This window comes from Lathyrus oleraceus, chromosome 5 (genome assembly GCF_024323335.1).
Source record: "Lathyrus oleraceus cultivar Zhongwan6 chromosome 5, CAAS_Psat_ZW6_1.0, whole genome shotgun sequence".
Classification (NCBI taxonomy): domain Eukaryota; kingdom Viridiplantae; phylum Streptophyta; class Magnoliopsida; order Fabales; family Fabaceae; genus Lathyrus; species Lathyrus oleraceus.
Genome location: NC_066583.1, coordinates 628,567,803 through 628,711,981, shown reverse-complemented (window position 1 = coordinate 628,711,981; position 144,179 = coordinate 628,567,803). Strand labels below are relative to the sequence as shown.

The 144,179-nt window shown below is 35.1% G+C and overlaps 8 protein-coding genes and 2 pseudogenes across 11 annotated transcripts in view; 4 read left to right on the top strand and 6 right to left on the bottom strand.

Annotated features, from left to right (window-relative positions):
* Nucleotides 1–29,177: 29,177 nt before the first annotated feature.
* Nucleotides 29,178–31,482, bottom strand: LOC127087317 (uncharacterized). Of its 2 annotated transcripts, XM_051028201.1 has the most exons (3): nucleotides 31,335–31,482; nucleotides 30,634–30,701; nucleotides 29,178–30,532 (listed from the first exon to the last, which is right to left on the bottom strand). In XM_051028201.1, exons 2-3 carry the CDS (start codon nucleotides 30,652–30,654, stop codon nucleotides 29,441–29,443), a joined length of 1,113 nt encoding a protein of 370 aa, XP_050884158.1. In that variant the 5' UTR covers nucleotides 30,655–30,701; nucleotides 31,335–31,482; the 3' UTR covers nucleotides 29,178–29,440. The 2 variants fall into 2 exon arrangements, with proteins under 2 accessions (XP_050884158.1, XP_050884157.1); XM_051028200.1 differs by lacking the exon at nucleotides 31,335–31,482 and having other exon boundaries at nucleotides 30,634–30,757.
* Nucleotides 31,483–37,915: 6,433 nt separating this feature from the next.
* Nucleotides 37,916–42,909, bottom strand: LOC127087316 (telomere repeat-binding factor 4). Its single transcript, XM_051028199.1, has 6 exons — nucleotides 42,595–42,909; nucleotides 42,279–42,493; nucleotides 40,161–40,245; nucleotides 38,991–39,080; nucleotides 38,253–38,541; nucleotides 37,916–38,155 (listed from the first exon to the last, which is right to left on the bottom strand). The coding sequence occupies exons 1-6, from the start codon at nucleotides 42,742–42,744 to the stop codon at nucleotides 38,124–38,126; spliced, it is 861 nt and encodes a 286-aa protein (XP_050884156.1). The 5' UTR covers nucleotides 42,745–42,909; the 3' UTR covers nucleotides 37,916–38,123.
* A 12,285-nt stretch (nucleotides 42,910–55,194) lies between these two features.
* Nucleotides 55,195–58,797, top strand: LOC127087315 (seed linoleate 9S-lipoxygenase-3). Its single transcript, NM_001426925.1, has 9 exons — nucleotides 55,195–55,471; nucleotides 55,552–55,838; nucleotides 55,918–56,158; nucleotides 56,248–56,571; nucleotides 56,699–56,784; nucleotides 56,913–57,020; nucleotides 57,116–57,420; nucleotides 57,510–57,773; nucleotides 57,852–58,797. The coding sequence occupies exons 1-9, from the start codon at nucleotides 55,255–55,257 to the stop codon at nucleotides 58,603–58,605; spliced, it is 2,586 nt and encodes an 861-aa protein (NP_001413854.1). The 5' UTR covers nucleotides 55,195–55,254; the 3' UTR covers nucleotides 58,606–58,797.
* A 1,291-nt stretch (nucleotides 58,798–60,088) lies between these two features.
* LOC127082542 (seed linoleate 9S-lipoxygenase-2-like) lies at nucleotides 60,089–67,355 on the bottom strand (annotated as a pseudogene).
* Nucleotides 61,704–66,846, top strand: LOC127087313 (formin-like protein 5). The gene is made up of 6 exons (XM_051028196.1): nucleotides 61,704–61,844; nucleotides 62,805–63,402; nucleotides 63,760–64,519; nucleotides 64,741–64,946; nucleotides 65,152–65,387; nucleotides 65,665–66,846. The coding sequence occupies exons 1-6, from the start codon at nucleotides 61,704–61,706 to the stop codon at nucleotides 66,538–66,540; spliced, it is 2,817 nt and encodes a 938-aa protein (XP_050884153.1). The 3' UTR covers nucleotides 66,541–66,846.
* Nucleotides 67,356–67,728: 373 nt separating the features above from the next.
* Nucleotides 67,729–68,718, top strand: LOC127082541 (seed linoleate 9S-lipoxygenase-3). Its single transcript, XM_051022780.1, has 2 exons — nucleotides 67,729–67,886; nucleotides 67,965–68,718. Exons 1-2 carry the CDS (start codon nucleotides 67,729–67,731, stop codon nucleotides 68,716–68,718), a joined length of 912 nt encoding a protein of 303 aa, XP_050878737.1.
* A 1,393-nt stretch (nucleotides 68,719–70,111) lies between these two features.
* LOC127087314 (seed linoleate 9S-lipoxygenase-2) lies at nucleotides 70,112–73,979 on the bottom strand. Its single transcript, NM_001426924.1, has 9 exons — nucleotides 73,607–73,979; nucleotides 73,006–73,292; nucleotides 72,679–72,919; nucleotides 72,280–72,600; nucleotides 72,110–72,195; nucleotides 71,931–72,032; nucleotides 71,537–71,841; nucleotides 71,157–71,420; nucleotides 70,112–71,052 (listed from the first exon to the last, which is right to left on the bottom strand). Exons 1-9 carry the CDS (start codon nucleotides 73,836–73,838, stop codon nucleotides 70,299–70,301), a joined length of 2,592 nt encoding a protein of 863 aa, NP_001413853.1. The 5' UTR covers nucleotides 73,839–73,979; the 3' UTR covers nucleotides 70,112–70,298.
* Nucleotides 73,980–96,518: 22,539 nt separating this feature from the next.
* Nucleotides 96,519–99,118, bottom strand: LOC127087311 (mitochondrial import inner membrane translocase subunit TIM23-2). Of its 3 annotated transcripts, none has more exons than XM_051028193.1 (2): nucleotides 98,303–99,118; nucleotides 96,519–96,793 (listed from the first exon to the last, which is right to left on the bottom strand). In XM_051028193.1, the coding sequence occupies exon 1, from the start codon at nucleotides 98,882–98,884 to the stop codon at nucleotides 98,318–98,320; it is 567 nt and encodes a 188-aa protein (XP_050884150.1). In that variant the 5' UTR covers nucleotides 98,885–99,118; the 3' UTR covers nucleotides 96,519–96,793; nucleotides 98,303–98,317. The 3 variants fall into 3 exon arrangements, with proteins under 3 accessions (XP_050884150.1, XP_050884152.1, XP_050884151.1); XM_051028195.1 differs by having other exon boundaries at nucleotides 96,519–96,781; XM_051028194.1 differs by lacking the exon at nucleotides 96,519–96,793 and adding an exon at nucleotides 96,823–96,963.
* Nucleotides 99,119–116,723: 17,605 nt separating this feature from the next.
* Nucleotides 116,724–119,291, bottom strand: LOC127087310 (U-box domain-containing protein 52-like; annotated as a pseudogene).
* Nucleotides 119,292–144,156: 24,865 nt separating this feature from the next.
* Nucleotides 144,157–144,179, top strand: part of LOC127087309 (uncharacterized) — a 1,736-nt gene continuing 1,713 nt past the window's right edge. The window contains exon 1 of the mRNA XM_051028192.1: nucleotides 144,157–144,179. This exon is cut by the window's right edge and continues 1,713 nt beyond it. The gene's annotated coding sequence lies outside the window, so the exon portion shown is untranslated.

Below are 144,179 nucleotides of genomic sequence, written 5' to 3'. Positions count from 1 at the left end.
AGGTGGATTCGATTGGAGGTAACAAATACTTTGTTACATTCATAAACAATTTCAGTCAAAAACTGTGGTCTTACCTGATCCAGAAGAAAAGTGAAGTGATCGAGGTGTTTTCCAAGTTTAAATCTATGGTCGAAAGACAGAGCGGTCGAAAGGTCAAGATTTAGAGAACTGATGGTGGTGGAGAATATGTGTCGAAAGACTTCGATGCATTATGTATGAAAGAAGGGAGTGTGCATGAGGTGGTACCACCCTACACTTCACATCATAATGGAGTCACAGAGAGGAAGAATAGAACCATTATCAATATGGTTAGAAGTATGTTGAAAGGCAAGCATCTACCCAAAGAATTATGGGGAGGAGCTGTGTCGACTGCGACATATATCCTGAACAGATGTCCGACGAAGAATCTAGAAGGAATCACGCCAGAAGAATGTTGGTCTGGTGTTAAGCCTAGCTTGAGTCATCTGAGGGTGTTTGGATCTATAACACATAGACATGTGCCATATCAATTGAGAAGAAAACTTGATGACAAGTCGAGTCAGATGATCCTGATAGGATATCATTCGACTGGAGGATACAAGTTGTTCGACCTAGTGAATAAGTAAGTGGTGATCAACAGAGACATGATCATAGATGAGCTTAAGGAGTAGGATTGGACTGATAATGTCAAGAAAGATTTAGTAAGAATATTTTATGATGAACCAGCTAGTGAAGTCGAAAGAGAAGTTCAACAGGAAGAAGTCAGAGGTGAAGCGGGCCCAAGCAGACCTCAGAGAACAAGACACATGCCTACAAGATTGCAAGAATGTGTTATTACATCAGATGATGTCGTCATTGAAGAAGGTGAGCTGGTACATTATGCTTTCTACGCAGATGTTAAACCTATCAATGTAGCCGAGGCATTGAAAGATTCGAAGTGGATGAAAGAAATGGACGAAGAGCTGAAGTCAATCGAAGTCAACAACACTTGGTCACTTGTCAAATTGCCCTAAAACAAGAAGGCAATCGATGTGAAGTGGGTATACAAGGTGAAGTTGAATTCCGTAGGAGAAGTAACTCGACACAAGGTGAGGCTTGTGGCGAAAGGATTTCTTCAGAAAGAAGGAATCAAATTCGATGAAGTTTTTGCACCTGTTGCTAGGATCAAAACAATCAGGTTGGTTGTTGGTCTAGCAAACATGAACAACTGGAAAATGTGTCAGATGAATGTGAAATATGCATTCCTTAATGGCCCCTTAGAAGAAGAAGTTTATGTTGCACAACCAACTGGGTTCGTGAAACATGGCGAAGAAAGAAAGGTATACAGGCTGCATAAAGCCCTGTACGGACTTACACAAGCTCCAAGAGCTTGGAACAAGAAGATAGATGGATTTCTAAGGGATAAGGAATTTGTGAAGTACACAAGTGAACATGGAGTATATGCAAGAAGAAGCAAGAGTGAATTGCTTATACTATGTCTCTATGTCGATGACCTGTTGATAACAGGTAGCTGCAAGAAGGAGACCGAAGACTTCAAAGGTGATCTCAACAAGGAATTCGAAATGGCAGATCTAGGTGACATTTCATATTTCCTTGGCATCGAATTCTACAAGAGTGGTAGAGGTTTGATGATGCATCAAACAAGACATGCAGGCGAAATACTCAAGAGATTTGAGAAGCAAGACTGCAACTGTCATACCCCAAAATTTGCCCGTTGATATTACGAGGCACTTTTCAAGACACTCCGACTTATTCTGCAAGGCACTGATCTTAAAGGAACAAAAGCCCAGCTCACAACAGGCCCACTCCAGAAAAAGGCCCAAACTAGCTTGCTCGCTAGGCCAGCAATTCCTTCGCCTAGCGAACCCTTCGTTATGCAACTCGCCCAACGAAGTACCCGATCCAGAAAAAAGGCCCAAGCTAGCTTGCTCGCTAGGCGAGCAACTCCTTCGCCTAGCGAAGCTTGCGAATATCAGAATTTCTGGGCTTCATTCTGAGCCCGTTAGGTCACCACAATCACTATAAATAGCCAAGCTTCAGTCACGAAAAGGGAGAAGAAAAACGGAGAGAGGAGAGCCCTAGCAAGCAAACCCTAACACTCACGGGAGACAAACCCTGAAGGAGCTCGGCGGCACCAAGGTCCACCTCTGCCCAATTCAGTCCGATTTGCCGATTCGAAGTCGCAATTCAGCTGCCAACAGGTTTACGTTGCTATTACTGCCTTATGTTCTTAATTTGCATATGGCTTTATGATTAGATTTATGAAAATAGTTTAAGTTGGCATGTGAACTTTAGTATGTACCTGAATACCTTAAATGATTAACCATATAATTGCGGTAATGAAAGCCATAAGGCATAAAATTGATTGGAAATGTACTAATATCAAAACCAGAATCCGCAGCCGCTCGCTAGCACATCGCTAAGCGAGCATGCAGCGAGTATTCGCTAAGCCTTCGCTAGGCGAGGCAGGAGCGAACGTGACAGTAGCTGACTTTTCTGTTCTGATTTTTCGCCCATGTTTTATCATGCATCATTTATCCGACCTTATTTACTGTTGTGATCTTTTTTCCTTGTGGTGTAATCCTCGATTGCACCCTGATTTGGTGTTCTGACATGTTTTGTTGAGTTTTGTAAAGGTTCGCATACCCCAGGAAAGGATTGCTTGTTAGGTATCCCACTTTATTTGTGGGGTACTCTTATGGAGATCCACCCTGAATTACTCAATTGATTTTAATGTATTGATTTTATGGCGAAGGTCCACCCTAACGGGTTAATTGGTCTTAATGTATTAATTTTAATGTGGACCTAATTACCTACTTGATTACGGCTACCTAATTAATTGTAAAACTTTGCCTTTAAATAAGTGATCTCGGACCTCCCTTTGTTATCCTACGAGTATGGTATTACGGTCATGTCCCACGAATGTGGGGATGCACTTAGCAAAGACCCTTCGGTTAAATCATCATAGTCCCTCGAATGTTGCCTTTGTCCCTCGATGACCCTTCGGTATAGCCTACGGTTAAATGATGATCGTCCCTTCGAATGCTAAGGTATCCTTACAAATGCTGCCTTCAATGACCAATCGATGACCCTACGATGACCCTTCTACATCCAAAGGATGAAACTACTTACTTCTCAATAGTAAGGACAGTTTTACCCTCATAAGGATAGGAAATGCCCGCAAAGACCTCGGATAGGTATAACTCTTAATTGCTTATTCATAACCTAAAATATTTTTCGCACGCACCTCCCACATTTCAAAACATCCTTTTTAGAAAATCACCACTTGGCATACATCCGTACTAGGATCATTGCCGAGTTATATTTTTCTAAACGACTTTCAAAATTAAATGAGATAACCACTTTGTATACATTCATGCAAGAATCATTACAAAGTTAAATTCTCCTTTTTCAAAACATTTCCTACACATTTCTCAACCACTTTTTCAAACTAGAAAAACATAAATGATTGAGCAATTAAGAGCCCATGGATAACCATGGATACAAAGGGTGCTAACACCTTCCCTTTGTATAATGTACCTCCCGAACCTAAGAATCTAAATTAAGGTCTTTCCTGTTCTTTTCCACCTTTCCTTATGGGATAAAAGAAAAGTCGGTGGCGACTCTTGCTAACCGCGACATTGCGATTAAAAACACATTAAAGTCAGTTCACCGTATGACAGCAACCCAACTTCGACTCTAGCTAAGCCCAGATTACAACCGTCGAAAGATTCAGATGAAGATGATGTCGACCCAACCCAATATATAAGACTTACTGGGTCACTTCGATACCTTTGTCACACAAGGCCTGACTTAGCATATAGTGTAGGTATGATGAGTAGGTTCATGCAGAAGCCAAAGGTATCACATCTAGCAGTGGCGAAGAGGATACTAAGGTATCTAAAAGGAACTCTCGACTATTGTATTTTGTTTCCTGTAGCTGATGAAGGAAAAGAATGCAAATTAGTGAGATACACCGACTCAAGTTGGTGTAGTGATGCTGAGGATTGAAAATCCACAACTGGCTATGCGTTTATGCTAGGTGGTGTCCCAATTGCTTGGAGTTCGAGAAAGGAGACAGTAGTGGCATTATCGTTGTGCAAAGCATAATACATAGTTTCTTCTCTTTGTGCATGCCAAGCAACATGGATGGTGAATCTGGTCGAAGAGATAACAGCGAAGAGTCATGGATCAATTACCATGAAGATCGACAGCATGTCAGCAAAGAATCCGATAGCACATGGTCGAAGTAAGCACATCGAGATGAGGTTCCATTATCTTTGAGAGTAGGTAGCAGATGTGAAAATGAATGTGGAACATTGCATAACTGAGAATCAGATTGCAGACATCATGACAAAGGGAGTGCAGGTCGAAGTGTTTAGAAGACTAAGAGCTATGATGAATGTAGATAGCTTAGACACAATGAATTAGATGGTGTGTTGAATTGTAATTCCTTGTGTTGAAGCAGGTTACTCGACAGAGTAAGGAAGTGTCGAACCACCTAGTGTGTTGAGTTGTGTTAGTGTGTCGAAGTGTCGAAGCATGTTGCTTCACACAGGATTTCGACTTATGCCTATTTTAGTAGTGCTAGCTATTTTGGGCTTTTATAGTTTTGGGCTTTGACATAAGGTCCAAGTTAACCTAAATCTATAAATAGAGGGAGTAACCTTTATTTTTGTACTGAAGTGAATAGAGCATTCATAACATTGTATTTATGGTATTTTGCAGTTGCAAAGTGAATAAGAAATTTTCCACAGTTTGTGGACAGAGAGAAACTCTACAGAATTATATTAGTCTTCTCCTTCATCGTTCTTTACTTTCTTTATTTCTATATTGTTCTTCTTTTCATTGTCATTATGTGGGTGATAATAATCTTGTCCATCAAGATTGCTTGAAATTCTCCATAGGTTTTGGGAATTTCCAACAATAACCACTTTTCAAAAAAAATAATCAATGTGACATTTGTTATGACGTATACATTGATCAATTTGTACTCATGTGCCACTACAATTGGCGCATGCATGTAAAATGTAAAAGCATGCATCAATGCAATTGACACATGCATGTAAAATGTAGGAGAGTGCCCCACTGCAATTGACGCATGCATGTGGCTACTCTTTATTTTTTTACATGCATGCGCCAATTGTAGTGGCATATGCTCCTACATTTTACATGCATGTGTCAATTGCAGTGACACATGCTCCTACATTTTACATGCTTTTACATGCATGCGCCAATTGCAGTGGTGTATGCTCCTATATTTTACATGCATGCGCCAATTACAGTGGAACATTCTCTTATATTTTACATGCATGCGTCAATTGCAGTGGCGCATGCTCCGACAAACATGGTTAATTTGGTAAATAAATTAAAAATATGGTTATTTTGATATATTATTTTAAAAATTTGGTTATTTAAAAAAAAAATCCTAAACCTTTCAATAATTTTTCAGTTGGGTTGTTTAAAAATCAAAATATACATAGTCACTTTATATCTCTACCGCTTTTGTGTGTTCCACGTTTTTTACAAACATAAATCAAATTAACTATATTTAACAAAAAAATTACCATCATTACTCCGATTTTCTATGATAATTATGGGCCACAAAATTAAATTATGTTAAAAAAAATTATTTAATTAATTTCTTTCCAAGAAAATAAATGTCAAATGTCCATCTCAAAATGACACTTGTCATAAAATATTTTATAGGGAAATTGATTTTTCCCCCTCTTGGTGGCTATTTATATGCTTCTTCAACTTCTCTATCTCTCTTCAACCATTTTCTTCTCAAAAACCCTATAAATTCCTCTGAGATTTTTGCAACTTCCATTCTCGCCTCTCAACTCTTTTTCCATAAGTTCTAAAGAATCAACGTTGGCTTCTCATCGTATCATCAAGTGTACCCTAAGTATTTCTTTTGATGCTGACATCTCAGGTCCTATCCACATAGACAATCGCACCTTCTTCCTAGAGCCTCATATGGAAGAGGAGAAGAGAAAAATCGGGTATTCTCAGGTATTGAACCACTATTCCATTGTAGGTAGTATTTGCGCTTTCATGGGTCCTTTACCTAGGCACATTAGGAAACTCCAATTTTTGGAACACTTCTTCCCAAGTTTCCCCTCATGTGAACCCTTAGTATTTATGAATAAGTCATTTGATCTCAGATTCATGTAGAATCGTGTATTTCGATCATCTCCCTCGACTAATAACCCTTCATACATCAAGTGGCTGGATAGGGTCCAGCAAAAGAAAGGACATGAAGTTAAAACAAGAATTGTTTATGCCCTTAAAAGGTTTTGATGATAATAAAGTATTTAAAGAACAATATGATCTTCTAATATTTTGTTTAAATGCGCAATATCACAAGCATTGGACTAATCCTGATTGTTAGCACATGTGAAGAAGTAATTTAAAGTATGATTCTGATTGGTCAGAATCTAAACTAGCACATCGTCTCTGAAGGAAACAGACTTTGGCGTAAAGACTTTGGTGTAATTCAAAGCAGACTTTGACAACTCAAACTCTGAAGGTGTAAAGAGCAGTTGATCCGTACCCTGAACCAAAGTGGTCTTGTCTTATCAAAGCTCCATATTTCTGGATAAAGTCAACCAGGATTTTTGTTTTGCAAGGCTTAAGAAAAAGGGATGTGACATCTTCAAATTGTTCTACCTTTTGGTAGATACCTAGTACGATGAAAGATATTGAGAGCAACATTACTATTCGTTAGATAAAGCTTCTGACCAGATGCAAGTCTCCAACTGAAGGAGAATAGCGATCCAAAATGCAGTGGAAATTAAATTTTTCTCCTTTAGTGATCCTTACGAATGATCATGATCAGTGATAGAATCGTAGAAACTCTAGATCGTAGAAACAACACATAAGAAAAAATAGGGTTGTGAACCAAGAAAAAAATAGGGTTTTTAACCAAGAAAAAATAGGATTTTGAATCAAGCTCTAGATACCATCTTGAATATGAATTTCTTATATATATATATATATATATATATATATATATATATATATATATATATATATATATATATATATATATATATATATATATATGTATATATATATATATATATAACCCTACTAATTAAGGAAAGATTTAATATAATAATATCCTAAATAAAATATCCTAATTGATACTACTAATAAAAACAATACATACATAATAATAATAAAATAATATCTCAATAGAGATAGATGTTTAATAGTTGTAAAAAATATCAAAATAGGTCTCGAAAACTTCCTCTGATGCAGCTTTGCCATCATCTGGAGTAATTTGGGCAAGCCTTAGGCCTTCAACACTCCTATCTAAATTGGGAGAAATGTTGGATTTGAGAGAAGGTTCAAAGGTGACACGAACACAACTGTAGGAGCCAAATAAGGTTAGATACCAAGAGGCTTTCAGGATTTTCCCGTTCCTTGAGGTCATGAGAAGCAAACCCCAAAGATTCATAAAGGACACACAAGATAAATTTGATGACACAAACGTCTCTCCTTTCATGGAGCTGAGTAGCTAGAGGTATAAGTGTTTTTTCCACTGGAAGGGAGTTGGAGCAAAAAACATAGCGAGAAAGGCAATATGTGAGGAAAATTATGTGTTCATGGGCACTTACACTCTTAGTCGAATCATAATGTTCTTCAAGGTACATGTTATAACTAGGGTGATCAAAGGTGAATTTAGGTTTGGTTTTGGTGATCCTAGACGGTTCAAGGAGTTCTCCAGTTGGTTAAAGACCAACAATTGTTGTTATGCCGAAAAGCGTTGGGGTTATCATTCAACATGGTAAGTAAAATGTATTGGTCTTAGATTCCCAAAAGCATATAGCAACAACAAGCATGTGAGATTTATACTTAGGGACAACTCTTGAGAGTTGTATCAGGTCAAAAATATCCTAATCTTTCCATACCTCATGTGAAGGTGAGAAAAATACACAAGAATGGTGGTGGTGGTGGTGAATTGTGTATTCCAAAAAATCGTTCGACTTCTGAACTCATAACTTCAGATACTGAACTACATTCAGAGTCTGTTAACAAAAAGTGTAATATTAACGAAAAATAAAGTTCAGAAGTAAATGCAAGTAACACACAAATATTATTCTAGTTCTTCTCATCAATTTTGATTAGTCCAGTCCCCTTGCCTCAACAAGAGCTTTTCACTATAACCAAACTGATTATAAATGCTTAAGCCACTACTCAAGACTTCCTGCTTAAACCCTATAGTTCAAGACTTCCTTGCTTAAGCCACTGCTCAAGACCCTGCTTAAACCCCCTGATTCAAGACTTCTTTGCTTAAGCCACTTCTCAATACTTCCTGCTTAAACCCCCTGATTGGAGACTTCCTTGCTCAAGCCACTGCTCAAGACTTACTATTTAAACCATATGGTTCAAGACTTCCTTGCTCAAGCATGCAAGCAAAAGACTTCTTCTACTTTAAACAAACTATTTAGTAGACAAGATAACTACTATACTTTGATACACAATCAAAAGTATACCAGTTGTGTAACAATCACAAAGGTTTTCAACCTTTCTAAGATTTCTAAGATAAATCTAAGATAAGAAATCTTAAGATCTTATGCTATAACAGTTACAATAACATCTTAGAGTTATGCTAAGATCTTTCTATATATTGTATTATTGTAACCTTCCTTTGAGTCTCCAACTTTCTTTTATAGAGATAGAAAAAGAGTCGTTGGAAGTTTGAACAACAACAAACGTAGTGAAGAAATATGCCAAGAGAGAAGTTTGAAGGAGAATAGAGATCCAAAACGCAACAGAAATTAAAATTTTCTCCTTTAGTGATCCTTACAAATGGGCATGATCAGTGATAGAATTGTTACCTCTTGTGGCGATTGAAACCTTTGATGCAGATCTAAGGAGTGATCACATACGTTGAATGGTGACAATGCCTCTACTCAGTCCACACGAACGGAATCCTTCAATCTCAGTGCTAGCTTCTACGAATGAAGGTTTTGAGTGAGTGAGAGAGAGAGAGAGAGAGAGAGAGAGAGAGAGAAATTAAATTTCAACTGAACAAATGCATATGCACAAGGGTTCTATTTATAGAACCACTTGTGTGGGCTACAAGCTAAAAAGCCTACTTAAGTGTATGTGGCCCATATCTTATGATATGCCAAAATCACTTAAGCGCGTGGTACCTTACCATATTTTGTATTCTACTTAAGTACATCGTACCTTACGATGTTCTACAATTCACTTAAGTGCATCATACCTTACGGTGTTCCTTATTTACTCTATCTCTCATCAATCCGTCCTTTTGTGTGTAACCTTGTAGGTTTTCGCGACATTAACAATTATATTAAATCACATATTTAACATAATAAATAGTGAGCGGTATCTAGCAACATATCACTACTACCCAAGACATGAAAATTTCATGTGATCTGACAAATCCTTTTATGATAATACTTATGTGTATAAATATCATTTTGCCCTTAAGTTTATATTAAACACAAGGCATAGACTGTGTCATCCTTGTCCAGTTCAATATTGGGCCCTTAGACATTTATTATGTTACGCAGGATGGGCAAATTCCATCTAGGTCACTCATGTCCCTCAACATGCTTCGTGGAGTACCCATCAACTATCTTTATGGTCATCCAGTTATGGACAATGTTTGATCAGCAATAAGGTACTCTACTCTACATCTAGGATCCATAGTGGTTTCAGGTCGAAGGATGGTATACACCACTATCACCATGAGAATAACTTATGACACTTTGCATAACATTCTATATAGTATTCTCATAGCGGGTCAATCCAGTATAAATATTACTCTTAATATTCATACCTATGTTTAAGACTTGATAACTCCTTATCCATGATCCATGAGATGTCATCATCAGTCTATTACATAATAGTCTTAATGCTTTAATGTTATCCCACTTTACAACAAAGCTCGACTACAGATACTTTAAGAATAATGTCCTTATGTTTAATGGGATCTCATGATTAAGTCACACTTGATACATTAAACAGACTAGATATTCTAGGGACTTTAATAAACAAACATAATAAAGAAAAAGCCTTTTATTATTAATAAATAATTCGATACAAGTACCAAAAGTATTGGCCTCTAGGGGGAGCATAAATTCTGTTAATTAAATTTCGGCGATTGATCACATTACGCAGAGTTAGTCGGGGGTTCCGCTTCACCTAGGTCCTTCATAGAAAAGCATTTCCCCAACCAAGACTTTACTTGTTGCAGGGTAGGGATATCGTTTCCAATGAGTAATATGTCATCTACATATAATACCAGGAAGATGATCATGCTCCCACTAACCTTCTTGTAGACACAAGGCTTTTTCTTTATTATGTTTGTTTAATAAAGCCCAATACTTTTGGTACTTGTATCGAATTATTTATTAATAATAAAAGGCTTTTTATTTATTATGTTTGTTTAATAAAGTCCCTAGAATAGCTAGTCCGTTTAATGTATCAAGTGTGACTTAATCATGAGATCCCATTAAACATAAGGACATTATTCTTAAAGTATCAGTAGTCAAGCTTTGTTGTAAAGTGGGATAACATTAAAGCATTAAGACTATTATGTATATAGACTGATGATCACATCTCATGGATCATGGATAAGGAGTCATCAAGTCTTAAACATAGGTATGAATATTAAGAGTAATATTTATACTGGATTGATCCGCTATGAGAATACTATATAGAATGTTATGCAAAGTGTCATAAGTTATTCTCATGGTGATAGTGGTGTATACCACCCTTCGACCTGAAACCACTATGGACCCTAGATGTAGAGTCGAGTGCCTTATTGCTAATCAAACATTGTCCGTAACTAGATGACCATAAAGACAGTTGATGGGTACTCCACAAAGCATGTTGCGGGACATGAGTGACTTAGATGGAATTTGCCCATCCTGTGTAACAAGATAAATGTCTAAGGGCCCAATATTGAATTGGACAAGGATGACATGGTTTATGCCTTGTGTTCAATATAGACATAAGAGAAGAATGGTAATTATACACATAAGTATTATCATAAAAGGATTTGTCATATCACATGACATTTTCATGTATTGGGTAGCAGTGATGTGTTGCTAGATACCGCTCACTGTTTATTATGTTAAATATGTGATTTAATATAATTGCTAATGCCGCGAAAACCTACAGGATCACACACAAAAGGACAGATTGATGAGAGATAGAGTAAATAAGGAACACCGTAAGGTACGTTGCACTTAAGTGAATTATAGAACATCGTAAGGTACAGTGTACTTAAGTAGAATAAAAAATATGGTAAGGTACCACGCGCTTAAGTGATTTTGGTATATCATAAGATATGGGCCACATACACTTAAGTGGGCTTTTTAGCTTGCATCCCACACAAGTGGTTCTATAAATAGAACCCTTGTGCAGAAGTATTTGTTCAGTTGAAATTTCGTTCTCTCTCTCTCTCTCTCTCTCTCTCTCTCTCTCTCTCTCTTACTCACTCACTCACTCACTCAAAGCCCTCATTCGTAGCAGCTAGCACTGAGATTGAAGGAATCCATTTGTGTGGACTAAGTAGAGGCGTTGTCACCATTCAACGTTTGTGGTCACTCCTTAGATCTGCATCAAAGGTTTTAATCGCCACAAGAGGTAACGATTCTATCACTGATCATGCCCATTCGTAAGGATCACTAAAGGATAAAATTTTAATTTCCGCTGCATTTTGGATCTCTATTCTCCTTCAAACGTCTCTCTTGGCATACTTCTTCACTACGTTTGTTGTTGTTCAAACTTCCAACGACTCTTTTTCTATCTCTATAAAAGGAAGTTGGAGACTCAAATGAAGGTTACAATATTACAATATATAGAAAGATCTTAGCATAACTCTGAGATGTTATTATAATTGTTATAGCATAAGATCTTAAGATTTATTATCTTAGATTTATCTTAGAAATCTTAGAAAGGTTGAAAACCTTTGTGATTGTTACACAACTGGTATACTTTTGATTGTGTATCAAAGTATAGTAGTTATCGTGTCTACTAAATAGTTTGTTTAAAGTAGAAGAAGTCTTTTGCTTGCATGCTTGAGCAAGGAAGTCTTGAACCATATGGTTTAAATAAGAAGTCTTGAGCAGTGGCTTGAGCAAGGAAGTCTTCAATCAAGGGGTTTAAGCAGGAAGTATTGAGAAGTGGCTTAAGCGAGGAAGTCTTGAATCAAGGGGTTTAAGTAGGAAGTCTTAAGCAGTAGCTTAAGCAAGGAAGTCTTGAACTATAGGGTTTAAGCAGGAAGTCTTGAGCAGTGGCTTAAGAATTTATAATCAGTTTGGTTATAGTGAAAAGCTCTTGTTGAGGCAAGGGGACTGGACTACTCTCAATTGAGGAGAAGAACCAGAATAATATTTGTGTGTTACTTGCGTTTACTTCTGAACTTTATTTTTCGTTAATATTACACTTTTTGTTAACAGACTCTGAATGTAGTTCAATCTCTGAAGTTCTGAGTTCAGAAGCCGAACGAATTTTTGGAATACACAATTCACCACCACCACCATCCTTCTTGTGTATTTTTCTCACCTTCACATGAGGTATGGAAAGGTTAGGATATTTTTGACCTGATACAACTCTCAAGAGTTGTCCCTAAGTATAAATCTCACATGCTTGTTGTTGCTATATGCTTTTGGGAATCTAAGACAAATACATTTCACTTACCATGTGGAATGATAACCCCATCGCTTTTTGGCATAACAACAATTGTTGGTCTTTAACCAACTGGAGAACTCCTTGAACCGTCTAGGATCACCAAAACCAAACCTAAATTCACCTTTGATCACCCTAGTTATAGCATGTACCTTGAAGAACATTATGCTTCGACTAAGAGTGTAAGTGCCCATGAACACATAATTTTCCTCACATATTTCCTTTCTCGCTATGTTTTTTGCTCCAACTCCCTTCAAGTGGAAAAAACACTTGTACCTCTAGCTACTCAGCTCCATGAAAGGAGGGACGTTTGTCTCATCAAATTTATCTTGTGTGGCCTTTATGAATCTTTGGGGTTTGCTTCTCATGACCTCAAGGAACAGGAAAATCCTGAAAGCCTCTTGGTATCTAACCTCATTTGGCTCCTGCAGTTATGTTCGTGTCACCTTTGAACCTTCTCTTAAATCTAACATTTCTCCTAATTTATATAGGAGTGTTGAAGGCCTGAGGCTTGCCAAAATTACTCCAGATGATGGCAAAGTTGCATCAAAGGAGGTTTTCGAGACCTATTTTGATATTTTTTTACAACTATTAAACATCTATCTCTGTTGAGATATTGTTTTATTATTATTATGTATCTATTATTTTTATTAATAGTATCAATTAGGATATTTTATTTAGAATATTATTATATTAAATTATATATATATATATATATATATATATATGTGTGTGTGTGTGTGTGTGTGTGTGTGTGTGTGTGTGTGTGTGTGTGTGTGTGTGTGTGTGTGTGTGTGTGTGTGTGTGTGTGTGTGTGTGTTTTCTCCATATAATAATATAAGAAATTCATATTCAAGATGGTATCTAGAGCTTGATTCAAAATCCTATTTTTTCTTGGTTAAAAACCCTATTTTTTTCTTGGTTCACAACCCTATTTTTTCTTATGTGTTGTTTCTACGATCTAGAGTTCTTTAGTTGGTGGTGTTGAAATCATGACTGAAATTCCAAGCCTAAAAAATGGTGTTGTTGAGAAGAATCCTTCCAAAAAGAGTCTTATTTTGTTTGTATTTTAAGGAACCCCCGTTATTACCATGGCTAAATTAAATGGTAATAAAAACTATTTGAATTAGTATGATTTGGTTGAGTTATGATTTTTAAGAGAACACCTGTCAGACCATGTTACTAAAAAGGTTCCTGAAATTGATAGAGATAAAAGACAATTTGGAAGCTGCTGATTATCAACTTGTATCATTGTTTTGGAATTCTATTGAACCAAATATGATGGCACACTTTCGTATGTATAGATTAGGTTATGAGGTTTGACAGAAGTCTAAAAACCTTTACGCTAACCATATTCAAAGAATGTATGCATCGGTCCGCAATTTGGCTACTCTTCAGATGAATGATCAAGACTTACTAGAATATCTCACTCGTGCTCAATCTACTATTGATGACCTCAAACTTATGCTGGTTAGTGATGATATTATGAAGATATTGGGAAAGCTTGACAATATATTCATGGTGTTTGTCCTTCATGGCCTCTCTAAAGAATATAGTTCGATTAAATACAAAGTGTTAATAAATACTACCATCTCTATGGTATAAGAACTAATTGATCATCTCGTTCGGGTATCTCTACCAAGTGATGCCTCTCATACTACTCCTGAGTCCTCTTCTTTTGTTTCTAACTTTTGGTAATGGAGGATGTGGTGGACATGGTCGTGGTCGAGGACATGGTAGAAGGGGTAGAAGTAAATTCTGTTGCACTCATTGTAGGAAAGATGAACACACTCAAGATCGGTGCTTTGACTTGCATGGCTACCCCGAACAAAATTGCTAATGTTGCTAAAACCACTGCAAACTGTGAATCTTAGGATGAAACTAAAACTACTTTCTCTGCCGATGAGTATCAGGAGGGTTTGTGATTTAAGGCAGCACAACAAGCCACCTCCTCGAATATGATTGCTCGTACTGGTAATTCTATGGTATGTCTTTCTCATTCTACTCATATTGGATGGGTTATGGATTCTGGTGCTTCAGACCATATGACCGGTAATGCCTCACTTTTCTCTGAATTATCACCACCTAAATATCCATATTATATTACTATTGCGGATATATCTAAAGTTGAGGAAACTGGTGTTTGACGAGTATCACCTATTCCCCCACTCTCTTTGAGTTCTGCTTTATTGGTTCCTTATTTCTCTTTCAATTTGATTTCTATAAGGAAATTAACCAGTTCTTTAAACTGTGTCATAACATTTACTTCTGATTCCTTTTTGATGTGGGACCGGAGTACGGAACAAACGATTGGAGTCGGAATTTAATCTAGTGGTTTTATTACCTTCAGCCGCCCACTTTTGTTATTTGTGTTACTACTGAATCTCTTGATCTTATGCATCGTTGCTTAGGTCATTCGAGTTTATCAAAATTGAAGAAAATGGTGTTAGGTCTTCCTCATTTAGAGTCCTTACACTATGAGTTGTGTCAGATAGGAAAACATGTTAGAGTTTCTTTTTCCCATCGCATTAAATTACAGAGCTTTGTCTCTTTTAACGTCGTTCATTCCGATGTGTGGGGTCCTAGTCAGATTCCTTCTATCCTAGGGTGTAGGTATTATGTTACTTTTATTGATGATTTCTCAAGATGTACTTTGATATTTTTAATGAAAGATTGTTCCGAGTAGTTTAATATTTTTAAAATTTTATGTTCTGAAATCTCGACACAGTTTGGCAAAACAATTCACATTTTACGCAGTGACAATGCAAAAGAATATTTTTCTGATTGTTTCAACTCTTTCATGCACTCCAAAGGCATTGTACATCAATCGAGTTGTCCCCATACACCTCAACAAAGTGGTGTTGCTGAAAGAAAACATAGACATATTGTTGACACTGCTCGTACCCTTTTGCTAAATGCCAATTTATCTCTAAAGTTTTGGGTGATGTTGTTCTTGTTGTCGAGTATTTAATTAACCGGATGCCATCCTCTGTGGTGAATGATCAGGATCCTTATTCCCTGGTGCATCCTACAGATCCTTTATATGTTGTTTCCCCTCGTGTCTTTAGACGTACTTGTTTTTGTTCATGATTTGTCTCCAAGTCATGATAAAATGTCTACTCATGCCACCAAATGTGTTTTTCTGGGCTACTCCCGCGTCCAAAAGGGATATCGGTGTTACTCTCCCTCTACATATCGTTTCTACACGTCTGAAGATGTTACATTCTTTGAGGACATACCATACTTTCCCAACTCAGGTGTCCCTGAAACTAATTTAGATCAAGTTTTCCTATTCCTTATTTAGAGTCAGTTGAGTCTAGTCCTCTATCGTCTAGTCCACCCGTTTTGATAGGTGAGTTTCCACCTATGTTAAACAGGTATGGTATTACCTATGAGAGAAGGTTGAAACCAGATGATTCAGCTCCTATTCCAAGCGCCTCCACCTCTCCTCTGGCCCCGTCTCCTGACTTGCGCATTACCATCCGTAAAGGTAATCGTTCAACCCATAACCCTTATACTATTTATAATTGTGTGTTGATCGGGAAAATAGCAAGTGTACTATTTTTCCTTTTATAGTAATAATGGGGAAATTCCCCGAATGTCGATCTCAAAGACTGCACGTTAGTATTGAGTTTAAATTATTATTCAATTAAACAAAAAGTATTAATTTGGGTTTTTGAGTGTAGAAAGAAAATAATAAAGAAATATGAAACTAAGGGTTTATAGAGAAAAAGAAACAATGCCAGGGAAGGTGTATGATTTATCCCTGTAACAACTCTGAGTTACTATTGCATCAACAAATATCAATTACTACCAGTTTTTAAGGGTATTTTCTCCCAAGTCCTTGGTGAGAAAACCTTTAATCAATCTACCCTGATTTCTATGTCCATAGCCAATTAGGGTGAAGTTAAGTTGTATAATATCAAGAATGCTCTGGTTCATACAGGGTATCCCTAGTCCTAGGTGATATCTCCTGCAGAGTAACCTGATGAAAACCTTATCACTGGCGGTCCAGCCTAAGTGATAACCATATATCAATCTCAATTGGTCCGAAAGAGAAAGCAATAAACACCTCAAAAGGTTACCGTAAACAAAATATTATAAATGCAAATGTAAACTCAAATTCATTACAATTCTAAATCAGGGACACCCCCAGCATTGAGGGGTTTAGCTACTCATATCGTTTAAAACAAATTCAAGATGAAAATTACACATTACAAGTAATTGGATGACTTTGATCTTCAATCGCTCCCGCTCATGAATCTCTTCAGCTCTCCAAATGCCTTGATCTCTGTAATACTTGATTGCTTCACAATACTGTGGTTTGCTGTATTCCAAGATGATTTTTCCTTTGGCAGAAGACCTCTTTTTATAGTGAAAGTTCCCAGCAGCAGTTGGACAGGTCCAAAGATGTCTCCACAAAGCCCGAAGAATGAAAAGCCCGGAAAAATTGGAAATATTAGGCTTGGGCTGACACGGCCCGTGTCAGCTGACACGGGTGGCCGTATCAGCCTACTGGTTCTCCTGACACGCCCATGGCATGCCCAACACGGGGGAGTTTTTGCCTGACACGGGTGGTCGTGTCAGGCTACTGTTTTCTTCTTCTGTTTCCCTTTCCCTGACACGGCCCGTGTCAGGTGACACGGGTGGCCGTGTCAGGCCTCCTGTACCGGGATTTTCTGATCTTTTGCGTGTCGGTCTCTCGCATTGTCGTGTTCTGAGTTCTCCGGTTCTTCTACCTGGATCTGTTGGACAAAAACACAGTTATCCCACGCATAAAATCAAGATAAACAAAGTAAAACATAATACATATTAAAAATACGTAAATAACATAATGGAAGTAAAACTAATCGAATTATACCTTAAATGCTTGCACAGTGTATCAAATGTCTCTGTTTTGCGTCGGATCAGTAATGAAAACTTACTATAAATGGTGACTGATCACAACCCCAAACTTAGCTCATTGCTTGTCCCAAGTAATGTTTCGGTATCACTCCCCTGAATTCTTTATGCTTTCCACCATTGTTGAGATCATTCGCAAACGTCTTCCCTTTTCCTTCCATAAGTCCTACCCATCCTCGTAAGTCATCATTCACACTTCCACTTTAAAGCACAGTTTCACCTGTCAGCTTATTTCACATTCTTACCACTTCTCTCGGGGTTAACTATTTACACTCATAATTCAAAGTATGCAATATCACTCACAAGTTTGAATAGTCTTTCTTTTCTCATCACCTACACATAACACACACACTTTTGAGGTCTTTAGGGTTGTAGCTTGGCTTGGGTTAGGGTATGGATTCACAGAAAAAGGGAAACAAGGGGCTTTTGGTTCAGAGTTGATGTTACAACCTGTGTTCGGTTCTTTCATTTCCTCGGTTTTCTTTTCTTATTTTTTTGAATTTCTACCGACTGCCCTTTTCCGTGCTTCTTTCTTTTGAATCATCGAGTATTTGATTTTTTTATTTTTCTTTCTTTTTCTCGATTCATCAATTTTTCTTTTTCTTTTGTTTTTGCACTTTCTAGGGCTTTGAGAGCTTTTGGGGTTTTTACCCCAAACTTAGCTTTTCAACACAGTTGGAATATATTTCATGACTCTGAACAGGGTGAGGGAGTGTTTTGGCCAATGATTACATTCATGGTGTTTTAAACAAAAAAAATGGATATAGGCTCAAAGGGGGTTAACGAGGGATATAATAATTCGGGATGGCTAGAAAGGCTCGGGGTTAATTACAAACAACGTGCCTCAGTGTGTGTATCATGCAGTGACAGTCCCAGAGAGTCTACGCAAATTTAGAGTGATAAAGACAAACCTGAATGACGCTCATGATGATTAATGTGTTTGGCCTTTTCTGACTCACTTGGTTTGGTTCAGCTTTGACAAGATCCACAATGCTTCTTAATTTTGTGCAAGTGCTTTCTTACTTCGGAGTGTGCAGGATACTTGTGTCGGTTAAGCTGTATACGTTGCGTCTGATCTTTACTTTCAGCAGTGTCACTTTCTGGGGAGATCCTTCACAACAAGCCATGGTGAGTGGTGTGATCTTTCATCCACTCTCACTTGTGATCATTACTTTTCCAACCTATCCACACAGACTTGACACACACACTTGCAACATAATGTACATTCAACAAACAAATTCAATAAAAAAGTAAAAAGTAAAAATAACACAAACAAATTGCAAATAAAAGACATAAAATCTCCTCAAAATCATTTTTCTTACAATGCTCCTGACACGGCCCGTGTCAGGCCACTGTTTTTTTTAAACATCCTTTCCAAATTTTCCTCTTCTGACACGGCCCGTGTCATCTAACACGGGTGGCCGTGTCAGGCTGTCCTTTTGGCCGGTTTTTGGTTTTCTTGTCAGGTCAACCGCTGGTTCCTCTGGCTCCTCCCTATGGGACTCTTGTATACCTACAGACACAACAAAAAATGCTTAGAAATAAAAAGCGTGGGTTGCCTCCCACGAAGCGCTTCGTTTAATGTCGCATGGCTCGACGGTTCTTCGTCTGCTTAGGTGAGACGAACTTTCTCTATAGGACCATTCTCCTGGTCTTGTATGTAAGGTTTCACTCTCTGCCCATTTACCTTGAACGTGTCTTCGTTCGCTGGATTTCTTAGTTCAACGGCTCCATGGGAAAATACCTTTTGTATCTCAAAGGGTCCCGACCATCAGGACCTCAGTTTCCATGGGAAGAGTTTCAACCTTGAGTTGAATAATAACACCAGTTGTCCTTCCTGAAGGTCTTTCTTCTGAATGCGCTTGTCATGCCAGGTTTTGGTTTGTTCTTTGTAGATCTTGGCATTCTCATACGCTTAATTCCTGAACTCTTCTAGCTCTTGTAATTGGAGGATCCTAGACTTTCCCGCTTTGGCCAGATCATAGTTGAGGAATTTGGTGGCCCAGAATGCCCTATGCTCAAGTTCAAGTGGCAGGTGACAAGCTTTACCATAGACTAACTGATAAGGAGACATACCTATTGGTGTTTTGAACGATGTTCGGTATGCCCAAAGTGCGTCATCGAGTTTGATTGACCAATCCTTTCTAGAGGCACTGACAGTTTTTTCTAGGATTTGCTTGATCTTCCGATTGGATACCTCAACCTGTCCACTGGTCTGAGGGTGGTATGGAGTGGCGATTCTATGCTTTACATTGTATTTCTGCAGTAGGTTTTCCATCAATTTGTTTAGGAAGTGGGTACCTTCGTCACTAATAAGTGCTCTTGGTACCCCAAACCGTGCGAATATACAATTCTTGAGGAAGTTGATCACCACCTTTGCATCATTCGTGGGCAGTGCAATTGCTTCCACCCATTTTGACACATAGTCAACAGCAACTAGAATATACTGCTTTCCGAAGGACGGTGGGAAGGATCCCATGAAATCTATCCCCCATACATCGAACAATTCGACTTCTAACATGGCATTCTGAGGCATCTGATTTCTTTTAGATATGTTTCCTGTTCTTTGACATCGGTCGCACTCTTTTACCACTACTTGGGCATCTTTGAACAGTGTGGGCCAGTACAATCCAGATTGGAGGACTTTGGCTGCGGTTCTGTCTCCGTTGAAATGTCCTCGATATTCGGAGTTATGACATGCTTTTAAAATGTCCCTCTGCTCTTCCTCTGGAACACATCTCCTGACTAGACCATCTAATCCCTTTTTGTAAAGGAATGGATCGTCCCATACATAGAACCTGCAATCATGCAAAAACTTTTTTCGTCTGTTAGAGTCAAAGTCATCAGGCATCAGTCCACCTACCACAAAGTTCGTGTAATCGGCGAACCATGGGATATGCGTAACGGCTAGAATGCGTTCGTCCATGAACTCATCTTTGATGGGGTGTGTTTCCTCAGTTTCTTGAATCAGAGTCATCCGAGACAAGTGTTCAGCAATAGTGTTTTCACTACCCTTTTATCTCTGATTTCCAGATCAAATTCCTATAGTAGGAGGATCCATCGCAGCAGCCTTGGCTTGGACTCCTGTTTTTCAAAAAGATATTTCAAAGCAGCATGGTCAGTATATACAATTACCTTTGATCCTAGCAGATAGGATCTGAATTTGTCAAAAGCGTATACCACCGCCAGAAGTTCTTTTTCTGTGGTAGCATAGTTCATTTGAGCAGGGTTGAGTACATGGCTTGCATAGTAGATCACATGTAAGAGCTTCTCCTCGCGTTGCCCTAGTACCGCCCCCACTGCGTTATCACTTGCATCACACATTATCTCAAAAGGAAGAGACCAATCTGGGGCAATAATTATGGATGCTGACACCAGCTCCTTCTTCAAGGTCCCGAAGGCTTTCCTGCATTCTTTGTCAAATAAGAACAGGGTATCTTTTACCAGCAGACTAGTCAATGGTTTGGCAATCTTGGAGAAATCTTTTATGAACCTGCGGTAGAAACCCGCATGTCCTAAGAAGCTTTGGATGCCTTTTTCATTTACTGGTGGTGGTAAGTTTGCTATTACCTCCACTTTTGCGATATCCACTTCGATACCCTTGTTGGAGATCTTGTGTCCCAACACTATTCCTTCCCGAACCATGAAGTGGCATTTTTCCCAATTCAGGATCAAATTTGTTTGCTGGAATCTTTCTAAAACAAGTGACAGGTTAGTCAAACAGTTATCAAATGAAGAACCGAAGACCGAGAAGTCATCCATAAATACTTCCATATGCTTTTCGAGCATGTCAGCAAAAATAGAAGTCATACACCTTTGAAATGTGGCCGGTGCGTTACACAAGCCAAATGGCATTCTTCTATAAGCGAAAATACCATAGAGGCATGTGAATGTCGTCTTCTCTTGGTCTTCAGGGGCAACCGCAATCTGGTTGTACCCTGAATAAACGTCTAGGAAACAATAGTAATCGTGCCCGGCTAACCTTTCCAGCATTTGATCAATGAATGGTAACGGGAAGTGATCCTTCCTTGTTGCCACGTTTAGCCTTCTGTAACTGATGCACACTCTCCAACCTGTAACAGTGCGGGTTGGAATCAACTCATTCTTTTCATTCTTTATTACCGTTGTGACCCCTTTCTTTGGTACCACGTGGACTGGACTTACCCAAGAACTATCGGAGATAGGGTAGATTAGGCCCGCATCCAAGAGTTTTACAACCTCTTTGCGCGCCACTTCTTTCATGGCTGAGTTAAGTCTTCGTTGTGGTTGCACTACCGGTTTGTGGTCATCCTCCATTAAGATCTTGTGCATGCAAACAGTAGGGCTTATACCTTTTAAGTGTTCAATTGCCCATCCGATTGCACCCTTGTATTTTTTCAGCACTTGGAAGAGTTCTGCTTCTTGGACACTCTGTAGACTAGCATTGATGATGGTTGGACATTTTTCTTCGGTGTCTAGAAATACATACTTCAGATTGGTTGGCAACTGCTTCAGATTCACCCCTTTTTTGGGTTCTTCAATGACATCGGATGGTGGTGGTCTTAGATCTTCCCACCGCGTGGTCTAGATCTAATCCATTCAGGTTGTTTTTCCATCAGAGCAAGCACCTCAAATTCTTCTTCATCTTTATTACTTTCAAAAATGGACAAGCTTAAGACTCGGTTTAGAGGTGACAGGGGTCTATGCTGGTCATTTTCTTGAGCAATTACTTGGTCGATTATCTCTATAGTGTTGCTTGTGTCGACATCATCTCTGTATTGCATGGTATTCCTCACATCTATCTTTAACTCTTCATCATAGACCTTGAGGGTCATAGTTCCTTCCTCAATATCTATCATACACCGTCCTGTTTCCAAAAAGGGTCTTCCCAATATGAGAGGGATCTCCTCATCCTCTGGCATTTCCAAAATGACGAAGTCGACTGGAAAGACAAACTTGTCAATTTTTACAAGAACATCTTCCACAATACCATAGGGTCGCCGAACAGAGCGATCCATAAACTGAAGGGTCATTTGAGTGTCTTGAACAGAACCGATGCCTAATTTCTTATAGATGGACAGTGGCATTAAACTTACACTCGCTCCTAAGTCAATCAGAGCCTTCTTGAATTTTCGATCACCAATAGTGCAAGGAATAGTAACCGATCCCTTGTCTTTCTTTTTCACTGGGATTTTCATGCCTTGGAGAACGGCACTGCATGTTTCAGTCAGGATGATCGGTTCAGTATCAGTGGAACGCTTCTTGGAAATTATGTCTTTCATGAACTTGGCTTATATTGGCATTTGTTCCAATGCTTCAGAAAAAGGGATATTGATTTTGAGTTTCTTGAACATCTCCAGAAACTTCTCGAAATTCTTCTCATGTTGATTCTTCTTCTTCTGTCGTGGAGGGTAAGGAAGTTTGATTATGGGTTTAGGGACCTTTTCCTTATCCTGGACAGGAGGTGGTATTGCTTCTTCATCTTGGACTTTTGTTTCCCTGATTTCTAAATCCATCTCTATTAATCCATCTTTTTCTATATCATTTACCTCGGTTGACTTTCCACTTCGGGTTGTGACAGCGTTAACAGTGTTATGTTCCCGCAGATTTGTCACCGTACCACTAGGTAGGGTTCCAGGGGCTTGAGAGTTTGATGCTAATTGTTGTGCTATCTGTCCCATCTGAACTTCAAGATTTTTGATGGAGGTTGTGGTGTTTTTCTGATTAGTCCTTGTTTCTTCTTGAAACTGTATACTGTGGGAGGCTAACTTTTCAATGGCAATCTCCCATTCAGCCTTTTTAGGTACATGTTGTTGTTGTTGCTGATACTGAGTCTGATATTGCCATGTACCCTGTTGCGGAGCATTCCCTCTCTGATCTTTCCAGGAGAAGTTTGGATGATTCTTCCAACCTGGGTTGTAAGTATTAGAGTAGGGATTATTCTGCAACAAGAATTTTATTTCTTCAATTTGTTGGGGAGTCGCAAAGCAATAGACTGTGTGATGAGGTCCATTACAGATCTCACAAGTACTCGCCTGAGCTGGCTGAACATGTGTTATCTGTTGAGTACCTATATTCATAGCTTTCAACTTTTGTCTACTTCAGCAGCAACAGTGTCCTCCAGAAGGATTTTATTTGTCTCTAATTTAAGATCAATTACCTCGTCTGGCTGACTGGTACACCTGTCGTATAGCTCTAGATGCTCATTAGCAGCGATTGCTTCAATAATCCTCTTGATACCAGTGGCTGTTGAGAAATTTGTTGAGCCACCAGCTGTTGTATCAATCAACTGTTTTGTCTTTATTTTCATCCCATTAACGAACATCTGCATTTGTTCTGTCTGATCCATATTATGAGTGGGACACGCGACTAAGATCCTTTTGAATCTTTTGTAAGTGTCTCCCAATGATTCACCATCCTTCTGTTTGAAATTCAGAATTTCATACCTTTTTCTCAGGAATACTGATGCTGGAAAATACTTATTTAAGAATGTAGTTTCCATCTCCTCCCAGGAAGTGATACTACCGGCAGGGAGAGAATATAACCATTCTTCCGCGTCTTCAGCTAAAGTGAGCGGGAACATTCTTAATTTTTTTGCTTCATCAGTGTGACCATCAATTTTCAAGGTGGTGCTCATGGTCAGAAATCTCTGTAGGTGTTTGTTGGCATCTTCATTAACCTTTTCGGTGAAAGGTTTTCTTTCCAATTGATTGATCGTGCTAGGATGCAGTTGAAAATTTGTCACATTCACCGGTTGGTTAACTATGGTCAGTCGACCACCCGGTGCGTTTGCACCTCCATAATCATCTAGGAGTCTTTCCGGAGGTGGAGGAGGTGGAATTGGAGGAACTTCAGCCATTGGTTCCTTGACTTCTGGTTGATCCGAGGTACTTTCTTCTGTAGAATCCACTCTTTGTTCTCTGCGTCTTCTGTGAAGGGTTCTCTCGATCTCTGCGTCAAAAAGAATTTCAGCTGAGGGTTTTCCTCGCATACACTGGTTAGTAAAATATAAATGACAGAAAAATAATTTTATTGCAGAGCAACAAAATTTTAATTGAAATAAAATTAAACTCTATATTTTTGGCAGTCCCAAGCAACGACGCCAAAAACTTGATCGGGAAAATAGCAAGTGTACTATTTTGCCTTTTATAGTAATAATGGGGAAATTCCCCGAATGTCAATCTCAAGGACTGCACGTTAGTATTGAGTTTAAATTATTATTCAATTAAACAAAAAGTATTAATTTGGGTTTTTGAGTCTAGAAAGAAAATAATAAAGAAATATGAAAATAAGGGTTTATAGAGAAAAAGGAACAATGTCAGGGAAGGTGTATGATTTATCCCTGTAACAACTCTGAGTTACTATTGCATCAACAAATATCAATTACTACAAGTTCTTAAGGGTATTTTCTCCCAAGTCCTTGGTGAGAAAACATTTAATCAATCTACCCTAATTCCTATGTCCATAGCCAATTAGGGTGAAGTTAAGCTGTATAATATCAAGAATGTTCTGGTTCATACAGGGTATCCCTAGTCCTAGGTGATATCTACTGCAGAGTAACCTGATGAAAACCTTATCACTGGAGGTCCAGCCTAAGTGATAACCATAGATCAATCTCAATTGGTCCGAAAGAGAAAGCAATAAACACCTCAAAAGGTTACCGTAAACAAAATATTATAACTGCAAATGTAAACTCAAATTCATTACAATTTTAAATCAGGGACACCCCCCTAGCATTTGGGGGTTTAGCTACTCATATCGTTTAAAACAAATTCAAGATAAAAATTACACATTACAAGTAATTGGATGACTTTGATCTTCAATCGCTCCCGCTCATGAATCTCTTCAGCTCTCCAAATGCCTTGATCTCTGTAATACTTGATTGCTTCACAATACTGTGGTTTGCTATATTCCAAGATGATTTTTCCTTTGGCAGAAGACCTCTTTTTATAGTGAAAGTTCCCAGCAGCAGTTGGACAGGTCCAAAGATGTCTCCACAAAGCCCGAAGAATGAAAAGCCCGGAAAAATTGGAAATATTGGGCTTGGGCTGACACGGCCTGTGTCAGCTGACACGGGTGGCCGTATCAGCCTACTGGTTCTCCTGACACGCCCATGGCATGCCCAACACGGGGGAGTTTTTGCCTGACACGGGTGGTCGTGTCAGGCTACTGTTTTCTTCTTCTGTTTCCCTTTCCCTGACACGGGTGGCCGTGTCAGGCCTCCTGTACCGGGATTTTCTGATCTTTTGCGTGCCGGTCTCTCGCATTGTCGTGTTCTGAGTTCTCCGGTTCTTCTACCTGGATCTGTTGGACAAAAACACAGTTATCCCACGCATAAAATCAAGATAAACAAAGTAAAACATAATAAAGATTAAAAATGCGTAAATAACATAACGGAAGTAAAACTAATCAAATTGTACCTTAAATGCTTGCACAGTGTATCAAATGTCTCTGTTTTGCGTCGGATCAGTAATGAAAACTTACTATAAATGGTGACTGGTCATGTGTCTTATCACCAGTTATCTCCTACCTATTATGTGTTTGTTACTGCATTTACATATGTTTATATTCCTAAAACTATTCAAGAATCTTTATCCCATCCAGGGTGGAGACAAGCAATATTTGATGAAATGTCAGCTTTATAAACTAATCATACTTAGGAGCTTGTTCCTCTCCCACCTGGAAAATCTGTTGTTGGTTATAGGTGGATATTTAAAGTTAAGGTTGGTCCTGATGGACAAGTAGATAGATTGAAAGCTCGCTTAGTGGCAAAAGGATACACTGAAGTCCCCGATCAAGATTATAGTGATACTTTCTTTCCTGTTGTGAAGATGGCATCTGTTCACCTCTTTCTAGCCATGGCTGCCATGAAACAATGGCATCAATTTCAATTGGATATCAAGAATGAATTATTGCATGGTAAATTGGAAGAGGAGATTTACATGGAACAACCTCATTGGTTTGTTGCTCAGGGGGAGTGTAATCGGGGATGTAAATTACACAACTCTTTGTATGGATTGAAACAATTACCTCGGACATAGTTTGGAAGATTTAGTAAAGTGTTGCAATAATTTGGGATGAACCGGTGTGAATCAGATCACTCTATTTTCACCAAATGCTCCTCCAATAAATATATTTATCTAGTGGTTTATGTTGAAGACATTGTTATTACAGGTGATGATTTTGAGGGTATCAAGGCTTTAAAAGAACACTTATTTCAGAATTTTCAGACTAAGGATTTGGGTCATCTTCGCTACTTTCTAGGAATTGAGGTAGCTCAATCAAATTTAGGTATTATCATCTCTCAAAGTAAGTATGCTCTTGATATTTTGGAAGAAACAAGTCTTACAAACTGCAAACCAGTTGACACTCCTATGGATCCTAATGTAAAGCTTCTCCCTAATCAGGGGGAGCCATATACTGATCCGGGAAGATATCGAAGACTTGTAGGAAAGTTGAATTATCTTACCTTGACTAGACCTGATATATCTTTTTCGGTTAGTGTAGTAAGCCAATTCTTAAATTCTCCCTGTGACAACCATTGGGAAGCAGTTATTCGAATCCTTAAGTATATCAAAGGATCACTTGGAAAAAGACTTGTTTTTTTGTGATAGAGGTAACACTGATATCATTGGATATTCAGATGTTGATTGAGTAGAAGATGCAAGTGATAGGCGGTCTACATCGAGTTATCGTGTTTTTATTTGGGGGAATTTGATGTCATGGAAAAGCAAAAAGCAAACGGTCGTTGCTTGACCAAGTATAGAAACTGAGTATCGAGCCATGGCCCACGCCACATGTGAGCTCTTGTGGTTAAATCATTTACTACAAGAACTTCACTTTTGTGAATTCGACCTTATGGAACTTGTATGTGACAACCAATCAACATTGCACCTCTCCTCCAATCTAGTTTTTCATGAAAGGACAAAGCATATAGAAGTCGACTATCACTTTCTTAGAGAAAAGATTGTCACTGGGACCATCAAAATCGCATTTGTTGATTCCAATTATCAACTTGCTGACCTATTTACAAAATCTCTTCGAAGACCTCAGATTACATACATATGTAACAAGATGGATGTTTATGATGTATACGCATCACCTTGAGGAAAAGTGTTGAGATATTGTTTTAATATTATTATGTATCTATTCTTTTTATTAGTAGTATCAATTAGTATATTATTGTATTAAATATTTCCTTAATTAGTAGGGTTGATTAGGAGGATATTATAAGTTTTCTCTAGATAATAATACAAGAAATTCATATTCAAAAATCTCGACCATGGCACCTTTCGCTAGTTGGAGTCATGGACCAGACTGGTTCACAAAGTCATTCCTAGCCTCTTCGCCTGAAGAGCAAAGAGAGATTAATGACATTTTACTATAATTTTTTCAACCTTCCCCTTTGGACTAAACTCTATTCTTCTCGATTAGGCATAACGGCGGATGCCTACCAGCTAAACTTAGTAGTTAGGCAGTTTGATTTTCGTCAATTCTTGCTAAAGTCTCTCATTCCAAAACTAGAAATTGTCTTCATCGTCAGTGATAGGCCAAATGAAAAGTGGCTCGAGAAATGAGTGAACTTCTTCAAGAGAAAGCTTGTATTCCTCAACCCTCTTGAATTCTCACTTTCTTTTCATGAGAATTTGAAGACTGGTGATCCACCTACTATAAAGACATACAAGATCCTTTACTCATGGTTCAACGCCTAAGTGACGCATTTTCATTTATGTAGAACCCAAAGAAGAAAAGCAAAAGTACTCGTATCATAGAAATTCAAACTTTTCAAAGATATTTTAAAATTATATATAATCCATGTAGCTTTATTCGAACCCCTTTATGATATAGTTGTCTCTTTAAAACAAAAGATTATAAAAAAAATTCAAGTTTAAAAATTCCTCCCTATGTCAAAGATAGGTAGAATTTTACTTTAAAATTTTATTATTCTAAACTTCCACCCTTGCCAACCTTGAATTGTTGGAGCCGTTTTCGCAATAAGGAACTGATTTTTAAAACCTTATTTGTATCCATCCACATGCACATGTTAGACTACAATACTTCAACTTCAATTTTGAAGTCAACAACATAAGTACACACTTGCAATGCGTTGTCAGTTAGTTTAGTTTATTCATCTCATCATCTAATAAAGTAAAGCTAGGTTTCCACCAAAGTCTAACTCCTTAACATCCTAGAGCCTCATAGCAGGTAGTTATGCCTTTATGCCTTTTCAATATTTGGGTCTAACTCCTCAGCAATTCAAAGAGCCTCCAAATAAACCACTTATCCTCATCTATGTTACTACATGCATGCACTTCACCACTTTTTTTTAGGTCTATGGAAAAAAAACCTTTGGTTAAAAGAGAAATAGTGAATCCCATACCTAAAACAGTGTGAAAGAATATTAAGATAGCATATACTTTGTTAAAATATCCTAGTTCAACACAGCTTGACAAACAACACTAAATACATAATAAAACTATACTAAACATGCCTTCATGACTTACAACACACACCACAAATCTCAATCAACAATACAAACAAAATAATAAAAACAACAAATCAGAAATCCACCATACTGCACATAACAGAAACTAACAAAATCAATAAATTAACAAAGTGAAAATAGGAGAAGAGCTCACCTGTTTATTTATTAATACCATGTTTTCCAAACAAAAATCCTACCATTTGCATATGGTCTAAGTATAGGGGCATATGAAACACCCTCAAGTTTAGTTGAATGAAAGTATATACAACCAAATCAATGAGATATCATTGTTTTTGATAACAATCAAATGAAAGACAGATTCAGTTCATAATATCGACACCTTCTTGTTCAAGCCTTTCTTGTTGTCTTTTTCTCGCTCGTTTTCTAGCTTCTTTTTCAGAAGCTGCACGACCTACTCTAGCTTCTTTTTCGAAAGCGCTTCATCCTTGCCTCTTCTCTTGCCAAATGACATGCGACCAATGTTTTATCAAAACTCTTTTTTGTCTCAGCAGCATTAGCAGGATCCTCATTCGGTTTCTGTTTCATAGGCAGGTCACTATGAGTCTCACCAGGTGATTTTGGCACAGCAGAAGGTGAATTTGGTTCAGCAGATGGTGGTTTTGGATCCTCCTCCGGTGATGAGTTTTTATTAACAGAAGGTGATTCCGGATCATCATCAGTGGAGTACAGCTTAGCATAAGATGACTTTGGATCTTCCTCGGGTGATTTTGGATCATCCATAGGGGAGTTTGGCTCAACAGAAGGTGATTTTGGATCATTATCAGACGAGTTCTGCTCAACAGAAGGTGATTTTGGATCTTCCTCAAGGGAGTCCAAAGAAGGTGATTTTGGATCATTATTGGACGAGTCTGGCTCAACAGATGGTGATTTTGGATCTTCCTCAGGGGAGCTCGACTCAGTAGAAGGTGATTTGGGATCTTCCTCAGGTGAGTTTGGCTCAACAGAAGGTGATTTTGGATCTTCTTCAAGGGAGTCCGACTCAGTAGAAGGTGAATTTGGATCGTTACCGGACGAGTTCTGCTCAACAGAAGGTGATTTTGGATCGTCCTCGGGCGAGTTTGGCTCAACAGAAGGTGATTTTGGATCTTCCTCAAGAAAGTTTGACTCATTAGAAGGTGATTTTGGATCATTATCGGACGTGTTTGGCTCAACAGAAGGTGATTTTGGATCTTCCTCGGACGAGTTCGGCTCAACAGAAGGTGATTTTGGATCTTCCTCGGGTGAGTTTGGCTCAACAGAAGGTGATTTTGGATCTTCCTCGGACAAGTTCAGCTCAACAGAAGGTGATTTTGGATCTTCTTCGGGTGAGTTTGGCTCAACAGAAGGTGACTTTGGATCTTCCTCGGGTGAGTTTGGCTCAACAGAAGGTGATTTTGGATCTTCTTCAAGGGAGTCCGACTCAGTAGAAGGTGAATTTGGATCATCATCTGATGACGAGTTCGGCTCAACAGAAGGTGATTTTGGATCTACCTTAATCCCTTTCTCCATCTTGTTAATTGTATGGCCAATTCAAACAGAAAATGAATGAGAGATTAATACAAAATCAATTTCAAAGCTGGTATAAAAAATGAATGCATTATATGGATTACCTCTTCCAGAGTTCTTTTCATTTTGGAGAATGGTGTCAGGTATGGGACTGTAACAGTTAAATTTGTGCCTGCATATGTTAAATAGTTGAATATTAGCATTCACATTTTGAGTTACTTATAAACACAATGCTACTACATATTCAATGATAAAAGAAAAGCATTAACAGTAACCAAATTAAGAAAAGCATTAATACAGCATGAAGAAAGCAATGCAATTAAGCAAATCAAAGGAAAGCACATGATAATTATTCACACAATACACCTTAATTTCTTGCATGTAAATGAAAATTACATAGAAACAAATGCAGGAAAAGATTCAAAACAGAACCAGATAGAAACAGTTGAAGGCTGAAATAACTCGTATGATGGAAGAACAATTCAACAGTCTTGAATAGAAATTATGTGATAATTTGATCGATAACAAGAAAGTGCATGAAATTCACAGTGACCTAAAATGTGTAGTGTGTGATGTGAAAGAAGAAAACCTAGAAATGAAAGACAAGTTGCTGCTATGGTGTAATTCACTCAAGAAATCAAAATTGAAATGATAAAGATGAATTCAGAACAAGAAAATCATTCAAGAAATCAATGTTGAAATAACAAAGAACGATTCAGAATTAGATACAAGAAATGAAAGTTGAAATGATAAAGAACGATTCAGAATCAGAAAAAGAAAGAAAAACTTGAGAAAGTGAGAGAACCTTGTTTTGCGGAGAGAGAGAGAGCAATGCAACTGAACTAACTGACTTTTGGAACTCGATGACTCGATTTATATAGAACTCAGTTTTTTTAATTTCCTTCTTTTTAAATCAGCCGCAAAAGTTAACTGTTTTTCTATAACAAGTCGTAATATATTTATAAAAAAAACACCTTCTCTTATAATTAAGAAAATGAATGAAGTAAAGAATTTTTATATTATCCGTGAATTATAATTATTAAATTATAAAATAGGTTTGATTGTATTATATATCATTTAGAATTATATTTACGAATAGTTCTAATATCTTAATAATATAAGACTTTAATTCACACTGTTATTTAATAAAAAATTATTATTCAATTATATCATACATCAAAATGTAATAATTCTTAATATTAATAGATCGTATAAATCTTCAAGGTGTAAAATTTATAGACACAAATCCTCTCCTGTTGCTCTCTCATGTTTTTCATACTGCTCCGATGTTAACTATTTATGCAGTAATTAATATTAATTATTTTTTATATTTAATCAAAATGAGTGGTTGAGATGGAGCAGGACCATTCCGTCACTCTACAAATGATTCATATCCGAAATTTATGGATAATGATACTATGCTGTCACAAAAATATATTGCAGTCTCTACTTTGTGAATCTTAGGATTAAAATTAAATGGGTTAGATTTGAAGTTTAATAAGCAATTAAAAGATTATCCTAATGTAAATATCACTAAATCTTTATATCAATTCTATTATCAATGTCACTTTGACATTACTTTGACCTAGGAATACAAGGAATACAAAACATTCATATATTTGAAACTAATAAAATTAAGCAAAGTATTATTACTATTATTATAAAATGGCATGATAATTAAACTTACCAATTGAATTTGTTACAAAGAAAAGCAATATCCATTATTATAGTTTATTAAAATATGTTTAAATTCGCTAACACGTCAACATTTCATATAATATGTAGTTATATTTGTTTCTTCATTTATTTTTCTTGATCATTCTCATAATTACTCATCTTTCACACATTTTTCTTTGGTATAACACACATTACAATTATGATTATTTTTTATCATAAAAAATGCATTAAGAATGAGGATAAGGGATACTCAACCCTTAATACAAACAGAACAAAAAAAAATAGCAACAAGTGAGTACAAATAGAGGTAACTTCATTGACATAGCCAATACCCATTGATATTTTCATTGATATTTAGAATACAATAGAAGTAAAGAATAATTGTATTCTCATTTATATTTTATAAAGCTACATGACATGGTCTTTATATGCTAAAGTTAAAGAGAAGACAAATAAACACGTATAAATATAATTAAATAAGGTACTAACCAACAAACTATATACCAAAACTATATACCAAATGATTGAAAGTTGGCAATATAAGTGGTTTTGTCAACAAATATGTTATTTAAGTTGAAGGTGGCACGACAAGAGACGAATGAGACCATTTTTAATTTTTTCGTGTATAAAATAGCAAGCAATCTCGATGTGATTTGTTTGCTCATGAAATTTAGAATTTTGAGTAATATATATGGCCGACTTATTGCCTATGTATACCAAAACTGATCGATGAAAATTGATACGAAGATCTTTGAACAAATAAGAAAGTTATTGTGATTCACAAGTGTGACTTATCTAGGATCTATACTCAGATCTAGAGTTCGATCGAGAAATAATTGTTTGTTTCTTACACGTCCATGAGATTAGGGAAGAGCCAAGAAATAAACAAAAATCCAAGAAAGGTCTTTGAGTAGTGGCACAAATAGTCCAATCTAAATCAACAAAACTTGAAATCTTAATGGAAGATGGACAAGAATAGAATAACCATTTGGCATGGGAGTTCTTGAGATAATTAAAAAAATTGTTGCATTTTGAAAATGGACGTTACATGAATTTGAAACGAATTGACGAAGTTGTTGGACATCAAAGACAATGTCCGGTCAAGTAAGTGTTAAATATAGAAGTTTGTCTATCAAATTTCAAAATGAGAATTCATCATGATATGAGAGACAATCATATTTACGCAAATTTAAATGGTGACATTTAGCATTGATCACTCAATGAAATGGCAACCATAAGGAGGTCAAGTTTTAGCCCTTAAATTTTATTATTTCAATTGCGGTTATGATTGAGATTGGTTGCCTTGAGTTAACATTTTGTTTATATTCACTTCTAAAAAATTTATGAAAAAGTTCTATTAATACTTAAAAGTGTTTTGTTTGGTACTTATGAGATTATTTAATGTTATTGTATTGAACTTATTATTATTTGGCATAATTGTTTTTGCCTTTATTCTTTGGAGGATAAATAATCTTTGATTTATAAACTGTTTTCTCTTCATCGAAATTCTTCATCTTAAATAAAATAAGAATCATGGAACTAACCTAAATAGAACAGGATGTTTGCTCTGATGCCAAATAAAATTTTGTTCCTGAGGGGTTAGATGTTGGACACGATGTTGAGACAACTGGTCCAACTTATTAGACCAGTATGACAATAATAAAACAACAACGACACAATACAACAATCAATAAACAACACAAGAGATTGATAATCCAGTTCGGTGAAACCACACCTACGTTTGGATGACACTCTACCCAAGAAAGGAAATTCACTACTTTGAATTAGTACAATTAGTCTTATAGGAACACCAACTCCATGATGTTCAATGTCTCTTCCTAATTCCAGTGACTTTCTAATTAGGATTCCTTTTAAATATGAGAACCTCTCTCACTTTATCTCAATTACTAATCCCAAGTGATCAACTTCAATAACAACGACATTGAATGTTGAATTTATAACTCAACTAAGGCAAATCAACAACTATGTCAAGTTACTGAAGCAATAGTGTGGTGTACACAAACAAGATTCAACACCAATCCTTATGATATGAATGATAGCATTAGCATGGAATACAAATACTTTGTTCTCAAGCTTATAAAATTAGTATCTAAGAACAAGGTCTTACAACTCAACTATAAACCAAGCTTTGTGCTTTAAGATATGAATTGAGGCGCTAGAGTGATGCACAAAAGTAACACAAACAAAGACTCAAAAGATAAACTCTAACACAAGGTATCTTCAAAACATGCACACCTCAAACGTGAGGTTTGAGGCTTCTTAAATAGAAATTCAATTATGGGTTTTTCTAATGGGCATTAGAGCTTCTGATCTCATCTAGAAATATAAGAGATTTGCTTGTGATTTGTTCTTCTACAAAAATCTCCAAAAGATATGATTTATTATGATTCAATTTCAAATTTAAATCTCCATTTAAATTGAATTGATCTCAACCAATCTTTAGCAAACAAATCCACATAAATGCATTGCTAAAAAATAGCAACAAATCTGATTGATAACAATCAGATTTTTCGCACCTAACAACATCCATCAAGGTCTGCTGACAAGGGCCAGATGTTGCATTACACACATGCTGGAACATCGTGTTACATTGTTTCTCCAGAACATTCAAATTAACTTTCTTCATGAATATATAGATCTTCTTTGTAGAGTGAATCTTGAATTAAATAAATCTGAACAAAAACTGCAATAACATATGTTTGTTTCTAGAGACCAGATGTTACATCACACATGTTAGAACGTCATGTTCCACACATGTCCCTTCTACACCAGAAACAACTTGAACATACTCCATATTATTTTGCATAATGCAGTCAATCCAAAAGGAACAAGAAAATTGAATTGTGAAGCTTCAGACCAAAAGGTAAAACCATGTAGTCTTCTTCATTGAGGTCACAATGAGAAATGCATTGCTGACATCAAGATTTTAAAGAAACCTCACTTTGATGGATGTAAAGGAAAACAATGTTCTAATTGTACTCCTTTTTGTAACTGATGAAAAGGTATCAAAGTAATCAATTTCTTCCATTTAAGTACAACTCTTTACAACTAAACTGACATTATGACATTCAATAAACCCATAAGAGTGGTGTTTGGTTTCGTAAACTCACTTGCATCCAATTGGAACTTTTCTTGGTGTTAAATCAACAAGTGACCAAGTTTTTGTGGCTATAATAGCTTGTAACTCAGATTTCATAACTTCTTTCTATCAATCAAATTGGTGAGCTTGTTTATAGGTATTTGGTTCAGGACAAGAAGAAAAAATAGCACAAAAGATTTTATATGAAGGAGTGCAATAATCATATGGCCAAACAGAAGAAACAAGAAATGCATATTTACTTGATTCGAAATGTAATTTTGATTCATAAGAAGTAAGGAGACTTTTGTGATCCTCTTCAAGATATTTTGGTAAGGAGTTCACTCATATTCCTAGCCTTCCCAACCTTAACTTTTTCTAAAAAACATACAGTCCTCCCTAATTCCTTTCTCGAATACCCAACATTTTTTTGTCGTTTGTTTCGCCTACTTCGACGACTATCTTGGTGAATTGGTCAATGTATTTCCATAGGGTTTCCTTTTTCTTCTATTGGATTATGTTGAGGATATTTATATTCTTGAAGTTTTGTTTTTGGGTGGTGAACTAGGCGGTTAAGAAGTCGAAAAGTTCCTTGTAAGAGTTTATATAACCATCAGGTAAGGTTTTGAACTATTTCATGACGACCTCTTTGAGGGTCAAGACGAATAGTTTGCATCTCACTACAATTTGGACATGGTGATAATCAAGCATATTATCCACATGTTCGATGTGTTCGTCTGGATCTCTAGTCTCGTTGTGGCTATCTAGCTTCATAGGTTTTTCAAGGGACTTTGAGATCCAAATGTCAAAGATGCGTCTAGAGAGCGGATTTTTTCTTCAATCAGGAACTTGTCTTCGACGACGTGTATGTCCATTCTCCGAGGATGGCGCAATTTGGGATCCAAATGTCAAAGATGCGTCTAGAGAAAGGATTTTTTTCTTCAATCAGGAACTTGTCTTCGACGACGTGTATGTCCACTCTCCGGGGATGGCGCAACAGATATCTTGAGGACCACGTCCTTCAGGGGAGTGTGTTTGCCGCCTATGCCACCAGAGTCATGTACAGTAGAGTGGCATTCTAAATACAGGGGATAATTTAGAGATATGGGATCTGCTCGACATAGAGATGGGGTATCGATGAGGATCAGTTGTGGCGTTGTTCTACGATTACTATGTGATGTCGCTTCACGTGGGGAGAAATCTCTAAGTGGAGCGTATTGTAGGTTCTCTTATATTCTTAGGAGTTTTTTTGGCCAAAAGATGTGCATTATGTTGTTGCACTAAGTTGTAAATGATGGTGAGAAGAAGTTCATTAGTTCCTTGCAGGCCAGAATTTGTATGTTTTGTTGTATTTTATGAACTATTATGTATGATTTAGATTTATCAATATTTTATTCGACAATTCAATTTTAGTAATGAATGACTAATGTGTATGGTCTATACCTAAAATGGTTTTAAAATGACTTATAACATATGTTCTATTAATAATAAAAGATTTATTCAAAGTCATTGTCAAGGGGTGCAAGTATTGTCTTGGAGTTTGTCTTAATTCTAATATTTGAATTCACGGCATTTTTAATCATCTTTTGATGGAACACATACTCAAGCAACGCATTGAATCATCTTTTGATGGAACACATACTCAAGCAACGCATTGAATCATCTTTTGATGGAACACAGACTCAAGCAACGCATTAAATTTATCCAAATATTTTCTAACAGGATATATCTAAAGATTGAACTCCAGACTTTCTTTTAGAAAAATAAAATGTCTCTCCAATAAAATAATTTTATTGTAAAATGAGTACATTCGAATCTCAACCTTCAGATGCCACAAAGGGCATTTTCAAATTTTTAAAATCTTTTATGCCATTTTCCTAAGAGAGAAAAATGGCAAATACTCGAGTACCCATTGAATTTGGTTAGGTACCTATCTATCATCCATTTATGGGATATCATATCATTTTCTAATTAATTTATTTTAAAATAAAAAATAATTACTCCATCCATTTTTTTAAAATAATTTATTGTTACTTTTTCAACAACAATTCTACTTTTATGTATAATACCTTTAATTATTTATTACATTCATTTTATTTTTTCTCTTTCTATAATAATTATTTAAGAATAATTTTGATAAAATACAAGTAATACTACCGGTGCCCCCACTAAAAATCATGTGTACATAAGAACTTATTAAAAAAATTCAGAATTTAATTAATATTCTACGTTAAGTGAAAGAAAATGAACATGTGTTTTTAAAGAACAGTACTTATCTTCCTTTAGCGCAAATGGAAAGCTACTATATTTCGAAAGAAAATGTCACTTCAAGAAGCAATATCGATTGAATTAGTAAAAACATTTCAAAAATTCAATGACAAAAATTCTCCATTGGTTTCTCCTTTGCAATGACAATAAAGATCAGAGAATACCATATTTTTCATTAACATGCCCTCGTTGTACTCTCTTCGATTTTAAATTTATTAAATAATTAATATATCTATTTGATTATAAAAAATAAATTATCTTTTATAAATAAATAGGATCAAAAGAATATGTTGCAATTTCACAACTATTAACAAGTCCTTACTAGTTAAGACCCTTAAAGAAAGTTTCATAAAACTAAATAAACCAATTTTATTCCCAAAAAAGTACTAAAATATAAATTTTTTGGTCTCAAAGGAACTTGACAAAAAAAATTATACTAACCGGGGTTTAAATTTTCTATTGGGGTGAGGGGGAGCTTCATAAAAGCACTTTCCAATGGATGACCAATTTACATGTAAAAACAAAAACACTATAAGCCTAGCATTTACCAATTTATGCGAAGCGAAAACTTCCACCAAGCTTGCCTGTCATTATCAAAACAAAAGAACAATGGTCATTTACTTGCATAACTATGTTTGGAAAATTTATTTATGAGTAGATAGGGTTGCTTATCTGCAGTACATTTTTCTAAAAGCTCTTCGGCAAACTTTAACATTGCATCATTTTCCTCAACAAACTTTGCATATCTTTCTGTCTCCTTGACTGCCTCAGCAGCCAAAAATGACTTATTCTCCGCATCAGCAATTCTGTATGCTACAATTTCGGAAGCTTCCCTCATTGCATTATCAAATGCCGAAGTACTAGATGCCTCTGGCGCCGGCGAATTCATTTCTTTTGGTGCAGGTGGTTTTGAGTCAACAGCCGGCTTTGTCTCCACTGGGGTGTCCTTAATTTTGTAACAATTTTGTACCTGCGGGTGTAAGATGACGGAATAGTTTTAATCTGTTGAGTGGCTGTAACAGTTTATACAGTTAGTTTTTTCATTAGTTCAATTTTTCTAGCATGGTATCGGCAGGCTATTTTACCCTTCTCTATCACCCTCTCCTTCCCTCAAACAATATAGAATCAAGAAAACAAGCTTAAACATGCGAAATTTTGCCTTATGTGCCAAAAAAGGTGGGCCTATGTATATCCTGTTATAATTCTTTACCAAACAACTTGAAGTATATATATGAGTAAAAACAAAAAGGAGGAGAAACATCTACTCCAAACAAAACAAAGTATTATTGTTGATACAAAATAGCTTTCCAACATACGCATGTCTAGCAAAAACCCTAGAGAACTAATTTAAAGCAAAATACAGATAATATAATACTCTAACACATACATTTCTTTAAAGCATCGCAGAGGACTAATTACCTTTTCAAGCTTCCCTTGAGTAACAAGCCTTCTTAGCCTTGAACCTAATGCCCTTCTGAAATTTTGGTTTTGAGGAATGTTGTGCTTTTGCTGCAGTATTATGAGTCATTATTCCTTAGAAAGTATAAAATAAAAACAGACTATCCCATATTTAAAAGATAATATGCACATAAGATGCTGCAAAGTATACTATATTTCTGCCCCAAGTCCCCCAACTAGCCCCATAAGAAAAGGCATTGCCTAAGCACAAAAGCGAGGAAATTGCAACACAATCTCAATTTTAATTGACAAACTATGCAAGCCAAAATGCCCATAACTAACAAATATTGTTTGTCTACATGGCAAATATTTTTTCCTTTTCACAACTGGAAATAAGCTGTAACTATTACAAAAATAAGCATGCAACTTTGAAAGATCATACTAGAGTGAATGAATCTATTTACACGTGACAAAAATTCTAGAAGGCCCTCAAGTTGATGAAGGGATTTTGAATTCTCCAGTGTAAAACAAATGGCAAGTCCACACTGATATTGAACAGAAATTGGATAGTTTCTATGAAATCATAGGCGCAAATCTCATTACTACAATTATACCCAATTAAAACTAGGTTTAAATTAACATTTTTAACCCTCTAAAATAACCATTAATTATTTTAGTCCTATACAAGATTAGTTGAAGCCTAGAAGGAATTAAAGTTGGTTAGTGAGTAAGTCGAGGACAGAGATGGTAGGGAGAAATAAGGCATGTTGGCTAATAAGAAGAAATGAGAGAGTTTGGTGCCACAGTCAAATGCATACTATACCCAAATGATTGACATTACACATTACACAAATGTCAATGAATACTTCAAAATACCTTTCCACCAGAAGGAAAATACTTTGATGTTTTGAATGTAATGTATAGACGGCATAAGGATATTTAAATTCACAAATAAGCCTTATGTTATAAGGATTATGTATCGTCATAAATAAACTAGTTCAATAGTATTATGCAAGTCAAGTATTCAGGGGTCATAGAACCCAATTAGACAGCAGCAATTCAATCCAAAAGATCTTTGAGCACAATTCAATTCATAAAATCTATGTTACATGATCTAGAAACAAGTCATTCAACCAATCCACAAAAAATAGTGATCACAAGAAAGGCATCACTCCAAGAAAATTGACTCACCTCAATGAAGCTAACAATAGCACTCAAGTCGGACCCATTGGCATCTCTGATTGTTGATAAAGCTTCAAAAATCATTGAATTGTACCTGATAAAAATGACGAGTACAAAGAAGCAGTCATAATATGTCCTTAATTGATAGGACAAATAATGAAAAATAAGACATTGTGTTTAGAAGTCTATATAATTTTAAAAAATATAATACTTTATGAAGGTCAGCTAGAAGTAAGCGATGTAAACATGTTGACAATGAAAAGTTCTTAAATATGTCTTACTGCAACACAAAATTGTGTTAAAAACAGAACACTCGGTCACAAATTTAACAGTAGTAATTGGTAATTTATCCTATTAATATTTGGTGTCGAGTTATCAAGCACTCAACTCTCTTTGGTATGCAATATGGGTACAGGTATGCAGTATGTTTCCTACTAAGTATTGGTACATGGGTATGCATAGTCAGTACGCTTGAGTGTAATATGCTCTAATATACTACTAGTATAACTAATACTAATTAGGGTGATTGGACATCATTTAAGTTTTTTCATAATTTGCTATTTCATCCTTCTCTAATTATTAGATCCTTTTGGAACTTTTGTCTGTCCCTAAATAGATCCTTTGCAAATTTCTTGATACATTTCTTACTCTTTTTCCAAATGCTATCATTTATTTATGCTACCAAATTTTATTTTGGAATATGAAAAGTTAGCATTGAATGCATCTATACACAGTAGTTTAGTAATAGTCATACACAAATTAGACACAAATCACACTACAAACTTTTTTTAATATGCCTAAAAAGTGCCAAAGGATCTTATAAATAGGGATAGATGGAGAATAAAATAAATAAATAAATAACCATGAAGAGAAATTGTAGCATACTATGTATTTAATTCAATTAATTCCATGTTTTACTAATAAGGAGCAAGGAGAGTGTTTCAAGGTTCAACAAGTGGGTATCAAAGGGGTTGGTGGCCCTATGACAAGGGCTAAGGTGGAGATAATAAGGGATCATCTTGAAGAACAAATCACCTTATGTTAAGACACTGATTCTTATCAAGAATATCTTATTTCGTGTGGCAGATTTGCAATTCGATATTATCATTTATCCTGAATGTGGCTATTGTGTTCCTTCCCATTTCCCATCTCCTTCCGCCTTGTAAGTTTCCTTTCTATTTCTAATTTATTCAATTTTCTTAGTTTTTCCTTCGTTTTCTCTCCTTATTCAAGAAATTTTCACTAAGTTCAAGATTCGTCTTGTATATGAATCCTCCAGGATCCAGATCATTTACTTTACCCTACACAAAAGGACAATTTTTTTATGTACCAAAGCAACTTGCAAGCAGTTATTTCCAACAGCAAGTAAGACCATATATTCCTAATTTTCCCTTTTTCCTAAACCCTTCATCTTTAATAAAAACGTAGAATCTTCGATCCTCACCTACCTATTTTCCAATTCTATGGATTAAATGGAGAATTGACAAGAACCAATTCACAAACGTACCACAAAAATGCAAGTACCGACTCAGGGTTCAAGTGGGGTAGAAAATTGTTTCATTGTGAATATCGTGATTCAAGATTGTCGTTCCACTCCAATTTCCTGGAGTTTCATGGTTTTATAGAGGGTTTCCGATTTGGACTCCATGTACTCACACAATCATGCATTCACCAATTCGAACCATCTAATTAAGATCATAAGGCTCACATTCCAACTAGGCATTTTAGACTCAATTACCAAAGTTACATGGTGGGCCTCTCAATCTTGATCCAACTATCAAAATTGTACGACGGCATCAAATGCATGATTTTTTTATATCATGGACTCCAAAGTCCAAATCACACATTGGTGTTTGTGCACTAAATATACAATCCTAGAAAATGGAACTGGTACCATCCGTGTAAACTAGTTTTACACCGACGCCTAACAAGAATTCACTACTTTGCAGTTATTTTAACATACAACAATTTCAAAAGGGTTCATGTGGCAATGTGATTTATTCCTGTTGGACTACAATACAATACAACCCGACCAATCAACGTTCTTTTATTTCATCCATTACCAAATCAAATGAGCACACTCAATTCACGAAACTGCATAAAAAAATGTATAAAAAAATATCTTACTGTGGAGGAGCATCCTCAATTTGAGAAGGCTGGTGTGTAGGAGTCTGAATTTGAGACGCAGGAGCAACATTTTGCAGAGTAGCATTAACTGGAGTAGCAGGGGCAGAAGCCGGAGTAGCAGGAGCAGAAGCAATAACTAACGATTTCGCCTTGGGAGTCCTAGACTTATCTTTAGAGTTTTGACCAGGAAAAACGCTTAAATTCCGCCATTTATCCTGAACAATGAATCAACGATAACAAATTAATATAAAAATTTAAAGAAACAAAAACCCTAACCCTAACCCTAATAATTAGAGAATAAAATAAAATAAAAAACCTTGAGATCAATGTTGGAACGGCTACAGAGTTTTTCGGCGAACTCTTTGTCTCTGAGAATGTTCTTCCACTTTCCGGTACCGTGTTTTTGAACGCCTTGATGCAAAGCTTCTTCTTCTTCAGGCGTCCACTTCTGCTTCTGATTTCCCATATTGCAGCGCCAAAGAGGTTCAGTTTCGATGGATTTAACAGGTGAATACGAAGTACTAGTAGAGTCGAGTACTGCTATTGACGCTTTCTCGTCACGTTTTTTATTTATACTATTCCATGTTATGGAGTTTTTTTTTCTCTCTCTCTAGTGTGATTGCGTTCAGTCGAATTTTGAAGCAGTCACTTAAATAGCTGATCGTGGCCGTTAGATATGGTTTGTTTTAAAATATTAAAACGGGCCTCAGCTTGTTTAGCTCTAGGGTTATTTTTGGTAATATGGCCCAAAATGGATTAGCCCATTATGGTTTTTGGATTACTCATTATATCCTAGGCCCATCTCACGTATTCTGCCGAATTTTCAAAATTATTGTAAGAATTTGAATTTCAATATTCGGATGCGTCTATGAAGGCTCCATCTAACAATTATTTATTGTTATCGGATCTTTCTTTTTTTTTTCAATCTCCATCTAACAATTATTTATTGTTATTGGATCTTTCTTTTTTTTTTCAATTTTGTTTTTTCAAAAATAAAGTGTGGGGATAAATGATAAAAAGATATTGAATGACACATTTTATATTGGCAAAGCATAAAAGTATTTATATTACAAATCTTATTAAACCTGTTCGTTTTTTATCGGAAGCTTGTGATTTGGCTTTTGATACAGCAATCAAAGGAAAATAATTTTTAATTATTGGTATCAAAAAAAGCAGTTGATTCAGTAACATGGGTTACAATAAGAACTCAATGTCATTATGTTAATAAGAAATGACTCAGAGGTATGTTAACTAATTGATATACTACACAAACGAAACGAGACTTCGTAAGTTCAGGGACTTGAGAACATGATATACTACATAAACGAAACAAGACTTCGTAAGTTCAGGGACTTGAGAACAGAGCAAAAGGCGGTGAAATTAGACTCTCTTTCAAAAAGAGAATACACAACAAACATCATAAAATCAAGTCAAAAACCATCTCAGAACCAAATGAAAACAAAGTTTTAAAATAAATGAATTTTAAAAGTTGGATTAAACTTACGGATAATGAAATCTTGATGTCTTCATTTAAGTATTGGTGTCTTGTCTTTCTTCATTTCATGAAATACGGACTAGTTTAAATAGAGCTCACTTCAAAAAAAAAATCTTTGAATCTCTCAAAATCCATATTATGGCAACATAGCTATTAAAAACAAATCATTCAAATAGTCACTCATTGCTCCAAGAAAATGTTCAAGATTTGGATTGATCTTTCCGGCCTTCTATCTCTCTGCTTTCCTTGAGCTTTATTTTCGCTTTGTTCTTATTCATTGTCCTTCCATAATCCAATGTGATCCCTTGAGTATGTGTTATTGTGTAATCTCGTACCAATCCTAGTTTTTTTTCCCTTTCTTCCTACGTTTTGTGTCCACCTTTGTCACCTTTGCATCCTCGTCCTCTCTCTCATCCCAGCAACCTTGCCCTATTTTTTCTTTCCGACTATTTCTTTACTCCATGTGGATGCTCTATTTCATACTCAAATCTTGCCCCTTCATTGTCATGGAACATATAGGATCAAGCTCTAAAATCACATGAATAAAACTGAGACATTAATTGTATTCGAAAGAGTCGAACATAGTATGTATTAATTGTATTCGACAGAAAGTCAAATACAACTTGTCGAAGTATGTTGTTGTTGTTGTTGTCATCAAAGGAGTTAACCTCGACAGAGTTAAAACTTAACATTTATTAGTTAGTTAGTTAGAGATTATTTGGTGTGCAAGTAATCTCATATATAAATAGGAATGTACCATATTATTGTAAGTGTATTAAAATGAGAAGTTCAGTTAGAATAAACGCGTAGAGAAACTCTACAGAATTTGATTCATCTTCTTCCCCTTTCTCCCAAAACCCTAATTTCTCTTTTCTTCCTCGATGCACTTTCACGAACTTCTTCCTTCTCAAATTATTGTGTGGCGGAATCATCTTGCAACCAATGTGTGGTTGAATCACTCAAATGACGAGTGACGAACGAGAAGAACGAATCAATCAGAAATATTAATTCAATCAAGATTGATTCAGATTATCTCCAAAATTAGGGTTAATTCCAACAAAAATGTAATAAATAGTATACAAAAGACTAATTAGAAAATTTAAGGATGGCAAAAAGGAAAAACAATTTTACAATAATAACAATTTAAAAAATATAATTCAAATGCAACTACTAAGACTAACCCTTGAGTTGGGGTCTTCCTAAAAAATTAACACTACTACATATTTAAAGATTGAGTTGAATTTCAGAACCTCTTTTAAGTTATGATTGATGAAATGTCACCGATTTTAAATTTTGGTAAGGACTAAGTATGATGTCCTATTCAAAATGCACACATGTGTTTAATATAAAATACAAATTTTGAATTACAGGGTTTACAGGGTTACGTTTTATGGTTCCTCTTAATTTACATTTTAAATTCCAATAGTTATAGGTTATTCCAATATTAAATTAATAAGCCTAAGGAGCTCAAAGAATCTAATTTGAAAATAGAGAAATCTAGAATTGAAAGATGAATGTGTTCCTGCAGATGCGGTGATTATGGCATTTTGCGCTGATTGTCTTTCTTGCATGGAGTCCATTAGACACCTCACACTTCGACCTGGACTTTTCTACATGTGGCTGCCTCTAGATTCACACCCAACTTTAAATAAAAAGACAATTGACACAGTCGCAGCAAGGTTTTGGTAATGAGCATAAATCATTTTTATAATGAGAAAATAGTGACTATGAAAATAAAATAAAAAATAGAACTTTGGTGTGTGTGGACATTCAATGTGGTTGACACCTGTCTATTCATCTCACCAAGTGCCTATAAACTTAATAATACAACGTGTTCATTTCGCAATCAAATAAAATATGAGAAAAGAGGTGATTCACTCTAAATTAATTTTATACTATTAATAAATAATAATTATTTATTCTATTAAATTAAATTAAAATTTTTAAATTTTATTTATATGATATAGTAGAATAATATATTTTCATTAAATGATCGTATAAAATATTTTTATTAAATCTATAAAATAAATTAAAATGTTTCACTATCTAATATAATGAGTCTTTTAGAAGATTCAAATATAAATGACCACTAATTTATTTATAACACTCTTTCTCCTCAAGGAGATGAATGTATATCTATCATTGATGACTTAAAAATAATTCTTTAAATTATCAGTAAGGTTTTCGTGGGAGTACATATATGAAGTGCAAATAAGATAACTATTTAATTTTTTTTTAATGAAATTTCAGGTAATTTCAATATATTTAGTTTTGTCATGTTGTACCGAGTTATGATCCATGTCAATAGGAGATTTATTATCATAATATAGTCTCGTTGGTTCATAATATTTTATCTTTAAATCTTATAAGATCAATTTCAACCATAATAATTAACATATCTCTTGTGTTATTGTCCTGAACTCTACTTCAACACTAGATCTTATGCTACACTTTATTTTTAACTCTACCAAGTTATAATATTTCTATAACTAGAAAAATGCAATAACGTGTAGTTTATCTCCTATCCATAATTGACTATGTATAGTTGGTGTCAGTATAGACTTCAAGACCCACACTCTCATTTCTTTCAAACAAAATTCCTCTACCAGGTGTTTCTTTCAAGTATTGTACAATTCATAGCGCAACTTATAAATGAATTTCTGTTGATTGGTGTTTAAAAAAACAATCACGAGTTTGGGTCACTTGAGCAATTAAACTCGAAAAAATCTCAAAGACAGTGTTGTGCAGAAAAGTGCAAAGAAAAGTGTTTGTGACTGACACTTAAATGCTTGTAAGTTAACAAACTGAATGTAAAATTGAACTGAAATAATGCATAATTACTTGAAGAAATAAAATAGACAAAAAGCATAATAAATGTCATAAAATAAAAGTTTTGATTGAAAAGACTTAGAGAAATTTAAAAGGAAGACGCAAACTCACACATTTCTCGGAAACTGTTTCCCTCTATGACTTAGATACTTTAGTCCTACATAGAATGAGTGAAATTTGCAACCTAGATCCCATACCATGAAATCGACTTATATACTAATAAAATAGTAATCCTCGACAACGGGGAGATCCCCAGGATCTGAAACGTATCTCACTAAGTGGGTTCCAACGCTCTAACTTGCTTCCATGCTTCTTCAACAATAAAACTACTCAAAAATATTTTTATACTGTGAGAGTATCTTTATTAAATCCATAAAATAAAAAAATATTTCAATCATAAACACTTAAGATAGAGTATTCTAATATAACGAGTCTTTTAGAAGATTCATACATAAAATACCCCTAATAATATTTAAAAAAATAGTAAAATAAATTATTTGTAACACTTTTTCTCCTAAAGTAGATAAATGTATATTTATCATTCATAATTTAAAAATAATTTTTTAAGTTATCGGCAAGGTTATCGTAGGAGGACACATATGAAATGCAAATAAAACTACTATTAATTTTTCTTTAATAAAGTGTCAATCAACTTCAATATATTTGGTTTTGTCATATTACGCCGAGTTATGATATATACCAATAGGAGACTTATTATCACAATATAGTCTCGTTGGTTCATAACACTTTATCCTCAAATCTTATAAGGTCAATTTCAACCATAATAATTAACATATCCCTTGTGTTATTGTCCTGAACTATGTTTCAACACTAGATCTTGATACTACACTTTATTTTTAACTCTATCACGTCATAATATTTCCACCTAGGAAAGTGAAATAACCTGTAGTTTATCTCCTATCCATAATTGACTCTGTATAGTCGGTGTCAGTATAGGCTTCAAGACCCACACTCTCATTTCTCTCAAACAAAATTCCTCTACCAGGTGTTCCTTTTAAATTTTGTACAATTTATAGCGCAACTTATAAATGAATTTCTGTTGGTTGGTGTTTATTGACATTTTTAATAAACAATCACAAGTTTGGTTCACTTAAGCGATTAAACTCAAAAAAATCTCAAAGACAATTTGTACAGAAAAGTGCAAAGAAAAGTGCTTGTGACTAAAACTTAAATGTTTGAAAGTTAACAAACTGAATGTAAAACTGAACTAAAACAATGTGTAATTGCTTTAAAGAAATAAAATAGACAAAATGCATAATAAATTTCATAAAATAAAAGTTTTGATTGAAAAGATTTAAAGAAATTTAAAAGAAAGACGCAGACTCATACATTTATCACAAACTGTTTATCTCTATGACTTGACTACTTTAGTTCTACAGAGATTGGGTGAAATTTGCGACATATATCATATACAATGAGATTAACTTATATACTAATACAATAGTAATCGTCGACAACATGTAGATCTTCGGGATCTGAAACGTATCCACGTGTCTTCAATGATAAAACTGCTGAAAATCAACCATCATGCTGATAACTACACTAATAACCGATTTGAACCTCTTAACTGCCTCTGTCGATAATCTTTGGTTGACTCTTATAGTGTTATTGATACACATTCACATCACTTAATCTTTTTACTTAAGAATATCTTAAGTCCCAATATCTGGTGGAAGTGTCGAACTCGACACTTGTTAAATATCTAATTTGTATAACCCTTTCTTAGATTCTGGACATGTTTTGAAGAGTGAGTGATCATAATCTTGTGGATCTATCCTAAGACTCCTCCAAACCAGTCTTCATGGACATTAGAATACTCTATTTCTCGACTCATCTGATAGGTCAGCCGAACCATCATAGTCGACATAGTTAGTATGTCGAAGCCTTTCATTAAGTCTTTTATACTTAGCATTTTCCAAAATGGTTATTAGAATTATTTCTTGACTTTTTCAGCTAAAATTGACAGACTAAGAGTTGGTGCATGAATTGGTTGACTAAGCTAAGAACAAAAACAACATCAGTCAAGTATATTTGAGGTCTATAAGTTTTTTGACTAATCTCTGATACATTTCTTTGTCAACTTTACACTTGGATCTATTGGTGTATTTGCAGGCTTGCATGTTGTCTTGTTAATCTTTTGCAAAAGATCAATAATGTATTTCTATTGAGATATGAAAATTCATTTTTTAGAGTGGACAACTTCAATTGTAAGAAAGTATTTCAAATTTCCCAAAGTCTTAATCTCAAGTTCCTTGACTAAGTGTTTATCAAACAATTATTGTCCTTCCTCATCATTAATTATGACTATAATATCATTCACATACACAAATAACACAGATACCTACCCTATTTCAAAATGTTTAATAAATAGGGTATGGTCTCCTTGACTTTGTTTGAAGCTCAAAACTACCATAACTTTAGTGAATCTTCCAAACCAAACTCGTGTCAATTGCTTTAGTCCATATAAATACTTTCTTAACTTGTACACAATATTCACGGCAGTATGTTCAAGGAATCCAGGAGGTACGCCATGTAGAGTTTTTCTTCAAGTTCACCATGAAGGAATGAATTTTTTACATAAAATTGAGATCCAATTGTAATTAGCTACTAAAGATAATATCATCATGATAATGTTCATTTTTTCAAATGGAGTAAATGTCTATGAATAATCTACTCCATAAGTTTGAGTGAATCCTTTGGCTACCAATCTTACCTTGTACCTCTCAATAGATTCATTTGTCTTATATTTAACAAAGTATACACATTTGCACCTTACATGTTTCTTTCCATTTGATAGAGAAACCAATCCCAAGTATTGTTCTTATCCAATGCCTCAATCTCTAAATCCATGGTTTGTTCCTATTTCATGCCAACCAATGCATCAGATAGAGAGGTAGGTAGTGTTACAATATTTAGATCTATGAGGAAGACTTTATGGGTAGGTGAAACATGTTCAAAGTTTAAGTAGTTCGATAGAGGGTAAAATGACTTTTTTGTACATGTTCTAGTATCTTTTATAAGGGAAATTGGAAGATGTAAATCTTCATAGTGTGATGGTAGTGGTGGTGAAATTAAGTTGGATTCTGGTTCCTATTCATGAGAAAACTCAGAAATTGAACCATAAAGTTTGAAAGACCAACACAATTTACCTCATGTAATATTAGATCAGACTCATAGATATGAGTAGATTTAGGAATGGTCTTTATTCTCGTATATACTAAATTCTTTCCATATCTTACATCAATTTCAACATTTTCATCCTTTTCATAATCAAGTTCAATTTCAACATTGTCACTACTAGTTTCAACACTACTACAAAATAAACCTTTTGTAACACCAGTTTTACAACGGTCTTCTTGTTAACCGTTATATTAGTTCTTTTTTGGGCGCTTTTTTTTTTGTATTTACTAAAGGACATTTCACAATGGTCATAGGTACCAACCGTAGTGAAAGGTACCTGGAGTGAAATGGTTCGAATCCCAACACCAACAATATTCCATTTATTGTGACATAATGGGCTTGACCTTTTATATCACTACAGATGTTATAATCAACTGTGGTATACATTTCAACCATTTCATCACGGTTTGTATTTTCAATTGTGGTGAAATATGTTACTTATTTATATATAAGTGGAATTATATCTGGCTTCAGTACATTACAATCATCTCTCTCAAAACAAAAACCTAACATCTCTTTCACCCGTCTCTCTCAAAACAAAACCCTAACATCTCTCTCACTCATCTCTCTCATATGGAAACCCCAAACGTATCCAGCCAACTCGTATTCTTCGAAGTATTCCTTTGTTTGATTAAATCTTAGGAAATGACTATTTTACAGGTTCGTCTTCATTATAGTTTATGTTACAAAATATGTTTATCTATTATTGTTTATGTTTCAATAGCTTGTTTCATAATATTTGAACTTTCTGCTTGTTTTGACTTGTAGGTAGGGATGTTGTTTTCAAACAAGAGGACGAAGCTAAAGTGAGCGTTGCAAAATTTTGTGAAAGATCCAAAATGACACTCATTCAAAATAGACACAAGTTTGCAGCTCTAACTTCAACTTCATTCTTATTTCATTGTGGATGCCATCATGAGACATGTAAGTTTCTGAAACATTCTTCGTGTATTTTGTTTATGGTTTGTTGTTATGAATGTTATTGTTAATGTTTGTTTAAAATATGAGTTTATTTTATATTATGCGGTTTGAGTGTTTTTCCAATCCCTTATCGGATATATAACTTTTCATATTGCATTAGAAAATCATAATATGATAGGTAAAGTTATATTAGAAAACAAGTACACATTCAATTATTGACAAGAATTATTTAATTTGTTATCTGCATATTGTTCTTTAACTGTTAGAACTTTATTTAATTATTGTAGATCTTCAACCGTCCCCTCCCCACATCTATTTTTGTTTGCAAAACAAATAATATTTTTCAAAATGAACTAGAGGTGTAGGAAGGGATGGTATAAGATCTACAGTCGTTAAACAAAGTTCTAAATATTAAAGAGAAAAATAGGGATAAGGAGTTGAAGAACTCTTGTCAAACATTGAATGTGAACTTATTCTTCTAATATAACTTAATTTGTCATATTATAATGTTCTAGATAAAATTGAAAGGTTATGTTTAGTGAGCATTGACGAAATAAACATTTCACATCATTTATAATAAACTCCGTTGTATATATCATAACGGTTGTTTATACCAACCGTTGTTAAATATTTTGCAGTGTAGAATATCACAATGGTTGTTTAAAGTAACCATTGTGGTAGGCAGAACGTTACAAGCTTATAATCATGGTCGAATGACCGCGGTGGAAAGCATCATATATACAATCACACCTTACCTCACAACGACTGGTTCAACATGGTGGTATCCCTTTTACAACCGTTGTGATAGCATTTTCTTTAATAGTGCAACCTCAACTTCTGGTCTGAGAGTAAGCCAGGAAGTAGAATGAACTTATCTTCCTTGCTTATATTCTTCCCATGAAGATGAGTTTGAACAAAGTAACTTTATTATTCATGGAAAGTGACATCTCGAGAGACAAATGATTTATGATATGATGAATGATAATATTTGTAACCCTTTTGGGTGGAAGAATATCATATAAAGATACACTTTAAGTCTTCTGGATCAAGTTTCCCTCTACCATCACTATAGATATGGGCGAACGTCATATAACCAAACATTCTAGGAGTAAGATTACTAGAGGTGGTCACATTAGGATAAAATGAGGATAAGACTTTCATAGGATTTTTTGAGGCAAGAACAATAGAAGATAAATAATTTATGAGATACGATGCAGTTAAAATTGCCTCGTCCTAATATTTCTTAGGAACTTTATTTTGAAATAGTATAACACATGTTTGGTCTAAAAAATGTCCATTTTTTCTCAAGAGTGTCATTTTGTTGGGGTATTTCAACACATGAAGACTCATGAATGATACCTTAATTTTGGAAAAAAAAAAGTATTAAGTTTGTTATTAAAGTAATTCTTGGCGTCATCAGACCAAAGAGTCTTAATACTCATACCAAACTGATTTTTAACCATCGAGAAAAATTGAGGAAACATATGACTAACTTTTGATTTTTGTTTAAATAAGTAGACCCAAATAATCCGAGTACAATCATCAATAATAGTTACGAACCAATGACCATCTAATATATTTGAAGTATTAGATAAACCCCACACATTTGCATGAACAAGATGAAATGGATTGATTCTCGTTTTATTCAGGGCCAACCCAATCAATCCGGGGGGCCCAATCTAATTTTAAAAATTGGCCTAAAAGAATATGAATTTATATCTATTTTTTTGAAAAAAACGGTGCAAAATCATAAATTTTGAAAAAAAATAATATTTTTACACCTATTTTTAACAAACAGATGTAAAATAGATTTCGAAAACATTATGATTTAACACCTATTTTTAAAATAACAGGTGTAAAATATATATTCGTAGTAATTAAAAAAAATATGTGGGCCCCTCAAAATTTTGAGCCCAGTGCTATAGCACTTCTTGCTCATGCTAAAGGCTGGGCCTGGTTTTATTACTAACGGAAAAAGGTACATGCTTGTGTTTAGCAAGCTTACACACTTCGTAATGAAGACTCTAAACATCTAATATTTTAAATAAAACAAAAAATAACCACTTAATTACTCTAAAAGAATGATGACCCGGACAACAACAGGATAAGGAAACATTTTCCTTGTTGGTCTTTATTTATTTTGGAAAAAAGGAATCATTCTTGAGAAAATATGAGCTTGCATCTTTGTTATCCAAGTAGTAAAGACCACTCCATTATCTAGAACTTCTAGTCATCATTCCCCTATTTTCGTCCTTAAAAACACAAGAGGTATTATAGAAGATAACATTACATGATAGGTCTTTTGTGAGTTTTTGTATGGAAATTAGGCTTAGACAATTTTGGAATATAAAGGTCATTGTTAAAGGTAATGGATGAGTTAATTTGAATCGTTCTTGACGTGTTACAATTATAAGAGTATCATCTTCAATGAATGTTTTTCTGATATTGAGGCAAGGTAAATAAATGGAGAAGTGTGCGGGTAATTGTGTCATGTGGTTAGTGGCTCCAAAACCTAGTATCTAATATTGTTTAAAGGGTATATCTGAAGCATTAATCCAAACGGAAATGGAGATTTGCCACACAAAAAAGGGAAATGAAAATATACCTATATGTGTTAGAGAACAAGTACTTGTTGGTTTCTCCAACTTATTGAGAAAAGATCTTACATTTTCTACTTCACTTGGGTTAAGTTGCACCCTTCCTTCTTGACTACATCCAGTAGTACTATCAGTCATCCGTGTATGTCTTCCTTTTTATGATAAGTCTCTCTCCTATCCCCATTCTCTATTAGGATACTTTCCATTTAATTTCCAATATTTTTTCGAACATGACAAGACTTGTTGCAATAAATACACCACACCTTTCCACCATTCTTTTCTCCTTAGGTCCATTCTCATTTCTTCTGATAAGCCATAATGGTAAAATTATTTTCAACTAGCATTTCATCTCTAACGCTAGTCATGGAAAAAATCAAGAAAAAATGAATAAAAACGAGTTTCAATTGACCCACGAACTAAATTACTAAAATAGAAGAGTGAGCATCCAAAATAGAGAAAAAACAAGGCGATCTCCAATACGGGAGATTTTTTTTGATAGTTTCTTTTTGCTGCCAAAGAGTGGTGGCATGTGGCGAAGCTGACAAAGGTGAAATTCTGGGTTAAACCGTTTTTTCAAGGCGACAGTGTTGATTTGGGTGGTGAGATTAAAAATCAGACGAAAATGGTGCAATAGTATGAATAGTGCACAAAGGTGAATAATAGTAGAAGTGTACATGGGTTGGACCAACCCACAAAACTCAGTCAAACCCACTCATAAAAATCCAAAAAATGGGTTGGGTCGAGTAATTTGATGGGTATGAGTTTAAAACTCAAAAAACCCATTAAAAAAAATCAGATCTCAGGTAAAATCGGACCTGAATCCAAAAAACTCACTGACCCAGTAATCAAACATTTATTATTGTAATTTTAATACTTTTAATAAATATTAACTCAGTTGTTATAATTCTAGTCTCTTTAACATTTAGTATTTTAGTGAACCATGACTTTAATTAAATTTGGATGTTTCACTCGTTGATTATTTTGATGCTAATACGATTGTATGTAATGCAACTATAATTTATTACTACGTAATATTTTATGATAATTTTTATTATTAATGTTATCATTTATTATTTATGATGCTAAAAAATAGTAAAAATATATTATCTATTTTTTTTTGTAAGAAGATAAAAATATTGTATAATTTTTATGAAATAAATATGATAATTTATTATTTAATCATTTAATATTAATAAAAAAAAAGGTATTTGGATAACCCATTTTATCTCACCCTAGAATTGGGTATTTAATCAAAAATGACCGCAATGAAGCGACGGAAAAAAAAACCTCAATGAAAACGACAAGGGTTTTTAAAAAAACACTGCAATGAAGGTGGGTTTGATTTAAAAATATAAAAAAAAAAAAAAAAAAAGCAATTAAACGACTAAAACTTTTTATGCGGAAGCGAATCGTTTTTGAACTAGAGCTGATAGCATGTTTGAATTTGAATATTATATATTGAATATATAAACACTTTATATATATATATATATATATATATATATATATATATATATATATATATATATATATATATATATATATATATATATATATATATATATATATATATATATAAAGACAATTTGTAAGCTCTATATTGTAATATACAATATATAAGAGTTGTTTTTAAGATATTCAAACCAAAGTTTAAACTCAGATACAGTAAATCTAAGTAGGAATTGATACCTGTTTCGTTCTTTTGCATGCACGCATGAGAGTTTACAAACTTTTGTTGGTAACTTCGTAAAAATAAATAAAATAATTTATTTTTTATTAAAAAATTTAAATTCTGCAATTTCTTATACCAGTACTTCCTCTCTATAAATACTGCTATGCTATGTTTCACATCCTCACAAACTAGTTAATTCTCATCATCATCATCATCATCATCATATATTATAGTGTTTCTGTTACTAAGTTGCAAGCAAAGATGTTTTCAGGCGTGACTGGTATTCTGAATAGAGGCCATAAAATAAAAGGGACAGTGGTGTTGATGAGAAAGAATGTGTTGGATATAAACAGCTTAACCACTGTTGGTGGTGTTATCGGTCAAGGCTTCGACATTCTCGGTTCCACGGTTGATAATCTCACTGCTTTCTTAGGCCGTTCTGTTTCTCTTCAGTTGATCAGTGCAACAAAACCTGATGGTACAGTTTCTATAACATTTTGAGCTTTTGAAAATGAATTTTGATTCTGTATTTAATTGTTTTTATTTGTATTTTGTTAGCGACTGGGAAAGGGAAGCTTGGAAAAGCTACTTTTCTGGAAGGTATAATTTCTTCATTACCAACTTTGGGAGCTGGACAATCTGCTTTTAAGATTCACTTTGAATGGGATGATGATATGGGAATTCCTGGCGCATTTTATATCAAAAACTTTATGCAAACTGAGTTTTTTCTTGTGAGTTTGACTCTTGATGACATTCCAAATCATGGAAGTATCTACTTTGTATGCAACTCTTGGATATATAATGCCAAACACCACAAAATCGATCGCATTTTCTTTGCGAATCAGGTATATATATGTTTATGTTTGTATATTTCTTTTGAACTTTAAGGCTTATGAGGAAGATAATAGAAGAATTGTGTTGCAGACGTATCTTCCGAGTGAGACTCCGGCTCCATTAGTCCATTATAGAGAAGAAGAATTGAATAATTTAAGAGGAGACGGAACAGGAGAGCGCAAAGAATGGGAAAGGATCTATGATTACGATGTCTATAATGATTTAGGAAATCCGGATTCGGGTGAGAACCATGCTCGTCCGGTTCTTGGAGGGTCTGAAACCTATCCTTATCCGCGTAGGGGGAGAACCGGTCGAAAACCAACCAGAAAAGGTTTAACTTCTATTACATTGAGTATGAATAATGTTTTATCAGTTATCACTATACAATATCATTTCAACTATTTTATTGCTATTAAGCAGATCCTAATAGTGAGAGTAGAAGTGATTATGTGTATCTTCCAAGAGATGAAGCTTTTGGTCACTTGAAGTCATCAGATTTTCTCACTTATGGATTAAAAGCTGTGTCTCAAAACGTGGTTCCTGCATTAGAATCTGTGTTCTTTGATTTGAATTTCACGCCAAATGAGTTTGATAGCTTTGATGAAGTTCATGGATTGTATGAGGGTGGAATTAAGCTGCCAACAAATATACTTAGCCAGATAAGCCCGTTACCCGTGCTTAAGGAGATCTTTCGAACCGATGGTGAAAATACCCTTAAATATCCACCACCTAAAGTAATTCAAGGTATTTCATTTTCATACCTTAAAAATATTCATGCCTAAAATCGCCATGATAAGCGCTTATACTATAAGCTGCAAAAAGTATTTTTATGTAAACATGATCTTACTAGTCTATATTATTGATTGAACAGTAAGTAGGTCTGGATGGATGACTGATGAAGAATTCGCAAGAGAAATGCTTGCTGGAGTAAATCCAAATGTGATATGCTGTCTTCAGGTAGACGTAGATACAATTGGCCGAGCATTGTTACTAAATATCGCGTTTTTTTTGTTTCTTTATTCTTTTGAACCGGATTGTTGGTCTGACAGACGACCTAATGAAGGATCGTTGTTTGATTCTTGCAGGAGTTTCCTCCGCGAAGCAAGCTTGACAGTCAAATCTATGGTGATCACACTAGTAAAATAAGCAAAGAGCACCTAGAGCCTAATTTAGAAGGACTCACAGTAGAAGAGGTACAATTTTGCTTGATGAATTCTATTATTTTCTATGCTTTGTTAAGTTTTATTATTATGATTAACAATGAGAATTGTATTTGATTATTCTAAAGGCAATTCAAAACAAGAAATTGTTCCTGCTAGATCATCATGACTCAATTATGCCATACTTAAGGAGAATAAACTCAACTTCCACAAAGGCTTATGCTACTAGAACAATCCTTTTCTTGAACAATAACCAAAATTTGAAGCCACTGGCTATAGAGTTGAGTTTACCACACCCTCAAGGAGATGAACACGGTGCTGTTAGTTATGTTTATCAACCTGCGCTAGAAGGCGTTGAAAGTTCCATTTGGTTATTGGCTAAAGCTTATGTGATTGTGAATGATTCCTGCTACCATCAACTTGTTAGCCATTGGTATATATTTTGTCGATAAATTATATAAATTATAACTTTTGATATGTATATATATCGATGAATTGATTCACGATTTTTGATGATAATAGGTTGAATACTCACGCAGTTGTTGAGCCGTTTGTCATAGCAACTAACAGGCATCTGAGTTGTCTTCACCCGATTTATAAACTTTTGTATCCTCACTATCGCGATACAATGAATATAAACTCTCTCGCTCGACTTTCCCTCGTCAACGACGGCGGTATCATCGAGAAAACTTTTTTGTGGGGAAGATATTCTATGGAAATGTCTTCTAAAGTTTACAAGAATTGGGTTTTCACAGAGCAAGCATTGCCTGCTGATCTTATAAAAAGGTAACATTTTTACACAAACATAAGACATAAACTTAAAGAACTTTCTATGTTGATTATAATGTGAAATTGTTGTTTTAGAGGAATGGCTATTGAGGATCCATCTTCTCCATGTGGTGTTAAGCTTGTGGTAGAGGATTATCCTTATGCTGTTGATGGATTGGAGATATGGGCTATAATAAAGACATGGGTTCAAGACTATGTCTCCTTGTACTATACCTCAGATGAAAAACTTAGGCAAGATTCTGAACTTCAAGCTTGGTGGAAAGAGCTCGTGGAGGTCGGTCACGGTGACAAGAAAAACGAGCCGTGGTGGCCTAAGATGCAAACTCGAGAAGACTTAATTGAAGTTTGCAGTATTGTCATATGGACTGCTTCAGCTCTTCACGCAGCTGTTAATTTCGGGCAATATTCCTACGGAGGTTTAATCTTAAACCGTCCAACTCTTAGTAGACGATTCATGCCTGAGAAAGGTTCAGCTGAGTTCGAGGAGCTAGTGAAAAGTCCTCAAAAGGCTTACTTGAAGACAATTACGCCGAAGTTTCAGACTCTTATTGATCTTTCTGTTATAGAAATATTGTCGAGGCATGCTTCCGATGAGTTGTACCTTGGGGAGAGAGACAATCCGAATTGGACATCGGATAAAAGGGCATTAGAGGCTTTTAAGAAGTTTGGAAACAAGTTGGCTGAAATTGAGAAGAAACTCACTCAGAGAAACAATGATGAGAAGCTAAGAAATCGTCATGGACCGGTTGAGATGCCTTATACTTTGCTCTATCCTTCTAGTAAAGAAGGACTAACTTTTAGAGGAATTCCTAATAGTATCTCCATCTGAAGAGATCTATGGTTCCTTAGTTATATATATTGTACCTATGAATAAAAGATGCAGAAGAAGGAGTCTATAATCCTTCACCTACCTGCCTCAGTTTGCTTTTGCATGCATTTGAGTGCTTTCATGTTGAGCATTAATAAATGTATCTGTGTTTGTAATGAAGTGTTTTTAAATAATAAAAATAATCATGTTTGTAAAATTTTACATTGCCTTTCTACTAATACTTCATGACTTTTGCTTCTTTCGTATAATTCTTGAGGTTTTCACTACTTTCTCACAATACTCGAGTATTGTATACGGTTTATTCGAGTTGTTATGCTGAAAAATAAATCTGACGTTCGGTTGCGTGCTGAGAAATTTGTTACGTTGGTGAAAACAAAGTGTACCAGGTCGATGCAAGTAATATTGTGGTGAGTATCACTAAGTATCGTACACAAAAGTTTGTAAAATAGAAGTATTAGAAGGTTAAACAATTCACCATGCATGCAAGAATGACATAATATAGAAAGGAAAATTTTTCATTCCTAAAGAATATAATTATTCTCTCTACAACTCAAAACTGAATCAATGTATCTTTTCTACCTCTACTTCCCAATAGGCCCGTCTTTGAGGGTGTTCAAGACGGTCTATAGCACAAGGCCTCGCACTTATGCATCTGAATCTTAGAATTGTGAGATGACCTACCACCCTTGTCTTTGTAAGAATTCCTAGATTCAACTGCTTCAAAGCTCTCCCCTTTTTCATGATTTTCATGTAAAGAATCAACATTTAAATCGTCTGCTTCATTCAGGTTTTCTCATCGAGTCACCATCTTCACTAAACAGAATTCAGAAAGACGTAATCCTATACAAGGAAGAGACTCTTGCATCTTGGCATTACGGTGCAACAGAGAAACCATTTAATGCAAAAATCAATCACAGTAATTTTTTCCTCATTGTCAATCTACAAAGAACAAAGCCAGATTGTAAGCCAGAGGCGGAAGCCACCAAAATAACATACAATGACAACAAAAAAATATTTAGTATTCTATTTAACGATAACACTGACAAGTCAGCATAAGTTATTCAAGCATACCATGATATTAAATTCATTGAAATCACAATGAATGAGACCATGAAGTAAAGGGAGAATGATGTAATGAATTTGATTTCCTGTTATAACTTCTAATGCAAGTAACACATTTAATTTACTGCACGCTGCTTTCTAACATCTCTTGATGATTGTAGACACTTTAATTGGATTGTTATGCTAAAAAATAATTCTGAAGTTTGGTTGCATGTTAAGAACATCGTTACTTTGGTGGAAATGCAGTTTGCTTCACTTACCTTGTTTTCTGATAACAACATAGTAAAAATAAGGAATAAAAAGTATTGAAAAATTTAGGAAACGATAGAGTTAAGCACACAAACTAAAAGTACTCTTATTATTACATATATTTGAACATACACATGCTCAAAAAAAAAGAGAAGAAAATGCATACACTTGATAATTTTAACATCGATGAGATGCGGAATTTGTTATTTGGAGCATCTCTTTATTGAAACATGCACACAAGCATAGAGTAAAACAAACCACAAGTTTTCTTAAATAGAGATACTATTAGGAATTCCTCTAAAGGTTAACCCTTCCTTGCTGCTGGGATGAAGCAAAGTGTATGGCAATTGAACCGGCCCGACCCTATGGTACAGGCTCGGATCATTGTTCTTATTCGTAAGTTTGACCTCAATTTCCGCCAATTTATTTCCAAACTTTTGAAATGCTTGTAAAGCTTTAGAATCAGATGTCCAGTGTGGATTTTCCCTTTGTCCGAGATAGACTTCATCAGAAGCATGTCTTGACAATATTTCTATCACTGAAAGATCAATAAGAGTCTGAAACTTCGGCGTGATTGTCCTCAAGTAAGCCTTTTGAGAACTCTTCACCATTTCATCGTATTCCGCAGTTCCTTCCTCAGGAAGCAATCTTCTACTCAGAGTTGGACGGTTTAGAATTAAACCGCCGTAAGGATATTGTCCAAAATTAACAGCTGCGTGGAGAGCAGAAGCCGTCCATATATGATGATAGTGCAAACTTCAACGAGCTCGTCAAATGTTTGCAACTTAGGCCACCATGGCTTATCTTTCAAGTCACCATGACCTTTCTCTACAACCTCTTTCCACCAATGTTGAAGCTCGGAATCATTTTTGATATCATTGTCCGTTGCATAATACAGTGAGACATAATCTTGGACCCATGTTTTAATAGCCGTCCATATCTCTAATCCGTACATGTTTTAATCTATTAAATTGTTATTTTTTTTACAAAGAAGCTTTCACAAATAGAAAAAAAAATGTTTCTATCTTCATTTGAAAAAATCCATATGAGATATCTCTCCAAATGGGGGATAAATAATGGAGATAAATGTTGATCAACTTGTTTTTTTTTATCACAATCTATATTAACAATTTAATAAATCTTAATTTTGAATAATGATTTCATTATAATGTTTATGAGTGAGTGAGATACCAAAGATAGAGAGGTATCAATGAATAATGATAAACAACCTCAAATTCAACAATGCTACGGTTCATAAATTTTCAAGTAAAAATTAGAAAATTTCGAGCGAGAAAAAAAATTGCAGAAAAAAAAAGAAAAAGAGAAAGAGAGAGAAAAGCTTAAAAGAAAAAAATCTATGTTCCTGAGGAGGCGCCAATGTCCTAATTCCTAATAATCCACAACAATTCATAGGACGGCCCTCTGCATCAAAGGGTTCTTGCGGCAAGAATTTTTCCATCATCATCATCAAAATATCCTTATACACACCCAAAAGAACCCTTTTTTGTGAACCATTTGCATTCACATTTGAAATTTTCAGGTTGGTTTTTTATTTATTATTATAACAATTATTAGTTTCTATTCAACGCTATCATCCAATTCAATGATAAATTTGCATTTTTGAAAAATGGGTTGGTGATTTTATTTTGGTTTTCTATTTGTTGTGCCTTCAAGAAAGTGATAATGAAAAATGATAGCTTTTGGGTTGATGAAGACAATGTAGGCATTTTATGGTCCTTGATGTTACAAGAAGCAAATGAAGCACAATGGTAATGATTCAACGATATATGGGTGTCATAAAATCTGTATTTTGCATTGTTTTGGTTCTCAATATTGTAGAAGCTATCAGCATTGAAGAAAGCAAGGAAACAAAAGAGTTTATTACCAAATTATTTGATCCTGCGTCTGGATTATTGGATGATGACACGGTGAGACTCACTTCACTAGTTATTTGCAATTAGGTATCTTTTTAAGTTCATATACTTTTATTGTTTTAACACCCTCAACATAAATATTTGAGGCAAATTAAAGTGAACATGCCAATGTAATTTGTAACATACTGGTGATAAAACATTATAGATTATAGTGCCCTCTTGTTTGATACTCTTTGTCTTATAATTTAAGTTGAGTACGACTTAATTCAACCCTACAAAATCAACTTGTAAGATGAGGGAAGGGAAGTCTTGTCTGATGTATCTTATTATACACCCCTTCACATGCATAACTTGACATTTGGAAGTGACTCGTGTGGTTTGACAACGGGCGGTGGTGATCTGATGGAACCTAGATATGTTTTGACACCATCTTAAAATTTAGGTTGAATCTAATTCAATCCTGCAAAATCAACTTGTATCATGAGGGATACTTTGTATATCTCCTCAAACACACACTTTCACGTCCAGGACTAGACATTTGGAGTGTGACCTGTTTGATTTGATATTGAGGGGTCTAATAAACTCCGATTTCATCTAAAAAAATTAGGTTGAACCTGACTCAACTCTACAATGTTAGCTCTAATATAATGTGGGAATCGAACATTTCATTTCCTTCATAACCTAGTCTTCCAAGTTTCTTGAGGATTGGCAATGGTCATATAATTGCAATGTTTCATTGTGCAACATGATTGCTCATGTTTTCATATGAATAATTTAATATGGTTTTGTTAAGTGCTTTTATAATGTTGTGTGTCAAATTAGGCACTAAATCGATCAAGAAAGATTTTGTGATTTAAGAACATATCTATGCTTCAACTTCAACCAGATCTCAAATAAATTTTCAGTAAATATGAAGTTCAATAAATTTTCACATGATGTGAATGAGCATCCACTAAGCTTTAACATTTTTTAGATGAATGGACTCTAAAACTGGTTATAGTTTCATGACTGCAGGCAGAGATTCTATGGGTCACTTGCATGGAAGATTTGATTCATGTAAGGAAAGACATCGGAGATCTTGGCTTATGCCTACCAAGGGAATCACATAGTAGAGCCAATGAAGTTACCTCAGAATTCAGATCAATTACAAGAGAAAACATCCAAATTTTGATTAGTACTTGCAATCCACAGTTGAAGGAAAACTTTCTTAACTGTTTGAGAAAAAACAGCGTTCCATTACAAGATCAATCCAAGAGTTGGAACACTGCTTACGAGGGATCAGGTTCATCCAAAAGATATCCGCGTCGAATTTCGCCTCGATACTTAGCAGAAAAACAAGACGAAGATGGTGCCAATAATGGATCTTCTAAAAAAGATAAAAGTGATAGTGATTCTGATAAATCATCGAAGAAGAAGTCGTCGAAGTCTTCTGACTCTAAAAGTAAACAACACGAGAAAGCGATTTATAATGCCATAGCTATGATTGCAATGGTGACATTTGTATTTGCAGTATGTATCTTTTTATGTTGTTGTAGGTGTTGTGGAAGTGGTAGAGTTAATCAAACCGATGAAAGGCCACTTCTCAGCATGAGCAGGAGTGATTACTCTGTTGGTACATAGCAAAACAATTTCATTCTCACACACCTTGTTAATATGGTATAAATTTAAATGCAGTTCCGATCCTTCTATTTTTCCTCGTTCACAATTTTGGTCCCCTACTTCTAAATCCACGATTTTAGACCGCGGGTTTTGCTACGAGAATACCTCACTTGCCGAATCATCAAAAATCAACCAGAAATGTATAGGTGTGGAAAATGTCTCATATTTTAAAAAGTGAGGGAATAAATTTGTTGATTTAAAAGTAGAGGGACCAAAATTGTAAATATGGCTAACTAGAGGGAGTGAAACTGCAAGTAAGCATATGAGGATATACTAGTCTTGACATGATGTACATGAATCTTAATTACAGATTCTTCTTCAAATAATAACTCCTCAAAAATTTCAATAAATGAGGAGAGACATGGAATTCAATCAATAAGTAGTATTTTGGCTGACGAGAAAAAGAACTCGATAAAAGAAGATGCTGCAAGACCATCATTTGACCTTAAACCTCCACCTGGTAGGGTAGAAAGTGCTATTCCACCTTTGAAACCTCCACCTGGTAGGGTAGGAAGTGCTATTCCACCTTTGAAACCTCCTCCAGGAAGACCTGATCCTCTTCCACCCGAACCACCATTAGTTAAGACTTTTGATTATGCCGTTAATCCACCGCCACCACCTCCTCCCCCTAGACTTCAAACGCCTAGCAGTGGTGCTGTTCTTCCTCCCGGACTACCGAGGCCTGGCGGTGGTGGCTCTCCTCCACCTCCACCGCCGAAACTTGGCAATAGTGGTCCTAACCCTCCTCCTCCACCGCCGAAACTTGGCAATAGTGGTCCTAACCCTCCTCCTCCACCACCACCACGTGGAAAACCAGGCGGTCCTCGACCGCCACCGCCTCCTAAGAGTGGTGGAGGTCCTCCAAGACCTCCACCTGCATTTGGTCAAAAAGGTACTAGACCTTTACATGGTGGACCAAAGGTTCAAGGGAACGTTGAATTTAGTTCAGAAGGTGAAGGTGAATCTGATGATGCTCCTAAAACCAAGTTAAAGCCTTTTTTCTGGGATAAGGTTCAAGCCAACTCAGATCAAACTATGGTTTGGACTCAACTCAAAGCAGGATCATTCCAGTGAGTGATGAATCACTTCTTTTTTAATTAAACTAGTACTGTCATTTTACAACTGTCTCTCAAGAGGTTTGAACACTATCGCTTAAGATTATAAGATCAAATTATTACGACTCAGTTGACACGTCATGGACTTGTCCTTCTTTTGATGCAAATTAAGAGTGATTTACCATTAGCTAGGTGTTACATTGCTGATATTATTGTTGATAATTAATTTTTGACAGGTTTAATGAAGAAATGATGGAAACCCTTTTTGGATATAGTACTCCATCAATGGAGAAAAAAGGTGGACAGAAGAAAGATCCTTCCTTCCGTGATGCTCCACCTCAGTTTGTTCAAATCATTGAGGCAAAGAAAGCACAAAATTTATCAATTTTGTTGAAAGCATTAAATGTGACACTAGAAGAAGTCCGTGATGCACTACTTGAAGGTTCTGTTTTTTCCGTTCCTTTATTTTTCTTCTAGAACTGCATATAGCTATAACAAGATGATAATAATAATTGCTATAATAATCTTGTTATCAGCTTCTTCTGGTGTAACGCTCTAACGTTTATGTATCAATAAATTGTAGTATCTAGTTTATTGTCTCTGATTCCACATGTATGATAGCTTTGAATGTGTTTTTGGTTGATCAGGAAATGAGCTCCCAGCAGAATTTCTTCACACACTGATAAAAATGGCACCAACATCAGAGGAAGAACTTAAGCTTAGACTTTTCAGTGGTAGTATTTCTCAACTTTGTCCTGCAGATCGGTTCCTTAAAGCCCTGGTTGAGATTCCCTTTGCTATTAAACGAATGGAAACATTGCTTTACATGAGTACTCTTCAAGAGGAACTCACATCTACCCGAGATTCGTTCTCAATTTTAGAGGTAGGATCTCTAAATTCCATCCCTAATATATTGCACTGCTTATATGATGATGATCATGACTGCCACGCTCCAATACTTCATGTTGAAACATGTATGGTGTCCAGCATTGGTTTGTTGCTTTACACAAACACGACATCGACACGTATAGTTACATTCAATCACCACCATGTTTACATGTCAGTGTCAGTATTCATGCATGGTATATGTGTGTGTGTTTCATTCTTTTTTTTTATCAGAATGGAAGCCAAATTTGATTCATTTCTTCATCTCAAACCAGGTTGCTTGTAAGGAACTAAGGAGCAGTAGGTTATTCCTCAAGCTTCTTGAAGCTGTTCTTAAAACAGGAAACCGAATGAACGATGGAACATTCCGCGGGGGTGCACTTGCATTCAAACTTGACACGCTACTAAAATTATCTGATGTAAAAGGAGTAGATGGGAAAATCACCCTCTTACACTTTGTTGTTCAAGAGATAATGCGAACAGAAGGAATAAGAGCGGCTCGAATGGTGAAAGAGAGCAGCAGTTTCTCTAGTATAAAAACCGATGACCTTCTCGAAGAGGTTAATCATGAATCAGAAGAACACTACCGTGAAGTAGGTCTCCAAGTTGTTTCACATTTGAGCAACGATCTTGAGAATGTGAAGAAAGCGGCAGCACTAGATGCGGATGGCTTGACGAGCACAACAGCTAGGTTAGGCTACGGTCTTATAAATACGAGAGATTTCTTTAACAAAGAACTGGTGAACAACTTAGAGAACGATAAAGGGTTCCATGAGACAGTTAAGAGGTTTGTGGAGAAAGCTGAAGTTGAAGTCACAGGTTTGTTAGAAGAGGAGAAGAAAATCATGGCTCTTGTGAAGAGTACGGGTGATTACTTTCATGGGAGTACGGGGAGAGATGAAGGGCTGAGATTGTTTGTAATAGTACGCGATTTCTTAATAATGTTGGATAAGGTATGCAGAGAGATTCAAAAAGCACCCAAGAAGCCAATAAAGAATGTGAAACAAGATAAAACTAATGCTAATGCTAATTCTAAACCGGCAACGCCGGAAACGCGTCCTCCACCTCCAGATATTCGTCAGCGGTTGTTTCCGGCTGTGGTAGAGAGGAGAGTGAGGGATGATTTTAGTTCAGATGAAGACAGTCCATAGGTTCAACTCAAGTTGCGACAATTTTTGCTTCTTTTTTATTTTTCTGTTGTCATGTCATTACTTACTATATAGAATTGTTAGAGACATGACGAATTGATTGCTTACTTGCCTTCGAACGTATGATCACTCTATTACCTCTTGATAAGATCATTCGGCAGAGCTTGAAAACCGCCGAAGACATTTCCACAGCATACTTCGAAGGCAAAAAACTTCTCTCTATTATGCCATTGGCATTAATTAGAGAATCTCTTGCAAGTGCATTGATGTTCATCGTGTCGCGATAATGAGGAGCTAAAAGTTTATTAATCGGATGAACCACACTAAGCTGCCGATTTGTTGCTATAACAAGCGGCTCAATTACTGCATGAGTATTCAACCTATACCAATAAACGCATAAAAAAATCATCAATCAGTAATATCGAGATTCAGAGTTCAAATCCTACAGGATATTTTAAAGCGCACACGCGTGAAAATAGAAACATTACGATATTTTACCAATGGCTCATGAGTTGATGATAGCAAGAATCATTAACCACCACATAAGCTTTTGCTAGAAGCCAAATAGTACTCTCAACACCTTCATCTGCAGGTAAGATAACTTTACTAACAAAACCTGATTTGTCACCATCAGGATGTGGCAAACTTAATTCAATGGCCACTGGCTTTAAAGTTCCATTTTCTTTTAGAAAAAGGATTGTTCTAGTAGCATAAGCTTTTGCAGAAGTCTCATTGATCCTTCTCATTCTCAGAAATGGAATAAATGTGTCATGGTAATCTAGTATAAATAATCTCCCACTAGCAAGTGCCTGTTCCATGTAAAATTAATCTTAATCACTTTATGTCACCAAATTAAGTCCAAAATCATATTTTTTAATTATGATCATTATGTGTTTACCTCATCTATGGTGCAACCATCAAGGTTCAAGACATCTGCAGATATCTTACTAGTGTGATCACCGTATTCTGCGGGATCTAGATTGCTTTTCGGAGGAAACTCCTACAATTAGATAGGCAATTATTTAATGCGAATAGCAAAAATTTCTCCGAAATATTAATTGATTCGCGATTCTTGATGATAATAGGTTGAATACTCACGCAGTTGTTGAGCCGTTTGTCATAGCAACTAACAGGCATCTGAGTTGTCTTCACCCGATTTATAAACTTTTGTATCCTCACTATCGCGATACAATGAATATAAACTCTCTCGCTCGACTTTCCCTCGTCAACGACGACGGTATCATCGAGAAAACTTTTTTGTGGGGAAGATATTCTACGGAAATGTCTTCTAAAGTTTACAAGAATTGGGTTTTCACAGAGCAAGCATTGGCTGCTGATCTTATAAAAAGGTAACATTTTTACACAAACATAAGACATAAAGTTGAAGCACTTTCTATGTTGATTATAATGTGAAGTTGTTATTTTAGAGGAATGGCTATTGAGGATCCATCTTCTCCATGTGGTGTTAAGCTTGTGGTAGAGGATTATCCTTATGCTGTTGATGGATTGGAGATATGGGCTATAATAAAGACATGGGTTCAAGACTATGTCTCCTTGTACTATACCTCAGATGAAAAACTTAGGCAAGATTCTGAACTTCAAGCTTGGTGGAAAGAGCTCGTGGAGGTCGGTCACGGTGACAAGAAAAACGAGCCGTGGTGGCCTAAGATGCAAACTCGAGAAGACTTAATTGAAGTTTGCAGTATTGTCATATGGACTGCTTCAGCTCTTCACGCGGCAGTTAATTTCAGGCAGTATTCCTACGGAGGTTTAATCTTAAACCGTCCAACTCTTAGTAGACGATTCATGCCTGAGAAAGGTTCAGCTGAGTTCGAGGAGCTAGTGAAAAGTCCACAAAAGGCTTACTTGAAGACAATTACGCCGAAGTTTCAGACTCTTATTGATCTTTCTGTTATAGAAATATTGTCGAGGCATGCTTCCGATGAGTTGTACCTTGGGGAGAGAGACAATCCGAATTGGACATCGGATAAAAGGGCATTAGAGGCTTTTAAGAAGTTTGGAAACAAGTTGGCTGAAATTGAGAAGAAACTCACTCAGAGAAACAATGATGAGAAGCTAAGAAATCGTCATGGACCGGTTGAGATGCCTTATACTTTGCTCTATCCTTCTAGTAAAGAAGGACTAACTTTTAGAGGAATTCCTAATAGTATCTCCATCTGAAGAGATCTATGGTTCCTTAGTTATATATATTGTACCTATGAATAAAAGATGCAGAAGAAGGAGTCTATAATCCTTCACCTACCTGCCTCAGTTTGCTTTTGCATGCATTTGAGTGCTTTCATGTTGAGCATTAATAAATGTATCTGTGTTTGTAATGAAGTGTTTTTAAATAATAAAAATAATCATGTTTGTAAAATTTTACATTGCCTTTCTACTAATACTTCATGACTTTTGCTTCTTTCGTATAATTCTTGAGGTTTTCACTACTTTCTCACAATACTCGAGTATTGTATACGGTTTATTCGAGTTGTTATGCTGAAAAATAAATCTGACGTTCGGTTGCATGCTAAGAAATTTGTTACGTTGGTGGAAACAAAGTGTACCAGGTCGATGCAAGTAATATTGTGGTGAGTATCACTAAGTATCGTACACAAAAGTTTGTAAAATAGAAGTATTAGAAGCTTAAACAATTCACCATGCATGCAAGAATGACATAATATAGAAAGGAAAATTTTTCATTCATAAAGAATATAATTATTCTCTCTACAACTCAAAACTGAATCAATGTATCTTTTCTACCCCTACTTCCCAATAGGCCCGTCTTTGAGGGTGTTCAAGACGGTCTATAGCACATGGCCTCGCACTTATGCATCTGAATCTTAGAATTGTGAGATGACCTACCACCCTTGTCTTTGTAAGAATTCCTAGATTCAACTGCTTCAAAGTTCTCCCCTTTTCCATGATTTTCATGTAAAGAATCAACATTTAAATCGCCTGCTTCATTCAGGTTTTCTCATCGAGTCACCATCTTCACTAAACAAAATTCAGAAAGACGTAATCCTATACAAGGAAGAGACTCTTGCATCTTGGCATTACGGTGCAACAGAGAAACCATTTAATGCAAAAATCAATCACAGTAATTTTTTCCTCATTGTCAATCTACAAAGAACAAAGCCAGATTGTAAGCCAGAGGCGGAAGCCGCCAAAATAACATACAATGACAACAAAAAATATTTAGTATTCTATTTAACGATAACACTGACAAGTCAGCATAAGTTATTCAAGCATACCATGATATTAAATTCATTGAAATCACAATGAATGAGACCATGAAGTAAAGGGAGAATGATGTAATGAATTTGATTTCCTGTTATAACTTCTAATGCAAGTAACACATTTAATTTACTGCACGCTGCTTTCTAACATCTCTTGATGATTGTAGACACTTTAATTGGATTGTTATGCTAAAAAATAATTCTGAAGTTTGGTTGCATGTTAAGAACATCGTTACTTTGGTGGAAATGCAGTTTGCTTCACTTACCTTGTTTTCTGATAACAACATAGTAAAAATAAGGAATAAAAAGTATTGAAAAATTTAGGACACGATAGAGTTAAGCACACAAACTAAAAGTGCTCTTATTATTACATATATTTGAACATACACATGCTCAAAAAAAAAAGAGAAGAAAATGCATACACTTGATAATTTTAACATCGATGAGATGCGGAATTTGTTATTTGGAGCATCTCTTTATTGAAACATGCACACAAGCATAGAGTAAAACAAACCACAAGTTTTCTTAAATAGAGATACTATTAGGAATTCCTCTAAAGGTTAACCCTTCCTTGCTGCTGGGATGAAGCAAAGTGTATGGCAATTGAACCGGCCCGACCCTATGGTACAGGCTCGGATCATTGTTCTTATTCGTAAGTTTGGCCTCAATTTCCGCCAATTTATTTCCAAACTTTTGAAATGCTTGTAAAGCTTTAGAATCAGATGTCCAGTGTGGATTTTCCCTTTGTCCGAGATAGACTTCATCAGAAGCATGTCTTGACAATATTTCTATCACTGAAAGATCAATAAGAGTCTGAAACTTCGGCGTGATTGTCCTCAAGTAAGCCTTTTGAGAACTCTTCACCATTTCATCGTATTCCGCAGTTCCTTCCTCAGGAAGCAATCTTCTACTCAGAGTTGGACGGTTTAGAATTAAACCGCCGTAAGGATATTGTCCAAAATTAACAGCTGCGTGGAGAGCAGAAGCCGTCCATATGATGATAGTGCAAACTTCAACGAGCTCGTCAAACGTTTGCAACTTAGGCCACCATGGCTTATCTTTCAAGTCACCATGACCTTTCTCTACAACCTCTTTCCACCAATGTTGAAGCTCGGAATCATTTTTGATATCATTGTCCGTTGCATAATACAGCGAGACATAATCTTGGACCCATGTTTTAATAGCCGTCCATATCTCTAATCCGTCAACAGCGTACGGGTAGTCCTCTATCAGAAGACGGAGTCCATATGGAGACGACGAATCTTTAACTGCCATGTTTCTGAATCAAGCAAAATGCATATACATGTTACTATCTCAGTCCTTAAATATAGAATCATCTTTAAAAAGATTGTTCATTTTTCGAACCTATGATCATTCTATTACCTCTTGATAAGATCATTCGGCAGAGCTTGATCTGTGAAAACCCAATACTTGTAAACCGCTGAAGACATTTCCACAGCATACTTCGAAGGCAAAAAACTTCTCTCTATTATGCCATTGGCATTAATTAGAGAATCTCTTGCAAGTGCATTGATGTTCATCGTGTCGCGATAATGAGGAGCTAAAAGTTTATTAATCGGATGAACCACACTAAGCTGCCGATTTGTTGCTATAACAAACGGCTCAATTACCGCATGAGTATTCAACCTATTCCAATAAATATATAAAAATCATCAATAAGTAATACATATATTCAGAGTTCAAATCCTACCTGATATTTTAGAGCGCACATACGTGAAAATATAAACATTACTATATTTTACCAATGGCTCATGAGTTGATGATAGCAAGAATCGTTAACCACCACATAAGCTTTTGCTAGAAGCCAAATAGTACTCTCAACACCTTCATCTGCAGGTAAGATAACTTTACTAACAAAACCTGATTTGTCACCATCAGGATGTGGCAAACTTAATTCAATGGCCACTGGCTTTAAAGTTCCATTTTCTTTTAGAAAAAGTATTGTTCTAGTAGCATAAGCTTTTGCAGAAGTCTCATTGATCCTTCTCAGAAATGGAATAAATGTGTCATGATAATCTAGTATAAATAATCTCCCACTAGCAAGTGCCTGTTCCATGTAAAATTAATCTTAATCACTTTATGTCACCAAATTAAGTCCAAAATCATATTTTTTAATTATGATTATTATGTGTTTACCTCATCTATGGTGCAACCATCAAGGTTCAAGACATCTACAGATATCTTACTAGTGTGATCACCGTATTCTGCGGGATCTAGATTGCTTTTCGGAGGAAACTCCTACAATTAGATAGGCAATTATTTAATGTGAATAGCAAAAATTTCTCCGAAATATTAAAATAAATTCTTGAACTTACTTGAAGACCGCGGATCATGCATGGATTTACGCCAGCGAGCATTTCTCGTGCAAATTCTTCATCGGTCATCCACGCAGACTTACTCACTGCGAAAAACAAAGAAACTTATAATAAAATGAAATTACTCAAAGCGTAGTATAATTTACGTTATAATATGTATTTTGTCGGACCTCGAATGACATGTGGTGGTGTAAACTTGAGGACTTGTTCACCATCGGTACGAAAGATTTCTTTGACCACAGGTAAAGGACTAATTGTGCTAATTACATCTAGAGGAAGCTTAATTCCACCTTCGAAGAGGTTGCGCACATCTTGAAAACTATCAAACTCGTTAGGCGTAAAATTCAAATCAAATGCAGATTCAAATGCAGGTACTACACATTGAGATACAGATTTTATTCCATATGCAAGAAAGTCAGAGGACTTCAAGTGACCAAAATTTTCATCTCTTGGAACATATGTTTCTGTAGCTGGTTTCTCGCTATTCGGATCTGTTCAAAAGAACACAATAGCTTAAGGTTAGTTTATCTCATTTTTATCATTATTTGTACCATGTTCTTGTATCTAACCTTTCCTCGTTGGATATCGACCGGTCCTACCCCTACGAGGATAGGGATGTGTGCTAGACCCTCCGAGAATAGGTCGAGCAAGATGTTCGCCGTGATCTGGATTGCCTAAATCGTTATAGACATCATAATCGTAGATTCTTTCATGTAACTTGCGCTCTCCTGTTCCATCTCCTCTTAGAGTTTGCAATTCTTCTTCTCTATACTTGACAAGTGGAGACGGTGTTTCACTCGGAAGATATGACTGCATGATAACAATCAAGTAAAATCATAATGATTCATCGTGATTCTAACAAACCACGCACTAACATATAGATGTAAATAAATTACCTTGTTGGCGAAGAAAATGCGAGGACTTTTGTAGAGTTTTGAGTTGTAAACCCAAGAGTTGCATACGAAGCGAATGGTTCCATGATTTGGAACATCTTCTAGAGTTAAACTCTTGAGAAAAAACTCAACTTGCATATAGTTTTTGATGTAAAATGCACCTGGAATTCCCATTTCATGATCCCATTCAAAATGAATATTGAATGCAGATTCACCAGCTCCCAAGGTTGGTAATGAAGCAAGAACACCTTCAAGAAATGTATCCTTTCCAACTTTTCCTTTTCCATTTGCTACATACATATCATTAAATTCATTCATTTAGTGACTATACTCCTGATCAGGACCGTGCAAGGCAGGCTACCGCATAAGTCCAAAATTTGTCACAGTTAAGTAGGGTCTCATAAAATATTTATCACAAATAAATCGTGATTAAATAGAACTTCTATATTCTGTCGAAGTTAAACTGCAACTAACCTATACAGGAGTTCCAAAAACTCCTATTCAGGAGTTCCAAAAACTTAAGATGATTCTGATGATACATGTCTAGATATAAAAGTGCTACATGTCTAGATATATAAAAGTAAGAAGAAATGAATGAACTAACCATCAGACTTGGTAGCACTGATCAGCTGGAGGGAGACACTGCGGCCTAAGAAGGCAGTAAGGCCATCAAGAGTTGAACCAATGATATTGATGCCGGAGTCGATGACACCATGGACGTTTCCACCACCAATACTCACAATTGTGTTGAAGTCCAACACATTCTTACGCATCAACACCACTGTCCCTCTTATCTTGTGGCCCTTGTTTAGGAGTCCTGTCACATTTGGAAACATCTTTGCAACTTAAGGTATAAAACTCAGTGACTCTTGCACTAAACTAAACAAGCTATGATGTCTATTTATAGATCTCAATGTATGTATAATACATTCCTTTATTTTATTTGTATATTAACAATTTGTAAAAATGACATAAAATATATATTTCATTAATATTGCTATCGGTAGCAGTGCGTTTGTCTACTATTTCTGTATAATTTTTATTATATTAATGATAACTTTCTCCACCTCACGTTTTTGTATTAATAGAAAACAACTCAAAGTGCAAGGTGTGAGGCACTTCATGCAGAAATAAACAAAATGCAGAGATGATGAGTAACAAGAATAATTGAAGCGCATGTTATGTTAATTTGACACCAATCACAAGTGTCACTAGGATGCATGCAAGAATAACACGTCTAATATGAAGCCAATATAGTAATAAATCTATCATATCTTTTTTTATTTGATCATAACACTTCATGCAGAAATAAATAAAATGTGTTTTATTTGATCTCCTTTAATGTAATCATACTTCAATTGATCGATACATTCAATATTATCTTTATATATGGTTGTTGTATTTATTTTTTTAGAAGATAAACAACAAGTATAATGTATGTTTTGAATTAAAGATCTTAACCAAACATATTCTCGACTTGTCTCATGTAGTGCTAAAAGTTATGGATCATTTGACAAAATTGTTGTTATGGTTTATTTTTCACATATATCTATGAAATAGTCGGAGATTCATATCCAACATGTTGTTGTGCACAAGTGTGAACTGTGTAAGTCCCACATTGCATGAAAAGTGAAGGTTGAACACTTTATAAGTGGAAAAACTCATCTACCTAATGCCTTAAGGTTTTGAGTGAATATGTGGTGTCTCTCTCACTTGCGTGTTGCTCTTGACTCAATACGGACGCTCCTCGTGATAACCCAACATTGATATCAGAGCCTATGATTCAGTTAAGGGACTGAATCCTTGTATCGAAAGTCTTCCTGACAAGGTGGTGGTCATGCAGCGTGTCTCGTTGTAGTTCCAAAATACATGAGGGGGTTGTGTAAGTCTCACATTGCTTAGAAAAGTGGAGGTTGATCACTTTATAAGTGAGAGAACCCATCTACCTAATGCCTTAAGATTTTGGGTGAATATGTGATGTCTCTCTCACTTGCGTGTTACTTTTGACCAAGTGTGAGTGCTCCTCGTGATAACCCAACATTGATATCAGAGCCTATGATTCAGTTAAGGGACTGAATCCTTGTTGATCACTTTATAAGTGAGAGAACCCATCTACCTAATGCCTTAAGATTTTGGATGAATATGTGATGTCTCTCTCACTTGCGTGTTACTTTTGACCAAGTGTGAGTGCTCCTCGTGATGATCCAACACATATATTCACCACCTCCTTTTATGACTCATCTTAGTGCAATGTGGTAGAGAAATTAGAATATATATCGCACTTTAAAAAATTCTTAGATGAAAAATATTTGGTTCTTGACCAAAAACTAATGGTAAATGGGGAAAGGTGTGAAAATTGTTGGTATGATGTGAAGGTTGCTGCATGCAAAGTACATGTTCCCACGTAGTAATTAGGAGGTTGTATCTCGTGATAAGTGGTCTTACAATTAAATGATTGTGAAATTATATTTTATGTATGAACATGTGATAATGAATGTTAAATGGTAATCTCATACAATACTCATTAAATGCTTGAGATGAAAATTCTGAAGCATTATCAATATGTATTTTTTGGCAGAATAATTAGAGAAATGAACTCTTATTCAAATTAAATGAGTTAGCAATCTTGCAAACGCCTGATTGTGAGTTGACAACAAACCAACATGTGATCATATAATTGATGCATCAATTAAAATCATAAAATATTTAAATGATCCACATGATGAGTGTATTGGTTCACAAATATCACCATGTATACGTTATAAAAAATTGAAAGATTTATTTTCACTTTTTGTCGGTGATGATCAAATTATTAACTTCCCTTAAGGGTAAGAAATGCATGAGAACTTATTAGATTAAATAATATTTTGACTCTTCAATTGAATACCACAAAAATTATTTTTCGTATCACTATATAACTGGGTTGATCCAGTTTTACATGTCAAAGTACAAATTTATTATTATTTGTAAGATTTTGGATTACAAATTGCATGTTGTTTATAAAATCCATTAAGTAAACTAGACTCGTACTCAATTCCCCTTTCACTATGAAACCTATTAATTTTCTTACTAAATTATTTTTCAATTTTATTTACAAAAGTCTTAAACATGCCAAGAGTTTCACTTTTATTCTTCCCTAGGTATACAAGAGTATAATCAGAAAAATCATCAATAAAAGTGATAGAATAACATTTATTACTTCTAGTTAAAGTTACATCAAGTTCACATATGTCAAAACATATTAGAACTAAAAGTCCAAATTCTCTTATTAATAATTTATATGAAGTCTTCGTTATTTTACCTAGATTGCAAAATTCACATTTTTCAAAGTCATTGATATTTAACTTTGGAATTAATTCTGAGTTACTTAAATTAGAAATAGTGTGTTTATTAATATGACAAGGTCTAGCATAAACATTAAAATCACATAGTAAACAGAAACAAACATTTAATTCATTTCAACATTCAACTTAAACATGTCATTAGTGGCGTACCTTTTTCTAAAAAAAATACTATTCTTAGCGAAGGTGTACAAATTTGTCCCAATAGACGGACTAAACTCTTTCTTATTCAGAAGAAATCTAGAAATAAGATTATGCATGACATCCATCAAAATCAAAGTTTTTCCGAAGATGAACGTCAGCTCCACGTCTCCAATACTAGTGACATTAGTAACATGGGCATCACCCAACAACATTATCTCATCTTTAGCAATGGTGTGTGTTTTGAACATAGTATGATCATAACAAACATGACGAGAGGCGTCAGTGTCTATCCATCAACTATCAGATTCACCAGCCATGTTGATTTCGATGATCATGACAATAAATTGATCATCAATCAAGTTAGCATGTGCATTAGGGGCAACATGTGATTTAGACATGTTCCTACATATTTTATAGGGGAAATCATGTTTAGGTTACATTTAATTTAGGAATGATTTGATGCAGATTATGAGATTGATTCAAATTAGGGAAGATTTAATGTGATTCTGATTTGTAACTTAGGGCACAAGTTGCATCTATGGACTTGTAACCCGAATTGTTGCAATTTATGTATGAATGAAAAATATTTGATTTTTGTGTGACTGATCCGAATTTGTCAAGTTGAGATATTTTGGGGATGTTTTTGGATACCGTTGACTTTTAGTTAACTTATAAAATAAAAATAATAATATAAACAATATAAAAATAAATAATATTAAGTAATAATAATAATGAATAAAATTAATTAGTGAAAATGAGAATAAATAATATATATAAAGAAAAATAAAAGTTAAAATGGTCCCCTTTGACTTTTAGTCAAATGGGTTGACCTTTGACTTAGACAAAAATGCAGAAAACTCAGATGAACCAAAAAATGACTCATAAGAACACAACTGACTCAGACAAAACCTAGTGACACAACAGTTGACCCAAAATAGAAAGATCGGATAAAAATGAGGGGAAATTTTAGGGTGTGACAATTGCCCATATTTTAATATCTTTAATTAGAGAGAATAAACGACGTCAGTCTTCATATTCTCACGATGGAAGATGATTAAATATAGAAGGACCCCAATTTTGTCAGTCGAGGGAGAAAAGAAATATGTGAGAAATAGGATAGGATAGGATGCAAGATCGTCGTCAACTAGTGAGTTGATGTTTAGGTCGAAGGGGAAAGGATATTCGCCAACTAGAGAGTTAATGCTCAGACCAAATGGGAAAAGAGCGTCGTTAACTCAAAAGTTGATGCTTAGATCAAACGAGAAAAGATATTTGTCAACTCGAGAGTTGATGCTTAGATCAAACGGGAAAAGATCGTCGTAAACTCGAAAGGTGATGCATATCAAACGGGAAAAATCACCGTCAACCCGAGGGTCGATTCTTAGATCAAACGAGAAAATATTATTGTCAACCGGAGGGTTGATGCTTAGATCAAACGGGAAAATATTATTGTCAACCGGAGGGTTGATGCTTAGATCAAACGGGAAAAGATCGTCGTCAACCTGAGGGTTGATGCTTAGATCAAACGGGAAAAGATCATCGTTAACCCGAGGGTATATGCTTAGATTAAACGAATAAAGATCGTCGTCAACTCAAGAGTTGATGCTTAGATCATACGAGAAAAGATTGTCGTCAAATCAAAAATTGATGCTTATATCAAATGGGAAAAGATCGTCGTCAACATGAGAGTTGATACTTAGATTAAATGGGAAAAGATTGTCGTCAACTCGAAAGTTGATGCTTGGATCAAACAAGAAAAGATCGTCATCAACCCGAGGGTCGATGCTTAGATCAAACGAGAAAAGATTGTTGTCAACCCGACAGTCGATGCTTAGATCAAACGGGAAAAGATCGTCGTCAACTTGAAAGTTGATGCTTAGATTAAACAAGAAAAGATCGTCATTAACTCAAGAGTTGATTCTTAGTTCATACGGTAAAATATTATCGTTGAACGAAATTTGATGCTTAGATCAAATGGGAAAAGATCATCGTCAACCTGAGAGTTGATGCTTAGACCCAACAGGAAAAGATCATCGTCAAATCGAAACTCGATGCTTAGATCAAACGAGAAAAGATCATCATCAACTAAAGGGTCGATGCTTAGATCAAACGGGAAAAGATCATCGTCAACCCGAGGGTCGGTGCTTAGATCAAACGAGAAAAGATCATCGTCAACCCGAGGGTTCATGCTTAGATCAAACGGAAAAATATCATCGTCAACTAGAAAATTAATGTTTAGATCAAATGAGAAAAGACCTTCATCAACTCGAGAGTCGATGCTTAGATCATACGGGAAAAGGTTGTCTTCAACTCGAAAGTCGATGCTTAGATCAAATGGGAAAATATCATCGTCAACCTGAGAGTTAATGCTTAGATCGAAATAGATAGATCTTCGTTAATCCGAAGATTGATGCTTAGATCAACAACAGGTGATCGTAGCCAACCAAAGGTTAGTGCTTAGATCAAAGTAAACAGATGGGTCATCGTCAATCCAAAGATTGATGCTTAGATCAAATGTGAAAATGATCACCGTCAACTCGAAGGTCGATGCTTAGATCAATGAGTAAAGGATTGTCGTCAACTCGAGAGTTGATGCTTAGATCAAGGATATGGATATCATCGTCAATCTAAAGTTTGATTCTTAGATCAAATAAGAAATGATCTTCGTCAAGTAAAGATTTTATGCTTATATCAAGGATAAGGATATCGTCTTTAATCAGAATATTGATGCTTAGATCGACAAAGGGTGATCGTTGCCAACCAAAGGTTGATGCTTAGATCGAAATAGATAGATCTTCGTCAATCAGAATATTGATGCTTAGATTGAAGGGTGATCATCTCCAACCAAAGGTTGAGGCTTGGATCAAAACAGATAGTTTGTCTTCAATCTGAAGATTGATGCTTAGATGGAACAAAGAGTGACCGCCTCCAACCAATGGCTGGTGCTTAGATCGCACATGATAAGATTGTCGTTAATCCGAAGATTGATGCTTAGATAAAAAGGAAAGGATTGTCGTCAATATGAGGATTGATGCTTATATCAAGGCGAGACAAATCATTGCTAACCCAAGGTTGGTGCTTAGATCACATGGGACAGGATCATCGTCAACCCGAAGGTTTATGCTTAGATGAAGACATGACAAGATTGTCTTTGGTCCAAATATTGATGCTTAGTTCAAGACAAATCAAGTTCACTTAGGATATGAAAGGTCAACACCCACTCGCGAGTTAGTATGGATTGTTTAAGACGACTATCTACTATGAAAGATTCCAGAAATGACTAACTAGGAAGAACGCTTGCTAGGGAAAGGTTTCAAATGAGACTTTGCGAAGGAAGTTATTTATTGGGGTAAACCAATAAGTATTCCTGCTGAGATAAGAACTCACTTGAGAAATTGTAACTAGTTTAATTGGGGAATTAATCTGGACTTCCACGAGCAGCCACAGAATTCTGGCTTATGATATACATGTATGCTTTATCCTGATGCATTTGATAACGCATGATATGTCTTTGGTTATCCAGCATAGTATACCACATATGTGGATATGGTATGCATGAAATGTAATGATTAATTAATTCATGTATTGGGTTAAGGGTTGTACGTTAATGGAAATTGGACTTCAAAGTAAGTATGTCAAGCAGGGTTTATTTTATTTTGTTCAAAAGAGCCAAGTGAGGTTAAGCTTTTGAGATGTGTGCAATAAGAGAAGTTGGACTTTGAAAGGTGATTATATTGTCAGATGAGTATTATATTAAAAAAACAGACATGATTAGATCGTCAGACGAGTACTGGACTTTGAAATGGAAATGATTTGACTTCTAGACGAGAACTAGATTTGACTGCCATGCGAGAACTAGACTTTAATTTATTACCAGATGAGAACTGGATTGAATTAGTTCTGAGTGAGCATCGAATTCTAAAGAAGAAAAGGGTGTTGTTGAACTTCTCTAGACAAGTACTGGTCTTTGCGGGTTCCAAATGGAGTCTGGGTTTTTTGGATTTAAAAATTATAATGTCGGTGACATGCGGTCTTTGGGAACTGAGGTTAAGTGCCACACATGACTCGTTATGCATGATAATCGAATGAGATTTGTTTTTATGAATGAAGTGTGATGACTGATGCATGAGGTATGATCCATAAAGTGTGATTACTGATTTATTCATGTAATGTGTTGTCAATGAAGATTGGGTTTCTAATATGCGTCAAGCAAGGTTAGGCCCTTTTAAGGTGCCAAGCGATGTTGGACTTTTGTGAAGTGCCAAGCAAGATTGAGTATTTATGGGGTACCAAGCAAGATTGAGCTTTTTACTTTTCATGCTTCCTGCTATGGAAATATGTTAGATGATATGCCTGATTTAATACTAGAGCGATGCAACATAAGTGATGCATGATGATGTTTTATGCGATGACTTGAATGTTTCAACAAAAGCCATGTGGCGGTTAAGACTAAGAAGTGTTTTTTTTCAATAAGGCTTCTTAGGAAAAGGTGGTAGGATGTTGTGATCTCCCGACACCCATTTTGAACTCAATAATTGTTGATGTATGACAGAGTTTGCTTGAGTAGCTTAAAAGTATAGAGAGAACTTACCCCTCTGTAGCCTATCTTGTCCCAGACTGTTAGGTCTTTGAAGATATTTGCCTTAATGTGAGTTTTGAAGCAGTCTTGCCATAAGATGACCTTGAGACAACTTGCCCTAATATTCTAAACCTCGAAGCAATTTTCCCTTGATTAATCGGTTCTTGGAACGGTTTACATCAGATTGACCAATATTTGGAGAGTTGACTTCACTATGCTTTTAAGGCGGCTTGCCCCAATATGAGCCTTGAAGAGATTCATCCTCGACTAACCGACTCTTGGAATGGTTTCCCCTGATGAACAGTTTCTTGGAGCGGTTTCTTTTGATCGAGCCATGCAGCAATCTACCCCATATTGACTGAGCTTTAGAGGGATTTTCCCTTGACCAACAGTGTCTTTAGAATATTTTCCCCTAATTGGACCACTTACAAATGATCGAGTTCCTCACGTATTACTCATTGTTGGAACTTCCTTGATGCTAAGCGTTGACTTGTAGATAAATTTGTTCTTTCAAAGTGGTAATTCTAATGCGATGCTTATGCAAAGTTTAAAATTGAAATTATTATTGAAATGATGTTGTGGTGTATAATGAATGGATCAATGGCCATAAAGCAATGTTTATTTAAAAATTTAAAGTGTGGAAATGATAATGCGCAAGCAAGATACCAATGAATATGATTCGTAAATATCTTTTGAGTCAGTTTAACACAATCTTGATGTAGTATGCTTTTTAAAAAATCTCGCTTCAATTAGGTCTTTTGAAGGTTGTAACGTGGTCTAGTTCACGGTTTTCGAAACAAAGGGATATAAGGCTCAAAAATTTAATTTTAACCCACATAATTCTTCTTCATGATCTTCGGTCCTATGTTCAGTTTATTCAACACATGAATTCAATTTTCAAGAGGGTTTTGAAGGTGAAGATGTGATGGTTTGAGAACCAATAAGGCTTTTTTTGCTTGAGGTGGAACTCCTACTTTTGTTTTCTTTGGATATGATAGTCACCTAATCTTATTGTTTTGTTTTTGTTAAGGATTTTAGTGACATTTTTTCGACTCTTTGCCTTTTTGTTTTTTTATCCCTAATTTTTTTCCTCGACCACTCTTTCGAGTTTTCATTCCACCGGGATACCCTATTTTTTGCCTAAGTCAATTTACAGGTTCTCGACTTAGAGGGTTTTTTTTGTTATTTTTGAACAATTTCCACAAAATTTATTTTTCAGCGAAAAGGTTGTAACTGTCATGTTAATTGTTGGTGAGGAACAACCACTATAAAAAATGGTCTTTCACAACTTCTTTGAAACTTCATAATGTGTGTGAGGAAGAAGATGTGGTTGAACCTCATTATTAGGAAGTGTATAAATGGAATGATTCTCTTGAAATTCGAATGCGCAGTCGAATTAACTTAAAACTACCTTACTCCTGGTTAAGCGTAAGGGTTTTTTATAACAAAAAGAAACACCAACTTCTGGGCTCAAAGGGGTTGACTAGGGATTAACTTCTTAACTCCTTAGTGTTTGGGAATTTAAGCAATGTCTTACATTGTCAGCAAAGTTTTATTCGACAGCATATTTTCAGCAATTTTGAGTATTTTATTTTCATCATTCTCCTTCCGATCTTTGCTTAAACAAAAGTTTGATAAAGGAAGGTGAATGGGATAAGTATTGATATTTTTTTGTCTTTGCGATAAAAATGGAAAAATGGGTGAACACGAAAGGATTGATTCAAAATATGCATGCTAATTTCATTATTATTACGGTCTAAAAATAAAAGGTTTACAAGCAAGTCACATTTAACAAATGAAGAAATTACAAATGAAAATGATACCCTAATGATCGCCAGCATTGAGGAAACTCTCTCATGCTTGATTCATTGTTTGATTGGCCTTTTCACCCACTCAAAGGTTGAGGTTGACATGTTCACCATGGAAGGGACGATATCATGATTTGACATTGAGTTAGTTGAGTCTTCTTCTTCAGGCTCTTCTAACATTAGGTTCTCGACTTCTATCGCATTTAGAAGAATATCGTTGATTCTTCCTTTCCTTTTGTTTTGGAGCAGGCTTATGTGGTGCAGTCTTTTTGCCTTTTTCTTTAAAAATCCCTAACTTTCTCCTGGACCGATCTTTCGAGTTTTCAATCCAACAAGATGATAACCTTTTTTGTCTAAGCCTTCCTTTGGGTTTTCGACTTATTAGGCTCTTTTTCTCTTTTGTATTTTTTTAGGCATAATTTTTTTCGAGTGTGTCGGAGTTCATAGGGAGTGGAGACTCATATCCACCGTTGTAAGAATCAAAGCTCCACCTTCTTTTCTATAAGGTTCAGTTGGTTAAACCTTACTTGGACCCATTGCCCCTTGATGGTGATGAAGGGAAGGATGATTAAGATTTTTTGGGGATGATGTGTGATGCCCCAGACCTGCAGCCACATGTTCTTGATTTTCTCTTTTCTCCATAAAAGATTGAAAGCTATCAAAAACCTCTCATACTTTCTCTTTCAAATCTTTGACTTCACATTTTAGAGCTTCTTGTCTTAGCACAAGTTCTTCCATGACTTGCGAGAATGAGTTTAATATGAGAGTGGAAGACCACTTGACTTTTATCTGGTGGGTGACGACAGGGTATACATTGGGTATGAATACTATGAAAATGAAATTCAATATGCTTAGGTTTTTTATTTTAATGAATGCAATGCAACGCCATGTATGGGCTCAGGAAATTATGGATTTGGAATCGCATGGGTAATTGGACAACAGAAGAACCTATATGGAAAGGCTCCTTATGATAGGATAGTTCTAAGTTTATCCACCCAACCCCTTGCAAAGGTTAGCTATAGGGTTTTTGATTGTTTAAGAACAAAACCTAATGTCATAAACCTTATTTGGAAATTCACCACGAGTATGGGCTAACCAATTCATGGTGAAATATCAAAGGATCACCCTTAGGCAGAGCCTTCGTATAGACCTAATGAGATGTGTATCTCTTAGGCCATACTACAGGGTCTCCAGGTCCAACATTTGGTATAGATCCTAAACAAGGTACTCAGAGTCAAGGATCATGTTCAAAATCTCATCATGAGTTTGGGCTAGCCACTTTAAGACGAAAATATTGGACATATCGACTCTAGGCGGAGTCTTCGTATAAAATCTATTGGGATGTGCATCTCATCGACCCATACTACATAACATCATTTATAACTTATGCTTTTTTTCTTAAGCTCGTGTATAGAGCTTCTCTCAATAAGCAGACCCAATCCAACATGATATATGAATAAAAAATAAAGCATCAAAATAAAACATAAAAAACAGCGAGAAAAAAGCAAAATAAAGAAAGAAAACATAAACACATGGAAACAAACAAAAAACACTCAACCTAAAGCTATAAAGAATAGGCTTGACTCGCGAGCTTAATCCCCAATAAAGTCGCCAGTTGTCGTAGTGCAAAAATTGCCTGAGTATACTAACGCTCGAAATAACTACAGAGTCGCCACTAAAATTTTATTTTTAAAGGGAAACATCGATAAAATACTTGAAGGACAAAACATGGTCGTCGCAACCTGTTTCGGGTTCGGGAGTCGGTTATGAGAAGGGAAGGTATTAGCACCTCTCACATCTATTGTACTCAATGGGAACCTACTAATTAGTTAGGTGGGTGTTTAGCTTAAAAATGTTTGAAGTTTTTCTGTTTGCTGAAAGATAATTTACAAAAGGGGGAAGTTTTAGTTTTTTTATTAATGGGTCTGATGAGATTTTGAGTCTCGCTCCTACGCATCCCCAAGTGCGATGGGAAACTCAATGCTACGTAGTTCTTTGGTAAAAATGTTTATGTGTGGGTTGTTTTTAGAGAATAGTGTTTAAGCCATTCGAGCAGTTAAACATCTGCTTGTATGCTTTCACGATGGAGGTTTAAGTGTCTGTTTGTATTTCATATTGAAATTAGTCAAACACCATTCTTTTTATGAAAAGTTGGTTTTAAGTGAACAAGGGAAAAAAATATGATTTGATGAGTTGAGATTGATTTTAAGTTTATTGTGAAAGTTTGTTTGTGGGACGCAAATAATCACTCAGACAAAGCGTGCGTTAAGCCCTCGATTATTCCTTCCTATTTGATTAAAGCATTTTAAAAGTGATTTAATTTAAAAGGAAAATAAAAACTATTTTTTTACTTTATCTTTTATTATTTTATTTTTTTGATATTTTGATTTTTTCTTTTGTATTTTTTAATTGTAATTGAATTAAAAATAAACTCAACAAAAATAACTAAATAAATTAACAAAAAATAAATAAATAAATAAAAGGAATTGGGGGGTGCAGGAGAAATTGGGGCGCTATGAATAAAACAAATTCAAGGGCCCAACGTTACTAAGCCTAAGATTGAGATAAACAAACAAAACAAAAAACAAAATAACAAGTCTGGCCTTTGGATCTAATGAAGGGCTCATATTAAACCAAAGGGCCAGACAATCTCACACACTAGATCGCCCTTCTAAGGAGTCAAATCAAATATTAAGGGTGGATGTGAATGTGCATGGTAAATACCATGAAGACTTCTGTATAGGAGTCCTTGGGGTCAAGGCTTAGTCGAACCATCGGACGACAAGGAGACACGCCACTTGGTCGTCATCCACTACACATGGGGGAAGGTATAAAAACAAAGATCCGAGGGGGATCTCTCATTTTCTCTTTTTTTCTCTTTCTCCCACCTCTTTCTCTCTCTCTCTCTATCTATCTATCTATCTATCTATCTATCTATCTATCTACCTATCTCTCTCTTCACTAACACTAAAACCCAACACATCCCACATAAAATGGATCAAACAATAACTTTTTTCCAGAAACCACAAGAACACGATGAAGAACATTTTGAACTTCATGAATGTTATTCATCAAATTTTCCAGAAATCACTATACGACCCTAAATCCAAAAGAAACCTTGACTATTTTTACATTCTAATTATGAATCCATACTCCAATTCCACAACAAACCATAAAATCAAAGTTAATCGAAGATCAAAACAACTGAAACCATAAACTCAAAAACCCAACTGATTCGACTCATACACCAATAATCATCAAAAAACAATAAGGGGAAGGGACAATCGAGCTAACCACAACAAATATCGAGCATGAAAACATTAAATAAATAAATAAATTAAAAAAGCTAAGGAGGTACTGATCCGGTTGTTCCTGGATGTGAAGACCCGTGTAATTTTGTTCTTACTATATTCTTCTTCATCTTTTTTCTTTTTTTTCTTCTACATGTGGTTGTAACAACGGAATGAGTGCTTAGGATCAATCAATTGGAATTTCAATATGGAAATCTAATTAATCCCACAACAGAGCTTTGATGAAGGTTGAAGTTGCAAGGAGAATGCTACAAATTGCTCAAGTTTACTGAATAATTGGAGGTTGTTACTTAGGTCCCTTGGTCTGGTGAATTTCATTAGCTTTTATAGAGAGAAATTAAGTTTAGGTTTCATTTAGATTAGGCATGATTTGATGCAGATTGTGGGATTGAATCAAATTAGGGAAGATTTGATTGTGATTCTGATTTGTAACTTAAGGCACAAGTTACATCTATGGGCTTGTAATTTGAATTGTTGCAACATGTGTATGAATGAAAAATATTTGATTTTTGTGTGATTGATCCAAATTTGGCAAGTTGGGATATTTTTTTGGATACTATTAACTGTTAGTTGACTAAAAAAATAAAATAAAATATAAATATAAAAAATATAAAAATAAATAATAATAATAATAATAAATGAATAAAATTAATTGGTGAAAATGAGAATAAATAAATATATAAATAAAAATGATTTTAATTTTAAAAAAAGGGGGGGCTAAAAGTTAAAATCGTCCCCTTTTACTTTTAGTCAAATGGGTTGATCTTTGACTTAGACAAAAATGCAGAAAACTCATATGAACCAAAAAAATGACTCATATGAACACAACTGACTTAGACAAAACCTAGTGACACAACAATTGACCCAAAATAGAAAGATCATATAAAAATGTCGGGCAAAATTTAGGGTGTGACATATACATTTAGAGTTAGAAACACCCTATCTTAGTATCTTCCTTCAGTAATGATGAGTCGGACTTGTCTTGGAAGAGCCTCATCCTTCATTGGTGTTTCTTCCTTCCTTCGTCGATCTTGTGGTCATGTTTGTTTCTTCATGTGTTCGTGATCGTCTCTCATCCTTCAAGTTTGTGTTTTGTTCTCTGTTTATCTTGCATTCTTTTACTATGTGTTTTTTAAAGTTATTCGTTGTTGCTCTGTTATATCATTTCTTGCTATATTTTTTGCAAAGTTATTCATTATTGCTCTGTTTTGTTCATTTGCAATTATTTATGTTATTGTGTTTGTTGCATTTGTTTTAGTAAATCGATCATTTGTTGTATAAGTGTTCTCTTGTATGTTTAACTTGGATTCTTTTTCTCCAAGCATATATGAGATTATTTTTCCTTACTACTTTCATACATTCATAACCCTGCATAAAAAGTTTGAGTTATGAAATTCATATTATAACATGAAATTGAATCTTTCAGTTGTTTCTCTTGTTATGTGTTTCACTTACTTCGTATCATTTGTAATATTTTATGTTCATATTTATTCAATAATTTTGTATGTGGTTCAATTTTGATTGTTTCAAATATACATTTTTAATTGTGATTATTTATTAATTTTGAATTGTGATTATTTTAATTTATATGTGTGTGATTTGATTCCCTTGTTTCACTTGTCATATGTGATTATTCATTCACTAAACCTCGTTTTGTTTCTAATTGCTTTTGTTTTCAACTTCATAGGCTCATACATGCCACATCATATTATTTTAATCCTTAATTCCACTATGAATATAATTTTAAAGATAAGGATGTTGAAGTTAAAAATGGGTTTATCAGATGTTACAGTAGGATGGTAAATGATGTTGTTGAGTGCAACGAAATTCTTAAGCAAATGGATGGATTTCATTATGTTGGAAGCATGTTTGAAAATATTGAGTTGAATTATTATTTAGTTTGTTTATATACATGATTTTATTTGCTTAGAAATATTTAGTTGAATTATTATTTATTTTGTAGGTCCATACAAAGAGAAAAAATAGGTTGGATAAAAAAAAGATGAATATCTTAGTTTATGTCATGTACAATTTGAAGTTGAAAAGTAGAAAAGCAAAAGTAAAAAGTTTTGTTCTTTCATTTAAAGATATTCATTCAGATGATGATTGGTTAACTAGAGATCATGATGAAGAAAATATGCAAACTAAAATTGATGTTGAGTAAGATGATGTTATTGTTAACAATATTGTGGAAGTTGATGTTGTTGTTACTAATATTGTGCAAAGTGGTGGTGGTTGGAAATCGTGAATTAGGTGTAAGTGAAACTTCAAGCAATCCAACTTTGGTTAATAATGAAGAAAGTGTTTCATTTGTGGCAGAGTTTGACGATGATAGTCAAGATACCGATGAAGATGATGATGGTGATATTGGTGATGGTGATTTCACCGGAGATTTTTGGATGTTTGAAGCCATTAGCATATCTATTTAATTTTTTTTTGCTTTATGTATTAATCAATTAATAAGGAATTAATTTTTTAAGTTTTTAACTACATACATTACTATCTTGTTTGTTTTATTATCGTGTGTTTTTGTTAAGAAGTTTGTTATGGAGTATGAAATTTAATTTTGATGTTAATTGGTGTTCTATTATATATATTTGTGTCATATATGAGGTATTTAATGGTTTATAAATATGTGTGTGTGTCGTATATTGTCACTTACATGTTTTTGAATGTCATTTATAGTTTTTCATAAACTCATACGAGTCTGAGAGTCTAGTCTACGGACTCTTTACAAGTCTGAGTAGACTCGCAAGACTAAAAACCTTGATCTGTGGAGGACCTTGTGTGCTCCTTATGGGAATCAGGTTGAGTCAGCATCTCATTTGTCTGGGACATCTATAGGGATGATAATGGGGTGTTGCGATGGTAGATTTAAGCATTATCGGCCATGCCCCCACCTCCCTTTATCAGTTTCGCCCCTGGCCCAAAACCCAACCAAGGTAACAATTGAACCCCCTCCCCCAACGAGAAATGGTTTTCTCCGCCTCGCACCGCATCCACCCGCATAATATTGTAATTTTTTTAAATGCACGCTTTTTTTATTACAACAAAAACTAATAAATAATCATAATACTTGGTCATTTTAATTTTATATGTATTTTCAAAAAATGAATAATAATTCTAATAAAATTGATATCTTAATATTAACAGGGGTAAGTGGGTAATAAAATTATTAAAAATAATATTAATAAATTTAATTTAATTGGCAGGGTGGGTGCATGATGGATACTAGCATCCTCCGCTCTCACTCCTGTAATTAAAAATCGGGTTTTCCTCACCCTCATCCTCGCTCATAATTAAATCACTTTTTCTGCCTAGACTTGTAGTTTGGTTTCCAATGTATGGTATATGATTTTTAGGTGGTTAGGAGTTCAATCGATTTTTTCTTGAGACCTTAGATTAGTTTTTGAATTTTTCATTTCTCTAAGTCCTAAGGCAAAGTTTGGAGGTAAGTATCTGGCAGGCGATGGCATGGATTGTCTAGTATGTCCGCAATGATAAGCTTTTTACTAGTACGTCAACAAATATGAAAGAAGTGGAGAATAAAAGTATCCTTTTGACCTGGAGTTGGTTTCTTATTAAATCTCATTAGACCTCTTTCTTTCAAAGATTGACTTTAGAATCCTATCATGCGTTTGAATCAATAGTGGATGGTGTATTTGGTCTGACCCCCTAGCGTGTAGTGGTTTCTTGGTGTTTCATGTGGTTCTCGTCCTTCTTTGGTGAGATTGGTGTCTGAGTTCTAAGTTTGTGTTGGTTGGTGGCTTGCTATGTGTGTAATTGATGAGTTCTAACACTTAAAGGAGTAGGATTATAGACATCACCAATTCTCTTAGCATGCTCTTAGCTTACAACAAAAGAAAAGGAATCTAATATTAAAATCATCATTTAAATGTACAATTATTCCATGTACACATTTTTCTACCACTATTATTTGTAGCTACATAATGCAATCAATGACAATGCACATGTCTTTTTTAATGTTCTAAATAGTTCAATAAATAATATTAAATACTCTCTTTGATTTATTAATAGAAAACAAAATTTAATTTTTTAAATTTATTGAATAATAAATATATTTGATATGTACATCATCTAAATACATTAATATATTTAAAAATATTTTTTTATAAATAAGATAAGAGAGAATATACATTAAAAGCACAAAAGACTCACAAAAAAGTATGTAACAAAACTACCAAGTAGAAACAAACATAAAATTACAATTAATAGTTGTACATTTTTTTCAAGTAGTAATATCAAAACTAAAAATATATGGGAATTTCTTATCACACCCTATGGGTGGAAAAACACCCTATGAAAAATCCAAAATACCTCTCATATTTCGAAGATGTATCTTCGGACGCACTCTTGTATCACCTTATGTCGCACCAAATGAGTGTCATCCTAGAGTAAAATAAAATTTTATTCTGGAGATTCATCTCCAGATATTTTCAACAAACATATTGATATTTGAGCAGCCTAGTGGATATTTCAGGGATGCATCTTCAGAGGTTCGGGACGGGATTTTGAAATATATGTCACCTTTGTATGTCAGGTATTTACGGAGATGCGTCTTCGGAATAAGGAAATATGATTTTGATAAAAACAGTCACCTACATGATCACACACCTATACTTATTTTTCACTCCAAACTCTTTCCAAAAAACCTTCCATTCTCAATCAACATTTTCACTCCAAATGTTCATTCTTGTGTTTCATCACATCACAATGAGCAAAAGAAACTGGAATTTTAGGTAAATACCATTCATTTCAAACCTCATTGATCACATTAAGTTTGTTTTTAGTTTGAAAAAATGTGCGTTGAATCCAGAGATGTATTTATGAAGTTTGTATGAACTCTCCCGAAGATGCATCTCCGTAGTCTATATGTTCTCATTTTTTCAATTTTGTTTACAATTTTAGCAGTTTTTGAGTTTTTTATTGTAATTGTTTTCATTAGATATGGTGCACCTCAATATTTTCCCAAAACATGTTATGTTCCGGATGCCAAAGGTGTTGTTGTAAATGAGACACATGTTGACAACCAATTTAAAAATGAGCAAGAGTTTGAATTTCGTGATCACATGCTTCAATTGATTCGTACGGAAACCTTTAAATTGAGATTTTGTGTGGTAATCAAAAGGTCTGATAATGGTTCGGATAGAAGAGGTGCATTTGTGACAACGACATGCGAAAAAAATGGGAAATATATACCTCTTTTCTGGAATTTTAAACGAGATGACACTAATTCAAGAAAATGTGAGTGTCCTTGTAAGTTGCGTGGTTATATGTTGGAAAATAAGAAATAGAGATTTAATTTCATATGTGGTTTACATGACCATGACTTGTGTAAAAAGTTAGTCGGTCATCCAATTGTGTGTCGCCTCATGCCAAAAGAGAAAGAATGTGTTTCAGACATGACATTGAATTTGGTTCAACCGAAAAACATACTTGCAACTTTGAAACTTAAAAGACCCAAAAATATCTCAAATACCAAACAAGTGTATAAATTTGGTATCAATATAACAAGGCGCTAAGGGGGGGTATAAGTGAAATGCAACAATTATTGAAACTTTTGGATGATAACAATTATGTTTCCAGGTACGGAACGTGCGAGGATGGAGTAACCGTTAGAGATATATTTTGGACTTATTCTCATTCTATCAAGTTGTTCAACACGTTTCCTATTATGTTCATCATTGATTCAACGTATAAGACCAACAAGTATAGACTTCTGCTATTTGAGATAGTTTGTGGTACCTCTATTGAGATGACCTATTATGTCAGGTTTGTACTTTTAGAGAGCAAAAAAGAGGAGAATGTTACTTGGGCTTGAGAGGTGTGTCGTGCAATGTTGAAGGATCAAGAAGAGATGTCGAAAGTAACTGCTATCGACCGCAATACCGCTTTGATGAATTTGACTGCAAAGGTTTTTCCTTTTTCTTATGCATTACTTTTTAGGTATCATATAACAAAGAATGTGAGAAGTCAGGTTAAACTTGTGGTAGGGAAGAAACAGATAAAGGACGAAGATGAAAAATTATGAAGACGGATGTGATGGTGGAAAAAAGAATTGATGCATGAAATGTTATAATAAATTATTCTACTAAAGAGTTATATGCTGATTCCGTTATACATTTCAAGAAGGTGTGCGAGATATATCCAGATTTGTTAAAATATGTTGAAAGCACAATTTTATACCAGGTGAAGACACCTTGGGAATACAACAACAAACCAAGTTGAGTTTACCCATGTTACATTGAAGAATTGGTTGGAAAATAGTAAGGTTGAATTGTGTAAGATTACAACTCTGTGAACCAAATGATCCAAAACCAGCATAATGAGATACATACATCATTTGGTCGGAGTATCACAAATTTGAAACACAAATTTAAAGACAATAATCTTTATTCTCAGTTGGTCGATAATATATCTCGAGCAGGTTTGAATTATATTTTTTATGAAGAAAAATGAGTTGGTGATCTGATAACACAAAGTGTGATTGCACAATTGTGAAAACTTATGGTCTCTCATGTGCCTGTCTTATAGAAAAGAAGGTGAAACTTGGTAGTCCATTAAGCATGGATGAAGTTTGCATTCATTGGAAAAGGCTTAGGTTTGATGATGATGGTGTCATGAAAGATGGTAAATTGAATATCTCTATCTTAGCCGAATGGGAAGTGATACAAGAGAGATTTTTGAAATCGATGCCAATATGAAACTCCATATCAAAGAAAAATTGAGGAATAATGCTTATCCGAAAACCCCTTACTTGAAACCACTCTCTCAATCAGTAAAAAGAAAAGATGCTCTGAAGAAGGTCAAGCCTACATTGAATGACAATTTAATTGTGCGATCTCCTTCGTATTTTGAACATGTTGACAAAGTTTTTTCGGGCTCACCAACTCCAAATTTTCAAAAAAATGTTTTTAAAGTAGCTCGTATTATAAAATCACCTCATTCGCCGTCTCCATAAAAAATTTCATTCATTGACGAGATGTCAGTTTTTATGCACAAATACATCAAATAGATCGTGAATGTTAAGGGTAACGATAATTGTGATTTTCGAATTGTTTCGACTTTGCTCGGGAAATGAGAAGATGATCACATACTTGTCCTCCATCAACTTATCCATGAGTTAAGGATCCATAAAGAATCATACACACAATTTTACGGAAGGAAAGAAAATTTTAATGCAATTTATCAGTCACTTGTTCCTTGTATTAGTGGACCGACGCTTGAGGAAAAATGGATGCGCTTCTCTGAAATGGATCATCTCTTAGCAAATGTGTATGATAGAGTGTGTATTGATCTTTTAAGATAAGATTTTTTGAAAACTTTTTTCCCACTACGCATCATCCCACCTCAAAATCCAAATGATCGTATTATGTGTATTATGTGACTTTCAAAATCACAACATTTTGTTCAGGTTTATTTGAAACCGAAATGCCTTATACCACTCACATCAGTGGAGTGGACGACTCATTCAATAACAAAAGTCGAGACTTGGCCCGACTGATTTGTGGAATGGATGCAAGAGTTCACCAAATTGAGTGAAATTGAAAGAGAATCAAATGCACAAAAGTCAAAAGGGTACCACCCATACTTATATACTTAGCCAACGACAAATCTTTCGATTTGTTTTAGTTTTTCGTCATCAATTAATTATATGTAATTATGTATTAATATTAATGAAGTGTAATATATACAATTTCAAATATTTTAATATATTTTGATGTTTGTCAAAAAATTGTCCATTTGTCAAATAAAACACATAGATTATCTTTTCTGTCTGGATTAGGAGAGGTTTCAGAGATGCATCTCCTAAATAAGAGAATATGATGGTATCAGAAATGTATCTCTAAAACCTCCACTAATACAATATATAATTTTTGAAGTCCATATTTGTCTACAACTACAATAAATATAGACTCTTGTATCATATCTCATACAAATAGATAATGTCGTAAATGAACATCATCTAGTATGTCGCAAATGTCTCATTTTTCAACGCGACATCCGAACAAAAATTTAAGATCTATGAGTACACTATGGATGGCAAAACGGATCGTGGCCTTTCAGACCGGCTCACGCACACTCTAAAATATGATAGTTAGGTTGGAATTTTGTATTCGCCTACCCACTCAGTCTGCTCAGCTTTAAGCTCGCCCCGCTTTAAACCCGCCAAAAAAGGGCAGTCCGCCAACCTAGTTATCAAGCACTCAAAAAAATTTGATTGGTTGAAGATTGATACTTAAACTATAGTTTTGAAATATTTATTGATGATTCTATTTTATATATTTATTTGTGAATATATGCAATATTTTTTTAAATAAAATTTGTTAAAAAGATGTTTTAAAAAAATTGTTCTAAAAAATAAGTGAAAAATCTAATTGAAACATAAAAGTAAGTCTATCAATCTATTAAAAAAAATAGGCGGACAAGCCCGTTGTCCGCCACCTTGGCGGACCATGCTAGATTTTTAAATCCAATTTTACTTGGCAGGTTTGTCCACCCCGAATCTCTTTTTTAACGAGCTTAAGGCAGGGCATGATGGTCGATTTTACCACCCCTAGACTACACCCCTTTTGCAGATCTGCAATACGAAGTGCAAAATCTCCTACCTTGCGCAGATAATAAAAAAAATTGTGAAGCTCAAGTATTCACCGTCAATTAGTAACAAGTCAAGATTGAGTTCAACAACTATGAATTTAAGACGGATGCAGATATAAAGGCTATGTGGAAAAAAAATCCATTTCATAACTAAAATTTCGATCAAGGTGGAAGCGACGATTTCAAAATCTATCGAAGATATTGAAGCATCCATTTGAATATTGAAATGTAATATTTGATTTTATGTAATGCTGATTTTATATTATGAATGATATTTTATTTTGTTAAAATACAACTTTTTAATTTGCTACTTTTGTTTCTTTTTCAATATGCTACAGAGATACATCTACGGATAGATTATAAAGATACAACTTCGGATCTAAAAAAGACACACTCCTAAGATGTGATTCAGAATTTGATCTATAGTGTATGTGAGGAGTGCTTCAAATATGCATCTCCAAAATTATAAGAAAATTTTATATTTTCACGTTGTACCCTAATAATATATATGATGCATTAAAAAATACTCAAATATTTGTATCAATGAACCTCATGTAAACATTATCTTTGATTGCAAAGACCTAAACACATATAACCAATTAATCATGAGTGTTTGCAAGTTAGAAGAGAATGGAAGACTTAAAAAGGAAAAAAAATTGAAAAAATATATATAAAAACTTAACATTTTTAAAAATAATAATTTTACATAAAATAATAAAATAAATAAATATTTATGATTAATACATTTTTAATTTTCAAACAATTATATCATAGATTATATATTTAAACAATTTATCTAAGTCATTCAAAATCTTTCAAATCCCCCCTCCAACACAAATTTTGAATTCTCCAAAATTATAGATTTTTGTATTATGAATAAAAATAAACTCTTCAAAACCTTCTCCATTATTTTTCACTAAATCCTTTTTTTTTCAAAATCCTCCCATCCAAACTATCAAACAAAGCCTAATAGCGCATTCAAACAGGGTCAACAGTGCCATCTCAACGCTGTACTTCATTGAGTTATGGGCTTTACTAACAATTTTCAGCAAGCCAAAAGGGAAGAAAATGAATTATATTGAGAAAGAAGAGTAACAAAACCGGACAAGCAACATAAACCAGGTTTAACAATTCAATTTGTTCATCAAATAAATTGAGGAAGATTGATTATTGTCAACACATACAAAAACACAAGTGTAAAGAAAGAGCAAACTACAAACATCAGCACAGGGATGTGTTGAAGAGAGTCATAAAAGCTAGCACAGTGCTTGACAGTTCTAACTTTTGGACGGTGACCATGGATTACGCGGCGAGGAGGTTGCTGAAGGAGAGGGGGATGTGGGGAGTTGAATATATGCTTACACTGCTGGGATAGCTAGTGACATTGCATGCTTGCTAGATCTCCAATTGACTATGGTGGAGAGAGAGGGACAGGGAGTGAAGAAGTGGTAGAAGGCCATGAAAGAGGAAAAGCAAAAGGTGAACCTAATAAGGACCTATCTGTATATTCTCATTTTATAATGGACTTCAGATGCAATTTCAGTCCAACCTCTGATGTTTTTCTTTTACATCAGATAGAAATAAAAATATGTAGGTTGCTGATGAACATCCTAATTACTAATCAGAATAATGCAATCCAGGAAGGGGGAACACGGAATAAATTCATCCAAATAACAACAACAGCGCATTTCCTTTACATTTTTGGAAGTTCAAATAATCAAAAGGTCATGTAAAATTTTAACTATTGAAGAAACCAGATACTATAATCTGGCGGAATCATACACATACTAAGCATGGGTTGCATAAATATATGAGTTAACAACATATGCATATAAGAAAAAGTTCTAAGTGCTACTACACATAAATAAGAAAATAACGGCAGGCTATCCCTCCTTTTGATATAAATTAACTGGCAGCAACAACTCACCCAGAAGACCAGAAGATTTTTCTTCAGTCAGCTTTAGCCCCAAACAACACCTTGCAAAACAGCTAAGATGCATTGGGTAACGGTTTGCAGAAATACTATTGTGAAGATTGTTTTGGTTTGAGCAGAAAAAATCTACAACTAACAATGGCATCAATTAAGAGGCAAAAGATTGAGGTAAAATTTAGCTCTACATTTATGCCAGTAACAAGCTAACGTCTTGTTGATGTGCTCACTGCACAAAAGAATGACGCGCATCACCAATTATTAGTTAGTACATAAGTGGAATCCATAAACATTATTATCTATGAAAACTCAACACAAAGATGGCAAAGGAAAACCGATTGAAGGCAACCAAATCCAAGTAAAATATCATTCAATTGGCTACAAGAGTCACTAATTACTAATAAGATGGGCAAACATTCTTCTATCGGGAAAAATGCTCCTCAGAGGAAGTGGTGGTTTAACAATGAAGATAGTTTGTTGATTTCCTAATACAACATCTACAGTTTAAGACCTTCAAAGGATAATAACATATGCTTTACAATCTTCCATGGAGAAGAACAATTGTCTTCTTTCAACCAAAAAGAAAATTACTTGAATACATAAATTATAATCACCACTTATTGACACTACACAAGTTGCTATTACAAAATAATTTAACATGAATAACACAAAAACCAGAAACCCCGTCTGAAATACTAGCTAATGCATTCGTGTCTATCAAAGAATAAATTATAAATTATAATGACATATGCAAATTCCCAGAACCCATAAATCCTAAGATAACATACCTCTCCTACTGAATCATATCACAATCACAAGTCACAACATTTTTGTATAATGCCATTTTCACAATCTTTCATTCTCATGTATTGGCAAAGAAACAGCCATTTAAATACTGCTCCTCAGAAGAAGTGCTGGTTCAACAATGAAGACAGTTCATTGATTTACTAATACAACATCTACCATTTCAAGACATTTTTACTATCGTCCATGGAGAACAATTGTTTTCTTTCAACCAAACAGAAAATTACTTACATACATGATTCACGGTTACCACTCGTTGACACTACAAAAATTGCTATTAGTATTAACTTAACAAGAATAACCCAAAAACTAGCAAGTAGCATCCCTATCGAAGATACTAGCTAGTAGCTAATGCACTACTCAGTCTAATATCAAAGAATAAATTATAGATTATAATCTACACATGCAAATCCCTAGAACCCATAAATCTCAAAGTAACTAACACTCAGTTTCTATCAAATCATATCACAAGTCACAACAGTTTTAGTATTACCATTTTCACAATCTTTCAGTATTATGCATTGATATAGGAAAACCATTTTCTTTATATCTTATCAACTTTTTTCCAGCATTAAAGCCATCCAAATTATTCATTCAAGATCACTAAACAAATTACACTACAAAGGTTAGCCATTATCAAGCTGAAAAAATATGAATTTTAAGCCAATTGTCTGCAAGGGCAGCACAGCCACAAGCTGGTATACAATTTATACCACAATCAAATACCCAAAAATTGATGGTAACAAAAAAAATTGATAGCTCACAGGTGATGATGGTCCTCAAATTGGCACGTAGCGTTTCAACGCCTGCTTCGCCGTGACAGCCACTCCGACCACAACTCCACCAACAGCACCTGCTACAGCAGCTGATCTAACCCCTCTCGCAGCTCGATACAACACGCCAGTGCCAAGCCCTGCTGCTATGCTGTTCAACACATCGTCGGTATCTCTCGCGGCCGTGATCCCGCTCTCAATGCCAGCGTAAAGCAACCCGATCACACCGAGCCGGTTACCCCACGTCCGACCGGTGTGACCTGACGAGTTGAGAATCCGATTGACTCTGAGCTTCATGGTATCTCCTGACTCGAACGATTTAACGCCTTCGACGAGACCTACGCCGGCGCCGGCAACGGCTCCGCCGAGGTAGCCGCAGCCGGTGAGGAAAGTTAGGGTTTCTCCCCAGGAGCGGTGCTTTCGGGCAGCCTCCTCGACGAAAAGGTGCTCGGGTGAGGTTGGGAGCTGGTAGAGGTTTCGAATGGGTACTTCGAGGTCTTTGTAGGGATTGTAGAGTCGTTTTTGGTTATTTGAATCGGAACCTGATTCGTGATTGGAGGTCTGGTACGCCATCGGAGAGACGCTTCCAGACTCTAGGGTTAGGGTTTGGGCGGAGAGAGAGAGAGAGATGCCGAAGAACGACGCTGTTTGTGTGGAGAGCCTTGAGATTTGCGAGATCAAGACTGTATGGCGGCGCGTTGGAATTGATTCGAAAGATGAACCGGGTTTAGTATTGAACCGGATCTTTTATTTAAAGGGAATTGCTTTAAGTATATGTAAGTAAATACTCAAATGGGTCTCAAATTTTTTACACTTTTTTCAAATCAATCGCTAAATTTATAGAAAGTGCTAAATAGTCGAGGGCTTTGCAAAACATTAATCAAATTAGGGCGAATTTAGATAAACAACTTATTCACAACAAATATTTATCAAAATAAATGTTTATGAACAAAATTTTATAAGTTAATTTTTATAACAAATTATAAAATAAATTTAAATTGTTTTTATAGATTGGAGAATTTAAAAAGTAAATTTTAAAAAAATAAATGAAAAATACCATTATTTTGATAAAGCCTCTTAAATAATGTTAAAACTTATGTCAATAGATAAAATTGAATATGTCAGGATAAACATGTTTTTAGTCTCTCAGTCACTTCTATTTAACTAATGGTCGGTCACTAGTATCATGTCTTTAGGATTTTTTTTAGTTAGTGCTCTTGCCCTTAGGTGTTGTTCGGCTAGTCCTTCGTGCACTTTCAGGAAGATGTAATCGGTCTCTACTTTCTCCAAGCACCTTAGCAATGGTGTAGATAAACCTCTTTTGTACAAAGTTACTATGTCCACTATGTACCCCCTGAAGGAGAATAGCGATCCAAAACGCAACGGAATTTAAAATTTTTCTTCTTTAGTGATCCTTACGAATGGGCAGGATCGGTGATAGAATCGTTACCTCTTGTGGAGATTGAAACCTTTGATGCAGATCTAAGGAGTGATCACAAACGTTGAATGGTGACAACGGCTCTACTCAGTCCACACGAACGGATTCCTTCAATCTCAGCGCTACTGCTATGAATGAAGGCTTTGAGTGAGAGAGAGTAACAAAATTTCATCTAACTCAATGCTTTTGCACAAGGGTTCTATTTATAGAACCACTTGTGTGGACTGCAAGCTAAAAAGCCCACTTAAGTGTATGTGGCTCATATCTTATGATATACCAAAATCACTTAAGTGCGTGGTATCTTACCATATTTCATATTCTACTTAAGTGCACCGTACCTTACGATGTTCTACAATTCACTTAAGTGCATTGTACCTTACGGTGTTCCTTATTTACTTTATCTCTTATCAATCTGTCCTTTTGTGTGTGACCATGTAGGTTCTCGCGACATTGGTAATTATATTAAATCACGTATTTAACATAATAAATAGTGAACAGTATCTAGCAACACATCACTGCTACCCAAGACACGAAAATTTCATGTGATCTGACAAATCATTTTGTGATAATATTTATGTGTACAATTACCCTTTTTCCCTTATGTCTATATTGAACACAGGGCATAGATCGTGTCATTCTTGTCTAGTTCAATATTGCGCCCGTAGACATTTATCTTGTTATGCAAGATGGGCAAATTCCATCTAGGCCACTTTTGTCCCTCAGCATGCTTCGTGGAGTACCCATCAACTATCTTTATGGTCATCCAGTTACGGATAATGTTTGATCAGCAATAAGGCACTCGACTCTACATCTAGGGTCCATAGTGGTTTCAGGTCGAAGGGTGGTATACACCATTATCACCATGAGAATAACTTATGACACTTTGCATAACATTCTATATAGTATTCTCATAGCGGGTCAATCCAGTATAAATTTTACTCTTAATATTCATACCTATGTTTAAGACTTGATAACTCATTATCCATGATTTATGAGATGTGGTCATCAGTCTATATACATAATAGTTTTAATGATTTAATGTTATTCCACTTTGCAACAAAGCTCGACTATAGATACTTTATGAATAATGTCCTTATGTTTAATGGGATCTCATGGTCAAGTCACACTTGATAGATTAAACGGACTAGCTATTATAGGGACTTTATTAAACAAACATGATAAAGAAAAAAACCATTTATTATTAATAAATAATTCGATACAAGTACCAAAAGTATTGGCCTTTAGGACTTACACCAACAATCTCCCACTAGAACTAGAGTCAATCAAGCATACCCTTAATGCCCATAGATCTAGTATGGTCATCATGCTTCTGCTGCGCAAGAGGCTTTGTTAGCGGGTCAGAAATATTGTCAAGTGTAGGTACTCTACATATTTTCACATCTCCTATATTTATTATCTCTCGAATGAGGTGATAACGCCTAAGCATGTGTTTGGATCGTTGGTGAGATCTATGCTCCTTAGCTTGTGCGATAGCACCATTATTATCACAATAGAGATCAATGAGATCCACAATGCTAGGAAATATGCCAAGTTCACTAATGAACTTTTTGATCCAAAAGGTTTCCTTTGTTGCACTTGAGACAACAATATACTCGGCCTCGGTTGTAGAATCAGCAATTGTATCTTGCTTTAAACTTTTCCAACTCACAGCGCCACCGTTTAAGCAAAACACATAACCAGATTGCGATCTAAAGTCATCCTTATCTGTCTGGAAGCTAGCATCGGTGTATCCAATTATAGAAAACTATTCCTGACCTCCATATATTAAGAATGAGTCCTTAGTCCTTCTTAAATACTTAAAGAAATTCTTGACAGCTACCCAATGAGCATCATCGGGATCAGATTGGTACCTACTCGTTGCACTTAAAGCATACGAGACATCTGGTCGAGTACATAACATGGCATACATGATAGATCCTATTGCAGATGCATATGGAATCTTATTCATGCGATCCCTTTCTTCCTTCGTTGAAGGGGATTGTGTTTTTGACAGACACAAGCATGTTGCATAAGTATGAATCCTTTATTGGAATCATGCATATTAAAGCATCTCAGCACTTTATATATGTATGTACTCTGACTTAGGCCAAGCAGTTTTTATGATCTATCTCTATAGATCCTGATTCCTAATATATAGGTTGCTTCACCTAGGTCCTTCATAGAAAAGCATTTCCCCAACCAAGACTTTACTTATTGCAGGGTAGGGACATCGTTTCCAATGAGTAATATGTCATCTACATATAACACCAGGAAGATGATCATGCTCCCACTAACCTTCTTGTAGACACAAGGCTCATCTTTATTCTTGATGAATCCATATTGTTTTACTGTTTCATCAAAACAAAGATTCCAGCTTCTGGAAGCTTGCTTCAATCCATAGATTGATATTTGTAACTTACATATCTTTTGGGCTTCTTCTGGTATGTCAAATCCTTCAGGTTGTGTCATGTACACATCCTCAAGAAGATTCCTATTAAGGAAAACAATTTTGACATCCATCTGTCGTATTTCATAATCATGATATGCAGCGATAGCAAGTAAAATCCAAACAGATTTAAGCATTGCAACTGGTGAGAAGGTTTCATCCTAGTCAACCCCATAAATTTGTTTATATTATTTTGCAACCAGTTTTACCTTATAGGCGTGTACCTTAGCATTCATGTCAATTTTCTTTTTGAAGACTCACTTGCATCCTATAGGGTTAACTCCTACAGGAGGCTCTACCAAGGTCCAAACCTAGTTTGTGTACATGGAATCCATTTCAAATTTCATGGCTTCTAGCCACTTCTCAGACTCGGGACCAGGTATGGCCTCTTGATAGGTCACAGGCTCATCTTGATCCATGAGTAATACATCACATTGATCAGTTATGAGATATCCATATCTCTCAGGTAGGTGACGTATCATGCTTGACCTATGTTGGTCTTGTTCTACTTTAGTAGGTTGCTCTTCCACAACTACCTGTGCTTCCTACTCTAATTCCTCCATAGGTGTATCAATACTTTTTTATTCTTGATTTTCTTCAAGCTTTACTTTCCTCCCATTGATTCCTTTGGAAATAAAATCCTTTTCTAGGAAAACTCCAGTTTGAGCGGCAAACACTTTGCCCTCAGAAGGATTGTAGAAGTAATACCCTCTTGTGTTCTTTAGGATACCCCATAAATAAGCATTTGTCAGATTTGAGCTCAAGCTTATTTGAAATTTGTCGTTTCACATAAACTTCGCAACCCCAAATCTTCATGTAAGACATATGTGGTTCTTACCACTCCATATCTCATATGGTGTCTTCTCAACCTTTTTGGATGGAACACAGTTAAGTGTGTAAGCTGGTGTCAATAGTGCATGTCCCCAAAAGGAGTTTGGAAGATCGACATGACTCATCATGGATCGGACCATGTCTAACAAGGTTCAATTTCTTCTCTCAGATACACTGTTCCACTGGGGTGTTCTAGGAGGAGTAAGTTGGGATAGAATCCCACACTCTTTCAGATGGTCATTAAACTTTAGGCTTAAATACTCACCATCTCGATCTGATCAAAGAGTTTTAATATTCTTACCTATTTGGTTTTATACTTCATTCTTGAATTCCTTGAACTTTTCAAAGGACTCTGATTTGTGTTTCATTAAATACACATAACCATATCTACTGAAATCATTAGTAAATGTGATGAAGTACTGAAAACCTCCTTTGGCTGGTATGTTCAATGGTCAACATACATCAGTATGTATGAGGGCCAAAAGATAATTAGCTCTTTCACCTTTTCTTGTGAATGGAGACTTTGTCATCTTTCCAATTAAACAAGATCTGCATGTCTCATATGATTCATAATCAAAAGAGTCCAAGAGTCCATCTTTATGGAGTTTGGAAATGTATTTCTCATTTATGTGGCCTAATCGACAATGCATAAGGTAAGTTGGATTTAACTCATTAGGTTTCATCCTTTTAGTATTAATGTTATAAATAGGCATTTCAAGATCAAGGACATATAGTCCATTGTTCATTTGTGCAGTATCATAGAATATATCATTCAAATAAATGGAGCAATAGTTGTTCTTTATTATAAATGAAAAACCAAACTTGTCTAAATAAGAAACAAAAATAATATTCCTGCTAATTGCAGGTACATAATAACAGTTCTCTAACTGGATTATTAAACCACTAGGTAAAGTCAATACATAAGTTCCTACGGCTAAAGCAACAACATTTGCTCCATTGCCAACTCGTAGGTCAACTTCACCTTTTGTCAAATCTCTACTCCTTTTTATCCCCTGCACATTGGTACAAATGTGAGAACCGCATCCAGTATCTAATACCCATGATGCAGAAGTAGATAAATTAATTTCAATAACAAAAATACCTGAAGTTGAAGTCTCTACTCCATTCTTCTTATCTTCCAGGTACTTTGGGCAGTTTCTCTTCCAGTGTCCAGTCTTACCGCAATGTAAGTAGGTGCATTCCTTTTTATTCCTCCACTAGGCTTCAAAGTAGGAGCTATGGGTTTGAGTTTGGCAACTTCCTTGCCTTTCCATTTACCACCCTTCTTGGTGAGACTTTTGTTCTGTCTCTTTCCATTTCCGATCATCAGAATGGACTTCCCTTTTGACTTCAGATTCTGCTCAGCAGTTCTTAACATGGCTAACAGTTTAGGAAGAGATTTGTCCATATCATTCATATTGAAATTAAGGACATATTGACTGAAGCTATCTGGCAATGATTGCAAGATTAAATTAGTCGCAAGTTCCTTTCCGAGGGGAAAACCCAACCTCTCAAGGTTCTCCACATACCCAATCATCTTGAGCATATGAGAACCTACAGGGGCTCCCTCATCTAACTTTCCTTAAAAAGGGGCTTTTGAAACTTCAAACCTTTCATGCCTTGCCTGCTCTTGATAGAGCATCTTCAGGTGTTCGATCATATCGAACGATGCCATGTTCTCATGTTGCTTTTGCAACTCTGAGTTCATGGTAGCTAGCATGAGGCAAGCAGTTTCATTTGCATCGTCGACATGCTTCTTATAAGCATCTCTTTCTGCCTTAGGTGCAAAACTAGGAAGTTCCTCTTCAGGAACAGGTTTCTCCAAGACATACAACTTTCTAAAAAGGTGAAGGAAGTAAGGTTACAAACTCACAAAATAATATATGAGTTGATTTAGATGGAAGAAAATGAAAGTGTGGCTGATTTCTTCACTAGGGTAATAAGACTGGTGAATCAAATAAAGATATGTCGAGAAGTGTTGACATCAAGATCAATAGTTACAAAGATCTTGAGGTCATTGCTTCCAAAATTAGATCATGTGATTGTAGCCATAGAAGAATCGAAGGACCTGTCAAGCGTGACAAAAGAAGAGCTTCAAGGGACACTTGAATATCATGAATAAATAATGGCTGGAAGATCTGCAAGAAAGATGAACGGTGATGTAGATCTGCAGGAACAATCAGCAAAAGAAAATAAAGGAAAATAAAGATGGAACGAAAACAAATGTATAGGAGGTTACAATAATTCAAGTGGTAGGAGTCACCAATAAGAAGGAAATCCATAGAATCAGAGACAATCCATAAACCAAAGCAGACACAGAGGTGGTGGTGCAGGTAGAGGAATAGGTGGTGAAAGGAAACCTGATAAGAGTCATATTCAGTGCTACAATTTTCAGAAGCATGGTCACTATGCTAGTGATTTCCATGAAAACAAAAGAAATAGCCAAGAAAATGATGTAAATCTTGCAAAATAACAAGAAGAAGAAGAAGAAGTGTTGTTGATGGCTATAACAAAGGAGGAAGAAAAATATGAAGATCAATGGTAAATAGATTCAGGGTGCATATCACACATGATTGGAAGGAGAGATTGGTTTGTCAACATTAATCCCTCCACAAAGAATAGGGTGAAATTTGCAAATGACAATACCCTAGCTGCTAAAGGTATTGGTGATGTCCTGGTCATGCGGAAAGATGGAAAACAATTAGTGATTTCCAATGAGTTGTATATTCCAGATATGAAAAGAAACTTGCTCAGCATAGGGCAACTGATTGAGAAGAATTACAAAGTGTTGATAGAAGACAAGATGATAAGAGTACTTGACTCAAATGGAAAGGTGATCTTAAAGGCACGTATGTCTTAAAATAGAACCTTCAATGTCGAACTTGAAGTGATGGAATACAAGTGTTTAGCAACTGCAGCTAACAAAGATGAATGGCTATGGCACTACAGACTTGTCCACTTAAATTTCAAAGACATCAACAACCTGAAGAGAAAAAAATGGTTTCAGGTCTACCAGAAATCTATATTCCAAATGAAGTGTGTGAAGAATGTATTCAGGAAAAAGAACAAGAGAACAACTTCAGCAAAGATGCAAGAAGTAATTCTAAAGCCACCCTTGAAGTCATATAATCAGATGTGTGTGGTCCTCTTTAGGGAGACTTAATTAGAGGTAACAAGTACTTAATTACATTCATAGATGACTATACCAAAAAATTATGGACTTACCTGATCAAGAAGGAAAGTGATTTGATTGAGGTAATCACCAAGTTCAAAGCTATGGTGGAGAGATAAAGTGGCCACAAGATCAAGACCTTGAGGACTGGTGGTGGTGGAGAATATGTGTCAGGAGACTTTGATGCACTATGTGAAAGAGAAGAGATTGTGAATGAGGGTGGTGGCACCATACACTCCTAAAAAAAGGAACCGGTGAAAGTAAAAATAGGACCATCATGAATATTGCGAGGAGTATGTTGAAGGGTAAGCATCTACCAAATGAGTTATGGGGTGAGGCTGTGTCGATTGCAACATACATCTTGAATAGATGTCCAACCAAGAAGTTAGAAGGAGTCACACCAGAAAAATATTGGTCTGCTGTTAAGTCTAAATTAAGTCACCTAAAGGTGTTTGGATCTATATCACGTAGACATGTGCCTAAGTAGTTGAGAAGGAAACTTGACGACAAGTCAAGCAGATGATCCTGATAGGATATCACTCAACTGGTGGATACAAGTTGTTTGATCCCTTGAATAAGCAAGTTGTGACCAACATAGATGTAATCATAGATAAGATAAAGGAGTAGGATTGAAATGACAATGTCAAGAAGGATTCATTAAGAATCATATGTGATGAACTAGCTAATGAAATTGACAAGGAAATTTGACCAGAAGGAAACATGGCTCAAGCAGGCACAAGTAGACCTCAAAGGACAAGAAGCATACCAGCAAGGCTGCAGGAATGTGTGATCACATCAAATGATATGGTCAGTGATGAAGGTGAACTGGTACACTATGATTTCTATGAAAATACTGAGCCATTTTAAGTAGATGAGGCACCAAAGGACTCAAAGTGGATGCAAGCCATGATGGAGGAACTTAAATCCATAGAGGTCAACAAAACTTAGTCACAAGTCGAATTTCTATAAGATAAGAAGGCAATTGGTGTGAGGTGGGTGTACAAAGTAAAGCTAAATCCTAAAAGAGAAGTGACCACACACAAAGCAAGACTTATATCCAAAGGATTTCTTCAGAGAGAAGGAATTGACTTTGATGAAGTTTTTGCACCAGTTGCTAGTATCGAAACAATCAGGTTGGTTTTTGGCCTAGCAAACAAAAACAACTGGTTAATGTGTCAAATGGATGTAAAATATGCATTCCTAAATGGCTCATTAGATGGAGAAGTTTTTGTAGCATAACCGATTGGTTTTGTGAAACAAGGCCAAGAAAGCTAGGTATACAAGTTGCATAAAGCTCTATATGGACTCAAACAGGCTCCAAGAGCTTGGAATAAGAAGATGAGTGGTTTTCAAAAGGAGAAGAAGTTTGCAAAGTGAACAATTATGCATCGTGTATATGTTATAAGAAGGAGAAATGGACTAATCATACTTTGCCTCTATGTAGATGACCTGTTGATAACACGCAGCTGCAAGAAGGAGATTGAAAATTTCAAATGTGATTTGAGCAAGGAGTTTGAAATGTATGACCTGAGAAACATCTCATATTTCCTTGGTATTGAATTCTACAAGAGTAGTAGAGGCTTGATGATGCACCAATAGAGATATGCAAGTGAGATACTCAAAAGATTTGAGATGGAGGATTGCAATGCAGCTTCGACACCAGCTGAACCAAAACTGCAACTAATAAATGATTCAAATAATGATGACGTTGATCCAACACAATAAAGAAGACTCATTGGATCATTGAGATACCTCTGTCACACAAGGCCTGATCTAGCATATAGTGTAGGCATGGTGAGTAGGTTCATGCAAAATGTAAAGGTATCTCATCTTGCTTCCACCAATAGGATACTAAGGTAAGTAAAAGGAACACTATATTATAACATTTTGTTTCCCGCAAAAGATGAAGGAAAGGAATGCAAACTAGTGGGATACATTAACTCGAGTTTGCATGGTGATGGTGAGGATAGAAAATCCACAACTGGTTATATATTTATACTAGGTGGTGCACCAGTTGGTTAGAGCTCAAGAAAAGAACCAGTTGTAGCTCTGTCATCATGTGAGGTTGAGTACATAGCTGTCTCACTTTGTGCATGTCAAGCAACATCGATGGTGAATTTAATTGAGGAAATTGCATGAAAGAATCATGGAGCAATAATCATGAAGATTGATAACATGTATGCTCTAAATTTGGCCAAGAATCCGATAACACATGGAAGAAGCAAACACATTGAGATGAGATTCCACTATCTTAGAGAGCAAGTAAAAGATGGGAAATTGAACTTAGAACACTGTAAAACAGAGAAACAGATTGCAGACATCATGACAAAGGTTGTGCATGTGGAATTATTCAAGAGATTGAGAACTATGATGAAAGTAGATAGCTTAGACACAGTGAATTAGGTGGTGTGTTAAATATGTAATTCTTTGTGTTAACCATGTTTGAAGTTGCAGGATTCTACAGAGTCAAATTTGCAAGTATTTCTGCAGAGTCGAATCTGCATGTATTCAATATATCGAGTCGAATATAACTTATAGTAGTCAAAGTTGTATGTATTCGACAAAACCAAATAGAATTTATCGAAATTAGTTGGTTAATTTGAGATTGCTTGATGTGCAAATAGTCTCCGAATAAATAAAAAAATACTTTGTATTTGTAAGGTGACATCAAATCACTGAGATCAAGAGAAGATGAATACATTTTTTATTTTATTTAATAATCAATACTCTCTCAATTCTATCTTCTCTCTCATTACTTCAAATGAATTTCTTTTTTTTTCCTCAAGTTATTGTGCGAAGGAATCACCTTACAACTAAACGTGTTGTTGAATCCCTCGAATGAAGAATAAAGAATAAAAATTTTAAATTAAGTGATTGAATCATATTAATAAATCATAGGTTTCCAAAAAAAAAAACATTATTAATTGATGAGAATTTGCAACAATAAAATATTATTGAAGTACTTAGAAAGTACTACTTAATAGTTTATAGGATATGGAAATACAAGAGAAAAACAATTAGAAGATTTTTTAGTTCAAATTCTTATCGAACTTCCAAACTGAAGCCATTATCCCAGTAGAGTTTGATGATTTCGACTTGCTAGTGCTTTGAACCTGTAAAGTGTATTATTATCAAAAGACAACCATAACTTTAAAAAAATTAATTTATTTTTCTTATACCTTTAATAAAGGACTTTTTCATGCAACATTAATATATTTTTTTTATAAACGTGAAAGTAACAAAATAATATATGATAAAAAATTGAGATTGTAACTTATGTCAACAATCTCATATTAAATGTTGTTTATATTAAAAAAATATTTAATATATACAGTGGTTTTTATAGTTTCAATTTTGAAACTCCATCTTTAACGTATTATCGTTAAAGTGTAGTAAAATTGATCCTTTTAAATTAGTCAATTTTATTATAAATATAAAATTTTAAAAAAATTAATTAAAGAAAGTCGTATTCTTTGAATATTTTATTTATTTGAAAATTCTCTATTTATTAACATTTAAAATTAAAGGATATCAATTAATTATCTTGTATTTTTCTAAATATTCAACTTTTCATAGTCTTACCTTTTTATTTATCTTTTGGTCCCTTTGCTTTTTTGAATCATCAGGATTATTTTTTAGATAACCCTCTAGCTGCTTATCGTCCATGGTCTCCATTAAATCAACCTATGAAAGAATACAATGAATGATAAGAGAAAATTTTGGAATAAATGATGGACTATTAATAATTAAATATTACATTTTATTAAAATTATGAAATTTAGTTCTTGTGTATGGATTTCTTTAACAAATTATTGCTTTAAATAAAATTATTATTGATCATTAAATACAAAAATAATATATTAAAGATTTTATAAACGAGTATCCCAGAAACACTTTTTAAAGATTTTAAATAAAAAAAATATTTCATAAAAAAGTTAATCATTTCAATTTTTGAAGAATTAAATATAAATATATATATATATATATATATATATATATATATATATATATATATATATATATATATATATATATATATATATATATATATATATATATATATATATATATTAAGTTTTAAAGAGTGTCTCTAAAAAAATCCTTAGCATTTCCTATAAATTAAAATAGTTGTATGAAGATAGAACAATAAATAGTAAAAAATATATAAAAACATTAATTTTTTATTTGTAATAGAAAATTATTTGAAATTTAATTAACTTTTTTATAAATAAAAATATTTTAAAAAAGAAACAGCATTGCAAATAAATTTGTTTTCAAAAGAGTGAAGAATGTTTTTTTCAACTTTCAATTTTTTTTAAAATAATGACAAAACAAATTTAAAAAGAAATTGATCACCAAATATTATGCGTTATGAAGTTATAGATCGGTTTTTAAATTTATTCATTTTGAATTTTAGTTGTTATTCTTACTTTTCTTGTTTTTTTTTTTTCTCTTTTGTATACTAAGTTCAAGCTTTTCTATCTTTTTTATATTTTATTCTCTCTTTCTTTTTTTTATACATCAAATAAAGATTAAATATATAAGAGCTTGAAAAAAATAAAGTAGATAATTCAAACATCTTAAAAATTTGAAAGTAATAGTGAAAAAAAGTAAACATACCCATGTCTCTAGGTCTTTTATATCTTTTTTTAGGACATTTTCCTCTGTTTGAACAAGTTCTTTCTTCTCTTTTCTTGACATTGATACAACTTTTGCTCCAGCTTCTACGTTCTTTTTGACATTTCTCTCTTCAATAGCATCCATTGTTTTATTCATGAACTTTTCAAGTAATTTAATCAATTGATGAATTGAGTTTCAAAGAAATAATAGAAATAAATTAAATAAACTATTGTATGATAATTTAATACTGATTAAATTTATCGATAAAAATATGTAGTTTAAAAATGGTATGGTCATTCAATGTGAGTCTATTTTAATTTCACCATTGAACATGCTCTTAGTACTAATTTACAAATACATGGTAGGTATATATTAGTGACTAAAGACTATTTATTAAATATTTTAATATTTTAATATTAATTAGTATTTATGACAAAATAAAAAAGTCTTTTTAATTTCAAATATAAATACTTTTTTTAATTATGAAATTGCTACGAAATATCCAATATAAAATTGGAAACAATACAGCCACCCCATAAAATAATCAATTTTGTTAATATAATAATAATAATAATAATAATAATTATTATTATACCTTATTAATTATAATAATTCAAAGTATATATATATATATATATATATATATATATATATATATATATATATATATATATATATATATATATATATATATATATATATATATATATATAATCAATTTGATTAAAATAAAGAAGGCCCCTAGTAATATAGAATTAAAAGTATGAATATATTATTAATTATAAATATGATAATAAATATCATTTATGTTTTTTTAATAAAATATTAACTGTAAATCTATATAGAATAATAAATATATAATATAAAATATATATATTTACAATTTAATAATAATAATAATATTTTAAAGGATTTTTTTATAGAAAATACTAATAAATTTAAACTCGCGAAAATTAATTTGATTAAAATAAATAACTCGCAATAAAATAAAATAGATACAAAATAAAAAAATAAAGATAATTGATAAGTAAATATCACATGCCAACAAATGTGATGGATGCAAATGTTTTTTATCTCAATAAAATAAAATAGATACAAAATATAAAGATAATTGATTTGTCAATATCACATGCCAAACAAATGTGATGGATGAAAATATTTTTTGTCGTAATAAAATAAAATAGATACAAAATATAAAGATAATTGATTTGTCAATGATGGATGAAAATGTTTTTTTGTTTCGTTGCACAACAAGAGGTAAATGATATTAAGGGAGTGATATTTTCTAGTACTGTGACAAGAATCTCAGTAAAGTTAAAAAAGATATAACTTACTAGAGTGAGATCATATCTATTATGACATGTGGTAGGGCTAATATATGTCAGACAATTAAAATTGTCTGCATCTAATTTGGTTTATGATGTGGAGAGTTATCTGATCATATTCATTGATAGTTGATGCATTGATAGTTAGGATCACTTGTCAGACTCTTTGGAAAGTTCTCACGTGTTCATTTATCTTTTGTGGTGATGCTCTAGATTTAGTCTTTGTAATTAAGCCTACTTCATTAGGTCTTCGACTTAGAGAAGGGGAGTGGAAAAGCGTATTGAGTGGGTGGCCTCAGGAACATGCACGTTAAATATTGTAGTATATCAGTTCGCGTGGAATACCGTATTATACCAGTGGGACGGTGCTATTGTTAAAACATTTTTCTTTTTGAAATTTTTTGTATAACTTCTTCATTTTACTATCTCTCTAACTTCGTTGCATGAGATTAAGAAATGGTAAAATAGCCACAAACAATGAGGAAAGACTAAGGAGAGGATACATAAGGAGGATGGTGAATCAAAATCCACCAAATAATAATGGAGAACCACCCTCTTCATCTTCAACAGGGGGAACTATGGTTGCAACGTTTGTATCTGAACCTGTACCATCCACGACAAGTACGGCGCCTGTGCATTCGATTGCCCAAAGTGGACCCTTTTTATCTTATATAGGGACGCATGGTCTATCAGTGACCCCCCTCCAGTGGGGAATGACTTATTCAAGCCTTATATGTCTGGATTCTCAATGCCTTTAAATGGTCGCGAACAACCTTATGGCATGGTAAGTTTGCACAATACAACATCAACATTTACAGAACCAGTGGTGAACACGACTTCGTCACTATAAGGATCCGGTTTAGGCATTAATAACATGGTTAGAATGAGTCAACCCTTAAGGATAGGATTTCCTATCCAAATGTTCAATCTTACCAACAATTTTGCGGCAGTAATAAGGCAGCTGATGGACGAAAACAACCATGAAATGGTGCAAATGTTGGCTAAGCAAATGGATACAATATTTAACCCTTTGATCCAAAACACTATCCAAACAGACCAAAAGATGGCAGCACGGATGATGCACATTGCTGATTGGTTTGGTGTCCCACAACCTCCTCGACATCACTAGAGGAAGTGGGTCATAGAAAATCAGGGGATAACCCTTGAAGAAGACCCCACCATTAACCAAGTCCATCAAAACCAAAGAAATGTACCCTGGGAGAACGTTTGGTGTCACTCTCAAACTTCAACAGTTAAAAGATTACTTATTTGAGCGTGAGATTCTAATTATCATCGAAGAAGAAGAATCCTTGGCGCTCAACATCCTCAAACTGCTAGACGAACTTGCTTGACATGAACTTCCTGCTTTGGTTGCCAGATACTTGATTGAATTCGAAGCTTTCTTCACACAGCTGATCAAAGACCTCGCTCTTCGTCGGAATGTTGATTTTCAAATTAAGATGAAGATCAACGAGATGAAACGAGAGTGGGATTTTAGTGAAGTTTGTGAGAAAAAACTCAATGACTTCGAGGTCAAGAAGCAGGAACGTCTCAACAAACAACAAGCCTTTGATCAGTAAATTTCAGATTATCAAGCTCAAATAGCTGAACTTACTAAGAAGATTGTTGAGGTCGAGGCACAAAAAGCCTCTTTAGATACGAGTGAACCTCTTTCGGCTCAAGGTGTCTTCGACCAGGAGATTCTTAAAGGGATTGCACACGGTGAAAAATCCCTTGAAATCAAAGCAAGGATTGGCCAACTGTGGGAGAAGAAAAGCCTCATCACTAGCAGAATTGGTCATGAGAAGACCCTTTTTGAAGATCTTAAGTCTAGGTTTCCTGCTTGATGTATTTCTTTATCGAGCCAATTGTAACGTTGATTGACCATGTTGTATGTCATCTTAGGTTTTATAATTAACGATTAATTTCACTAAACATTTTAATTTGAATCTCTTGGAGCATAAGTTTATATATTTTTAAATATTTCCCATTTACCCTTAAGATTCGTCGATCAATACCCAACTCCTGAATTTCGTAGGCATTGTCAGTAAACGTTTGGATTACTTGAAATGGTCCTTCCCACTTTGGTGACCATTTTCCTAAAGTTCGATCTCTTCGATCCATAGATAAAATCATCTTCCAAACATAATCATTTATTGCAAAGGTTTTCATCTTAATCCTTTTATTGTATACTTTGACCACACGCACCTTTTGTGGTACCAACATGTCTACTACAAACAACCTTTTTTCGTCTAAATCAGTTAGTTCGTCGAACATCAATCTCCAATACTGTTCTGACGGGATGTTGTTTTTTCGTTGCACCCTAACTGATTGTAAATAAATTTGTGCTGGCAACACAACATCGTTCCCAAATGTCAAAAGGAAAGGCGTTGAATTCGTTGCCTCTTTTGGGGATGTTCGACACACCCATAAAATTTGGTCTAAAGTTTTATGCCAATTATTAGGTTTCTTGGCAACATGTTTTTTTTTATTAAACCAATTATCATTTTGTTGGCTGCCTCAACTTGGCCATTTGCTTGGGTGTAGTAAGGTGTGGAAGTAACCAACTTGAACCCTATTTCAGCAGCAAACTCTTGCATCTTTTGACCCACAAAAACTAAGCCTTGATCTGTAGTAATGGTTTTATGAATTCCAAACCTATACATGATGTGTTTTTGAATGCATTCGATCATAACCTCTTGATCCACTTTTATCAAAGGGATAACTTCTATCCATTTTATGAAGTAGTCTATTCCAACTAGGATAAACTTTTGTTGTTTCGACGAGGTTGGTCGAATCTCACTGATGACATCTAATTCCCAACCTCGAAAGCGTCAAGGCTTGATAATTTCATGCAACTCAATGGATGGTACATGTTGGATGCTTACGTGTATCTGACATTCTTGACACCCTTTGGCGAAGTCAATACAGTCTTTTAACACACTTGGCCAATAAACACCTTGTCGAAATAATAACCATTTCATTTTATGGTCAGCTTGGTCTGCCTCACATGTTTCACTGTGTACCTCAAACATTTCCAAGTATGCTTATGTATCTCCAAGACACTTGAGCAACACTCCTTATGGAGTTTTCTTCAACAACTCATTTCCCAGGTTTATATAACTTAACGTTTTATACTTGATTTTCTTGTCAGTGTTTTCGACTGGATTTTCTAGGTACTCTATTCTCCAATCTGACTGTGATAAATTGTCAATGGAAAAACCTTTGTGTCTTGCAAAAATTTCGAAATTTTCAAAAAATTTATTGCTGAAGACATCTACCCCCATAATTTTTGGGATTGCCATTTTGGTTGACGGCGAGACGTTCGATACCATCTTTTCTTTTACCTCAATAAAATCCTTGAGCTTTTCTTTCGATACCTTATACCCAGATGCAATTTGTGCTAAATCGTTGGCTTCTTGATTCTCCATTATAGGCACATGTGTGATGTTGGCAACCTCAAAGCACTCTAATAGGTGTGTCATCATTGTGAAATACGCCAGTAGATTTTCTTTAATGCACTTGTATTCTCGTGTGATTTGTCTGATCACTAGCTATGAATCCCCTTTTATTTCGACCTTCTTGGCTCCTAAATCCCTTAAGATTTTGAGACCAGTTATTAGGGCTTCGTACTCTGCTTCATTATTGGAACACTTTCCGTCGATTTTACATTTGAACTTCGTCAGAATGTCTTATGGGGATAATATTAAGATCCCAACTCCTGTTCCATTTTTATAACCTTCACGGGTTTGTGTCGACCATGTTTAGTGATGGTTCGACTATAACGTGATATACAATAAAGTATGCCATTATCTGGCCTTTCATAGCCCTCAAAGACCTATATGTTAAAGAAAATTATGTTAATGCTAATGTGTTTCCCAATTCGACTATGTAGAATGAGTTTAGACAATATATGTTTAATAACATCAGAATGAGACGAAACATAAACGTCAATTGATTTTATATATTGCTTTAATTTCATACATAAGAAGTGCAAACATATGCATCAATATTTGAAAATGTCCTCGATGTTGAAGCAAGATGAATTACCTCTATTTATGCATCAATATTTAAGAATATCCTCGATGTTGAAGCATGTAATTTCATATTGTTTTTAGGCTATTTAATCATTATGTTGAATCTCATTTTATTATCCATCTTTATTTTACAATAGAATTAAATAATAAAAGTTAGGGTTAAATACAATTGGTTAGGGTCTGAACAATTTTTAAATTTATAAAAGGATAACGTTAACTTGCATCAAGTTAAAAAATTCACAAATAAAAAATTTGTATTAAAAAAAATAATAATAAATTTTTAATAAAATCAATACATAATTTTCAATAAAATATTTCTAAATTTAAGTCTTTAGGACACGTTGTAGTCTTTATCCTTTATAAAAACATCAAGTTTCCTGTTCAATCAGTCAACTTATAAATCAAAAGACAAAGAAACGTTTGAATTTGCAACTTATAAATCAAAGGACATTAAATTTGATGAGTTGGCATTAAATTCATTTTTATAAAGTTATCTACAACAGGATATTATAAGAAGAAAAAAAAGTTGTTTTAATCATCCCGTTATAGATCTCTGAGTCTATTAAGCTCTGGCAAAATCACAGTAGCAAGAGCTGGTCTATCCTTTTTTCTCATCTCGCAGCACTTCAATGCCATTTTAGCAAATGATAAAGTTTCTTCGACCGGCCAATCGGTCACATTCGAGTCTAACACCGCTGCAAGATTATCATTCTCAATGGCCTCTTCAACCAGACGAGCCACGCCAATAGGCGGCTTTCCAGTAATGATCTGTAAGAACATCACTCCTAATGAGTATATGTCTGACTTTACGCCTAATAGTCCTGTTTGTTGATACTCCGGATCGATATAGCAAAATGTTCCGGCTGCAGCTGTCTTATGATATTGAGTGGTTTTGTTGGCGATAGAAGGAGGAACTAGTCTCGCCAAACCAACATCGGTGATCTTGCTCACGTAGTTTCTGTCTAAGAGAATGTTTGCTGGCTTGAGGTCGCGATGCACGACCGGTTCTGGTTTTGTTTGGTGAAGGAAAAGAAGGCCTGTTGCAATCTCTGATGCTATTTTGAATCTAGTCCTCCATGGAATTGGCGGCGTGTTGTCTTTCTGATAAAGGCGATCTTCTAAGCTTCCGTTCTCTAGATACTCGTACACGAGGCACCCGAATTCCGGACAGGCGCCTAGAAGTACTACAATGTTGGGATGTCTTATGGAGCCTAAAACAAGGACCTGCATTGGAGTCGTTCATGTCACAAAAGTTCGAAGAAAATTTTTATAGAGACTAAAAGCGAACACTGGTATACTTATATCGACAAAAGAAAAACATATTTAAGCGAGTATTCTTCTGCATTACCTCTTGATGAAATTGCTTCTCCCCTTGAGTTATGTCTGGTCTTAAGGCCTTAACTGCAACATCAGTGTTATCAAGTACTCCTTTGAAAACAGGTCCATATCCACCTTCACCAATTTTGGCATCAAGATCAAAGTAATTTGTTCCAATTTCAATTTCTTCAATATTGTATGTTTTAAACATATAGTTGTTGTCTACATTCTCATTTGATGTTCCTATCCTCTCTTCAGTTTCTTCTACTCCTTTCGGTTTTATCTTCTGAGTCTCCACTTTTGCACTTGTTTTCTGTTTCTCTGTCTCTGCTAAATCCAATGCAGCTTCTTCAATAAGCCTAGCTTTTACTCTGATCAATTCTTGCATTTCCTGAATCACAAACACCAGTTATCATTTTTTTAATCCTCATTCTCAGTGTACTATTTGAGATTGAATTCGAAACATGTCAGTAATTAATTACCTTCTGTTTCGAAGAACCGACTGCTCTACCAACCGACGCCGACCTACCCTTCTTTGTTAACTTTTGCTCTTGTTTGAACCTATTTATCTCTCTCGCCATGCCATTCTGAAATAACTCAATCAAAGGAGAAAATTAAAGTCTCTCATACATTCTTAAAATTTTCAAACTATTGTCATTGATGATTGAAATAAGAGTGACTTACATCTTGGTTTTCATCTAACACTGATATTCTTGATGGATAAGTATCTCTTTGAGACATACATCTTGATCCTAGTCTTGCGTCCATGTTTTGACTAAAGGTTCCACCGTCGTTACTTAAGCGCCGCCCGAGTCTAGGCTCGAATGATGTTCTGAACAATCGAGCATGACAGAATCACTAAATTAAGGACTAAACATCGACGAATTAATCTTAAAAGAACTAAATTTTGTAATTTATACCTATGTAAATCTTTGGACAAATAACTTGGCTTAGGACTAGAAATAGTCATGGTTTGAATAGGAACTATTGCTTGAACATTCTGCACTTTTCCTTTTGATATAATATGAACTGTGCATGACACTGGCAGAGATTTTATTAAGCTTGTTGGCACATCTACATCTTTAAATTTCCTGCATTAATCCAACATTAATTAACTATCAAACACGAACACAAACATCAGACACACAGAAACGCGTCTTTTTTCCGAAGTGTCTGTGTTATATAGATGATTAGTAGAGGATTAAAGAAAAACCTTATAAGAGCATTATTCCAGCGAGGAGCACCGAGAACAACGTCGACGATTGAGTGATCAATGATGTAATCATAAAGTGCGCTCGAAACATCAGAGTCTTGCAGAACCAACTCCTTTGCTACAATCTGAAATTAATGCTCAACTTAATTATCTTATAATCAAAAAATTGTCTTTAATCTATAATTATTGGTGATAATACTTACCCCTTTTCGAGCACAAAAACCACGAAAAGGAAGAAAAAGCTGATGCAATTCTTCTTCCGTCGGAGGACGGCCTTCTTTGGTTTCAGAATCAAATTCATCTGCGTAAACACAAAATCAAAACAAATAACAAATTACAAAACAATGCAATATAGAGTATTATTATATATACTAAATTATAAACACAATATTGATTATAAAAAGAGGTAATTAATTACTTCGATTCAAGGATTTGGTTTTAACGTGAATGAGTGTGCATGAAGAGTTCTTCTCCAAGAGATGATCAACAGCCCACTTTACAGCGTGTTTGCTGTTCTTGTCAGTATCAATGGCGACCAAGGTGGAGGAGGAAACTTCTTCTTCGTTTGAAGATGATGACATTGTTAATTAACGTGATTAGTTTTACGATAATTGTTAATGTATGTTTAAAGGAAAATAACTAACACTGTTTTATGAGGCTTTGGGAGCATTGACAAATATTTGTTACTATTTATGGTGGGAATGTTGAATCAAAATTTGATTATACCAGAAAGGATTTAACAATTATTTGTTGTTAATACAGTTTAGTTGAACATTCTATGATACGTTAATGCATGAGTTGGATTTAAATGTAGAACTAATTTTTTTTAATTAACCTGTTTAAACTTCAGTCAAATACAGATGTATCCATTGTTACAAATTAAGATAATTGCAATTAACAAATTAAAAAAAAAATACTACGTTATTATTCGTAAATTAAGATAATTTACAGATACGAAATATAATTGATTTATAATTTTTTTTTTTGGTAAGGCCTAAGTTGTCTTTTGAAAATTTGTTAGTAAATTACCAATAATAGATTAAAATTGACTATTTATTATATCAAATATAAAATTTTAGAAAATAAAGTAATTGTATATGTGGCTGATTTTATATGGTTGTAGGTAATTTATTTACAATTTTGAAAAAAAAAGATAAATTTTACTTAATTTTTTTTCTATAGAAAATTAGATGGCCTAAAATTAGATGGCCTAATTTTATCTATACTGTGAATGTTTCAACTTAAAAACTTAAATTCAATTTTAAAATAATTTGATTATTTACTAAATTTTCAAAATGTTTAGTGTCTTCATTTTTTCAGCAACTACAAAAATTAAATATTAAAATAATTAAATTAATTACTAAATTTTAAATATTAAGAATGTTATTAAATTAAATTGTTCGTTTTCTTCAATATCTATTATCTATCTATAACAATTCAATTGTATGAATTCCTTAAATTATCTTTTTATTATAAATTATTTACATAATAAAAAGGTATTTTAATAATAAATTAATTTTTTTTTTATTCTCATCTTCTATTTCAGCATGACAAGTGGCATTCATTCATCAACTTTCACCAATTAAATCACAATTAATTACATATATCAATTATATCTCTTCACTCTCTTATATTTCTTTTTATCAGACCTTTTCATTGTCATTTTAATTTTTTCTCTCTATTTATTTATTATCATTAAAAATATTAAAAATTTATTTTTTAATTCTAATAAAATTAAAATTTTATTCATCCCACGGATTACTATCAACAAAAATATGTATTTTATTTTAATAAATCATTGTCTTAATTTGAAAGATAAAATCCTAATTATTAATTTTTTTTCTTTCTCTATTTCACTATTCTTTTTTTTTTCTTCTTTTCATATAATTATTTAATATGATTACATTTAAATTTATATGACTATTGTTCATTTTACAATTAAGTAAATCATTTTAAACTTTTCATTTGTATCTAAATATATTTTATCGGTTGATAATCCTCATCAGGGAACTCAAATTTCATCGGTTGATAATCCTCAATGGGTTGCTGGGCGAGGTAATCAGACAATACACTCCCTTTTATCGCCTTCTGAGAAGTGTACTGGATATCGTATTCAGTCAAAATCATTTGCCATCTCGCAACTCGTCCGGTCAATGCTGGCTTCTCAAATATATACTTGATCGGATCCATCTTGGAAATCAACAAAGTGGTATGAACCAGCATATACTGTCTCAGTTGGCGAGCAACCCATACCAAAGCACAACAAGTTTTCTCGAGCAGTGAATATCTTGTTTCACAGTCGGTAAACTTTTTGCTAAGGTAGTAAATTGCATGCTCTTTTCGACCAGACTCGTCATACTGCCCCAGTACACACGCCATAGACCCCTCGAGGACCGTCAAGTACAGAATTAACGGTCTCCCCTCCACATGAGGCATCAGAATCGGAGGCTCCTGCAAATATTCTTTTATCTTTTCAAATGCCGCTTGGCAATCATCATTCCACCTGACCGTTTGATCTTTTCTCAACAACTTGAATATGGGTTCACACGTGGCTGTTAGATGAGATATGAACCGTGAAATGTAGTTCAATCTACCTAAGAAACCACGAACCTCCTTTTCTGTTCTCGGTTCAGGCATTTCTTGTATCGCTTTTGCTTTAGCAGGATCAACCTCGATTCCTCTTTCACTCACAATAAACCCCAGCAACTTACCGGACCGCACTCCGAAAGTGCACTTATTCGGATTCAACCTCAATTTGAATTGTCTCAACCGGTCAAACAACTTGGCCAAGTCTACCAAATGCCCCTCTTCTGTTTGGGACTTTGCTATCATGTCATCAACATAGCATTCGATTTCATGATGAATCATATCATGAAACAAAGTCACCATAGCCCTTTGATACGTGGCACCGGCGTTCTTGAGACCGAATGGCATCACCTTATAGCAAAAAGTGCCCTACGGTGTGATGAACGTTGTTTTCTCCATATCATCTGGCGACATTTTAATTTGATTATAGCCAGAAAAGCCATCCATGAAGGAAAACACCGAGAATTGAGCTGTATTATCTACCAACACATCGATGTGAGGTAATGGGAAATCATCCTTCGGGCTAGCTCTGTTCAAATCCCGGTAGTCCACACACATTCTCACCTTTCCATCCTTTTTCGGCACCGGCACAATGTTCACGACCCAAGGCGGATAATTTGTGACAGCTAAGAAACCACCATCCAACTGCTTTTGCACTTCCTCTTTGATTTTCATGGCCATCTCAGGTCGAGTTCTGCGCAACTTCTACTTCACTGGAGGACAGTCTTCTCTCAATGGCAACCTGTGCACAACAATATCGGTATCCAACCCTGGCATATCTTGATAAGACCAGATGAAGATATCAACATACTCTTTCAACAGCGCCACCATTCTGCTCTTGACATTTACCTCCAAAGCGGCCCCAACCTTTACTTCCTTTCTGACCTCCTCGGTACCCAGATTGACAACCTCCACTTGTTCTTCGTGCGGTTGAATCACCTTCTCCTCTTGTTTCAACAACCTGGCTAATTCCTCTGGCAGTTCACAATCTTCTTCGCCTTCTTCTTCGGCATGATAGATCGGATTGTCGAAGTCATATGAGGGTGTAACAGGATTGTTATCAATGAGATCCGGAGAATGATCGCATCGGCATGAATGTTGATTCATGCATTTCTATTAGAACCGGAATGAGACAAATCAAAAGGAAAAATAAAAATAAACATTGCCATTTTTATTTTGTTTTTTTTAAACTGCAAAAATAAATGAAAAACAGGGAACACCGCTTTTAATGCGAAAAACGTCCGTTTATTAATGATGCAAACAATGCAAAATGAAACACATGAGGTGGCCCTTACAATGAACCATTACGTTTCGGGCAAAACGTATGGCTTTCATGCAAACAGAATTAAAAACAGAAATATTACTCTTCACGCAGAGTGACAGTGATGATCTTTTCGGCCTTCCAGTTCTGGATTTCCATCCCTGGTACGCACGGTTTTATCTACTGATCAAGCTCGCAGTCACTGTCAGTCTCTTCACCCACCGCACAAATATGACCTGCATCCTCAGAAATTGCATTCACCCCAATCTGACCATGCGTCGGCATGGGATTAGCATTAACATTCAACGATGGTGCAAAATTGATGGCCTTAGAGTCTACCAGATCTTGAACGACATGCTTAAAAGCCTTACAACCCTCAACATTGTGCCTGGGAGCACCGGAATGGAACTCGCACTTGACGTTCTCATCATAACCTGCAGGCTTCTGATCTGGTCTCAACGGAGCCAACGTCCTCAACTGTACTAATCCCAGATCCTTCAACCTTTTCAACAAAAGGGCATATGTCACGGGTGGCCTATCAAACTGGCGATCTGACATCCTTCTCCTAACTTGGTACCCAACCCTTTGTGTTCTCTGTTGAAGGGGTTGTTGTTGCCGTGGTACAGATTGATTACCAGCAGGAATCGTTACCGCAGCAGTATGCTGGTAGTAATGATCCCTACCGTGTCCCCTTTGGGCATACACAGCACTCGATTCACCCTCCTTCTTGCGCTGACCATTACCAAAGGGCTTCTTTACTCCAGACGACGGAGCATTCTCCTGTATTTTCCCCATTCTCAGCCAGCTTTCAATCCTCCCTACCTTCTCGGCAATTGCTTTCTGCTCCAAGGCGAAACTTTGCATGGCGTTGATCAGCTCACTCATCTTCTCTTTCAGCTCGAGAATATCAGCGTTGGATGGATCCATCAGTCTAGATTTGTTGCATCTGGTAAAGTATCTGTGCGGACGAGCTACGTGCAGAGGAATGATTCGGCGTGCGCGAGCAATGATTCCTGAATCAATTAAACACGTTAGAAACCGACACCTGCAAAATAGAAGACAGGTTATTATGACTTACGCATGAATGCAATGTCTATCCATATGAGGAACATTCTGTTTTTCGATTCTGGTTTCATCGAGATGGATAATAATCCGACAGCAATATTCTGACATCAATCATTTTTTTAAATCGGTCCTTATTCCCAAAACCAGGATGTCTCTCAACCAGAATCTCAATCGAGAATGTGCCCTACATATGGATAAACATGAGGTAGATGCAGATGAATACGAAATGGGAATGATGCAGATGCATGAATGCAATGCATAGTGCCACCCTCCAAGTCATCTGAACATCAACTGTTCTGGATTCCGGTCTCAGAACTGATCACAACCATCTGAGGGACTAAGTAACCATAAATCCGACTCGGGAGTTCCGAAATAAACGGAACCAGAGGATGTATCACCATCATCACAAGAAAGTCACTAACCAAATAGCAACCAGATCATCTGACCGAGTATCTCCAAATCCAACCCAGGGAATCCGAAATAAACGGACCCCCACTGATAAATACCACAGACAGAACTCCGGTGCGTCAGAAATAAATATCCATAAATCCGACTTATAAAATCACCATCACAGAATCACCAACTGAACCTGTATCTGCAAGAATCAAACCCCTCCCCTCACGGGTAAATTCTAATAAGGTCATCCTAAGGCGGATAATCGGTCTCGACAATCGGATAAGATACTCAACAGGTTTGCCCTTTTGGGTGTGCCGTTGCAGCTCTCATAAGATCGTCTAAACCAAAGATCCGGGAAAGAATGGTCACCGAAGTCAACAGCTCAAAAGAGGTAACCCAACCAAAGTGGACTACTCCACCCGGAAGAGCTCTCTCAGAAGAACCTCGTCCGGCTGTGGTATGTCATGTCGCAACAACATGCTAATACTAACATGTGAAGAAACATGAGACCACGCTAATCCTAGGTGTATACTCGGGCCTGGGTTTTAGCCCCACTCAGAACACCCACCCCAAAATCAGAGGAACCACACCTGTCCAGAATCCAGCACAGTGATAATATGATGCATGCAAACATATATGCAAATATATACAATCACAGTATAATAATCATAAATGCCATAAATAAGCAGTAAAAGCAACCCAAACTACCCTAGAGAGCGCTAGGATTGACTCGCTTAGGGAAGATGGACCAGCAAAAGGTCAACTTCAGTGTCCCCAGCAGATCCGCCAGCTGTCGCAACGCGAAAAACAACCGGCGGGAAAAATACAGAGCCGCCACCGACGCTATTTATCCTATGACGGAAAGGGAGCGCTGGACTAACCTAAGAAAGGGAAAGGAATGGTCTTACGACCAGAGATTGCAAGGTACGGGAGTCGGTTACGCAAGGGGAAGGTATTAGCACCCCTCACGTCCGCCGTACTCGACGGGATCCACGCTCAAAAGAATAGGATAAGGTTGCTAATAAACTGCTCAAAAACTGCACAAACTGGAATAACAAAACAAGTGAGGGAAAACGGAGGAAGTGGACTCGGCAGGATATCGCATCCTGGGCCTACGTAGTTTGTCAGAAACAAACATCAGAGTCAACGTAGTTCGGGGAAATGGGGAACATGCTCGCTAGGACATCGCATCCTATGCCTACGTATCTTCTCTATCCAGAGAAAGAATCAGAGCACTTGTAGCTCGGCTAACGCACGCCGAAACAAGACAACAAAAGAGACGCTGAAACGTCAAAAGAAACATTCAAAAAGGAAATAGATTGCCAATAAATGGACTTACACCCGACTCCTAACAATAAAAAGAGACGCTGAGACGTCGAAAGAAACACCCAAAAGGAAACAGAATGCCAACGCATGGACTTACATCCGACACCTAACAATAACAAACGCTAACCAGCGAAAACCAAAGAAAAAGGTTCTCCGTGCGAACCACAACAAAGCAATCAATACCCCAAAGATGATAACAATCATCACAAACGAACCCCAAAAGAGAATAATCATTCTCACAAATGAACCCCAAAAGAGAATAACCATTCTCGCAAATGAACCCCAAACAGATAACTGTTAACCCAAGTGAACCCCAAGATGATAACAGAAGAAATCCCCAAGGTATAAACATACCACACACACATACACTGAACAAACGGGTATTCACCCTGAAGAAAACAAATGCCAGAAACACAAGTTGAGAATAAGGGTGAACACACACCAAACAAAGAAGAAAGGTGAACACATAAAAAAAAGAAAAAAAAATGCCCGGAGAGATCTCGCTCGATCTCCTGCCTACGTATCTCATCTGGTATGAGAATCAGGGCGACGTAGTTCCCCTTAACAGGGGAGAAACACTTTCCTAACCAGAGACCAGGGGAAGCAACCAACTAAAGGGAGACTAGACTCGAGCCTAATAGTTGTCATGTAATCACTATCCCTAAGTCAAAGTCTCTAACCTAACTCATCCGAGAAGGGAGAAAAACACATCATAAGTTCACATGTATGCAATCATCACACTCTATATACAAACAAGAGGCTTAGACAAATAGGTGGGCTTTAGTCAAGAGGGGTCATATCAACCTCGACAAACAAGCCAGAATGCAAAGGTAAACATGAGCTCTTAACCACTGACATTGAACGTCAGGGTGAGCAGATCAAAATGGTACTGAGGATGAGACCTCATGCTCTTAACCCTGGCCTGGGTGAGCTCAAATCAAAGAAAGCATGGGGATCCAGAAAGAGGGACCCTATTCCACTTGACTGACTCTATACAAAGATCTTGGGTACTTGTTCAAGAGCATCAGCACGTAGTGCGAGCATAATGAACGACACACAGAATAACAGGGGATGGATTGCTAATCCCTTTTATCTGTCAATTGCCTCTTCACTTAGGAGTACTTATCAAGTAACATGCCTCACTTGGAGGTCTTTGGCACAAATGTAAACAAACACACAAAGAGCCTCATAAGGAGAACTTCAGCCAAGTGCCTGCCAAAAAGGCGACAGGACTTCCAGACTACATGGAGAAGGAGGCTAAACTACCTCAGTGGTGTACCAACCACACTCCAAAGCTTAAGCAAAAGCTAGCTAGCGACTAATGTACCTGCACAAAAGCCAAATAGTTAATATTGTATTCAGAAAAACCAACAGACAATAGTGGAACTTTCCAATATCTACACAATGCAAATCACAAGTGCAAGCACTCAAATGAGTTCATCACATCAATGGACCTACAACACAACAAGATTTAGTAATCAAAAGCATCTTGCATCTCAAATAATGAGACCACACCAACCATCAAAGCTAAATGCTCGAACCTGAAACACAAAGTACAATTAGTATGTGTACAAATCACTAGTGTAAAAGCAAAGCTCAAAACCACATCAAATGATCAAAACAGAAGTCAATATTTCACACAATGCAAGTTCAAACAATCAATTCAAATTCCTCAAAAGGACCAACATCAATTCACAAGGTAAGTAGCTCAAATGAATCATGCTAAGCAAAGGCAAACAAGGATGCACAAAATGGACAATCAAATTAGAAAATCCAAAACAAAACAGAAAAACATCCAATGGCTATGAAATTTTATATGTGAACTCATCATGTTATGAATAAACATCATGCCAAAAATTAAATCTAGAAGAGTTCAATTGATAGGTGAAATAAAATGCACAAATGCAACATCCAAAGTGTGACACAAATTGTCACAACATACATCATGTGTCAAAAATAGTGATAGCATATGATAAAAAATTCAAACCAGGGATGAAACATTCATATAATGAGTGAAGATCAAGCATGCAAAAATTCAAGTCAATTGGAGCATCACATGGCATTTCACAAAGCATTGATCACAACATATCAATTTGGCACAAGGTTCAATCAAAAATCAACAAATAAAAATCCAGAAACAAACAAATCATGGAAATAATATAAAAAAATACTAGACATGAAGATAAACACATGGAAAAAAATTGGAATGAAATTGGACATTTCTACCATATTTTATGATTTTTTGAAGTTGAACAAATAAAATGGATTAATCATGAAATGAGAGGGAAAAACAATAATTCAAATGAAAATCAGAATATGCATGAGCCAGGTTCGAACACACGCGTCCAAGGATCAAGCGAATATTCAATTGGAATTTCAGAAAATGCATGGCGAAGGAATCGAACCCACGCATGGCAAGGTAACAAGAGCGCTTCAAAAATAAAATTCACAAAAGCACACGGCCAAGGATCGAACTCAGGATATGAAGGATCAATGGAATATCAAAAATAAATCCACAAAGCTCACAAGCGTGGAATCGAACGCATGTCATGAAGGTCCATGGAGCGCTCAAAATGCAGCACTTCATGTAATGAAGTGGCAGCCATATAAGCGTGGTCAATGCACATGCAGGCCAGTCAAAAGAAGCCTGGCCAATGGATCTGCTACGCAGGCGCACGCGATGAGGACAACTAGGCAAAGCCCTAGGACAGTTGCAGACGGCGGAGGACGGTGGTAACAACCGTCTTCTCCGGCCGTCCAGGCGGAGAAGCTTCAAAATTTTTTCCAGAATTCGATAAAATATATACCATTGGAACCGTAATTGCATGTAGATTACGAAAATCATAATCAAATCATCTAAAACTTCCTAGATCTCACGGATCGAAGCAAAACATAATTGACATCAAAAATTCCAGTTCATATATCAAGCTCATTTCTCATCCATTTTCAAAACAAATCATATCAGCATGCTCAGTGTAACAAGATCTATACATTCATGGCAAGAAATTGGCAAAAAGAGATGATGAAATTTCAACCTACTTGAGATGGCAGTAGCTGGAATCGCGCGTTCAGGTGCTCAAACTCTCCAGATATGCTCCAATAATCCTCCTATGAAACTTTGTGCAAGAAATAGTGGTTGAAGGCACATGGATCTAGCTCAATTCTCAAGCTCCATCAACATGTTCATGCTTTTGATCTGCTCAAATCTGGACCAAATTCTTCAAACCAAACGTGGATTCTTGCTCAATGATACTCCATAATCATGATTATGCAAAGAAATTGATGAATTGTGTGAAGAAAATTGAAGTTTGAAGTGAGAGAAAAAATGGAGGGAAGCTTGAATTTCAGATCTGAAATGTGTTGTTATGGCAAATGCAGTTATGATTAGGCTTATATACTCCTTGTTAATGATGCTGCTAATCACACTTTCCATTGGCTAATCAAGATTAAGGAGATGTGAGGTGTTTTGCAAAAAATGGCAAGTGTGCTTAGCATGACCAATCCACATGTGAACAGTACCATGCAAGCTGGGATTTCACTTAAAAACATCCAATAATCATCATGGAAGTGGTTTTTTGCTTGCATGATCATCCAAATTTGAATTATCAAAATTCCCTCCAAAATGCACATGTATGAACCAATGGTCATGTGAGCTTCTTTCATGCAATGCAAGGCTTGATTTGAAAAATATTGGTCATAAGGAGCATGTTGCAAAAAGAGTGGACCAATTTGGAGTTTTGGATCAAAAGTTATGTCATGTTGAACTTCCATGCACACTTTGTGATCATTTTGCCATAACTTCTTAACCATTCATCATATGATCATGATCTAGGACTTTTTGAAAATGGGAGACAAATATATTCAACTTTCATGTTCACCAAAAATCCATTTGAAGCCTATTTGATGTTGTAAAGTCAAGTTGAATGTGGACTGAAAACTTTCCATTTTTGGAAACTTGAAATTACAGGTCACTTTCCATTTTTGGAAACTTTTGCCATGACTTCAAAATCTTCAAGATAGATGTTTAGAATGACAAATGGACCTCTCTTGAACATGATTGAGGTGTTTAAATTCATCTCGCCAACTCAAAGCCCTCAGATCCTGTACAGTTGACTTTTTGGTCCTCAGATGACCTTGAAATGCCCTGATCAGCTTGAGCCTCTACCACTTGGGGAAATTGCTCCAAGATGAAACCCTAGCTCATGTAAGCTCAATATAATGATCATGTGATCCTCATCATCAGCAAATACCTTATTTCTTTGAGAAGCCTTGGTTGAAAGAATGTCACTGATTAGGGTTGACCAGAGGTCAAAACCTTAATCCAAAGAAACTTGAGAATGAACAATGAAGCCCTTAAAGATGACATAACCATGATGATGGTAATATATCCTTGAAAACAAGATAATGCTCAAGACCTTTGAAGAACCAGGAAACCCTAATTGAAGCCCATGCCCTCAGATGGTTGATCATCAATTCATAAAGACCCTCAGGCTTGAATCATGTAACTTCTTCATCTTTTGAAAAGACTTTGGAGGATGATCTTCTTATTTTCATATGATATGCAAAAATGCAAATGCCTAATGCCCTAAAATATGAAATGCAATATGTCAAACTAGTCCCAAGAAGAAGAGGGCAAATTTTGAGGTGTTACACGTATCAAATAATTTTATTCATGCAGAAGCACATGTATCTTACTAGTTTTCTCCAATAAATATTTTGTAGCCCTTGAGACTGTTTTTAGGATTACTGACGGACTCTACAAACCAACACGAGTTTTTTCAGCATGTTTTTGTCTTCACTCACACATTTTTCGAGAAACTTCTTAGATGATCACCCACTCAAATAATACTCAAAGTCAAACACGCTTAATTATGGAGATCTTATTTGCTAAGATGCATCTTTTTTTTCGGTAGACTAACAAATAAGAACTTCATTGTTAAGCATGCTGGCTTGACTTGGAGTAGTATTTAGATGGGTGACCTTCTAAAAAATTTCTCAGAAAGCGTGTAAGTGAGGATAAAAACATGTTGAAAAGACACGCATTAATTTATGTGGTTAGTCGGTAATCCTTAAAGCAGTCTGAAGCGTTACAAAGTTTATAGGTTTGACTCATTTAATTGTTAAATCTATGAGTGGCAAACGGGTATGCTCGTACCGTAAAAGCCCGCAAAAAAACAGGGTGAGGTAGAGCGGGCATATTTAAGGGTGTGAGCCAAAAACCTTAGCTCGCCCTGCAAAAAAGTGAAGGCGGAGCGGGCCGGTCCGCGGGCATTTCAAATTTTAAACCTAAAAATGCAAAAATTTATGTTAATACTCATATCTGCAAAAGCCCGCATATAAAAATGGGGCGGAACGAGGTAAACATGTTAGAGGGTGCAGGCCTAAAACCTTAGTCCGCCCCGAACAAAAGTGTGGGCAAAACAGGCATGCCCAACGGGCCATACTCGTTTTTCCATCCCTAGCTAACTCACATCCCTTTAATTCTAATATTGAGATATAATATAATCCAAGTTGTATGTGGCTCAAACCCAAAGATAATTAGGGTTTAGGATTGTTATATTTGTTACTTAGTAGTCAAGTCATGTAGTTGTATATAAATAAATACTTTATAATTCAGTTTTGTATCACAATCATCATTCAATAATACAATCTTTATTTCCTTATTCTCTCTCTCTCTTTCTCTCCTCACTAAAATTTCCTCACGCACTAACAAATTGGTATATATAGCTCTTCTTATATTCTAGATCGTGTTTTCAAGAATCACACATCAGTGATCGTGTTTTCGGGATCGTGGGTTGTTAATCAATCGTTGCAAAGATGAATGGTACTAATGGCATTCTGAATTCTCTTCCAATTCTTGATGGCAAGAATTGGATCCGATTGAGAAAATAGATGCAATATTTATTTGGCTTTCATGAAACCCTTGAAGACAAGAATAAGACATTCAAGACCATGATTAGTTCGACTGAAGTACAATGTCTAAAAACTGTTGTCGACCATAAGAATAGTTGGTTGTGGTATTTGAGGTTTGGACACCTGAACTTTCAATCACTCAATCAACCTATTACTCAAGATATTGTAACGGGCACACCAAGTCTAGAGATGCCCGACAAACTCTGTGAAGGTTGTCTAGTCGAAAAGCAATCCAGAAAGTCTTTCGTTTCAGCTATGCTAAAGAGATCCTCATGCATACTCGAATTGTACATTCAGATGTATGTGGCCCTTTTGAAGAGCATACCATTGGTGGAAACAGTTTTTTTTGTCGATGAGTTTATGAGAAAGTTGTGGATCTATGTGATCAAGCGAAATGATGAAGTATTCAAAATCTTAAAGACATTCAAGATGCTTGTCAAAAACTAGAGTGAGAAGACATCAAAGTGATGCGAACATATGGAGGTGGAGAATACATATCCAAGATGTTTGAAGTGTTTTGTGCAGCAAATGGTATTGATCATGAGGTAGTTACTCCTTACACGCCTCAACATAATGGAATAGCATAAATAAGGTACATGACCATATTGAATATGGCGAGATATATGTTGAAGCAGAAGAATTTGCCAAAATCCTTATGGGTGAAGTTGTTTCCACTGTTGTTTATATTCCGAACAGGTGCCCTACTAAGAAGTTGAAGAACAAGGTTCCTGAAGAAGTTTGGAGTGGCAAATGACCATTAGTGAGTCATATGAAGGTGTTTGACTATATGTGTTACAAGCATGCTCTTGATGCTACAATAAGGAAGCTTGCTGACAAGAGTGAACCTATCATTCTAGTAGGATATCATAAAATTGGTGCATACAGGTTGTTCAATCCAACTATTCAGAAGATTGTGATGAGTCGAGATATTGTGATTGATGAAAACTCTTCATGGAATTGGAATTCTAGTGATGCATTTGGCAAGCCATTGATGAGATATGATTTTGATGAAGCAAGTGATGATGTCGAAGACAAATATATTTCAGCCGAAATCAAAGTAATTGCTGACATGCCCGACACAATCAAAGTCGAAGATGGTATAACTAGTACTACTCAAAGACCTCAAATAACTAGATCTCGCCCAACAATACTTCAAGATTATGAAGTGAGTGGTGATGATGAAGTCACGCCAGATGGAGAATTAGTTCATTTTGCCTTACTTGCAGCTGTTAAACCAATCAACTATAGCGAAGCCTTAAATGATAAACAGTGGAAGTCAGTTATGGTCGAAGAGTTATAAGCAATCGAAAGAAATAACATATGGGAGTTTGTTGAATTGCCAATAAATACAAAAGCTATCGAAGTGAAGTGGGTATTCAAGTTAAAGAACAATGTTAATGGGTCGATAGCCAAACATAAAGCGACATTGGTAGTTCGAGGCTTTATCCAGAGAGAAGGAGTTGACTACTTTGAAGTATACGCACTAGTAGCAAGATCGGAGACTATTCGATTAGTCGTCACCTTGGCATGCAATCATATGTGAAATGAACAATTTTAAGTGCTCCTCTAGATGAAGAGGTATATGTCACACAACCTCCTAGGTTTGTGATTCATGAGGAAACAAGGAAAGTATACAAGTTGCACAAAGAGCTTTATACTCTCAAGCAGACACCTAGGGCATGTACCAAGAAGATTGAATCATACTTAGTCGAATTTGGATTCATCAAATGAAAATCTGAGTATGGTGTCTATGTTCAGGTTGTGGCATAAAATATAACAATCATATACTTATATGTCGATGACTTGTTTGTAACTAGAAATAGCTTGGAGAACCTGTCAAAGTTCAAAGAGTTGATGAAGAAAGAGTTTGAAATGTCGGATATGGGAAAGTTGTTGTACTTCCTAGGCATAGAATTTCAAATATCGAAGTAAGGTATGGTGTTACATCAAAGAAAGTATGTCAAAGAGATACTCGAGATATTTCGGATGGATGATTCGACTCCTTCATTTTCACATGTCAAACCAAATTTGAAGTTAGAGAAGACTGGAGAGGAAGACAAAGTCTATGCAACTTTGTTCAAACAAATTGTAGAATCTATGAGATATGTGTGCAACACTCGACCTGATATAGGTTTCTCAAGTCGGATTTGTGAGCAGATACATGAGTGAACCAAGGGTGTCACGCATTAAGGCTGCAAGAGTAATCCTAAGTTACTTAAAAGGATAGATAAACTATGGAATTCTATTTCGGCGGGACTCTGAAAGAAAATAAGCTATGGTTACTTGATATTCAAATGTTGATTGGTGTGGAGATAAGGAAGACCGAAGAAGCACACCTGGTTATTTCTTTCAAGTATTTGGCGCCCCAATCTCATGGAGCTCGAGAAAGTAACTTGTGATGGCATTATCATCGTGAGGCTGAATATATAACAGGATCATATGCCTTTTGTCAAGCAATTTAGATCAGATATGTGCTTATAGAAATGGTAGTCGGAGTAAAGAAACCCATGGTGTTGCAAATCACAACAAGTTAACCATAAATCTTGCGAAGAATCCAGTTTTGCATGGAAGGAGTAAGCACATCAAAGCTAGGTTTCCTTTCTTAAGGGAGAAGGTAAATCTAGGTGAACTTGAAGTAAGGAATTTCTCAAGTGAAGCATAGTTGGCTGATGCTTTCACCAAAGGATTGAAGATCGACGAATTTTTGAATTTGAGAAAGAAATTAGGAATAGTTCATATCAACTATAATTAGCATTTGTTCGATAACTTGGATTATATGGGGGTATGTTGAGATATAATATAATCCAAGTTGTGTATAGCCCAAGACCAAAGATAATTATGGTTTAGGGTTGTTATATTTGTTTCTTAGTAGTCAAGTCATGTAGTTGTATATAAATATATACTTTGTAATTTAGTTTTGTATCATAAACATCACTCAATAATACAATCCTTATTTCTTTATTTTCTCTCTCTTTCTCTCCTCACTTAAAGTTCCTCACGCACTAACAAATTGGTATCTAGAACTCTGGTTAGATTCTTGGTCGTGTTTTCAAGAATCACACGTGAGTGAGCATGCTTCCGGGATCATGGGTTGTTAATCAATCGCTGCAAAGATGAATGTTAGTAACAGCATTCCGAATTCTCTTCTAATTCTTGACGGCAAGAATTGAATATGATGGAGAAAACATATGCAATATCTGTTTGGCTTTCATGAAACCTTTAAGTAGTTACTAATGGTGTCCCTGAGCTTATTGAGAACGCAACTGATGCTCAGAGAATCACGATCAAGGAGGCCAAGAAGAAAGATTGCAAGGATACATATTGCATTCAAGCAGTGGTAGATACGACAGATTTCGACAAGATCTCTCATGTTGAATCAGCAAAGGAGACATGGGATATTCTTGTCAAGTACTATGAAGGAGGTGAGAAAGTAAAATTTGTCAAATTGCGGTCTTTGCGACAGTCGTATGAATTACTGCAGATGGGAAAAGATGAAAAGATTGCAGGCTATGTGTCGAAGGTGCAGAATCTCATCCATCTCATGAAGGGATGTGGTGAAACCCTAAATGATAAGATGATAGTTGAGAAGATAACATGTATGATGACCTCATACTTTGATGAATTTATCGTAGCTATTCAAGAATCAAACAATCTTGAAACCATGAAATTAGAAGAATTGGTTGGTTCGTTGGAGGCACATGAGATTAGGATTATTGAAATGAAATGAGTTTAAGATTCGATACAAGCACTGCAGGCTCAGGCTTGGAAGAATCATGATGGTTCAAACAAGTTCAAAGGCAAAGGAGACAACACTCGAAGCAAGAAGTTTTTATAGAACCTTCAAAAGTAGAAGGTTGATGGTAGGCCTTCTGAATCCTTGAAAAGAGGAGGAGGAAAACCATATCAGAAAGTCAAAGAGAAAAAAGGTGCGTAGTGCTATAACTGTGAAAAGTGGGGTCACTTAGCCAAGCATTGTTGGTACAAGTACAATAAATACAAAAAAGCAACAAAAGTCAATGAGGGATGAGTGAACCTTGCACGCCAAGATTCAAATGATTCTGAAGATATGGCGGTTATGGATGCAGTTGCAGATAACCATGTCAACTCCAAGATTTGGTTCCTCCACTCGGGCTCCTATAATCAGATGATTGGTCAAAAAGTGTGGTTAGCAGGTTTCGACTCGTCTAAGAAGGGCAAGGTCAAACTTGCTGATAATAACTCATTGGAAGCAGAAGGTACTAGCGATATAGTAATTCAAAGGAGAAATGGAAGAAAAGCTATTATCAAATATATACTCTATGTACCTGGAATGAAGTACAATTTGATAAGTATTGGACAACTGGTCAAAAAAGATTTCTCAGTGGTTATGAAAGACGGAGCCTAGGAACTGTTCGACGCTCAGAATAATTTGGTCTTGAAATCTCCTTTGTCAAAGAAAAGGATATTCAAAACCATGATCAGTTCGACTGAAGTACAATGTCGAAAAACCATTGTCGGCCACAAGAATAGTTGGTTATGGCATTTATGTTTGGACATCTGAACTTCCAATCACTCAATCAACTTATTGCTCAATATATGGTAACTGGCATACCAAGTCTAGAGATGCCCGACAAACTCTATGAAGGTGGTCTACTCTAAAAGCAACCCAGAAATTCTTTTGTTTTGACTATGTTAATGAGATCCTCCTGCACACTCAAACTTGTACATTCAAATGTATGTGGATCTTTTGGAGAGCATACCATTGGTGGAAACATGTATTTTTTTTCCGTTTGTCGATGATTTTAGTCGAAAGTTATGGATCTCTGTGATCAAGCGAAAGGATAAAGTATTCTAAATCTTTAAGATATTCAAGATGATTTTAGAAAACCAGAGTGAGAAGAAGATAAAAGTTTTGCAAACAGATGGAGGTGGCGAATACACATCCAAGATGTTTGAAGTGTTTTATGCAGAATATGGTATTGGTCATGAGGTAACTTCTCCTTACACGCCTCAACATAATGGAATAGTAGAAAGAAGGAACATGGCCATATTGGACATGGTGAGAAATATGTTGAAGCAGAAGAGTTTGATAAAATCCTTATGGGTTGAAGTTGTTTCCACTGTTGTTTATATTTTGAATAGGTGCTCTACCAAGAAGTTGAAGAACAAGGTTCTTGTAGAAGTTTGGAATGGAAAACGACCATTAGTGAGTCATATGAAGGTGTTTAACTCTATATGATACAAGCATGTTCCTGATGCTAGAAGAAGGAAGCTTTATGACAAGAGAGAACCTATGATTCTGGTAGGATATCATAAAACTGGTGCATACATGTTGTGTACTCCAATTATTAGAAGATTGTGATAAGTCGATATGATTGATGAAAACTTTGTTTAGAATTGGAATTCTAGTTATGCAATTGACAAACCATTGGTGATCTATGATTTAGGTGAAGCAAGTAATGATATCGAAGTCAAAGATATTCAAGTCAAAGTCGAAGAAGTTACTGGTATGCACGACACAGTCAAATTCGAAGATGGTGTAGCTAGTACTAGTCAAAGACCTCAAAGAACTAGATCTCACCCAGCAAGACTTCAAGACTATGAAGTGAATGGTGATGATGAAGTCACAACAGATGGCGAACTAGTTCATTTCGCCTTACTTGCAAGTGTTAAACCAATTAACTATAGTGAATCCTTAAATGATAAATAGTGGAAGTCAGTTATGGTCGAAGATTTGTAAGCAATCGAAAGAAATAACACATGGGAGTTTGTTGAATTGCCAACACATACAAAAGTTATCAAAGTGAAGTGGATCTTCAATTTAAAGTACAATGTTTATGGGTCGATAGCAAGACATAACGCGACATTGGTAGCTCAAGGCTTTCTTTAGAGAGAAAGAGTTAACTACTCTGAAGTATACACACTAGTAGCAAGATTGGAGACTATTCGACTAGTCGTCGCCTTGGCCATGCAATCAGGTGTGAAATCATCATTTTTGAATGCTCCTCTAGATGAAGAGGTATATGTCACACAACCTCCTAGGTTTGTTATTCATGAGGAAGCAAGCAAAGTATACAAGTTGCGCAAAATGTTTTATGCTCTCAAGCAGGCACCTAGGGCATGGAACAAGAAGATCGAATCATACTTGGTCGAATTGGGATTCATCATATGCAAATATGAATATGGTGTCTATGTTCAGGTTGTGGCATAATATATAATAATCATATGCTTATATGTTGATGACTTGTTAGTAACTAGAAATAGCTTGAAGAACCCGTCGAAGTTCAAAGAGCTGGTGAAGAAGGAATTTGAAATGTCAGATCCGGGAAAGTTGTCGTACTTCCTAGGCATGGAATTTCAAATTTCGAAGCAAGGTATGGTGCTAAATCAAAGAAAGTATGTAAAAGAGATACTCAAGAGATTCTGGATGGATGATTCGACTACTACATCTTCACATGTCGAACCGAATTTGAAGTTAGAAAAGCATGGAGAGGAAGACAAAGTCGATGCAAATTTGTTCAAACAAATTGTCAAATCTCTGAGATATGTGTGAAATAGTCAACCTGATATAGGTTTCTCAAGTTGGATTTGTGAGCAGATACATGAGTGAACCAAGGGTGTCACACATGAAGGCTGCAAGAAGAATCCTGAGATACTTAAAAGAATTGATAAACTAAGGAATTCTATTTTGACGAGACTCTGAAAGCAAAGAAGCTATGGTTACTTGATATTTAGATACTGATTGGTGTGGAGATAATGAAGATCGAAGAAGCACAACTGGTTATTTCTTTCAAATATTTGGTGTCTCAATCTCATGGTGCTCGTGAAAGCAATATATGGTGGCATTGTCATCGTGAGGCTGAATATATAGCAGGATCATATGTTGTTTGTCAAGGAACTTGGATCATATATGTGTTTTAAGAAATGGAAGTCGGAGTAAAGAAACCCATGGTGTTGTAGATCGACAACAAGTTAGGCATAAATCTTGCGAAGGATCCAGTTTTGCATGGAAGAAGTAAGCACATCGAAGCTAGATTTCATTTCTTAAGGGAGAATGTAAATCGAGGTGAAGTTAAAGTAAGGCATTTCTCAAGTGAAGGGGAGTTGACCGATGTTTTCACCAAAGGATTGAAGATCGGCATATTCTTGAATTTGAGAAAGAAATTAGAAATAGTTTAGATCGACTATAATTAGCATTTGTTCGACAACTTGGATTATAAAGGGATATGTTGAGATATACTATAATTCAAGTTGTGTGTGGCTCAAACCTAAAGATAATTAGGGTTTAGCATTGTTATATTTGTTAATTAGTAGAAAGTCATGTCATGTAGTTGTATATAAGTAGATACTTTGTAATTCATTTTGGTATCACAGTCATCATTCAATAATACAATTCGTATTTTCTTATTCTCTATGTTTCTCTCATCACAAAAAGTACCTCATCATGCACTAACATCTAATACTTAGTCAAATTAAATTATTATTTATTAAAATACTTAAATTAAAATATATCAAATTTATAAAATAGTAAATAATAAAAAATACAATAAAAGAAAAGAAAACTAAACCTATTTTTATATAAAACTGAAATTAATGAGCTACGAGTGTGTAGGTGATGCTTTCATGAAGTTGTGATTAAGCCACATAACTATTAATTTTAGATTGGTTTCAGAATCAAATCAGCTATCATAAAAATATTATCCATTTTGTCAAATTTCAGTATATTATTACTATCAATTAATATGTTAAATATTTATATTTATTTTATTTTTAAGACATTCTTTTAACTCATTTAAGAGATCGTTTTCTCATTCAATTAATATTGTTATTTTGTTCATATCTTCGTCACCGTAACTCTGATTTATGTGAAATCAACGCCAAAACGACAGGCTTGAACGCAAGTGATATTTTCATAAAGTTTGAATTATGTTTTGGGGTCATTTTCTCCTACCTAATTTTGAAATTGGTTTTTTTAATATATTTTAATATCGTATTTTTAAATATTTGTTCATAAATGATCGAAAACAAATGAAGGATGAGGAGAAAATTTTACATGTAGACTCGAATCAATATGTAGCAGCATGATAAAGATATGATCTTACTCCGGGTGATTTTTAAATGCGGCTTGGAAGAAAAATATTTAAGGTAAGGATACTTCCCCATCCTGATTATAATGAAAGTAATAGTTAGATATTATAGAATAAAACCATATAATGCATAATTATCCTGAAGAAATAATTGAAATATAATTATATTCAATAGAAATATTAGTTTTAAATATTGTGTTTTTGGGTATGATGATGTGAGGTGGATAAAATTTTAGTTGTTTATGATTTTTATTATTGTGTGTTTGTGATGTGAATCAAATGAATTGTCCTAGTCGATTATGTTTGAAGATGAATGGTTGTGAAATAAACTTTAAAATGATTTGCTTTAATGATATGCGTCTTTTTTCTTTGTGGCGGATTATCTTTGTGACAATTTATATCCAGATCATTTAGATTTAGGAGCATGCATATTCAAACGTAAAGATATTTTTAAAATGATATTTTTTTTTGTGAATTTTATTTCTTTTAAGCTGTTATGTTTTGTATAATTTATTTTATAATACCGTATTGTTTGTTTTGTTTGACGTGATCGCTGAGAGAAATTTGAGTTTTTCTCATACTCATTTGTTGTATTTTTAATTACACATCTTTCCTTACTTGTAAGTATAATTTTATATTAAAAATAAATTATAGCATTTTTTAAAAAATAAATGTAGTTTTTTTAAGTAATGTCTTGGATCGAAAGGTGTTGCCCATTTCAATTTCAATATTATACATTTTTAAAGGAGCCATGCTAGATTAAGAAATGTGAACCATTATGCTTCAACCATGATATCGTTGCTCATTCTTATCCTTAATTAGAAGGCATCTAAGTGATTTTAGGGTCGTCAGACCAATTTTTGTCTTGTCCGACTTTCTTTTTGGCATGATGAACTTTCCCCTCGACAATATTCACTAGAATTATTTCCCTATAAAAAGAAAATATAATAACGTTAGATAAAAGAAGTAGTTTATCGTAAAACGCCTAAGTATAATTAAATTTACGCAAGTATTCATCAGATCTCTTCTCTCAATCATTACGACGGTCAAGTTCCACTAGCTCCCGAGAGTTCATAATGATGAACGCTTCAAACACCTCCATAACCTCCCTCTCTGTAATGGTCAGATAATCCTCATTGAATCCACTTCTAGCCACAAGATTGTTGGTTCAGTACAAGGGGAAGCGATAGTTTCCATATTCCTTGAATATCACCATGAATATGTTGTCTCCTCCTTTCACCCTTACAGACTAATATCTAGATTTTTAAAGTTATTCAAAGTTATTCGAGTGAGAGGTAAAGATGACTCTCTGCAGTAGGGCGCCCAGGGTCACCTAACCTCCTTTGGATATCGACTTAGTACCGTAAAAGGAAAAGAATACTCATATGGTAGGCGCGATCTCCAGGCGGACACGTATGATATTAAACGCCTTGATGAAAGTCCACTTGTTGGGCGATATCTAGGATGGAGCAACGTTCATGGTTGTCAGGATCCCATACTCGAAAAGCGTGAAAGGAAACATCATCCCTAATTCATGATTAATAGGGAGATGCAGGTAGAAGAATTCGTCTGAGGTGCTATTATGGATGGCCAAGTTAGCATGTTCATCTTCAAAACAGGGCTCCAAATTACATCTGTCTCGTCACCCGTTCCTGACAAGTTAATGTATTTGTGATAGAAATTCACATTTCCTGTTTGGTAAAGGTAGTCTCATGATTTCAACTCCAAGGAATTTTGAGCAGCTAGGCACCATCAGTGATCCTGAAGTTCTTAAGAAAGCATATGGGAAAAGGGGTCATTATCACTACTGGAATTAGAATTACTCTAATAACTACCAAACATCCATATTTCGAAAAGTTTGTAGCCGATTGTCCCGCCGGGTTGCCTAGTGTTCCTCATACAATATTCCCACATCTCTATATGCTCCCAAGTGGTAGAGAGTTCAACTACATTACCCCTTTCATCTAAATCTATAATAATCATCATTTTTTAAGGAAAAAAAAGGAAAGCATACGGAAAAACTTAATACGTGTGCTTATGATGACGAAAGATGGAAGGTGACAAGAAACTTGAAGAAGCTTGAGGAGAGACTCATGTTTAGGAAGTATGGGAAAGTTGAAGTAAGTGTGATAAACCCCAATTTCCTAGATCTTATAGGATATCATTGTCTTGGCATAAGTACACGCCAACAATTGGTTAGTGGAGAACTCAACGACTCAAGACTCACACGTGCATATAATCAACGATTCAAAATAGTCGTGTCTTTTAAAATAAATGTTAGCATGCCTAAGAACTAAATGTTGCATGTGCGTCCCCAAACAACATTTGAAGGAATCGCCTCAAAGCACCACTTGCGGGACTCACCCTAAGAACCGCTTAGGGAACTCGTCCCGTGCAATTCTCGAAGGATTCATTACCATAGACTTCACGAAGACCATTGTCTGTTTAAGTTAATCTTTTCACCTTTCCCATGTCTCGTGCTTGTGAGATTGTGGACTGGAATAACTTTATTGGGCCTAGAGAGAAACAACCCAAAGGGCCAAGAAAGAATTGGGAGGGTGTCACCACTAGTCGCCTGGTTGTGACGTGGGTCGTCCGATCCAAACCCATGTTCAGTGCCCGATCCATTTCGCCAACATTAGCAGGCACGGTGTTCACAAGAATGTCAGTCAAACATAGCATGATAGGAGAAAAATATTTCCCTATAATAGAGGAATAATCGGTCTCCACCTACTTCTACAAATTCATAGGGAAAGTATGAAAAACTTATTTCTTCTACCCCACTATTCGGCCCAAAAAGTCTACTATATATATTTTTGTCCCATGACTTTGAAGATCCATTCACTAATTCTAAAAATTTAGCACAAAAAGACTCTCCCTTATTATATTTAGTGATTTTTTTTATAAATTAGGTATTCTCTACGCGCAACTGCAGAGATTAATCTCTCGAGTCGGAGAGAACCACATTAGACGTCAAAACTCTCCTTCAAAAAATTTAACACGACTGCATGCTCAAGGTTGGGTTTGAACCCAAGACCTTATATTTGGTTAATTTGATAAAACTATTATTATGTAAAATGAGTCTTTTATAGGAAAAGTCTAATTATAAAAAATTATAGGAACAATCTAATTAATAACAAAAAAATGATATAAATAAGTTAAACAATAAATTTAATTATAAAATTTATTTTTATAATAAATAAATAAATATTGATTTAAAGTGAATTTGATAAAGTTATAATGTAGTCTGAAACTTCAATCAAAATCGTGTGTCCCTATGATTATTATTACTATTATGTTTGCAATTTAAAAAAAAAACATATGTCGTTGCTTATAAAAAAACGCATAAATTCTCACTTTAATTTAAAGTTAGTATCAACTCTAGAATTAATCTCAATATCAATCCATGTTATACAAGTATCCCATAACCAATTTTGTGTGTTCTGGAAGGGGTTAAAGGGTCCAAGCTTTGATTAGAAAAACCCATCCCAATTTTAGTTGATTTGATGTGTGTGGATACCATGTATAAATTAATTTAAACCTTAATCATTAAGTAATATAAAATTCTATTCTTGGTTTTCTTCAGTATTTTCCTCATTAAACATTTCAATTTCAATATTATACATTTTTAAAAGAGAGCCCCACGAATTTAAGAAATGTGAAGGTCGTGAGAGCATCATCGATAGAGTGTCGAACCATCATCATGTTCATGCATCATCCATGATATCTTTACCACATGAACTGTATCTATTAAATTTTTATCATAAATTATTGTTATCACATAAATTTTTATATAAACACTTTCATTATACCTCCTTTTCGATATAGATAATTGCACAATAGTCATTTTCATATACGAAACTTTTCAAAGTGTATTTCTTACATACAGCAGCCAAAAGATTAATTAAACCAGAAGCCAAACTCAATTATTAATTAATAATCCTTCTTAACAAAAAAAAAAATCACAAATTTTGATTGCTTGCGGCAAAAGATTAATTAAACGGAATTTAATTAATTTAATTTAATTAAACATTAGCTTGTTTTGTTTAGCATAAAGAGTAGAAAACAAGACTCAATAAGCTGTCGATAACGACATGAAACAAACATTGCCTCAACGCGTTTCCCTTCAACAAGCAATCTCATGTTTTAATACATTTCTTTATAAGCTTTTACTAATATATTTTTTCACAGAAATTTCGTTCTATTATATTATCCTTTTTTTTTAATCATTTTTCTTTCCAAGTTTATGTAATTACGTCACTCAAAATTTGTTTTAACTCTAATTTTAAGTAATATTTGATTTTCTCACGCGAGAAGCATGGTCACATCACATCACCCTACTTTAGACTATAGGACTTTATATTATATATATATGCTAATGCTAATTATAATTGATTAATTACTAACTACCGTTTTTAATACTACTATTTTTATGCAGGTCATGTTCACAAGTAAGACCTATAAATAAAAACAATACAAATTGAAAAAGATTAAAGAAGAAAAAAAATTGAAAGCATTTTTGAAGAATTTTTTTGATATTGTATTAAATAAATTTGTTGAATGATTAATTGGTCTATTATAATAATTTATTAGTTTCAAATGAATTTAGGGAACAAGTCAAGCTTATTACAAGGCTCAATTTTGACAATTTTGTAAGGCACATGGGTATGGTTTACCATAATTTTCTATTGGCCTGTCATTACCATGAAACAGCCAAAACCACCAAATTGCCAACAATTTTCAACTTATACATATTTTCATATTATTCTCATTAATTCATTTCATAATAAAATAGAATAATTGCATGTCTAAATAGATATAGATTATTTTTAAAAAATGGCAAAAACATATTATAT

Coding starts and splice junctions, on each gene's coding strand:
- LOC127087314 (NM_001426924.1), bottom strand. CDS start 73,838: ATGTTTCCAAATGTGACAGGACTCCTAAACAAGGGCCACAAGATAAGA. Junction 73,293..73,606: donor CAGTGCTACCAAGTCTGATG/GTTAGTTCATTC, acceptor ATATGTATGTAG/CAAATGGAAAAGGAAAAGTT. Junction 72,033..72,109: donor GCATGATCCGCGGTCTTCAA/GTAAGTTCAAGA, acceptor ATCTAATTGTAG/GAGTTTCCTCCGAAAAGCAA.
- LOC127082541 (XM_051022780.1), top strand. CDS start 67,729: ATGAATATAAACTCTCTCGCTCGACTTTCCCTCGTCAACGACGACGGT. Junction 67,887..67,964: donor GCTGCTGATCTTATAAAAAG/GTAACATTTTTA, acceptor TTGTTATTTTAG/AGGAATGGCTATTGAGGATC.
- LOC127087316 (XM_051028199.1), bottom strand. CDS start 42,744: ATGGGAAATCAGAAGCAGAAGTGGACGCCTGAAGAAGAAGAAGCTTTG. Junction 42,494..42,594: donor GTTCCAACATTGATCTCAAG/GTTTTTTATTTT, acceptor TTCATTGTTCAG/GATAAATGGCGGAATTTAAG. Junction 38,542..38,990: donor CTCAAGGGAAGCTTGAAAAG/GTAATTAGTCCT, acceptor TTACACCCGCAG/GTACAAAATTGTTACAAAAT.
- LOC127087311 (XM_051028193.1), bottom strand. CDS start 98,884: ATGGCGTACCAGACCTCCAATCACGAATCAGGTTCCGATTCAAATAAC.
- LOC127087313 (XM_051028196.1), top strand. CDS start 61,704: ATGGGTGTCATAAAATCTGTATTTTGCATTGTTTTGGTTCTCAATATT. Junction 63,403..63,759: donor CAGGAGTGATTACTCTGTTG/GTACATAGCAAA, acceptor TCTTAATTACAG/ATTCTTCTTCAAATAATAAC. Junction 64,520..64,740: donor CTCAAAGCAGGATCATTCCA/GTGAGTGATGAA, acceptor AATTTTTGACAG/GTTTAATGAAGAAATGATGG.
- LOC127087315 (NM_001426925.1), top strand. CDS start 55,255: ATGTTTTCAGGCGTGACTGGTATTCTGAATAGAGGCCATAAAATAAAA. Junction 55,472..55,551: donor CAGTGCAACAAAACCTGATG/GTACAGTTTCTA, acceptor GTATTTTGTTAG/CGACTGGGAAAGGGAAGCTT. Junction 57,774..57,851: donor CCTGCTGATCTTATAAAAAG/GTAACATTTTTA, acceptor TTGTTGTTTTAG/AGGAATGGCTATTGAGGATC.
- LOC127087317 (XM_051028200.1), bottom strand. CDS start 30,732: ATGCTAATATTCAACTATTTAACATATGCAGGCACAAATTTAACTGTT. Junction 30,533..30,633: donor TGAAAAGAACTCTGGAAGAG/GTAATCCATATA, acceptor ACAATTAACAAG/ATGGAGAAAGGGATTAAGGT.